The 144,179-nt window shown below is 40.0% G+C and overlaps 1 protein-coding gene, 1 non-coding gene and 2 pseudogenes across 6 annotated transcripts; 3 read left to right on the top strand and 1 right to left on the bottom strand.

Moving 5' to 3' along the window:
• Positions 1-37,560: 37,560 nt before the first annotated feature.
• On the top strand, positions 37,561-37,886 carry LOC147005887 (alpha-ketoglutarate dehydrogenase component 4 pseudogene; annotated as a pseudogene).
• Positions 37,887-38,817: 931 nt separating this feature from the next.
• Nckap1 (NCK associated protein 1) lies at positions 38,818-119,521 on the bottom strand. Of its 4 annotated transcripts, none has more exons than XM_029474109.2 (32): positions 119,201-119,521; positions 109,577-109,594; positions 108,509-108,619; positions 93,237-93,323; positions 92,727-92,783; positions 91,619-91,761; positions 91,449-91,539; positions 86,932-87,069; positions 86,001-86,049; positions 83,326-83,482; positions 79,839-79,895; positions 78,911-79,007; positions 78,520-78,626; positions 76,371-76,503; positions 73,718-73,799; positions 71,889-71,947; positions 68,340-68,485; positions 66,565-66,697; positions 63,509-63,628; positions 62,489-62,628; positions 61,330-61,461; positions 58,727-58,945; positions 58,221-58,351; positions 57,941-58,038; positions 56,250-56,343; positions 51,527-51,609; positions 51,074-51,154; positions 46,986-47,079; positions 45,107-45,223; positions 44,461-44,570; positions 40,514-40,603; positions 38,818-39,709 (listed from the first exon to the last, which is right to left on the bottom strand). In XM_029474109.2, the coding sequence occupies exons 1-32, from the start codon at positions 119,306-119,308 to the stop codon at positions 39,593-39,595; spliced, it is 3,399 nt and encodes a 1,132-aa protein (XP_029329969.1). In that variant the 5' UTR covers positions 119,309-119,521; the 3' UTR covers positions 38,818-39,592. The 4 variants fall into 4 exon arrangements, with proteins under 4 accessions (XP_029329969.1, XP_029329968.1, XP_029329970.1 ...); XM_029474108.2 differs by having other exon boundaries at positions 93,237-93,329; positions 119,201-119,520; XM_029474110.2 differs by lacking the exon at positions 109,577-109,594 and having other exon boundaries at positions 119,201-119,520.
• LOC115030418 (U6 spliceosomal RNA) lies at positions 97,010-97,112 on the top strand. Its single transcript, XR_003836023.1, has one exon. It is a non-coding gene; the product is annotated as a U6 spliceosomal RNA (small nuclear RNA).
• A 165-nt stretch (positions 119,522-119,686) lies between the features above and the next one.
• On the top strand, positions 119,687-141,908 carry LOC110289778 (large ribosomal subunit protein eL15 pseudogene; annotated as a pseudogene). The gene is made up of 4 exons (XR_015046516.1): positions 119,687-120,088; positions 132,364-132,416; positions 135,103-135,389; positions 141,178-141,908. The product of XR_015046516.1 is annotated as a large ribosomal subunit protein eL15 pseudogene (transcript).
• The last annotated feature ends 2,271 nt before the right edge of the window (positions 141,909-144,179 follow it).

Raw genomic sequence — 144,179 nt, 5'->3', positions numbered from 1 at the left:
GAAACTTACCTCAGTGGGCCACTAACCAATGGCTTCTATTCAAGTATTGCTGTGCTGATGCAGTGGGTCGCAACCTGTGGGTCATGGCCCCTTTTGGGTTTGAAAGACCCTTTCACGGGGGTTGCCTATCAGATATCCTGCATATCAGATATTTACATTATGATTTATAACAGTAGCAAAACTACAGTTACGAAGTAGGAACAAAACTAAGCTTAAGGTTGTGGGGTCACCACAGCCTGGAGGATCTGTATCCAAGGGACACAGTAAATTAGGAAGGCTGAGAAACCCTACTCTAAGGAAAAAGAAATGTCTGGGTTCTGTTTATGAGTGAACTTGTCTTGTCTTGTTTTGTTTTGTTTTGTTTTGTTTTTTAAACAACTACAGTGTTCTTAAAGCATTTATGGACTTCATGTTTTCCACTTATCTAAATGACCTCTTCTCTCCTGAATACAGAGAACTAGAGGATTTTCTTTCCACTTCATCTACAGATCTAACGTATGTTAAGTGCTTCCATTTTGTATTTGTAAATTATTAGAGCTAATATTGCTATTTTATCACTAAGGCTACTGCCGCTCTCTGAAATAAATTCTTAGGAGAAATGAAGGAAACAAAGGTGGACGCTTTCACGTGTGCCTGACTTTTGTGTGTTCTCAACACCAGCTTCACCACAAGGAAATCTCCATCGTCTCTATTTTAAAAGGCTAGACATCGAAAAAGTAAATATTTGCTTAAATTTTTCAAGAAAAACAAGGTTTGAAGGCTGCCTGTGCTCAGCACAGCATGAAGCCGGCAAGCAGGGAAAGAAATACAGAAAGAATTCGAGAAGCTCTGAAGCTGAGGAAAGGTGCGTGAGCTCTGTGTCTGGAGGGAAAGTAAGAACCTATTTCCAGATAGAGAAAACACCCACCCATTCTTCCCCCGGGGAATAACAATACAGGAGCAGCCCAGACAGAAAAGCAACTTTTGTGAGTAAACGAAGGTCTCTGGACATTTTCCTTGGCACTCTGACTTCATCCAGCCCGGTGTCCTCACTTTGAGGAGCCTACAAAGGAAACCCAAAGGACCAGCACTCACAGACTCGGCCATGGTTCTCCAAGGAACTCGTATCAGTGACATCTCTGGTTTTCTCTGCTGAGACTCATTTCTCACTTGGGTTGTCAGTACGAAGGTTTCCAGAAAGTGGTTACATATTCAACCTGAAACCTGAAAGTCTGATTGACTGATTGATACTTACAGGACCCGTGGGCCTTTGTTGCAGACTCATAGCCTAGTTACAATGTATCTTGGGCTGGCTTTAGCCTTCTAAATAGCCATTCTGTTCTCATATCTGTGTGGGCCGTGACTAAAGGATAAGAGATTTCTGAATGTATTAGCAAATTTGTAGTCTCTACAAAGCAGAGAGCTAGGAGTCATCAGGACATGTATGAGGTCCACAGCTGAGAGTCCTCTGCTTCTGTGTAAGCACCTACAGTTTTCACTGATGTATTTGAAAAGCACCTTGACTTACAACTTTCTTTATTCTGTTACTACAAACATTTCATGAAACTGTTTCCACTTTGGGACTTGGAAGTGGGGTGAGTTTGGGTCAGCCTGACCTACATAGTATCTTCCTGGATAGTCAGAGTTACATAGTGAGACCCTGTCTCCAAACAAACAAACAAACAAACAAAAATAGGGGAGGGAGACAGAGAGATTGATTTGAAAAATATAATGAATTTTAAATTCCACAATACAGTTTCCTAGTGAAATGAGATCCAGCTCTCCAGTGGTGAGGGGACACAAACAGCTCTTGGAAATTACCCACTTTGACCTTCATATCAGAGCTCCAGGAAGGACCCAGCTCAGCAAGGTCCATCTGAGGCTCCAGCACAAAGATGCACCCAGAGTCCTGGTCAGCCTCCTCAGATTCATGTTCCTTGAAGAAGCATAAGAAGAAACCCTGGGGTGAGATTTACCTTTTAATATTTTTAGTAAAGTCCTTTAGGGGTTGTGCCAGGACTGTTTATGCCATGAACCATACTCCAACAATTTAGGCCATTCTCTTCTCACCAAGTGATGCCACCCTGTGGCATCTCCTTTCCACAGAGCCCACCCCTTGTTCTTTCCAAGTCAACACAAAACTATTTCTCAAGGGGCTGGTGAGATGGTTCTCCCGAAGGTCCTGAGTTCAAATCTAGCAACCATATGGTGGCTCACACCCTGATGCCCTCTTCTGGTGCATCGTAAGTCAGCTACAATGTACTTCTTTATAATAATAAATCTTTGGGCCTGAGGGAGCAGGACCGACTGGAACAAGCAGAGTTCCTAAAATTGAATTCCCAAAAACCAAACGAAAGTTCACAACCATTGATGTGACAACTAAGATCAACTTAGGGAAGTCCTTTCCTTATCCTGGTAGTTTACAGTGGCCTCCATTGGAGAACCACATTCTGTTTGTTTGTTGTTTGTTTGGTTTTGTTTGTTTGTTTTCGAGACAGGGTTTCTCTGTGTAGCCCTGGCTGTCCTGGAACTCACTCTGTTGATCAGGCTGGCCTCGAACTCAGAAATCCGCCTGCCCCTGCCTCCCAAGTGCTGGGATTAAAGGCATGTGCCAACACTGCCTGGCTGACTCTTGTTAAACAGGCCTGAATCAGCTTTCAGTGTGTCAAGATCAAAGGACATATCATAACTTTTTCTGTGTGTCACTAGTCCTTACAGTACGTGGTGCCTATCATCAATAACTCGCCATCCTGGTCTACTTGTGAATAGATATTTTTTTCCTAGTCTGTAAATTCTTCTATGGGCAAAGCCAAGTAGGTCAGGAGTAGCTGGCAGGGGGGTGGTTAGGGAATGTGGTGATGTGGTCATGAATGAGAAAATGTAAGAATACAGACATATACACGAGCCTAAGAACTTCCAAACTCTCAGAAAGCTTCCTTTCTTCCAAACTTACAGAAATGAACCCCCCGTACTCTGAGCAACACCATATCTGTTCCCTTCCTTGGTCTGCCGTTACTGTAGGTATCTGCTTACCTCCAAGGTCTCCATTGTTGCCAAAAACGTGTGCCTTGAATTTTCTTCTGCTACAGGTTTCATGGACTCAGCCACCATCTTTGACTTTCTTTTGACCTCAGGCTGAATTGCATCGCTATATCCAAAGATAAACTTCTGTAACCTTTCCCCCTTAAAATGTTGACAGGATACATTTTTACAAAGAATTCGAGAGGGTGACAGCACAGGCAACCAGCTGAAGTTCCGGAGCTTATAAACAGAGCAAGCATTGTATGCCTGTGACTCACTTCTGAAACAATCCCGAGGACCTCTATCTTCTCTGACTCAGCACTTTGTAGTGTAGTCCCTTCCCACAGTCGCCAATGGCAGCAATTCTCTGGGCCCATATCCCTGAGCAAATGTCTTAACCTTTCTTAGTCTTGATTCACTCACCTGTTGACATTATAACAGCCCTTGGTTACACATGGTTGTTACGAAAAATAAATTTAAATGTTTAGGCAATTACAGTAGTGCTTGATAAACCTTAATCCATGTTAGCAACTATGAGTGTTTGCCCTTGAAATCATCATTTCTCTCTCTTTCCATCTGAAAGAAAATTCTGCATCCTCTGGGTGGCTCAAAGCATTCCAGGTTTCATGGTATTTGCTGTATGGGGTCTCTTCTCTACTCAGACTCGCCTCTGCATTTCCCCACATTGCTTTTATAGCTTTTCATTAAAGAAATTGGATAGTAAATTACTGCCCATCCTTTTCTGTGTGAGAGCTTACAAGTACTCAAAAGCCAAGAAAGTAACTCACTCTCTCTCCACAGTTATTAGTCTAGGTGGCTGTCAGATGTGTCGACTTCTGACCTTCCATACTGGGGAGACCATCAATATGTGTTCTGCAAAAGGTGGGGATGGGGGGAGGGGGGAGACGTGCACAGCAAAGTGAAAACTTCTCTGAGCTTTTACTTTTCTGGTGGAAGGGGATGGGGGGAGTCGAACCTGTTGTGATCTGTGCCCCATCTCTATAGAAATCAAACTGATTCAATTCGAGAAAGGCTGAGTCAGCTCAATCCTTCCGGCTCTGTATTCCCATGCTGGGTGAAGAGAATTTCACATTTGCTTTTAAAAATATAGAAAACAAAGACAAAGTGACCTGTCTTTCTGAAAACTAAGAATCTGTTCATTCAGCAAATCCCTGGAAGCTATCGACCCTGCTCTAGGCATTGATTCAGACTCTGACAAGATTATAGCAATCAGCACAATGGCATGCTGATACTGGGCCTCACAGCAAGGAAGCTAAACCATTGGTTCACCTTCTGTTTCCAGCTTCCATTATATAGTGACTATGGAGTAAACTCTTAGCCCCACAATCCTCCACATTAAACATCTCCATCCCTTCTTTCTTCCCTGTCTTCCTTTACTGATTTCCATCCTTCCTCTCCCTCCTCCCTTCCCAAGTTACTTGCTTTTGGTCTCTCCTTAGCTCCATCTGCTGTAGCTGTCTGTCCTCATGAAGAATTCCCTTGGCTACTCTTCCTCATGCCCAACCTCATACCAAGCGTCCTCTTCTTCCTCCACCTGCCTCATGGCCCTTATTCTCCTCCTAGACCCTCACTTGCCTCATGGCCAACTCCCTTCCTCCTTGGCTGTTCCCTCTTGGATCTCTGGCTGGAAGTAGAAGTGCAGCCTTTCTATCTCTATCCTCTGCCCAGTCATTGGCTGTTCAGCCTTTTATTAACCAATCAGAGATAATTGGGGAGCACTCTTGACACCACATTGGCACAGGAGATTCTTCAGTATTCTTGACAGTGCCCATGTCTGGACTGTGACTAGATCTCAGGGCATAGAAAGCAGCATCTGAATACGCAGAGCACAGGACCCTTCCGCAACAAAAGTCCTCGCATATTTATTGCTATATAACAGTGCAGAAGCATCAGAAAGCCTGTACATTGCCCCAACCGTACCAATCATCTCACCTCAACCAGACAAAGCTCGGGTGATCTCAGTGCAGTACAAACACACACCATCACGTGTGCCAGCTCCTCACACACAGGGCCCTGTCCTCTATAGTCTCCTTGTAGCCTTATGCTTAATTTTATTGCTAGTTTTAATTTGAATGTGGAATAATTTTGATTTTGTTTCTTGGCATAAAGTCACATGATCATGAAGGTAGAATGGTGAGTAAAGGACTCAATAACAACAAAAATGGTGGGGACTGAGGGGGATGGGGGGAGCATGTTACTCGCTGAGTGAGAACAACATGTATACACAGCCTGGCCAGAAGTATATACTCCATTAACAAAGCAAAAAAAAAAAAAAAGCACATTGTGTGGTCAGTAAGTAAACTGTGCAGTTAGTTGGAGTAGATTATCTGGGATGTGGGGGTGAAACATGATCTGAATCCAGGCTGCATCTGTAACTTAAGTAAATCTTCTACCCAAGCTTTAAGTACTTAGGGACGGGGGAGGCAAGATGTTTTATCTTAATGGCTGGCACCAGGGTTCTTAGAAAAGAAACAGTATCTGTTTAGGAAACGCTTTCATAAACAACTCAGATGGGTGGAACTGAAGATCTGTAGCGGACCAGAAGTAAACATGGGTTTAGATGTCAGGGGGTAATGGGGTGGGGGGACAAGGAAAAGGGAAGGGAATCTGGGGGGCATGGGAACATCCAGTGAACAATTGTATCATAGGAGTAAGAGAGGCACTGGTGCTAACCACCCCGTGCTGGCGCGGCACGGTTCTGAGTGCTGTTCATCCTCCTTCACTTCCCCTCACCACCAGCCCACGATCACTCAGGGTCTTCCTACGGAAACCACTGGTCAGAAACGGCCAAAGTACTTTCAACACCAGGAAGAGCTAATGTTTCATCTTTATGTTGACTTATCTGTGGTAGAAATCTCTCGATTTTCCTGCAGCATCTCTGATGTTTTTCCACATGCAGACAAATGTCTTTGAGAGTAGTTTGTGTACCTATGGAAAAACTGGAAGAAAATCACATAGAGATGAATGGTTGAGGCAGCGCGATGTACACTATGTAGGAAAAGTCTCACGGGTGCTAAAAACATCCTGAAACAGTTTGTTAGGGATGAGACTGGACTGTCAGAAAATGAGACATTATCAACATGGGAACTTACAGAAATCTGAATAAAGGGTGATGGAGTGGCCTTTGTTTGCCTTTGCCTGTGGGGTCAGGGAGGGAGGGGTGGAATGTGGAGCCTCAGGCTTGCTAGGAAAGTTGTAGACAAGAGGTCTACCAGTGAGCTGCATCTCATCTCCAGCCCTAATGTTTGACTCTTCAGCAAGCCAAGCAATCACAGTACTCCCTAGTGGAGTTGACACTTTTAGCCGTGCCTCAAAGAACTGGCTATTCCCACATCCTATTAAGAAGAGTCAATAATTTCTCTTCCAACAAAGTGTGCTTCCTTCCCTGATTTCTGCTGGAGTGGGCTTTACAAGACAGTTGAGTGGAAACCTGAAGGCTTTGAAAGTGCCTTAGAGAGGAGAGTTCCAGACCAGGAAGCAAATAGGGCCTGAGGTGAGTGGATGTGTGCCAGATTGGAGGAATGGCAAGGAGGCCCTGTGGATGTGGGAGATGGTGGGGGCAGGCAGGTCACAGAAGTGACCCGAAATCCTCATGACTTAAGTTAAAGGGTTCATTAAAAACAATGACTACTTACAGAGAGTGTGTGCCTGTGTGTATTTCTGTGCCTGTGTGTATCTCTGTGCCTGTGTGTATCTCTGTGACGTCTGTGTGCGTGTGGTTTATGATTTGGTTGTTATTTTAAATCGTTCTGTAAATCCTTTACTCCAGGCTGCTCAAACCTACTATGTAGCTGAGACTGGCTGTAACTCTTGAATTCTCCTGCCTCTATTTACCCAGTGCCAGAATTACAGTCAAGAACCACCATACTCAGCAGAGGGTTTATTTGTTTGTTTTTGAAACAAGAAGAACAAAAAGGAGACCCAATAAGTTTTTATGTGGTACTCTGAGTTAATATCTTTCTCTTTCTTTCTTTCTTTCTTTCTTTCTTTCTTTCTTTCTTTCTTTCTTTCTTTCTTCTTTTCTTTCTCTCTCTCTCTCTTTCTCTCTTTCTTTCTCTCTCTCTTTCTCTGTCTCTCTCTCTTTCGTTCTTTCTTTCTTTCTATTTATTTATTTTTATTTTTTTCGAGACAGGGTTTCTCTGTATTGCTCTGGCTGTCCTGGAACTCACTCTGTAGACCAGGCTGGCCTCGAACTCAGAAATCCACCTGCCTCTGCCTCTCAAGTGCTGGGATTAAAGGCATGCACCACCACTGTCCAGCCTGGGTTAATATCTTTAGATACATTCTCATATTTAATATTCAAGAAAACACTGTATGTTGTAAGTCGGTCCAGTAATAAATACTGATTAAAAAAAAAACAGATCTAAATCTGCATTCAGGCTTTCGGGCATGTATATCAGTTCATTCAGATCTCCAACTCTAGGACTGGCTTCTTTCTACACCTACAGCTGAAGGACAGTGCTGCTGGCTAAGCGGTCAGAAAGTCCCCTACCTTTGTGTAGCCACATATTTACACCAAGGTTTATCTGGAGATAGTCAATATCAGGAGCCTTAGCTAGAAGGAGTCCCCCCTAATTTTCTTCTGCTGGTCCTATGTATGGCAGGCACCACTCAGGATGAGCAGGCTCCTGAGGGCCCCCTCTGCTCACCTCACTTAGTTAGTTAGGTCATTTCTTTCCAGGCTGTATTTCTATATACTGTTAATAGTCCACAAGAGTCCCATGTATATTATCCTATTTTACAGTAATTTCTAGAGAAAATACATGCTTAACTATACAGCATTAGTGTTGTATAGTTTATATATAACCCATTAGATGTAATTCCTCTTAGTTTTTAAAATAGCTTACCTTATTTGAAAAGAAAACTGCTTCCTCTTCCTCCTCCTCCTCCTCCTCCTCCTCCACTACTACTGCTGCTGCTGCTACTACTACTACTCCGACTCCTCCTCACACCAATATTTCTGGCTACCAAAAGTATGGAGATGTTCCCCATATCAAACAATTATCCAATTGTCTGCAAATAGCCACAGGGCTTTTATAATTCAGCTCAACTCTGACACTGACTGTCTGAATTTAGCTGAGATCTGTTAGGTAAAGGGGTTCTGTTCCACAAGACTGCTCTTCCTCCAACTTCAGATACCAATTACCAGTACTGGAGTGTTGGAGTGATGTTTTTGTACACTATATGAAGATGTCTCTCTGTCCTTCCTTGACTGCCTAAGGCACCTTCTGATTGGCTAAAATAAAAAATCCGTGTCCTATAACAAAAGGGGTGGGGTAGAAAGGTGGGACACCCAGTAGAAAGAGAGGAACTCTGGGAAAGAGAGACATGGAAGATTTGCCAAGCAGGATATAGAAGAGTATAATTGAGTTATGAGCTAGTTGGGGAGGAAGCCTTAGCTAAGGCCAAAAGCATTGTAAAAAAATATAAGCCACCATCATTAAAGGAACTGGGGCAGGTACAGAAAGGGCCACAGTTACACTGGGGTCTCAAGTTAGCCACAGATGCCACCTGACTTGACTATACATTGAGGTTCTTATGATCCTCTCAGATTTTGCCATTTGTTGGGATGGTTCACAGCTCAGGAAAATACAATGACTGCTTTGCAATATAAGCAGATGAAGAAGACAGAGGAAGAGACATAGAGGGTCTAATTTTAAAGATTCAAGGCCAGGAATACCCCATTAGCACTTGGAGGTGGCCAACCTGAGACCTCTTCACAGAACCTCATGCTTCAGAGGTGTTTGTGAAGACTTAACTATCTTGAGTCCCTCACCATTCCCATCCTCTGTGCCTTTCCCATTAGCACTGCAAATTGTAATCTTGGAATCATGGCTTGGTCTTTCAGTGTTCCAGCATTCATCCAGAAATACAGCTGTAGTAACCTAAACAAAGACCTTAAACACCCAGGTACTTTGCAAGCTCTGTGTCAGATAATGAAGTAAAAAACCATACATGTATATGTGTAAGTATTTGTGTATGTGTTTGTATTTATGTGTATATGTATATATATATATATGTATATATATATATATGTATTTCATTATTTTATGCAAATATAACAGAATTGGTAATATGTTCTGACTTGTACACTAAGCCAAAGCATAAGCTATTTTTAAATGTTTTGTTTTTAGCACGATGCACTTTCCAAAAGGCTGATACAATTCTCTAAAACCAATGAATATTATTAGAAAATTAAATCTGCACTTTTATAGCTTATACTCTATTCACAAATTCCATTTTAAAGGATTTTTGATATTAGAGAATATATCTTGGTTTTCCTTTACAAGGGTCTTTCAAGGGCATTTTACCCTGGTGACAGTAAATGGTCCTATACTAAACTCCCATATAGTCATATACTAGAATTTATTTTGGGGATGGATAAATAATGGCTCAGTGGTTAAGAGCACCAACTGCTCTTCCAGAGGTCCTGAATTCAATTCTCAGCAACCACATGGTGGCTCACAACCATCTGTAATAAGATCTGATGCCGGGCTGGTGAGATGGCTCAGTGGGTAAGAGCACCCGACTGCTCTTCCGAAGGTCCAGAGTTCAAATCCCAGCAACCACATGGTGGCTCACAACCATCCGCAACGAGATCTGGCACCCTCTTCTGGAATGTCTGAAGACAGCTACAGTGTACTTACATCTAATAAATAAATAAATCTTTAAAAAAAAAAAAAAAAAAAAAAGCCGGGCGTGGTGGCGCACGCCTTTAATCCCAGCACTCGGGAGGCAGAGGCAGGCGGATTTCTGAGTTCGAGGCCAGCCTGGTCTACAAAGTGAGTTCCAGGACAGCCAGGACTATACAGAGAAACCCTGTCTCGAAAAACCAAAAAAAAAAGATCTGATGCCCTCTTCTGGTGTGTCTGAAGACATCTACAGTGTACTCACATAAATAAAATAAATAAATAAATCTTAAAAAAAAAAGAATTTGTTTTGAAACTATAAATTGAAGAAAAGGTGAGCTATGTAACAAAATAAACCATGGCACTCTTAACTAAAATAATTGTTCTCTGCTGGTGTAGCTAACGGAGGAGTCAGCTATATGACCAGAGTAAAGAAACATAATTGGGAAGTCAGTTGACTGTATGTCTATTTTTGTTCTTCACTCAGCCTAATCTTAGTTTGTTACTTCAGCCAAATAATGAGGCCCTGCAATATGGTTTATTGGTAGCTTAAGGACCCGTGTTTCTCCTCTTCCTAACACTGAGAATGCGGTTAAGAGCATATCTGTGTGGTCCTTTGAGTTGTTCAGAGCCTATAAAACTTTACAATGTTTGGTATGCGGCAGGGAAGCAGGCTCTGTGAAATCCTGTTGGGGAAAAGGAAGTGGATTGTCTGCAGACCAAAGGGCCACGGAAGGACAGAAGTCTTCCCACTGTGACCTAGAATTTTGTTTCTGTAAATGCACACCGCTGAGGACTCGGAGGCTGGTACAGGCTGTATAAACATACGCCATTACTATGGTGTAGACTAACGAAAAGGAGAAGACATGGCATGGGGAAACGTTCACAATAAGTTAAAAAATTAAAGTTAGCAAACAGGGAAGGATAGTGGTTAGTGTGAGGGCATTGATCTCCCACGAGCAAGGCCTTGCATCCCACTGCCTTTATCTCCATAAAGCACACACATGGAAGTATTACCTAACAGTGGCTGTTTCATGATGTTACGAAAGTGTATCATCATAATTACAGAGATAGATGATAGAGTATATTAGGATAGACGCATATTTGTGATGTAAGTGTAGATACATCTAAAGAAATACATATAGTTGTAATATATATATATATTATATATACTTGTGGATAGATATGAATTTTAAAGGCTTAATGTAGAGTTAACCATATAGTATGTCTTTACATATAGATATTAAAATGTCTAACAAAAACTTTCTGAGGAATGAAATTCAGGGTGATTTTGAGATCTGTGTTCTTTGGCTGGGTGTGGTGGCCTATGCCTATAATCCTAGCACTTGGGAAGCAGAGGCAGGCTGATTTCTGAGTTCAAGGACAGCCTGGTCTACAGAGTGAGTTCCAGGACAGCCAGGATGACACACAGAGAAACCCTGTCTAGAAAAACCAAGAAAAAAAAAGATTTGTGTTCTTTGATTATCTGTAAATTTCCTGGATTAATATGGGGTTCTTCAGTAAATGTGTAAATGTTCTTCAAGAAAGAAATATGACATTTGTGTTTGTTTGTTCGTTTTTGAGACAGGATTTCTTTGTGTATCCCTGACTGTCCTGGAACTTACTCTGTAGACCAGGCTGGCCTCGAACTCAGAAATCTGCCTGCATCTGCCTCCCAAGTGGTGGGATTAAAGGCATGCACCACCACTGCCCGGCTTAGAAATATGACTTTTAATGCTGAAAAATCATTTAAATGATATGCACTGTAAAAATTAAAATAGATCAACTAACTACCAGACTTCATCATATTCATTCTGAAGGAATACTATATTTTCTATGTTAATATTTCTTAAGTCCCAATGTTTCTTTTTCAAAAGATTTTTATTTAATGTGTGGGTGGGTTTATATGCATGAGGGTGCCTGCAGAGGCCGAAAGAAGACATTGGATTCCCTGAAGTTTGAGTTACAGGCGACCATAAGCTGTGTGATATGAGTGCTGCGAACCAAACTCAGGACCTGGGGAAGAGCAGCCAGCGCCCTTGATGACTGAGTTTCCTCTATGGATCTCCTCAATCTCCAGTTTTTCATGGCAGTGTTTTGTTCTGTGGGTTCTGTGCCGTCAGAGCTGTATATCCTAGGCCATGTGGGCTTGAGACTCTGTCCTCAGCCTCAAAAACGGGACAACTGTACGATTAACATTCATCTCAGGAGCTCCTGAGTTACAGATGACTTTTCACAGTTTTAAGATGCTAAACCACCCATTATTCGAAACATGATTTAAAGTCACTTAAAGTACTTTTTTGTGGACCATCTCAGATTTTCGAAGTGAAGAAAAATCCCAATCTATGTAAGATCTTCCTTACAGCACATGCATTGTGCATCAAACATTTCTAATTGGATTCTATGTTTTATTTTTCTTTCCTAGTTCAGAGTCATTGAAATGATTTTTCTGTGTTAACTTACCAGCCCAAATACTACTGGCTAAAAACTCAGGGAACAGGAAACTTGTTTTGGCATCCATTTTCTTCTTGCTTTATCAGTCAGGGGTTGTCTTCTCAGTCTAATACCGAAGGGACTGTGGCCCCCTCCGCAAGAGAATATCACCTGATCAATTCTCATAAAATACTGTCTATATGTCAACTTCCATGAAAAATATCTCTTTGTTAGCCTTGGAAGTTTAGGATTCTAACTGATGTACAGCAGAAGACCCGTCCTAGAATAGCTCAGGGAAACTACGGAAGAAACATGAGAAATTCTTCCTGGTTCTTCAATTTTCTTGGCTTTCACTTGTGGTCTAGAAAAAAAAATAGGACTTCCCTCCCCCTTTCTTACTTTTTAAAGAAAGTTGGCATCCTCGTGACAGTAATTACATGATATTTACTTTCTCTTGAGTGGCTAAACAGCTAGGGTAAGAATTCCCTTCAGAGCCTTGGGCATGCTATTCATACTTACTATCATATTCCTGAAAGATTTCAGTGTGTGTGCGTGTGTGTGTGTTTATGTATGTGTGTCTGTCTGTCTATGTGTGCAAGTGTGGTCTGGTGCACATCACCAGTGTTGCCTTTTTTTCCTTCTGCCTTGAAAAACTCTTTGCTGTTTCTTGGCCCATACAGCAGTCTGTGAGCCTCAGAGATTCTCATGTCTCCATCTCCATCCTGCAATAGGAGTACTAGAAGCAAAGATGCTGCTACTGCAGTTGGTATAGGCTCTGAGGATTCAAGCTCAGGGGTCCTTATGGTTGTGTGAGCCCCATCCTCTCACCTAACTTGTTTCCATTCAAACTACTGAGCTACAATATATCATCTTCTCATATACTCCCCAGAAATGTGGCTACTCATAACAGTTCACATGCCCAGTGTCAAAGGCCTGCTTTCTCTTCATTTCAGAATTATGTTTAATGAATTGCTACTTAGAGTGCAGACTGGGCAGTAGGAGTTTCTGGGATGGGTAAAGGTCATTGGCTGAAGGTTTAAGGTACTGAGCTGCCTCACTAGCATGGGGAAGCATTCCAGGAATCTCAGGTCCTAGCTGAATGCAGAAAGGAAGTTTAATCTGTAATCTTAACCAAGGCTTGTGGCATTCTGCATGTAGGGGTGTGTTGGGGTTAAGGTCAGAGAAGGGAAATCCCTGCTTGTAAAGGGAGTCCTCCATTTTGCTCCAAGCCCAGAAGGCTATCTGGACAATGGTAGACTTTGACCTTAATTAGCAGGACTTTCCCACAGGAAAATCACACACAAATATGAACAATGTGATGGTTGATCTTCTTGTCAACTTGACTAGATTTAGAACTGCATACCAGACATACCTCCAACTTTCTGCCTGGTATTTTCAGAGATGTTGAACTGAAAAGGGAACAACCACCTTAACTGTGATCAGCAGCACCACCCCTAGGCTGGAGTTTGAGACTGAATATAAAGACAAAGTAAGTTGAGTACAGCATTTATCTCTCTGTGTGATGTGACCTCTTAGTTATCAACTTGACTACATTGGGAATTAACTAAAAACCCAAGCACTGGGCATACTTGTAGGGGATTTTTAATTAACTGGTTCATTTAAGGTAGGAAGACCCACCTTAAATCCATATCATTTGAGGTCAGAAGATCCACCTTTGATTTATGGGCCACATATTCTCATGGCACTTTATTTAAAGGACAAGGAGGAAGGAATATTTTGTCCTTTGCCCGCTTGCTATTGCTAGCAAGTTCATTCCTTCACTGACATTAGAGCTTCTCTGGAATTCTGGCATATACTGAAAATCAAAATATATTGAAAGTCAACTTTGTGGACTGAACAACTACTGGATTTGTGGACTTCCCATTGGGAGACAGCCATTGTTGGAATAGTTAGGAACATCACATGTAAGCCACTCTGCTAAATCTTGTGTGTATATACATATAATATGTACTATATAACATATAATATATAACATATGTACTATTGATCACATATAACATATAACAAATGTTATATAATATTCAATATAGTAGAATATATAAAATAGAATAAATAATATGTGTTGTATAATATATGGTATATGATATGTGACATTATGACATATGACATATGTTATATGATATATTATATAATATATAATATAGTATATGACAAACCTGTGATATGTAATATATGATGTATAATGTATGATATGTGATATATAATATTTATGTATGTATAATCAGTTCTGTTTCTCTAAAGAACCCTAAGCATGGTGTTGTGCATTCAAACTGTGCACTCAAATAAACCTTTCATTTCTTATGTTGCTTTTGTATTATGCTGTGACTACAGGAAAAATAACTAATACAAGAACCTGTGCCATAACCCATTAGTGGAGCTCCAGGTCCCTGTCACCTGAGCACAGGTTTAGAGCCTCGTTATAGTTCCAGGTTGAGTGTCATTGGTTTGAGAAACTTACCACACTTCTGGGCTTTGCATAAGAAAGGAACTTAGTCTTAAGTCACCCAGTAAGGCACAGGGTCTGTGTCAGTGCAGGTACCAAGCTTCACCATCAGCTACATCCTACTCACCCATTGTGCTGCCCCTGAAAGGTGTGACAGTTCAGTCCTTAGAGAAAGAAGGCCCAATGCTGGGCTGGTGCCAGCATTTCTGACAGGCTGTAGTTCATGCTCTTTGCCAGTTCTCTGAGGAATGCAAGACCAGACAGCATAAGTATTCTCTGGTCATAAATTCTGTAAGCCCATTAGCCATTCAGAACCATGGCTGAACGTCTATAGCTGGGATTGGGAATTTACCAAATGCCAGCTCTATTATAAGCAAGACACCAGGCCTTCCTGAACTAGCTTTTTTCTCTTGTTTTCCATAGGGATGTAATTACAGTGAATGGAAGGCAATTAGCATGATGTGAAACTGTGAGCAACAGGATTTAATTGCATTTTCTGCTCTTCCAGGAGATCTAAGTGTAGTTTCCAGAACCCAAATCAAGTGGCTCACAAACACCCATATCTCCAGCTTCAGGGGATTTGACATCCCTGGCCTCTCATATACACATACCTACAAGCAAAACATAATAAGCTCTTAAAAGTAACGATTAAGACTGTAGAAGCTAGCTGTGTGTGGTAGTGCTTGTCTGTAATCCCAGCAGGGGCAGAGACAGGCAGATCTCTGTGGAGGCCAACTTGATCTACAAAGTGAGTTCCAGGACAGCCAAGACTGTTATATAGAAAAACTCTGCCTTGAAAAAAAACAAAACAAAACAAACTTCAACTAAACAAACAAACAAACAAACAAACAAACAAAAACTCTAGAAGCTCTAGAAATGACATTATTGTGTGACCCTATTCTTTGGGAAACATGATCAAACATCAACTCCCACAGATATGGAACAAATTTTAGAGCAAAGGAAAGATACCACAAAAGTCCAACTTGGGGAACCAGTGAGTTTTATTGGCATTACTTACAGGAATATGAGTGAGGGGTTACTTAGGGGAGCAGAAATGACTCAAAGACAGCTGCATCACCAAAGCTCACCCGGCATGAATGACAGCTCACAAGAGCGGGAGCACACTGCAGGAACTCAACAGGTAAGAGTGTCTATTCATCTCTTCCAGACAGCTCAGCTGGGCTGAGAGTGCCAAGTGCTTATGTGGTTGGCCAGGGAGGAGCCTAGTGAATCTGGTTGGTTTCAGGGACTGCTGAGGCCTTTATGTTGTCTACTTCCTGAGCTTAAAAAGTTTCTTTAAAGAATGGAAATTTAGAACTTCCTAAGCCTTGACCAGCTTCTCTCCAAAATAGAATGCTTTATTTAAAAGTTCTGTACGGCTAACTGTAAGAGTCAGGCAATTTTATATCTATATGTAATATAAACACCTAGGAAAAGAAAACAGTAGAATCCAGACTAGCCTGGGCGACAAAGTGAGACACTGCCAGGCACAAAACAAAATGTACCACAAAATTTGCTAATATCTATTTAAAATTCTTACTGCAGTGGCTTGGATGAGGAATGTCACCCATGTGTTCTGGTCTTTGAACACTTGGGGTCTCGTTGGTGGCTCTGTTTAGGAGGTTATACAACCATTACAAGGTGGTATACTGCTAGAGGCACACACCTTTAGTCCCAGAACTTGTGTGTTGGAGGTAGGATGATCAGAAGTTCAAAAAGGGGGTCAAGTGGGGTGTTGTCTGCAGAGATAGCTTATTGGGTAAAAGCCCTTGCTATGTAAGAGTGAGAACATGAGTTCAAGTCTTCAGAACCTGTTATTCTGGGAATGTCTAGAATCCCAGTGCCCCTCCAGCAAGATTTGAGGGGAAGAGAGAAGCATCCCTAGTAACTGACACACTAGCTAGTCTGCAGCAAAATGACAAAAGACAGTCTCAGACAGGATGGAGAGTTGGAGCACACCCAAGGTGAGGACCGTAGGCCAGTGAGGATCACACTTCTACACACATGCGCTTGCACTCACACTTTTACACACATGCGCTTGCACTCAGGCAGAGAGACAGAGACAAAGAGACAAAGAGGGGAAGAGCTTGACAGATCTAGCGAGAGCAGAAAGAAAGAACAGAGATGGAGAGATATTGATTTAGAAAGGAAGAAGAAAACTAGAAAGCAGAATGTTCACATGAACACCGAAAACTTGAAACTATTTCAAGATAATGCTACCTTTCAGTTCTACTGAAGAGAATAATGTAAATCTATAGAGTTTGAATTGTAAATGGGTCTAAGCTAAAATAAAGAACACTACTCAGAGAGGACTTCTCTTTTTTTAAACGTATACCCATGTGTATGTGTGTATGTATGTATGTATGTATGTATGTATGTTGTATGTATGTGTATATATGTATGCATATATATGATACATGTATGTATATATGTATATATACATACACACACATATATTCTCTCTCTCTCTCATACACACACCACACACACACACACACAAGTCCCTGTTGAAAATACACCCTGTCTCAAAAAACCAAAACCAAATGAAAACAAAACAAAACAAAACAAAAAGCTGGGCAGTGGTGGCGCACACCTTTGATCCCAGCACTTGGAAGGCAGAGACAGGCGGATTTCTGAGTTTGAGGCCAGCCTGGTCTACAGAGTGAGTTCCAGGACAGCCAGGGCTATACAGAGAAACCCTGTCTCAAAAAACCAAAACAAAATGAAAATACACAAGAAAAATATTTTAAATAATAAGTATAATTTAAAGATTCATTTAGTTACTTATTATTTTTAATTTTTATGTGTGTGTGTTTATATGTAGAACATGTGTGAAGTTGCCCACAGAAGCCAGACAGGGAATCATACATACATATCCCCTGGATCTAGAGTTACAGGTTATTGTGAATGCCTTACATGGGTGCTGGGAACTGAACTCAGGTCCTCTGCAAGAGCAGCAAGTGCTCTTGTGCCAAAGTGCTCTCTCTCCAGCCCCTGCAGGGTATTCCTTGTTTTTTATTGTAGCAAAAAGCACACAATACAAACTTCCCCTCTTCAACTCTTTCTAGACTTGTGTGTCTTCCACTGGCGTTACTCCCCATGCGATAACCTACTCCATCCCCACCCCCATCCCCACTGATAACTGCCTGTGACCTTCCATCTCTCAGTAGATCTTGACTCTTTACCCATTTCGCTACATGTATCCACTTCCCCCTGTAAGGCTGAATAAAATTCCATTGTGAGACACAGTTCCTCCATTCATCCATTGTGTTCCTCCATTCATCACCCTGTTGTTGGATATAGGTTTGACTGCCTTTTCGTGTTTGTTGTTTTAATTAAGTAAGCGAACATTTTTAAAGCCAAATTTTCCCCGGGGATATGTTCAGGACACAAAGTGGTAAACATACAAACAATTTGAATATTGAGTTCTCTGTGTTTTGAATTGTACATATTTATGAGAGGGTCTTATTCTGCAGCCCAGATAGGTCAGAAACTTAGTACAGGCCTGTACTGCTCTTAAACTCAGGCAAATCCTCTTCTCATCCATCTAAGTGATGGGCTTACTGGCAAGGACTACCATGCGCAGCTTGTGCTTGAGTTTGAACTTGGTTTATGATTCAGAATGGAGCTGAATGTTCGATATGTGCTGAGTTTCAACTATTAAATATGCTTAAGAAAGACCTTTGCTCCAGTAAAGAGGTTTATAATAGGTCCAAATATCCTCCTGGTCAAAATTCGCAAATTCTGATACATTCGGCTTTCGCAAACACGTAACCCTGTCCAATAAAACAAGTAGAGGGATGGGGGGGGGGGGGAATTCAGTGAAGGCCAAATGCAAAGGGAAGTGGTAGATTTAGGGTAGCTATAACAAAATATTTGAGGTTGGCTGATTTGTAGCTGTGAGAGCGGGGAGCGGACCTGAAGAAAATCACTTGTGCAAGAAAGGGGAGGTGCCAAGCTCACTTCGCAACAAACCTTTCTTGTGATGAGCAGTCTGCCGTGTGCGAGCAAGAATTCAACCCTTTAAAAAAAGTCTGAATCCTTCCCTTTAAGACCTCAACACCATTAAACTGAGGCCAAGCTTCAACCTGAGTGGGACCAAGGCATAGTCAATCTGCAGCAGGTCCCGAAGACAAACTTTCTCAGGAATTCTAGTGCTGAGCCCTAGCATCAAGAAGAAACAGTTTCTCCCCAAAGGTTGGCTACTTAGCTAGTTCAACTACGCTGCTGCCATGTAAATGCTCTGGAAGCCAAAACAAAAGCACCGTCATAATACGCTCTACGCTCTGTTTGGATCCAAGCAAATTCAGCAGGGCTAACCTTTGCCAACTACCGCCACCCTAAGCTGAGTACCGAGGAAGTTCGGTCCCTCATCATAGAGCTTGAGCAGCTGTGTCGCGTCCGCTCTCGACCAGCAAGAACCACACGACCACAAGTCCTTCTAACAGCATTTTATTTAGTCCTGTTTCTTCTTGTTTATATCTCCCCCGAACCCTGGGCCTCTCACTCTTATATACTCTCAGTTCCCATCCACTCACAGCAGGCCACGCCACCTCACCAGGCACGCAGCTTCAGCTAATCAGGGCAGCAGGGGCATATCTCCATCAGAATGGATTTACCAGTATCCTGGTACACCTGCGCAGCTCTCAAGATGTTTGTGGTTTATATGAGGAAGTCAGGTGCAAGTCATACGACTTAGCTGCAGTCCCTGGCGCCTTTGGGACTGCTGCCACACCTGCTCCCCACACAGCTGTCCTGCTCTAGTCAGATTGACACAGGCGCTCTGCAAGAGCAGCAGCACCCTGGAGCCAGAATGATGCTTGCATTTCTGTATCCAGGTGAATCCAAAGTTGTTTGGAAGGTGGGAAGAACAGAGGTTTGGGGATCTGAGCGACATGTGGGGGGAATGGGCATTGCAGTTTGGAGGTTTAGAGTCCCCATGATTCCCTTTCTATCCCGTAGCCTTGTGACTAACCTCCTCAGCCGCTATTGCTGCCACACATGCGTCCACCCCTGCTGCAGGGGTGTAACTTGTAACAAAGGCGCCACTGAATTGGAGTGCAGATTCCCCATCCATTAAAATGTGCAAGTGAGCGGGTCGGAGAGATGGCTCAGTGGTTAAGGGCACTCACTGATCCTCCAGAGGACCTGGGTTCAAATCCCAGGACCTACATTATAGCTCAGAACTATCCAATTCCAGGATCCAATGCCCTCATACAGACATACATGCAGGGAAAACACCAATGCACATTAAAAAAAAAGTTACAAAACTGTGCAAGTGAGCTTACTTTACCAATATTCAAGCTTGAAAGCTTTATGGGAATAATGGAAGGGAGATACAAGGCCTTGTGCATGGTAGGTAAATGCCTCTCACTAAAGCTTTCAGTCATCTACAAATGACCATCTTCACGATTAGGAGCTGGCAAAGTTACCAATTGGCAACACACCCCTACTTCATTCCTCCTCTTGTTCCTCCATTTACTTAAGATGTTATGCTGAAAAGCACCTACTTTTGTTCAGGGTGAAGGTCTATTGATGGAAATTATTAAAAAAAAAAAAAAAAGTCAGGAGAGAATGCCTCAGTGAACCCAATATGGCGCTGTTCTTCCATGCATTCAGCAGAGAGCAACCACTTCACTGATAGCCACTTGGATAGGCCTTTCGAGAACAGCTTTTGAATTATTTATGTATTTCCACAATAGACATTTCATGTCTTTGAATTCTTTTAGTGGAGCAGGATGTGCAAACCTTTTAGCAAATAGACTTAGCCCTGAAAAGCTGTGGCCAACTAAGTAGATATGGTATCAATTACATCATGGGGGGGGGGGAAGTCCACAGAAGTTCAGAAGGCATCTGCCCTACTTCTCAGCATATGATGGGCTGGAAAAGAAAACACAGACTTGTATTAAAGATCTTTTGGATGTTAGTTTTAAAAAATGGACATGAGTTTTGATGTGAGAAAAGTATGCCTTTAGGGCCAATCTGCCGCCCATCAGGCACTGATAAACTGGCTTCAACAAATACTTTCTTATCCAATGATGAAAATCCACCTACTAGAAACAGCCACCACAGTTCTGTTTCTGCCCGTGCCAAGAGATTTCTAAAAACCTTTCAGTTAAAAAGCCAGCAGGGATCAAAGAGTTTCCACCATGAGCTTCCTCGTGCCCTTGGAAGGCTGGGCTATCTTTTAGCATCTTATAATTCTGAGGTGCAGAATTACATGTTCAAGAAAGGCACCTTTCTCAGCAAAAAAAAAATGGGAAAATTATATAGTAGAAAAGGCACATTCAACAAGCTCACCGATGTTCTGTGACAGGAAAATGTGTCCCTTTCCTGTTGGGAAGAATCCACAATTGCAAGCACTTTGCTCTTTGGCATAACAAGGATTCCATTTGAATGCTAGAGCACAAATTGACAAAATGGCCTATTGCTATTTACTCACTGACACAAACAATAGTTTCAACATCTGTAGCATTCCACTTACTTTATTAAAAGGCAACCCTTCCCAAAACTAACATAAGTGCACTAGCAGGGTATAGTTACCATGTGGGCGGAGAGGGACGGAGGAATGGTAAAGTTGGATTTTGTTTACCAGTGAGAGGTAGTTTGCTAACTTTCAGAAGAATCCACCAGTGTGTTGGCCAGGATTAATAGCACCGAGGATTTCAGTCAAGTCCCTTCTGGGTTTCCACCCAGTCATGCCCAACAATCAGTCTTTATTTTGCTCTCTGCCTCCTGCATAAGTGAGAAGTGTTAAGGTTTGTGTCATGGGCAAAGTGAAATGTACAATTGTGACCGGACTTTTGGCTGCTTAATTGGGTTCTTTTTTCTACCATCCTTCTCTACCCTGGTCCCTTCCAACCCTCCAACACTAGGAAGGAAAGAAAGAAGGTTAGAGAGAAGGGGGCATCAATATCATTAAACCGCTTTCTGCAGATCAGGGGTACCAAATTCCTTGGGGGCAATGTTAATCTTCTTTATGAAGATATCTGGAACCAGCAACCAAAATTAACCAGTAGCAGTAACCAGCAACAAGCAACCAACAACCAGCAGCAGCAGCAGCAGCAGCAGGAGGAGGAGGAGGAGGAGGAGGAGGAGGAGGAGTGGCTGAGTCCCCAGAGTTCTAAATGGCTTATACTTGCAAAAACCTCTGTAGGTTCCAGAGCACAAGACAAATCCCAATCGGCTGCTATGGACAATCTGAAGCATTTCCCACATCTGGGATTAAAACAAAAACATATTTCCATAACGTTTCTGTGTTTTTAATGAAACCAAAATTCTCACCACTAATCTGTAGATTCTGTGATATAAGGGAACCATATCTGGTCCTTGTTGACATATTTGAGAAATAATGTGCCTGGATTAATTCATTCAACAAATAGTTATTGCAGATATTTTCTGCACAGAGCTCTTTGGTCACAAGACAAGTCTAATCAAATTAACTCAGATGAAAAAATAGTTTGACTTTTCTTCAACCCTCAGACTTCTTTTTAGGCATGTGGTGGTTTGAATGAGATTGTTCCTATAGGTTCATATATTTGGATACTTGGTCCTCATTAGTGGCACTGTCTGGGAGGTTTAGGAGGTGTGACCTGGTTAGAGGAAGCATGTCACTGGAGGAGGGCTTTCAGAGTTTAAAGGCAGTGTCATTTCTAGTTTGCTCTTTCTGCTTTGTGATTGCTCTTCAAGATGTGAGCTCTGTTTACTGCTTTCTGGAATCATAAGCCCAAATAAATTCTTGCATAAGTTGCCTTGATAAGGTGATTTATCACAGTAGAAACCTAATACAACTCCTTTGTCCCATTCTTGTTTCCTGATCAGTTTTCTGCAGGTCTCTGCTCTCATAACCTTCAAGCACAATTAATCTGCCAACCTCATGAGATGTTTTAGTTTGAGATGCCCCTCAAGTGCAATCTCTTCTGAATGAAACTGTGGGTAGAACGCACAACTACAGACAAATCTAGTTAGCTGTGCTTCTTGTTAGCGTTGCTCATATTTCACATCTGCCCCCCTGATTTTAGCACATAGTGGATATTTTTCATTGTAAAACTACTACATTTATTAAACTGATGCTGAGATATGCCTTACTATTTCTAGATTTTCCAAGTTATATGTTGGGGATTGCTTCTAATGCTTTGAGTTGAATCGGTTCCCTAATTGGGATCTGTGTGTACAGATGTTGAAAGTCCTTGTCCCCAGTTGGGTTTTGATCATCAATAAAGATGCCAGTGGCTAATGACTGTGCAAGGGAAGACAAGGTGGGAACCTTAGATTTGCTCAGGCTAGGATACAGAATGGAGGAGGAGACAAGGAATTGCCATGGAGTGGGGCAGGGATTGGGGACTAGCCAGGTGGAGACAGATGGACATAGCTGCGGGAGATAAAGCCAACCAGCCATATGCGATTCTGGGTAAGTGCCCACTGGCCACTTCCCCAATTGAGCCTAGGGTAGCAGGCAAAGGATTAGAAGTCCCAGCCTTTGAGATAGCCAAGATATTTTAAAATTAACTGACGCATGTATCTTCCATTTCACAGATACAGATAGCTCCTGGGAGAGTGTGTGTGCGACCCACTGGGAACCAAGGTGGTGTAGCCCAAACTAAACACTACAGTTATTTGTGACAGGAAGGAAAGCAAGAGGTAAAGTAGCTGGAGTTTTGACAGATTATCCAGCTCTGGACAGATTAATTTAACTGCTGCCCAGATGCATAAATATAAAGCTGGAAACTGATGTTTACCTTAGCTCTTAACATTGCTTGTAAATGGAACTTAACTAGTCATTTGTCGTGAGATAAATTAGTTTAAAGATCTGAAGATGTAGCTCAGTAGTAGAGTCTTTATCTTCCATGTACAGGTCATGGGTTCAATCCCCAGGACTGTGAAAAGAAATGCATAGTAACTATATATATATAATATATATATATATATATATATATATATATACACATATATACATACACATATATATACATACATATACATACACACATATAGTTATATTATAATGTATATATACATGTACATATGTATACATGTTGCAGGAACTATTAAAAATGTAATCCAGCAAACAATCAGCCTTTTTACTTGTGTATTTTTATAGAGGGCTTTTTTGCTGCTTGTCTCCTCTATTCTTTAAAGAAGGGGGTCTGGGACAGATGGGTCAGGGTATTTATCTCTGAGCGTGACTGTCAAGCCTTGTTCTGTGTCAACTTGACATCAGCTAGAGTCAACTCAAAGAAGGGAATCTCAATTGAGAAAATACCTTCATAACTTAAAAAAAAAAATGCAGGCCATTTTCTTAATTAGTGATTGACAGGGAAGGGCCCAGCCCATTGTGGATGGTTCTACCCCTGGGCTGGTGGTCCTGGGTTCTACAGGAAATCAGGCTTCGAAAGCCATGGGAGCAAGCCAGTAAGCAGCATGCTTCCCTGGTCTCTGCATGGAGGCTCCTGCCTCCAGGTTCCAAGCTCTCCTCCAGTTTCTGTCCAGCTTTTCCTCAGTGATGGACTTCAGTGAAGATGTGTAAGCCAAATAAACTTTTTCCTCCTCTACCTGCTTTCAGTCATGGTGTTTCATTGCAATGATAAAAACCCAAAGTCAATGACCTAAATCTAATCCCTGGGACCAAGATGATAGAAGGAGAGTACCAGCTCCCACAAGTAGTCTTCTGACCCCACATATATGCTATGGTGTACACACACACACACACACACACACACACACACACAGAGAGAGAGAGAGAGAGAGAGAGAGAGAGAGAGAGAGAGAGGTAATTTAAAATAAGTTTAAAGTCTGAGCTTGTAAAGGGTGGTGATCCAAGACCACATGTGATGATCTGAACTAGGAGTCTGATCTCACTGGTTGTCAGAGTCCTTTTGCCTGTCACCTGTACCTGGGTGCTTCTTCCAGGGCTCTCAGAACTCTCAAAACAAGTGGTTGAGCCCTACATAGAGTGTCACAACAGAGAAAAATAATATGGTTGACAGCTGAGGAGAATCTAGATCAGCTCTGCATTCTCCTTCAGAATGGAGAAGTGACACCAGTTCACTTGTTAGCAGCAGCTGGACCTATGACAGAGATAGCAGAGCTCGCTCCAGGCTCCAGAGGCCTTCAGCTGCCTCTTCTAGTCACTCACTTCTGGGTGCTGTGACCTGCAGCAGCCAGGGCAACCATTCTCCAACGTGGCTCTAAACCCTATGAGTTGCCACCATTCTCCCTGTGTGATCAGCTGCCAAAGCAGCGGATGGTGCAGTCTTGAGAAGAGCTGGGGTATTACACTGATAGGATAAAATGTCAAGGCTTATTAATCCCTTGCGCCCGGTGGCATCAGATCACCAGGCTAGCCTGAGTGCAGGAGGAATTTCAGCAGAGGGGTAAGATTACAGTTAAGTGGCACAGAGCTCCAGTGCTTTTTATGAAGTACTGGCTCTCGTTAGAGGTGAGTCACCAGAATAGAAAGATCATCTACTCAAGGGCAATTCCCTCCAACACTGCTTTTGTGATTCCTTTTTGGTTGTTCTTTGCTCTTCATTACTTTGCATTTCCAAATTTAAAGAATTTTTTTCTACAGGTAGGAAAATCTTTCCGGTATCTTGTCGATGCTCCCATCAGTAATCCTACACAACATACACAGATTCTGCCTCTTTCTCCAATCGCAGCTAGGCAAATTATTTTGCTGTAAGAAATAGAAGAAACCATGTTCCACTATGTTCATAGCAGCCCTATTTATAATAGCCAGAAGCTGGAAAGAACCCAGATGTCCCTCAACAGAGGAATGGATACAGAAATTATGGTACATTTACACAATGGAGTACTACTCAGCTATTAAAAAGAATGAATTTATGAAATTCCTAGCCAAATGGATGGACCTGGAGGGCATCATCTTGAGTGAAGTAACACAATCACAAAAGAACTCACACAATATGTATTCACTGATAAGTGGATATTAGCCCAAAACTTAGGATACCCAAGATATAAGATACAATTTGCTAAACGCATGAAACTCAAGAAGAATGAAGACCAAAGTGTGGACACTGTGCACCTTCTTAGAATTGGGAACAAAACACCCAGGGAAGGAGTTACAGAGACAAAGTTCGTAGCTGTGATGAAAGGATGGACCATTTAGAGACTGCCGTATCCAGGGATCCATCCCATAATCAACTTCTAAACGCTGACACCATTGCATACACTAGCAAGATTTTGCTGAAAGGACCCAAATATAACTGTCTCTTGTGAGACGATGCTGGGGCCTAGCAAACACAGGAGTGGATGTTCACAGTCAGCTATTGGATGTATCACAGGGCTCCCAATGGAGAAGCTAGAGAAAGTACCCAAGGAGCTAAAGGGATCTGCAACCCTATTGTTGGAACAACATGATGTACTAACCAGAACCCCGGAGCTCTTGTCTCTAGCTGCATATGTATCGAAAGATGGCCTAGTCAGCCATCAATGGAAAGAGAGGCCCATTGGACTCGCAAACTTTATATGCCCCAATATAGGGGAATGCCAGGGCCAAAAGAATGGGAATGGGTGGGTAGGGAAGTGGGGGGCGCTATGGGGGACTTTTGGGATAGCATTGGAAACGTAATTGAGGAAAATATGTAATAAAAATATTAAAAAAAAAAAAAAGAAATAGAAGAAACCATTTCTTTCTGTCATCATTGAAATTATCAGTATTCCAGTCACTGGAAATCCCCTAAACCCCTGTAAGTCATGATTCTTAGCATCCCACCAGAACCAAGAGAAATATAACCAATTACCTCTTTACCACATGAAGATAAGTGAAGGGCAGCTCTACCCAAGGAGATCTGTAGTGTCCTTCCAGCCACAAGTCTCACACCACAGTGTCTGAGCCATGAGTTTCTGGGTAGGAGATCGGGCCACAGAGATGAGTGAACTAAACAAACCCTGACCTCAAGAGATTCCCATAATGAGACAATGGCATGTATCAACCACATTATAATTCATTAAATTTTACTATAAAGGCAGTTGCAAGGTGGAAAAGAAACAGAGGATAGTGCATTAAGGAAAAAGGTTATTGATACTTGAACTCAATATCTAGATATGATCAGGAGTTTGATGTCCAGAATATAAGAAAACATTCCATCGCATTGGCAGGGGTCAACATACAGAAAAGGACGGGGCTTCCAAGGAACAACTGTCATAATTGTTTTGAATGTCACAGTGACACTTGAAGGTCTAAGTTCTATATCTTGTGCATTAAGTGTAGAATACATATATTTGTAATGTTATAAATGTATAATGTATAATATGCTACAGTGTAGTCTTAGAATTAATTTCAGCCTTGTAGATGTGCTAAAGTTAAGGTGACCATTTTTTTCTCAATTGAGATAATGTAGAATTTTCAGATCAGAGCTAGATATGAACATGCCACATCTCCATGAATGGAAAATGTGAGACTATACTGCTAAAAGGATGATAAAACTCCTTGAAGACAATTTCTGGAAAGCAAAAGAAAATTGTCGCCTTTCTGGTCAGCACAAGCACCGGGTTACCTGGGCACGGAGTCAGCGGACACTCAACAAGGTCCGTAAGGGACTCTCCACTTGATCTTAGGACCTCTGGAGGTGGAACACAACTTCTGTTCCAATCCAATCGAGCGGGACCTGAGACAGCATTAGGGAAGCAGAAAACCTGGCCTGACCAGGGTCACAAAACCCTTCTGGTCGGCGCCAGCACCAGGTCATCTGGGCGCGGAGTTGGTGGACACCTCCAAGGTCCCTAGAGGACAGCTTCCGAGGCAGACCCCGTTTCTGGCTCCAGACATCCGGGCACCTACCCTGCCAGAGGAGAGGTGTCCACCCTGCCTGGGACGGCCTGGGGGAGCCATCATGGTTCCTGGATCCCTCCAAGACTAGTCTGCGCTGGTGAGAGTGTGGACTACAGAAGCTAACAGCTTCTGAGACAGGCCCTTTTTGGGCCTTCATCTTCTGCCAGGAGGCAGGTCCGAATGCCAGATATCTGTGCACCTTCCTTGAAACAGGAAAGCTTGCCTGCAGAGAATGCTCTTACCATTGAAACTCAGGAAAGAGCTAGTCTCCCAGGTCTGCTGATAGAGGCTAACAGAATCAGGAGAGGAACAAGCTATAACCAGAGACAACTATAACAACTAACTCCAGAGATTACCAGATGCCGAAAGGGAAACATAATCTTACTAACAGAAACCAAGACTACTCACCATCATCAGAAACCAGCACTCCCACCTCAGCCAGTCCTGGGCACCCCAACACACCCAAAAAACTAGACCCGGATTTAAAAGCATATCTCATGATGATGGTAGAGGACATCAAGAAGGACTTTAATAACTCACTTAAAAAATACAGGAGAACACTGCTAAAGAGTTGCAAGTCCTTATAGAAAAACAGGAAAACACATCCAAACAGGTGATGGAAATGAACAAAACCACACTAGACCTAAAAAGGGAAGTAGACACAATAAAGAAAACCCAAAGTGAGGCAACAATGGAGATAGGAAACCCTCAGAAAGAAATCTGGAACCATAAATGCTAGCATCAGCAACAGAATACAAGAGATGGAAGAGAGAATCTCAGGTGCAGAAGATACCATAGAGAACATCGGCACAACAATCAAAGAAAATGCAAAATGCAAAAAGATCCTAACCCAAAACATCCAGGAAATCCAGGACACAGTGAGAAGACCAAACCTACGGATAATAGGAGTAGATGAGAATGAAGATTTTCAACTTAAAGGGTCAGCAAATATCTTCAACAAGATTATAGAAGAAAACTTACCAAACCTAAAGAAAGATATGCCCATGAACAAACAAGAAGCCTACAGAACTCCAAATAGACTGGACCAGAAAAGAAATTCCTCCCGACACATAATAATCAGAACAACAAATGCAATAAATAAAGACAGAATATTAAAAGCAGTAAGGGAAAAAGGTCAAGTAACATGTAAAGGCAGGCCTATCAGAATTACACCAGACTTTTCACCAGAGACTATGAAAGCCAGAAGATCCTGGACAGATGTTATACAGACATTAAGAGAACACAAATGCCAGCCCAGGCTACTATATCCAGCCAAACTTTCAATTACCATAGATGGAGAAACCAAAGTATTCCATGACAAAACCAAATTCACACATTATCTTTCCACAAATACAACCCTTCAAAGGATAATAACAGAAAAAAAAAAAAAAAACAATACAAGGATGGAAACCACGTCCTAGAAAAAGCAAGAAAGTAATCCTTCAACAAACCTAAAAGAAGACAGCCACAAGAACAGAATGCCAACTCTAACAACAAAAATAATAGGAAGCAACAATTACTTTTCCTTAATATCTCTTAATATCAATGGACTCAATTCCCCAATAAAAAGACATAGAACAACAGACTGGCTACACAAACAGGACCCAACATTCTGCTGCTTACAGGAAACCCATCTAAGGGAAAAAGACAGACACTACCTCAGAATGAAAGTCTGGAAAACAATTTTCCAATCACATGGTCTGAAGAAACAAGCTGGAGTAGCCATTCTAATATCGAATAAAATCGACTTCCAACCCAAAGTTATCAGAAAAGACAAGGGGGGGGGGTCAGTTCATACTCATCAAAGGTAAAATCTTCCAAGAGGAACTCTCAATTCTGAATATCTATGCTCCAAATGCAAGGACAGCCACATTCATTAAAGAAACTTTAGTAAAGCTCAAAGCACACATTGCTCCTCACACAATAATAGTGGGAGACTTCAACACCCCACTTTCATCAGTGGACAGATCGTGGAAACAGAAACTAAACAGGGACACAGTGAAACTACCAGATGTTATGAAACAAATGGAATTAACAGATATCTACACAATATTTTATCCTAAAACAAAAGGATATACCTTCTTCTCAGCACCTCATGGTATCTTCTCCAAAATTGACCATATAATTGGTCACAAAACAGGCCTCAACAGATACAAAAATATTGAAATTGTCCCATGCATCCTATCAGATCACCATGGACTAAGGCTGATCTTCAATAACAACATAAATAATAGAAAACCAACATTCACGTGGAAACTGAACAACACTCTTCTCAATGATACCTTGGTCAAGGAAGGAATAAAGAAAGAAATTAAAGACTTTTTAGAGTTTAATGAAAATGAAGCTACAACATACCCAAACTTATGGGACACAATGAAAGCATTTCTAAGAGGAAAACTCATAGCTCTGAGTGCCTCCAAAAAGAAACTAGAGAGAGCACACCCTAGCAGCTTGACAACACACCTAAAAGCTCTAGAACAAAAGGAAGCAAATTCACTCAAGAGGAGTAGAACACAGGAAATAATCAAATTCAGGGGCGAAATCAACCAAGTGGAAACAAGAATAACTATTCAAAGAATCAACCAAACGAGGAGCTGGTTCTTTGAGAAAATCAACAAGATAGATAAACCCTTAGCCAGACTCACTAGAGAACACAGGGACAGCATCCTAATTAACAAAATCAGAAATGAAAAGGGAGACATAACAACAGATCCTGAAGAAATCCAAAATACCATCAGATCCTTCTACAAAAGGCTATACTCAACAAAACTGGAAACCCTGGATGAAATGGACAAATTTCTAGACATATACCAGGTACTAAAGTTAAATCAGGATAAAGTTAATGATCTAAACAGTCCTATATCCCCTAAAGAAATAGAAGCAGTCATTAATAGTCTCCCAACCAAAAAAAGCCCAGGACCAGATGGGTTTAGTGCAGAGTTCTATCAGACCTTCAAAGAAGATCTAATTCCAGTTCTTCACAAACTATTCTACAAAATAGAAGCAGAAGGTACTCTACCCAATTCATTCTATGAAGCCACAATTACTCTGATCCCTAAACCACAGAAAGATCCAACAAAGATAGAGAACTTCAGAACAATTTCCCTTATGAATATCGATGCAAAAATCCTCAATAAAGTTCTTGCTAACCGAATCCAAGAACACATCAAAACAATCCTCCATCCTGACCAAGTAGGTTTCATCCCAGGGATGCAAGGATGGTTCAATATACGGAAATCCATCAACATAATCCAATATATAAACAAACTCAAAGACAAAAACCACATGATCATCTCGTTAGATGCTGAGAAAGCCTTTGACAAGATCCAACACCCATTCATGATAAAAGTCTTGGAAAGATCAGGAATTCAAGGCCCATACCTAAATGTGATAAAAGCAATCTACAGCAAACCAGTAGCCAACATTAAAGTAGATGGTGAGAAGCTGGAAGCAATCCCATTAAAATCAGGGACTAGACAAGGCTGCCCACTCTCTCCCTACCTATTCAACATTGTACTTGAAGTCCTAGCCAGAGTAATTCGACAAGAAAAGGAGATCAAGGGGATACAAATTGGAAAGGAAGAAGTCAAAATATCACTTTTTGCAGATGATATGATAGTATATATAAGTGACCCTAAAAATTCCACCAGAGAACTCCTAAACCTGATAAACAGCTTCAGTGAAGTAGCTGGATATAAAATTAACTCAAACAAGTCAATGGCCTTTATACAAAGGATAAACACGCTGAGAAAGAAATTAGGGAAACAACACCCTTCACAATAGTCACAAATAATATAAAATACCTTGGCGTGACTCTAACTAAGGAAGTGAAAGATCTGTATGATAAGAACTTCAAGTCTCTGAAGAAAGAAATTAAAGAAGATCTCAGAAGATGGAAAGATCTCCCATGCTCATGGATTGGCAGGATCAATATAGTAAAAATGGCTATCTTGCCAAAAGCAATCTACAGATTCAATGCAATCCCCATCAAAATTCCAACTCAATTCTTCAACAAATTAGAAAGGTCAATCTGCAAATTCATCTGGAATAACAAAAAACCTAGGATAGCAAAAACTCTTCTCAAGGATAAAAGAACCTCTGGTGGAATCACCATGCCTGACCTAAACCTGTACTACAGAGCAATTGTGATCAAAACTGCATGGTACTGGTATAGCGACAGACAAGTAGACAAATGGATTAGAATTGAAGACCCAGAAATGAACCCACACATCTATGGTCACTTGATCTTTGACAAGGGAGATAAAACCATCCAGTGGAAAAAAGACAGCATTTTCAACAAATGGTGCTGGCACAACTGGCAGTTATCATGTAGAAGAATGCAAATTGATCCATTCCTATCTCCTTGTACTAAGGTCAAATCTAAGTGGATCAAGGAACTCCACATAAAACCAGAGACAGTGAAACTTATAGAGGAGAAAGTGGGGAAAAGCCTAGAAGATATGGGCACAGGGGAAAAATTCCTGAATAGAACAGCAATGGCTTGTGCTGTAAGATGGAGAATTGACAAATGGGACCTCATAAAATTGCAAAGCTTCTGTAAGGCAAAAGATACTGTCAATAAGACAAAAAGGCCACCAACAGATTGGGAAAGGATCTTTACCTATCCTAAATCAGATAGGGGACTAATATCCAATATATATAAAGAACTCAAGGAGGTGGACTCCAGAAAATCAAATAACCCCATTAAAAATTGGGGCTCAGAGCTAAACAAAGAATTCTCACCTGAGGAATACCGAATGACTGAGAAGCACCTGAAAAAATGTTCAGCATCCTTAATCATCAGGGAAATGCAAATCAAAACAACCCTGAGTTTCCACCTCACACCAGTGAATGGCTAAGATCAAAAATTCAGGTGACAGCAGATGCTGGCGAGAATGTGGAGAAAGAGGAACACTCCTCCATTGTTGGTGGAATTGCAAGCTTGTATAATCACTCTGGAAATCAATCTGGTGGTTCTTTAGAAAATTGGACATAGTACTATCGGAGGATCCCACAATAACTCTCCTGGGCACATATCCAGAAGATGTTCTAACTGGTAAGAAGGACACATGCTCTACTATGTTCATAGCAGCCTTATTTATAATAGCCAGAATCTAGAAAGAACCCAGATGTCCCTCAGCAGAGGAATGGATACCGAAAATGTGGTACATTTACACAATGGAGTACTACTCAGCTATTAAAAAGAATGAATTTATGAAATTCCTAGGCAAATGGTTGGACCTGGAGGGCATCATCCTGAGTTAGGTAACCCAATCACAAAAGAACTCACATGATATGTACTCACTGATAAATGGATATTAGCTCAGAAACTTAGAATACCCAAGATACAAGATACAATTTGCAAAACACATGAAACTCAAGAAAAACGAAGACCAAAGTGTGGACACTTTGCCCCTTCTTAGAATTGGGAACAAAACACCCATGGAAGGAGTTACAGGACAAAGTTTAGAGCTGAGACGAAAGGATGGACCATCTAGAGACTGCCATACTCTGGGATCCATCCCATAATCAGCCTCCAAACATTGACACCATTGCATACACCAGCAAGATTTTGCTTAAAGGACCCTGATATAGTTGTGTCTTGTGAGGCTATGCCGGGGCCTAGCAAACACAGAAGTGGATGCTCACAGTTAGCTATTGGATGGATCACAGGGCCCCCAATTGAGGAGCTAGAGAAAGTACCCAAGGAGCTAAAGGTGTCTGCAACCCTATAGGTGGAACAACAATATGAACTAACCAGTACCTCCCAGAGCTTATGCCTCTAGCTGCATATGTGACAGAAGATGGCCTAGTCGGCCATCATTAGAAAGAGAGGCCCATTGGTCTTGCAAACTTTATATGCCTCAGTACAGGGGAACGCCAGGGCCAAGAAGTAGGAGTGGGTGGGTAGGGGATTGGGGGCGAAGGTATGGGGGACTTTTGAGATAGCATTGAAAATGGAAATGAAGAAAATACCTAATTAAAAAAAAAAAAAAGAAGTAGAAAATTGTCTGGAGCTCGGAAAATGGCTCAGTGGTAAAGAGCATGGGCTATTCTTTAAGACATAGGTTCAATTCCCAGCATCCATATCGTGACTCACAACTGTGTGACATTCCTGTCTTAGGGGATCTGACATCTTCTTCTAGCCTCTGGGGGCACCAGGCATACAGACATAACACAATTATACATTAAAAAAATAAATTTTAAAAAATTAAAAGGGGTATTTAATATTGACAGTATGTGACCTAGTATCTATGCTGTTGGCTGTCATCACAGTGATAGACACCTGAAACTATTTAGAGGAGGAAATATATTTTGTGCGGTCTCAGCTGTGCACTGCTGGTTTGTGATGAGACCGAACAGTACACTGAAGAGGTATGGTAGAACAGGATCTCTCGCTCCACGGCAGGCAGGAAATAACAAAAGCAAGTAGGAAGGGATGGAGACATTGCATAGCTTTCTAGGGACTGTGTCCAGTGACCTCTCCTTCCTAATAGTCCCCAACCCTGTTTGCTACCACTAGCTAGGAATAATGCCAGATTATGAACCCATCAGGGATTAGTCTCCTTATTAGGCCAGAGTCTGTGATGGTTACCTCGATTGCCAAATTGACTGGAATTACAATCACCATGATTCTAAATTTGGGGCTAATGCCTGTGAGAGTTTCTACACTAGCTGGTGTGTGAGGGTTCTCTAGAGAAACAGAATTGGTAGAATGAGTAAGTATAAATGGATCTTTGTATAAGTATATATTATAATACTCATATCCCACACTAGTTTTCAATAATTTTATTGATACTGGCCCAGGAGTCCTATTTGAGAGATAGTTCCTCACTCATACATGACAAATGGGGAAAATTCCTAGTGAGCAATTCGGTTTTATACACATACACACACACACAGACACACACATTATATATATATATATATATAATAGTATGTGCATGTTTATATGTGTATATATTAGAGGGAAGTTATTAGAGCAGCTTACAACTTGTAGTCCAGACAGACCAATAATGGGAATCCAATAGTTGTTCAGTCTAGAAGGGTGGATATCTCAACTGGTCTTCAGTATATATCAGAATCCCAAAGAAGTGGGTTCTAATACCAGAAAAGGAACGCCTCAGCAGCAGGATTTACGAACTTGCTATAAAGATTAAGGTCAAACAGGCAAAAAAGCCAAAACCACTTCCTTCTTCCCCATCTTGTTATATGGGCTGCCACCAGGTGTAGTCCAGATTTATGGTAGGTCTTTCAACCTCAAATAATCCAATCAAAAATCTTTCCCAGGTGTGCCCAGTTGCTTGGGTTTTTTCTCCAGATGTAGTCAAGAGTTAATTTCAGATGTAGTCAAGAATAGCCATCACAGCTGGGTTAACTGAGGTGGGAAGATACAACCTAAGTTAGTGGTTCCTTTCAAAACAGTTCCTCATGTGTGGAGACCCCAACAACCATAAAATTATTTTGTTACTTTGTAACCAATTTTGCTTGTTAGGAATTATAATGTAAATATCTGACATGCAGAATATCTGATATTTCACCACTAAAGGGATCATGACCCACAGGTTAAGAACCACAGCCTTAAGTGGATGAACTGGAGAGAACTGAGGCAGAGCCATCCCGATCCATCTAGTTCTCAAAACCCACCTGCTGTCGACTTGTCCTTGAATTCGAGGCGTGAAATTCAAGCTATAACGTAGACAGAGGAGGAAGGAATTTGATTCAATGCATGAAGTTGGAGACAGGAGAAGCAGACACACGTAACAAAATTAGGGTTGGTAAGGATCCCGGAATTAGCAGAGTACCCAAGTCCAGTTGTTCCGTTTCAGTACTTTGAAAACAGAGCATGGCACAGTATTGAAGATGTGGGCTAGAAAGCCAACCCATGTGTGCATCCACACTAGTGTTCAATGATTCTGTTGATACCGGGCAGATCCAGTGGAGAGACAGTTCTCATTTATGACAATTGAGGAAAACTCATGGTGAGCGATCTGGTTGAGATGAAATGAACATGGATGTAAAAATACCCAGTAAACAGAATAGTGTAAGAACTTAGTGTTGTGTTCTATGCCTTGCACTTCAGTGAGTACGACATGCTGCCGAGTAGAAAACTCCACCTTCGTATGTGCGTGATGGGAGAGGCCAAGGGAAGCTTCTAGAGTAGGCTTACTTCTTCACCTCTGCTCTCTGCAGCGCTTACACAAAGGCTTTTCTTTTTAAGCGCATCAGTAACCACATCAGTAAATGCGCTTCCCATCATACAGGATTGAGAACTAAGTGAACAATACTTAAGGATAAACTAAGCACAGTCTAATGTGGTACACAGCGAGCTCTCCACGACTCTCATACTTCAGCCTGTATTTTTGGCATGGGCAGTCAGTAGCAGTAGCCAAGGTTAAATTTTTCCTTGCCTCGTCATCCCGAGTTGTACTCTTTACTCCTCAGTGTTAGCCTTTGCAGGGTCGGTTAATCAAATGCCTACTTCACTATGCTTTATGATGTGTGTACCAATGACGTCACCATATATGACCACACTAATCTATTAAGTCAGCTTTCTTTCTCCTTCATTTCCACTACATGGTCCAAGCTGGCCTAGAACTCCTAATCCCTCTCTAGTGTTGTATTCTCATGTGTTAACAATTCAATGCCCTTTTAAATAAACACGCTTATAGCTGTAACTTGAAGGGAGGTTTCGTTGTTGCCCTTTTGTCTTTAGACTATATTTATGTAATACCCATTAGAGTTTTTCTACTGAAACTGTGTTCACCATGAAACGATAACACATTAAGAGCAAATTCAGAAAGCCAGCTACAGCGCTCGCTCCACTGTTACATCTCCAGAACTAGGATATCAGTCTGTTTGGGCCACTTTAACAAAATGCCTCAGACTAGATGGCCAATGTTCAGGGATCTGTAGATCAAGGTGTTGGTAGATCTGGTGTGTGCTGAGGCCCACCGCTGGCTCAGAGGTGGGGCTGCCTTCCTGTGTCCTCACACAGCGGCAGGCAGGAGGGACTCCTTCCTTAAGGAATGGTCACCTGCCACAGACCCACCCCATCTCTTTACAGTGAGATTACATTTCAACATGTGAAGCTTGGGAAACACAAATATTCAGAAATATCAAAGTTTATGGATATTATTTTATGATAAGTGGATATGAAACTATCATTTTTTTCTACCTCCCCCCCACCCCCAAATACATTTTGAAAAGGGGCATGTCATGGTTTCTGAGAACACTGAGAAGTATACAATGCTTAGAATGCCTCAGTGAAATTGTAGCAATGACAAATACTCGAACTATATTGAAGGGAAATGTGTTAAGTGAGCTTAGTCACTAGTTGGTATAAAGCAACTTTAGCATGAACTGAGAGCAATTCCATAGCTCCTTATAAGGGTGGTTTAATGAGTTTGGAAGCAAAGTAGTAGCTGACCAACTGAGAAAGAATGATCCAACACAAACATTACAAAAACAACTAAAACTAGCTTTTAAACAATTTCATTATTTATTTGTATAAAATTCTAAAAGCTTATTCTGATCATCTTCAGTTCAGGTCTAGGTGATTTCAACACCCCGCCACAGAGCATCTGGCTGCGCTGCCTATCTAAAGTAAATGACTACCAACCACTCCCAGGGTAAACCTGGTCTCCAGAGTGCACTGCACAGCCCCAGCGACGCGTTCCAGTCTCCAACCGGAGCAGGACACTTCTATAGCAGTAATGAGTCCTCCCATCTCACACTTCAGGTTAGGAGAAGGTGCACAGGGACAGCAGGGCACACACTGAAATCAGAAACAAGGCACAGCCCTCCACGGTTAGGCCTTGGGACTTCACATTGCCAACTTACCCCAGTTTGTCCCTTTTAGGCCTAATGATAGGCTGAACACGTGGATGTAACATTCTAGAGTTAGCCGTGCAGGAAACAAACTGATGATGACAGTGTGATATTTATTTTACTTAGTTGGGGGCGGGAATGTGTTTGTCACATCCATGTGAAGGTCAGAGGACAACCTTTGGGAGCTGGCACTCCAAGGGACTGATTTCAGGTCACCAGGCCCAGTGGCAAGCACCTTTACCTGCTCAGCCATCTTTCTGGCCCAGTGTAATATTTTGAAACAAACACCATTAAATGTTAGCATAATTACATGGAGAATAATATAAACTATAGTATTTTACAACTTCCCTTAAGAAATCCTTATCAGTCGGGGACCACAATGGGCAGCGAGAATGGCTTCCACCACCAGGGTCGTGCAGGTAGCGAAACCACATGCTCTATTAATAAAGTTCCCAACAGAAGAAACAACCCTAAACTCAGTGTCTCAGAAGCCCTGGGATCTGCTGCGCTCCCCTCCCACTCCTCTGTCATTTCACAGCATCCTAAAGGAAATATGTCCCCAGATTTACTGATGCATCAGGGGCCACCAGACACTGCAGAAATAATACAATCATTACATAGAAGGAAACCTATGTCTCAAGAGGAAATGGAATTTACTCAGTGAGGGGGTCCAGAGGGATCGTCGTGGCTGCTGCTTGTCACCAGGCAGAAGGATTAGCTTTATAATAAAGGACTTCCACAGTGTCAAATGAAAAGTCATACATGAAACAACTTAAATAAATATTCTGTAAGCAGAATGAAGTACAGAAACTGCAGGTGGTCACTGGTATCTCCTACGTTATGTATCTTGGTCAGCTGCCCTATACGCTGACCTGTACACTTATTAAAAGTCTACATTTTTAAATGTTAGCCTGTTAGCTTACTCTTGATTATGAAATATTCCAGGTGATGAGCTATTAAAAGCACATAGTATCTAAAAAAAAAAAGAAATCCTTATCAAACTATGTCAATTCCTTAATAATGGTTATTTAATGTTTTTTTTTTAATTTTTATTAGATATTTTCTTTGTATTTCCTATTTACTGTTCTAAACACAAACTCTGCATAAAAGGAGTAGGAGAGTCAAAGGGCCTATGATCCCACCCCACTTTTTATATCTGAACAAGGGAAACAAAAATGGGTTCATAAGCAATTTCTCAACCCAGTGAGCCGTGTACATAGAAGCTATGAACGGCAGCTCTGTGCTATACAATGCAGAGCAGCAGAAGCTGTCTTGCACCAATCAGAAGGCAAGATGTGCCACTCTGCCATCCACGCCAAACACAAAGCAGGGCAAGTGTGGACTTCCTACCTAGCACTGACCCATCAGTAACAACACAGCCTGGTTCCATGGCCACTCCATTTTTGTTATTCCTCAACAACTCCATTTGGCAATCAGTAAACCGAACACACACACACACACACACACACACACACACACACACACACTCTCATTCTCCCCCCCCCCACCACCAATTTCAGTATATTTTTCCAGAAGTATTTTTCAAAACATTAAAAAAAATTCTGTAATAATAAATCTGATAAATTAACAAAGTTTAAACTGAAAATTTCATATTGTCAAATAAGTTTCAAAAGATTTTAAAGAAATCATTTAAGGTGTGATACAGTCTAGTGTTTATTTATGTTATGGCAGGTACACTTGAATTTCAAATTTTAAAACATATAAAAAGTGATTCGGGACTACCATCTGTATCAACAGTTGACAAGTGTCTGGTTGTTTATTATACAGCAGGGTAAAGGTAGTGCAGATGCCAGTCGGGCAGCACGGGATGAGATTATCAGTAGGCTTTCTACAGGCAACAGCATGTGCTGCTGTTTGAGAAATTCAGAATCTGCTTCCAATGCTCAAGTTGTCTACCATTTCTAAGGTTAAACAGTGTTAGGTATTTAGTTTGGCAAATGTTCAAAATAAAGTAGAAATGTAGTCGTAAGCATCACCGATATGCACATCCAGTCTCGATCTCAGAAAGAACCGTAGGTACAGATCAGAACTCTCCCTATGTGAAATAATTTACACACAGATGGTGCTATCATATCACTATCTAAAATAATCACTAAATACAATTCTTTTTCAGAAATAAACAAGCAAGTTTTTTCATTATCAGTTATCAAAAACATAGTGTTAATGGTATGTCAAACAAATGATACTCTAAAATCATAGAATTCACTGAGTTTTGAGAATGTATAACTAAATCAATCAAATGTACTGTAGTACAACCATATTAGGAAGCCAATGATCAGAAAATACAACAGCATGAAGAAAATTTCATCCACAAAACTGTTTTCAGGCTTTAAGGTAAAATAGTTCCACAGTTTACAGATAAAACAAGGCAACAGAAACTCGTGCTTGTCTTGAGTAAGTACTCTATGCAGAAGATGTAACACTTTGTTTGTAGACAGCATGGTATGCATTTCTCAGCAACACATAAGGAAAACAAGATTCCAAGAGATCCATTGTCAGGAATGGTGATTCTTGTACAATCTGTAAAAGTTAAAAAAAAATGTCAAAATTCAAGTTACTCAATGGGGGTAGAAAACAACTCTATGCTCTTCTCATTTGAAACAGACACAGAATCTAAAATGAAAATGTGTTACAGTGAAGCCTATCAAAATACTTTTAAATGATATTTTCAAGTTTATCAATTAATCAATAGTAACACATAGAAGATACATCTTAAGCAATACTCTAAACATAAAAGTGAACATACAAGCATAATACAAATGTAATGGTACATTTTAAGAAGCTCAAAATCAAGCTAGAAAGTCAAGTAAAAAATAAGACCAGCTATGATTAAATAGAAAGCAGTAAATTCTAGAGTTCAAGAGGAAAGAAAGTCTAATGTAGGCCTGTGTGATCAGGAAAGATCATCTAGGGAAGAAATGGAGTCATGAGTTCTCCTGAGTCTTCAGATAGACACAGAATCTCTACAGGCAAAGGAAACTAAGAAGAAAGAGTCTCAGACACTGCCATGGCAAGCTAGAGAATTAAACTCCGCTTAGCAGGAATATAAAAGGCCTGAGCACATCCTTACAGTTAACACTCACCTTTGGTCTTACGACTTCCTATTACTGACCTATGGCTAAAAAGGAGCAATGCCAGTCTTTGCAGAAATTTTTAGAAAGGTATGGTTTAGGTGGAGTGACCACAAGAAATGGAGAAAAACCAAAAATCACAAAAGAAACAGAACAAAACACCAACAAAACTTTCACTTGCCAAGAAGAGGAGTGCTAAGGACTGGAACATTTTGTTATTAGTAAAAGTTAATTAAATTGAAATGAGACATACCATATCCAGTAGCAAATAAACAGATTCTCTATTTCTTGTTGTAGTTTTATCTGTCTCTTGGCCAATTTTCAGTAGACTGGAGGATGCAAGCTTAAAAGAACACACACGTAATCAATGAGGTTGGCAAAGAAATGCTGTTCACGTCATCCATTCTCAGTACAATTCAACCTTCAACAAGCTTCCGTTATTCAACGTGTAAAGTACGATGAGCTAGAGACCTCTCATCAATCAACAATTAAGGTATACATGTAATCAAATATTCGTTAAAACTAACTTTTTGCTCCAGTTTGTTTCTTAAAATGATTCATATTGTTTTCTCTTCCCAAGATCCATACTACTCTACAGCAGCCCCCCCCCTATAAATAGTTTGCTTTTAATGGCCAAATATGGTTGGAAAGCAAAATAGAAAATTCCAGAATTTCCCAATTTCCAATAATCAGTTTCTAACTTTGAATTCCATGCCATTCTATGTGTGACTCTGCTCCATCTTCCTCAGGAACAGGGCTGTCCCTCTGTCCTGTACATCCACACTATGTATATACCTGCATGTTAGTTACTTGGCCATTAGTTACCTGCTGAATGACATGGTAACGCAGTGTTTCTGTTCAAGTGCCCACACCTCAGCATGGCTGCTTGCAAAGGTACAGCCACAGAGAAGGAGGAGGAGAAGGAGGGGGAGGGGGAGGGGGAGGGGGAGGGGGAGGGGAGGGGGAGGAGGGGGTTGAAGGAGGAGGAGGTCGTCTTTCCTTCACATGAGAATGTAATGTTTCATGAAATATATAAAGAACACCCACTCTAGTGTCGGCTATGTTCTAGCAACTGGGTTTCCCCACCCCCATGGTCTCTGTGGTCCCCTTGTGGCAGCCTCAGTCTATCTCTAGCCCAGCAGACAAGTTTCTATCAAGATCCTGAAATCTTCAGGAAAAGCTACTCTATCTGCAGAAGGTAATTTATTCTAATGCTGCCGCCACATGTCAAACTGAAGGTTACAGCCAAAGTGTATGCCAACTGTACAGAGTGATGGACACAAGGTCCTCAGAAATAAAAACTATAATGTGAGTGACAGCAATATTGCTGGAAGACGGTTTGAATTAAAAGCCTTGTAACTAACAGACAACATCTGACCACTCTGAACTTCTGCAAAAAGAGACAATGAAAATGTAATGCTGGACCAGGTGTGGTGGTACACGTCTGTAATCTCAGCATGTGGGAGTTCGAGGCCTGTCTGGTCTACATAGTGAGTTCCAGGACAGCTAGGACTACAATAGAGACCCTGTCTCAAAAATCCCAAAAATAATGATGAAAGAAGGAAGGGAGGGAGGGAGGGAGGGAGGGAGGGAGGGAGGGAGGGAGGGAGGGAGGAGAAAATGTGATACTGAATTTTTTAATCTGACCAGAGTATTATTTAGTTTATTAAGGCCATATCCACCTTCCTGGTATTTAACTGTAATCAACTAGCAATCAAAGGAAACCCCAGGATATAATGCATTACTGAAAACTATCTGCTATTGTGGGCACAATAACATTCATTAAAGCTGCAATGGATTAGTAAAACTAGAACTGATATGAGGAACTCATGGATACAGTGATGGATGAGTTGTTTTAAAGGCTTTCTGGGGATAGACAGGAAAATCAGGAAGACCACTTAAAAACAAGAAGACAAGTTGGTGGGACAGGACCTGCTGAACTACTTGGTGAAGACCATGCTGCAGTGCACAAAGCACACAAGGGCTGTAGAAGACAGTATGAAGGAGAGGAAGTGAGAGCAAAAGCACCAAGCACATGTTACTGAAGTATACCAAAGTGTTCTACGCTGCCTAGGTTCTAAAGGTGGGGTTAATGGAGTAGGGTCTCTGTGTGGAAAACAGCACTGAGGTCAGCCACATGGTCCCTGAAAGATTATAACCTCTGCATCACTGTTTTCATATACAGTAAGTACTAATTACAATATCCTTCTGAGGTCTCTTTAAAGGCTGTTGAGAATCCCCAGCCATCACCGTTATATGCTACTAATGTCCAAGAACTCCACGCAGCCATGTCTGATGGGTAGACTTAACACTACTCTCTCTTGGCAGCAAGTCAAGATATTCTCCCGGCTTAATGATCATTATCACCCAAAGCAGAGGCTCCTCCCCTTGAAGCACTGTCTAAAGTCAACGCCCACCTCCAATGACCACCAATGTCTACATCATCACCTCCATTTACCTCACACACACCAGTGTCATCTCAGGGTCACAAGAAGGGTAGACATAAGACAACAAAGCATTTCGAGGGACTTCACTCTCCTAACTGTTATTATGGCACGCAGACTGGTGAAACCTTTCTATTCTTTCCATTAATAATGTATTGTACTCTAATACTTTCCTGTAGATAGTCGGTATACGTGTGTGCATGGATGCATGTAGTTCAGTATGATTCCTGGCTTCAAGTACCCTCTTGGCGTGGGGAACTCAGAAAGCATAATCTATACATAAGAGGTAAACATACTGTGTACTTTTTAGATCCTAAATAAGGCAATTTCAATCTGGGTTTGTATTCATAGTAATTTTTAAGGACATTAACTCCCCAAATAAAGTAAATAAAAGGAAAACAACAGAAGTGTAATAATGTTTTCAAACTTGAGTTCCTTCTTAAATAACTGTTGTATTTATATATATATGCATCTATATATGTACATATATGTATATATATATATACACACATACACACACACACACACACACACACATATATATATATATATATATATTTAAAAACCAACAGGATTTTCAACAAAGAAAAAAACTAAATATTCTATGGTTCATTTTGCTTAAACTATCTATTCTTTAAGCAATTATGAAAAAGATGCATTGGTAAAATACTGCACTAAACCATGTCTGATGACAGATTTAACATTACTCTCTTTTGGTAGCAAGCCACATGTCATTTTATGTTTTGTTTGTTTGTTTATGTGCATATGTATATGCCTTCATGACTCTGTGTACAAGTGGGCATCAAATCCCAAGAACTGTAGTCAGAGGTAGGTGTGAGATGTCTAATGTGGGTGCTAGGAGCTGAACCTTTGGAAGAGCAGTAAGTATCCGTAACTGCCATAGCCCTGTGAGTCATACTTTTATTGCTGACTTTGTACCTATTAATAGTATTTCTTCAAATAAGTAGGAATAAGGAAAAATACCCTCTGCTACTGTTTTAGATATTTATTTTTATTTTCCGTGTGAGTACCTGAATAAATGTGTGTGGTGTGTGTGTGTGTGTGTGTGTGTGTGTGTGTGTGTGTAGTACCCATGCTGGCCAGTTCCTGGGACGGGAGTTACAAGTGGTTATGAGCTGTACATTGTAGGTCTGGGAACTGAGAGGCAAATAATCTTTTTTATTTTATTTAATTTAATTTATTTATTTATTTTGGTTTTTCGAGACAGGGTTTCTCTGTGTAGACCTGGCTGTCCTGGAACTCATTCTGTAGACCAGGCTGGCCTTGAACTAAGAAATCTGCCTGCCTCTGCCTTCCAAAAGCTGGGATTAAAGGCGTGTGCCACCACTGCCTGGCCTTTTTTTGTTTTGTTTTTTCGAAATTGCATCTTTTAAAGGACACATTAGCTCTCTAGGCTTCCACTTTCTTTGAAAGAAAAAAAAAAAAAACCCATCTTTTGAATGTGAAGACAATCTCTAGTCCAGACATTATTTTCAGCAAACAGGCCACATAGCAGAGCTCTGAAAGGAAAGACCCCAAGCTAGAGGGAAAACAATGATAACCTTGATGCAATCTATCTTTCTAAAACCAAAACATTAAAAAAGAAACAAGATTTAATACTTAATAAACTAAGAACAAAAAATGTCTTTGGAGAACACTAAATAAAATGTAAAAATAATGGGAATTTACTGTTGTATAACATAGGCATAACTATTTGTTTTCTTTGTAAAATGTCATGCTATTTGATTAGACATACCGCCAGGAATTCCTTAAGTCGGTCTTCAATACTTCCTTTGTGAATTGTAAACAAAGCTGCAGCAATCTGGTTGATGGCTTTGGCCAAACAATGTATATTGTTGCAGTGTCCTGGGAAAGAACAAACAGGGCTGTGTAGTCTGCGTGACCACAAAATATTATTGTAACACACAGACAGCATGCTTTAGTGACTCCTCAGACCACACGAATGGCAGTATGACCCTAAGAATTAGGGCCCACAGTGACTTACTCTTTCTATTTTATGAGCATGAGTGTTTTTAAATATCCCAGCAAGGATGCAACTAATGACCACGTCAGCACTTCACTAGTAGGCAAACACTCTAGAAAGAGATGATGCTTCGTCCTACCCCTTGGAACTGTAAATGATAAGGGCTAAGTTGCTTTAAGGCAAGCCCTCTCAGGCCTTAAAATACCCCACTGTCTGAACACACACACTACCCTCTGCTGTACCTCTGAGCTGACCTACACAACATTTCACAGTTCAGAAAATTAGGATGCCCACTCCAAAGCTACTGTTTGGCAGAATTTGAGCACTATTTTATCAGAAAAGAACATTACCCAAAGAGAAAAATACATGGAACACTAAAGCCAATGTTCTTTCATTGTTACAATTGTAAACCAAGTACCTTCTATTGCAGGGCTGTACTGTGACATCACATTGCTGGCCAGTGTAGGCAAGGAAACTGCTACAAAGACCATCAGGAGACAAGCGATCTTGTATTCTTCCTCTGGACTAATGTTCTCTACAGAAGAAATCAAAGAGTGAAAATCAAGCTTTCCTTCAGATTATCTGAAAGTTAATAATCTAACCTAAAAAATAAAGGTAATAAATTGTACTTAAATTTCCTAATTGAAAATTGATGAATACTTATGAGAATACCATACATATTACTATTTATAAATTTATTATCTGAAAATTCACTAAAAGAAAAACAATTCCTTTCTTTCCCTAGGATAGCTAAGAATATATAAATGTACTGCTTAAAGGTTACCAGTATTGAAAAGGGGACTGCATTACTTATTTCTCCATTCTAGAAGACAGAAGGAAGTAGTTATGAATGAAAGTATCTAACATACTTGGTAGCTATAAGACAATAACCTTTAATAAAATACCTAGCATATTTAAATAGCTCTGTCTAGCACTTGGCTTCTTATCTGACATCTGAGAACTTCTAGTTACCCAGCAGTTGGCAATTATATGAAACTATGGATTGATCACAGGAAAACAAAAACACAGTATATTTTTAAAACTTTGGTTGATCATAAAAATACCTATAAGCAATAATTTATAATATTATTTGAATTAGGAAAAACAGTGTAATTAAAAAGAAAACTAATAAACCCAATGACTGCAAGTTGGCTCAAAAGAGTAGAAAAGGGGCTTAGTGGCTAAGAGCACCTGCTGCTCTTGCAGAGGACCTGGGTTCAGTTCCCAGCACCCACATGATGGCTTCTGATGGTCTGTAATTCCAGCTCTGAGGCTGATGCCCTCTTCTTCACTCCTTGGGTACCAGGCATGTACACAGTGCACATAAGTGCAGGCAAAATATTCATATACATAAAGTAAGTGAAAAAATTTAAAAAGAAATTAAAATCAAAAGGGTGGAGAAGGCATTTCAATACCAAAACCAAACCAATCAAACAAAAAACATCATCAACAATAACAACAACAAAAAACCCTCACCTTATTCACACTGTAGAGAAACCAAGATTTGGAACATAGTTGATACTATGTTTCAAAGAACTGGTCTTAAAAGTTTCTAAATGGTCAGTATTATATAATGTAGCAACTTTTTATGGTGAACATCTCTTCTAATTAAAACAGGACACCATTTTCTAGTCCCAGCTCCCTTCCACCAGCATACAAATGTTCTCATCTTCTTTCTCCATCTCACAAAGTCCTTTCCACAAGCTGGGGTATAGCTACAGTGTAGAGTGTGTAGGGCCTACCCCTGCTTCCCAACACAAGCACTATGTCTTCATTCCAGCAGAGCTGTTCCATATCAAGTGTGTCCAGTCCCTTCTCTCACACTCACTGACTTCACAGACACTGATCCCATCACCACAGCTCACTAACAGTGCACAGTTGGTGATTTGCTTTCACTGTCTTAGGAGGTTTTTCCCAAGTGCTTGGTTTTTCTCTGATTACACTGGTCCTTCCATCTTAGTCTGTATTATGCATTTCTTCCTCTTCTCCCTGAGCTCACTACAGCTGAAAGGGCACTGTTTCTTTGCACTGCTGTATCTATCTACACCAAATGACTTTAACAGCTTCATCTGGTAGTATGGCTTGGACAGGATGTAATGACTATGCTACAGCAAAAACTCCAAAGCAAAGCATTTTGTCTTTTGAATCCTGATGTATTCAGATTATAAATGAATAAATGAATAAATGGATGAGTGAATAAAGCTTAACATAAGACATTTTGAAAAACAAATACAACATGTATACCTAGACTGCCCTATAATTTTAATAAGAAAGCTCCATATTTGAATGCATTTTACCTGATTTTTGTGAGGAAAGAGCTACGACTAAGGCAGGATCAATCTCACAAGGTAATCCAGCAGCCGAGGATAGCTCATACACATTCATTGCAACCTGACAAAATACAGGAATTACAAAGAAATAAATATTTTAACAAAGTTCTGAGAAAGTTTACTTTCATAAGAAAATATCTATGGTATACATCAGTCTGCCTACGAACCTACTAGAAGATTTCAGCAGCTCGGCTGAAGCAGGGTTGACAGTGCAGGTAACCCACACTAGACAATGCTCCAACCCTGCTCCTTGTAACTTCCCACTGTGCAAGCAAGGCTTGCAGCCTCTCTGTGGCAAGCTCCACAGAATCATCCTAAAGATACTTTTCGTCTTGCAAAGATGGAAGTAAAATATCAAGTCAAAAGAAAGAAAGAAAGCCAGTTGTGGTGGCTCACACCTATAATATCTGCACTTCAGAGTTCAAGTCCAGCCTGGCTGCAGAAGGAGTACCAGCTCAGCTTGGCTAGAGTAAACACCGAAAGTGAGTTAGTATGACTGAACCTGTACTTACATCCACAGTTACTTAATGAAAAACTTCAGGGATTCAATGCTTAATCAGATCTATAAACATAGCAAATTAATTACAGAAAAAATTAAAAACCTAAGAATCTGATAAAGCAATTTCTAATAATTTTCTGCATCATGCATAGATTTTAATCATTCAAGATATGCTGAGTGGTATTTTAATTAAAACCTGTATACATAGTTGGCTATCATTGATATTAACAGATAATAAAGCTTAAATAGAAACAACCATGAACTAAGTTGCAGAGACACACACTGCTCACAATACACCAACTCAATTTCAAAGTGCATCAAAGATATAAATGTAAAAGCTAAAATTTCAAAATTTTAGAAGAAAATACAGGCATAAATTCTGATGACCTTTGTCAAGACAATATTTGTTTGTTTGACAGCAAAACTGTAAACAAAAGAAAAAACAGATAAGTCAAAGTACGCTGAGGTGAAAGTACGCTGAGGTGAAAGTACGCTGAGGTGAAAGTACGCTGAGGTGAAAGTACGCTGAGGTGAAAGTACGCTGAGGTGAAAGTACGCTGAGGTGAAAGTACGCTGAGGTGAAAGTACGCTGAGGTGAAAGAGTTTTGTGATTCTTGGATACTACCAAGAAACTGAAAATAGAATTCAGAACCATGATTCTACTGAAGATGTATTACTGCTTGATAGTTCAAAAATAAAATGATGCAGGCCAGTAACAGCTCAATGGAAAAAGGACTTTCCCCTGCATAAACCTGGCGATGGAGTTCAACCCCCAGGCCAGGCAAAGGTGAAAGGAGAGATCCCACTCTGCATACACAGGTGACACACGGTCTAAAAATGGGCAAAGGATCCAGATAAACCTCTCTCTAAAGAAGCCACACAGACACATCATAGACATGTGGCAGCCTCGTGAAAGAAGGAGATGCAAATCAAACCAGCGTGACACCTCTGCACACCTACTAAAATGGCTCTCAGCATGAAGACAAGGACTGGATAGAGAAAACCCTGGCACCCTCCTTCAGTGTTGATAGCAACATAAAACAGTCTCGCCACAGCCCATCTGTTTGGTGGTTCCTCAAAGCTCAACAGTTCCTCCAGAGTCCATTTGTTACATAAGAGAACAAAGACATCAACATGGATAAAAAAGGTAGCAGTATTCACAATATCTAGAAAGTAAAGACAGCCCACATCTGTAATTGGTAACTGAATAAACAAACCAGTACATTCTCACAATAAAACACTAAAAATAAACTACTGTGCTACCTAACACATGCTGAAACATGGTGGACCATGAAAACACGCTAAGTTAAAGACATCGAAATCAAAAAACTCTCCGTTATATGATTTATACACAGTACTCAAAGTGGGATGACTGCAGAGACGTAGCTATCATCTAAGATGGGGAGTGAGCTGAAAGTGGGGAGCTCCTGCCCTGGGTACTGATGCTCTTGGTTGGGGACAAAACTATTCTAAAACTAATTGTGACCTGTGATGGCCATGACTCTGTGACTATATTCAAAACCATGGAACTGTACGCTTTAGATGAGCATCTTTTATGATACAAGAATAAAGCTACTAAAAATCATGTTTGGGATCTTCAAACCAAGTCAATTTTTTTAATTGAAAGTTTGGTAAAAACTCAATTTAAAAATTATACTAAGTAATAAGAATTGGATAATTAATTCAATTCGGGCACTATATTAGAATTCTCAGCACCCAAACATCAGTGTGCTCATAAGAACTGTTTAACCTTGTACTTTATTTCTACTTAGAAAAACTCATTTTCCGCTCTATTCATAGTTTCAGTCATAAAATCATAGAACAATCATTACTCTCAAGTGCTATCTTCTATAAAGCATTATAGGAAAACCAAAAATGAAAAGAAACAAAGCCTTTAAGATGTTTATTATCTAGTATAAATATAGGCAGATGAAAAATAAAAAATTATCTACTAGCACTAAGAAAAAACTTTTTTATCATTGAGGAATCTAGGAATGGTTCTTAGAAAATGGTCTCACAGACAGGCGGGACTTCCAAAGGTAGAGACAGAAGAGTTTCAAGTAGAATTAAGGAAGAGGTAAATGGAGCCTGAGAGAATGTTCTCACACTGTTAGGTCAGAAGACACATATGAAGAGAGGCAGATAATGGAAAGAGAGTGGTAGATAAGCCATCTGAATAAGGCAAGCACAATGGCATAAATCTGTAATCCCAGCATTTGAAGGCCAAGGCAGAGGCAAGAGGATTATTTAGAGTGGACAGCCAGTCTGAGATGCACAGGAAGACACTCAAACCCCATCCTACCCTACAGTTTGAAAGACATCATTTTGAAACATGAACACTGTTCAAGAGTCAAGATATGCGAGGCAGTCTGTCAAAATGGTTCATTAGACAGAGGCTTTTGCCACCAAGCCTGACAACCTGTGTTTGATCCCTGGGATGGACAGACAGAGAGGAGAGACAGACAGATACACACATGTATATATGATAAACCAAGTACAAAATCATGTCTCAAACATGGGCACTTGCAATAACTGTGACTCCTTGTATATCATGTGATTTAAATTCACTACAAAATCACAGCTGGAATTAAATCAGTGGTTTTGATCACAAATTAACTATGAACCCTTAAAAAGCTATCAACTTGCCAACAAGTGCTTACTGACAGAAGCCTGTTATAGCTGTCTCCAGAGAGGCTCCACCAGTACCTGACAAATACAGAGGTGGATCCTCGAAGCCTACCACTGGACTGAGCACAGGGTCCCTAATGAAGGAGCTAGAGAAAGGACCCAAGGACCTGAAGAGGTTTGCAGCCCCAGAGGAGGAACAACAATTTGAACTAACCAGTACCCCCAGAGCTCCCTGGGACTACACCACCAACCAAAGAGTACACATGGTGGGACTCATGGCTCGAGCTGCATATGTAGCAGAGGATGGCCTATTCGGTCATCAAAGGGAGGAGAGGCCCTTGGTCCTGTGAAGGTTCTAGGCCCTAGTATAGGGGAATGCCAGAGCCAGGAAGCAGGAGTGGGTGGGTTGGTGGGCAGGGGGAGGGGGAAGGGGGAAGGGGGGAAGAGGGGATAGGGGGTTTTTGTAGGGGAAACCAGGAAAGGGGATAACATTTGAAATGTAAATAAAGAAAACATCTAATAAAAAAAAGCTATCGATTTCCTGTCATAGTCATTAAGGAAAAAATAAAATGCTAGAGAAAAGCTAATTTTGAATAGACTATAGCCATCTTTTAAGACTTTTAAATACCTATTTTAAAAACTGAATACAACTTGAGTTTATAATAACTCATCTTTCTGCTTAATGTGAAAGAAAAATGTGATAACATTGAAGGGGTAAAAGGCCCATTTTTAACAAATTTAATGTCCCTATAGCCATAAAGTTGATCAAAGAAGGTTGGTTTCCAGAATGGTTGGGAATATCTTGGTACTGAGAGCTCAGAGACACAGTATCCATCCCAGGCAGGCATGCTATGTTCAGGTTTTACCAGGTCTTACTCATGTAACATGAACATCTCATTCTACAACGACAAACTCTAACAGACTCTACCTTCATATCAGTTTCCCGAGGAATGTGATCCTTGAAATCTTCAATGGAGCTCACGAGGAAAGGAATGTGGTAGGACAGGACCTAGGCAGACGATACAGGCCGGGGTCAGTGCTGACAGGGTCAGTGCTACAAGGCAGACGGCACAGTGGGAAATACTACCCGCCGGTAAAACCAGGTTTTCATAAGAACGTAGTAATTTTCATTGGGTCTTTCTAAAAGGCCAAAATATATGGAAATGATATGCATTCAGTATTAAAGTGGTTGAGCATAGTTCTAAAGGGATGCTTTAATGTGTATCAGAGCTGGAATAGTGCATTAACCAAACTCAATACCAAACCAAAACATGTACCTTATTTACCATTAATACACAAGCTGCAAATTTACTCTTATTATTGCTAACTGTGGATTCTAGGTTTTGGAAAATGAAGAGATGATGCGGAAATGGTTTCTTACATCTCTCAATGCTTCTTGTGCCAATGACCGGAAGGATAGAATAACACCAATTATCGTCATCCTTTTCAAGACACTGTCAACAGCTAAATTGTAAGGAAAGGGAGAAGAGAAGAAAAAAGTCAGAAAGTGACATTTTATTTTTGGAGAGAACACTCAAAATCAAAATTTCTGGAATAGCATGACTAACGGCAATCTGAGTCAACAAATGCTTAACAATACTGATACCCAATACTTATCAATTCTCTCTCTCTCTCTCTTTCTCTCTCTCTCTCTCTCTCTCACACACACACACACACACACACACACACACACACACACAAGCTGCTATGCACGTGCTGGCAGTAGAACCTAGGTTCTATGGAAGAGCAGTGCTCTTAACCACAAAACCATCTCTCTAGTTCAGTTCATTTTCTTTTTAAAGATTTGTTTATTTATTTTATGTATGTGAATACACTGTAGCTGTCTTCAGACACACCAGAAGAGGGCATCAGATGCTATTAGAGGTGGCTGTGAGCCACTATGTGGTTGCTGGGGTTTGAACTCAGAACCTCTGGAAGAGCAGTCAGTGCTCTTAATTGCTGAGCCATCTCTCTATCCCCAGTCTCTCCTGTTCTTAATTAAAAAAAAAAAAATTTAATGTGCATTTCTGTGAGGTTCTGTGTGTGATGCTAGAGTGTGGATGCCAAGGAGGCCAGAAGAAGGTGTAGATGCCCTGGAATTGGGAACTGTGGGGGGTGATGAAGGTGCTGGACCCCAGACTCCAGTCCTCTGCAAGAACAGCGAATACTCTGCCAAGCTATCTCTCTAGCCCCCTTAAGAAAATTCTTAAGTTGTGGCCAGAAAAGGGAAAAAATGTTTATTAAGATCATAAGTAGGCCTATGGCTTGATCTCATGAGCTGCGCAGGCCATCCTGGCCAGTGCTGGCTGGGAGATTATAAGCAGTTGGGCAAAGCTAAATTCCTGGAACCCGCGGTGCGGGCTTGAGCACTTGGATGTTGCTCAGAGAAAACTATTTTGAATATGATTGCTATGCCCTTAATCCCTAAACTGTGCTAACAAAATAAGAGACAGGGATTCAAAGGTAACATGTATTAAATACCCCAATACAAGGCAATGAACTACATGACATTGTATACTACAATATAGAAAAACAGCCTGGGTTTTGATGCAAGTTGTGTAAGCAGGGAAGAAGGTTACAAGGCTGGGAAGATGGCTCAGTGGGTAAAGTGCTTGCTGTGCAGGTATGGTTTGGATCTTGAGCACCTGTGTAAAAGCTGGGCGGGGAGGAAACAAGAAGATGCATACAGTGTACTGGACAGACATCCTGCGTGGCTGATGAGCCTCGGGTTCTGGGACCCAGTGTCCCAAAACATAAGTGGAGTAACAGCTAAGGAAGACACTTGCCATAAGCCACAGGGCATGTGTGCCTACTACACACATATATGCTAAGATACCACACACACACACACACCCTCATACACACACACACACACACAGACACAGACACATACCCCTAAAATATGACTGTCATTTAAATGAGAAATTCAATCAAATTTCTAGAAAGATCTCTATAGAAAACTTAAGCACAGATGCCAAATGAAGAGCAGGAATTCGGGTGTTTTGTTTGGACTTTCTAAGACTTTAAACTGTCAACTATAAATGTTTTAGTAAGCAACATAAATAAAAATATGCGCTAAATGTGACAGATGTAAAACATGCTAAAAAAAACCCCAACCCACAAATGCATGGTTAAGTTCCACATAAAGATAAATCAATTTATTGGTCTTTATCTGTCTACAGCATGTGAGTGCCTGATGAACAGCTGATTGGCAGATCAATAAGCAGTGGTGTAACAAGAGACTAGGGAAATGTTTCTACCAGAGGAAAAAAGTGAATAGAAAAATAAAAAATGAACAAAATGGTTTGTCTGAGAACGTGTCATCCCAGTTGGCATAAAGGAAGACCAGGAGGAAAAGACATTCCAAGACAAGCTAAACCAGAGCCAGTCAAGTGGCCTGTTACCAAGCCTGCCAGCCTGAGCCCAACCTCTAGGGCCCACGTGGCTGACGGAGAAGCGACTTCTGTCCTCTGCACATGACCTTAACCATACGGAGAGAGACATGCACACACAAGCATACATGCATGCACACACAGACATACACACTCTAAATGTAATTAAAAACACAACTTTAAAAAAAGAAAAGGAGCCAGGCAGTGTTGGTGCACATCTTTAATCTCAGTACTTGGGAGGCAGCGGCAGGTGGATCTCTGAAGTTTGAGGCCAGTCTAGTCTACAGAGTGAGTTCCAGGATAGTCAGGGGTACACAGAGAAACCCTGTCTTGAAAAACAAAAACAAAAACGAAAACGAAAACGAAAAGCTTTACTCGCCAAAATTTCTAAAAGGGTAAACAGAAGAGTGATCAGGTTTCTGTGAGCGACAGGAGACCAGCAATGGAAAGGTGCACTGTGTCACAGGCTAGGTACGATCAGGACACAGAGCTCCAAAGCAGCAAGACCACCGTCCTAACTAATGCTCTGCTGCAGTGTGCAGGCTCAGACATGGTGCCGGGAGGACGAAAAGTGAATGAACAAAGCATCATGGCAGAAAGCTGGAAGATAGTGGTCTGGAGTCAGGTGACAGTCTGAGGACAGGAAGTAAGGACTGGGGTACACTATGAGATTTGAGTGATACAGAAGCCTTAAAGTGAAAACCAATTCCATACTGACCCCAAATTCAGAGCCACTTTTAATAAGTCATAATGCCTGTCTCCTGAAAGCATGACTTGCTGATTCTAAATCCAACATCTGGCTTTCTGGCTATGGGGTGAAGAGAGCACAAGAGGAGGTGGTCAGAGCGTTTCACCTCAGAATAGCCTTCTGCTCTGAAGAGGCCTCTCTCAAGCACATCTTTTCTTTTCCTAATGAAACAAAATAGGCTTAATAGATTTTATTTTAAGGCTAATTTTATAAATATGGGTCACAACGACTCAACACTTTGAATTTTAGTTTTAACAAATCCAAAGTCTTATTATATACAAAATGTAATCATACATAATAACCTTGTTAAGGGACAGTGAATTAGAGTTAAAGACTGGGCTCTTAAACCTTTCAGTGTATTAATTCCTTCAAATGACAAGGTCCAATCAAAACCCTGCTTATTACTCGGAAAGTCTAGGACAGCCAAGGCTAGTAGTAGATCATGATCAGCTGACTCCAGAACATGGAAGAAACAAAAACAATGAAGAATAAAGAAAACTGGAAATAGCAAAATAATAAAAATTAAACATGAAAATGCTTTTCTCCTGTAACTGTAAAGTTGATCTTTCTTTTTAAAACAACCACACAATAAACTCAGCTTCCTGCTCCCCATCTTGGTCTATAGTAGTATGAAATTATAACATATATATCTGATACCAATACTGCCTCCATGGTAAACAGCCCAAACTCAACAATGCTTCCTTCTTAAGTCCTGGCAACTACTGTGTTTTACAAGACCATCTTTGGTGTTTTGTAGCACTAATTTTATGGTAATTTTTATTAAGTGAGGTTTTAAAAATAGAAGACAAACAATAAAGTGCTTCCTAAGCATTTGAAAAGAAAGTATCAGGTGCTAAAGTATATTAAATACACGCTGTGTGTCCAATGACTGAGACTTTCAGATTCACTGACGTAGAAGAAGTGGCCATGGCCTTGCACATGTCAAGTGCACACACACACTGACTGAGAGCACCCCTGTCAGACTGCCCCATCCCCGGGGTTTGAGTAGAGTAATTAGCACACTCTGCCTTTCTCCAATACAAATTATTTTGGATTTCTTAAGTTTTCAGTGCTGGGAAGACCTTTACCATTATGAGTCAAGCATAACTGCAGCATCGTTTTCAAGAAGATAGTTAAATAAAAGTTAAAGATGTACGTGACAGGCCTAGGTTCTCATGCAGTAGAATACTAATTAGTAAAAAAAAAAAAAAAAAAAAAAAAAAAAATAGAAAAGGAAAAAAGAGGGAAAAAATTATTACTCCAGTGGACACCACATACCGAAGAATCTCAGAAGCATGCTAAGTGATAGAAGCCAATCTTGAGTCTGCTCTGTGGTGGCAGGAACGTGTGTGTGAGTTTAAGCGTAGGGAGAAGACAACAGAGGGAGGGGTTCCTGAGGGGACAGATCTGCTGACTGGGTCCACGGTTACAGATCTAAAGCCTGTCAACATATACCATAGCCTTTACTCGGTGTCTGGCCACATCAGGGAAATGAGTTTTAGAAAGTTACGGACTCGGAAGTTAATTATCTCTTAGTGGAATTAATGTAGACTTAATATAGTTAGTAGGCTCAAGAACTCATTACAGGTAATATTTGCTAGTAACTGTCATGTATTAAAAAAAACTGTAGTCAAGCATATCTGAAGTAAAGTTGGTGTAGTGGTACACATTTTTAATCCTAGCAACTCAAAAAGCAGAGGCAGGCAGACAGTAATGAGTTTAAGGCCCGACTGGGTCGAGACCCTGCCACCTGGAGAATGAATGAATGAATGAATGAGTGAGTGAATGGAGTAGATGTACACTGGAAAGCCCTGTGACTAGTATTTTTTGCTATATCTCTTCATATGCTAAAGAGCACTTTTCATAGTTTGTCACTTCCATTTATGTTACAAATTTTGGGTAGAAATTACATATTGCATGTTAGATCTTTTGAATGTTTATAAAAAGTACTATGGGTAACCTACATGATAATCTTTTAAAGAGTGCAGCCATCTGGTCTGGTTTGTCAAAGCTGGTCCTCATTTGTGTTAGAACATCAACATTCTCCACCACAAGTTTCTAAAAAAAAAAAAAAAAAGACAGGAGCCCAGGTCAGGCATGGTTTTTTTTTAATGACTCATGTACTTGTTTGCAAGTTACCATTTGAAAGACAAAAAAACCAAAATTCATTAAGTCCAGAGGATCATGCTATACAATTGTTTTAATAAAAGAATCTCAAAATGACTTATGTAAGACTAATATTTTCCTTTCGGTTTCCAATTCATGAAGAGGTCAGGAAACTTCAGCAGAGTAAGAAGCAAGAGTAAGGACCACCACACACTCAGACACACTACAGTATTTAAACATGACTCTTCTAGTCTGGCAAGTTCCAAGAGGTTTAGTGACCCAGATTAAAATTCTCTCAAAATGTACAGTCGTTTTATAAATACATACAAATGTGTGTGTGTGGGTGGGTGGGGGGGGGTTCTTATTCAATATAATTTATCTTAGCACTGACATATTCCTAAAATGATAAAAATGGTAATTTAAAATGTTGCTGCCATTATTATATTTACTTAATCATGAAGCAGTCCAAAGACATTTTCAACCAGCTTAAAGGGTTTAAGATAAAACATACTAGGTTTGCTGGCTAGTTTTATGTCAACTTGACACACGCTAGAGTCATCTGAAATGAGAGAACCTCATTCAGAACGTGCTTCCAAAAGATCTAGGACATTTTCTTCATTAGTGAGTGATGGGTGAAGGCCCAGATCATTGTGGGTGATGCCATATGTGGGCTGATGATTTTCTAAGAAAACAGGCTGAGCAAGCCAGTGAACAGCAATGGACTCTGCATCAGCTCCTGTTCCCAGGTTCCTGCCCTGCTTGAGTTCTTGTCTTGCCTTCCTTCGGTGATAGATTATGATGTGGAAGCATATGCCAAATAAACCCTTTCCTCTGCAGCTTGCCTTTGGTTATGGCGTTTCTTCATAGCAATTAGCAACCCTAACTAAGAAACCAGGCATGTGGCTTGTGGGAGAGCACTTGCCTATCACACGAGAGGCCCTGCACTCAATTGCTAATACTGCCCAATAAACTAAGAATGCTCATGCTACAATCTGTGGTAATATGGAAAGCAATATAGTCAAATAATAAGTTGGAACCAACAGCTTGGGCGAGAATTTGGACATAATCAAATAAAAGCCTCGTTATGCAACAGATAAAGGCTTAAGGACACTGAGCATCTGAACACCCGTCACTTTTACAAATTAATTCACCACTCTGGCCTCTCTGTTTTCTCACCTGCAACTAAACCAAGATGTCATTGAGAGGCTCTGTGTTGCTTTAACTTCACTCATGTGCTAGTACTTTCTTGTCAGGCTAATTTAAATTCTAGGTATTTTCACATTCCTGAAGTGTTTTACAAGAATGAATGTTTAAAGGGTAAACTAAAGCCATGTAGAGCAGCTTATATTCAAAATGCTATTTGTGAGGCTGGTGCAGAAGGTTTGAGGTCAGCCTGGGAAATTAACAAGATCCTGTTTCAAAATAAAAAATGAGAAAAAGGCTAGAGATGAAGCTAGTGGTAGAGCACTTGCCTAACATGTGAGAGGTCAGAGGACCAAACCCCAACACTGCAAACAGGGACAGCAGGGTGGGTTGGTGAAGACTGTACCTTAAGTTCAGCTACTTGTGATGAAATATGCCACATAAGACTCTCACTCAGGAACTTCATCCCATATGGGCCTAGGAGCTCTGATAATGATCTCATTTCTGAAAGGAAATTAATTAACTTCAGTTTCTTGACAGAGCAAATATATTAAGATACACTGATATACTGGACAATCCCAACTTATAAACTAATTATTAATACGAAAAACAACCAAGCCAAATTAAGTTACCATGTAAAACAATCAGGCTTTCTTCATTTTCTAAATCTAGCATATAATATTCACCTGATATATCAGAATATTCCTCTGCATTGAATGTTAATTCATTTTCTGTGGGTAAATTCACAAATGCTTTCATTGCAGGAAAATAAGCTATATGGCCATTGCTGACTTGTCTTAATAAAGTTTCCAAGTACCTAAAAAGAAAAGTAAATTTATAACTAGGAGAAATGGCATGTTCAAGTGTTTATTATAGTCTACATCCCTACATATAAGTTTTAAGTTAACTGATAAAATAAATGGTACATAATGCTGGAGGGAGGGTGGCTCGGGGAAGAACACTGAAGCCTGTTTTCTAGAATATGCGTGCTGGTTCATAACTGTGACTCTGGTTTCAGGGGATCTGATGCCCTCCTCTGGCCTTTGAGGGAACCAGTAACACATGCGGTACACATACATACATGCATACAAAAGATTCATATATAAAAACTTAACCATAAAATGGTTTTCCTAAGGAGTTTATTACAAAACAAAACTTTCCATCCTTCAAAGCTTGGAAATGTGCTCCTTACCAGTTTGTATATAGACTCGTGATGGTTGGTTCGCCATGGCTGTCTAAGTGTTGTGTTTGCTGAAGAAGGACATTATTAAATACTCTGGTGATATCAATCTGCACATAGTTCTCTATGGACTGGAGTACAGTCATATATGCTCTTACGCTTGTTAGAAGCTCTGATGGCTTTGCAATTTCCTGTGTAGCTTGATTATACATAGTCATTCCAACAATTGATCTGGAGATAATAACAGATATAAGATTTTCTCACTTGTGCAAACAATCTACTCAACCTGCTAACATCTAATATCAAATAAGCAATAAAATTAATTCTTAAATAAAGCCATGAAATTACTGTCATCTCATAACCTAAAAATGATGAAGAATACAATTAAAAATCATTCAAAGAATGTAAGTTACTAATAATGATCAGACATAAAGTGGACTTTAAAAACTCTATTAATATAACAAGGACAATGAGATATTTACCCTAAAGCTTAAAATTATTTGGCACTGCTGCTTTGAAGCTTTTTGAATTTTATGTGAATGAACTAAATCCCAGTATTATTAAAATAGCTATGCAGTTATCATCACTAACATTTCATAAATAAACTAAGGTTCAAACCATAAGGAAGCTATAAAAAAAAAAAAAATCACTGTTTGGAAGCAGTCTGTTTAGAATGAGCAGTTTTCAAACACCTAAAGAGAATGTAAATGTGTAACTAGAGATAATAGTTTAGTTAACCATTTATAAAGTCATATACCCTGATCTAAAGTTGACAAAATAAATGAGCATCTATAAATGTTTGTTTGACTTAATGCTGGTCTTCAACAAACTACTTGACAGTTAAAATAAGATGGCACTGAACAGGGCTGGCGAGATGGCTCAGCAGGTAAGAGCCCTGACTGTTCTTCTGAAGGTCCTGAGTTCAAAATCCCAGCAACCACGTGGTGGCTCACAACCATCCGTAATGAGATCTGATGCCCTCTTCTGGTGCATCTGAAGTCAGCTACAGTGTACTTATACATAATAATAAATATATCATTAAAAAAAGAGATGACACTGAACAGCACAGTAAAGCACGTTTACTCGCCATGTATATATAAAGCTAACAGGAAACACAAGCTTGAAAATACTTCTCTAAGTGATCTTTCTCTGCATCAGTTCCTCCTATTCCCTTAAAAATTTTTACTTAAATTACATTTATTTACAAGTAAATATTTTAAAATCACACTGATAAATTACTTGTGTGTGTGTGTGTGTGTGTGTAAGTTAAAGGACAACATTGTAAAGTCAGTTCTCTCCTTCTACCAAGTGTCTGCCTGCTTCGCAGCAAGCACCTTTACCTACAGAGCCTTGCTGCCAGGCCCTATCACTTTAAGAAGTCCCCATAAGCATTAGACTTGTATTTCTAAAGATGCGTCTTTAACACAGCAGACAAAGCTCACAGCTAGGACTACATCCAGATAGGCCAACTCAAGATGAAAATTACTACTCTTGTATTTAGGCCCTGAGGAATAAGACTAAAACTGAACAATAAAAACAAAACAAACCCACACAAAGCCAGTTGCTCCCTGTCTTAACCCAATCACTGAAAGAGGTTTGGGAAGGGCACTGCATGCCCACAGATTATAACCAAACTATTTACAAAAGGAAAACACAGGAGCCAAAAACTGAACCTCAGATCCTGGCCAGCAGTCTCCCACCCACCCAGCTGACAGTGTTAAGGACCAGAAGGCAGAGTGAGCCTTGGGTCTCAATACCGAAGTTACTGTCAGTGTATCTGACTTAGGAATGGGAGCACAAGGCACTGTGCAGCGCTGGCCGCCGCACTGACAATCACTAGTTCAATGTTCCCTTTACTGTTGTTTTTATACAGTCCTACTTTGTTCTCTTGTTGCAGTGTTCTCGTCATACCAGCTAGCATCTCCAGCTTTATTCTATTTCTTTGCCACAATGTTTCACATACAGCAATGGAAACATTACTCATTCATGATCATAAACACTTTGAAAATCCTTTGGCAAAATTTTCAGATACTGAGATTAAATTATTAAATTTCAAGATTAAAAATTAAGTAACAAACACTTTCTTAATAGTTAACTTTCAGAAATCTAAAGTATCATTCATAGAACTGAAAGAATTTTTTATTCCTTAGTGCAGTATCATTCAAATGTCTGTAAACCTTACTCAGAACTGATGGCTTGGAGTGCTCAGGCAAAGCCTACTACACACTTGATGACGCTCGATGCTTGCATCTTTTCTTACTCACTTGCTGTGCTCTCTTTACTGACCGCATCCTAGTGAGCTCCTGGCCTTACTCACTTACCCTCCATAAGCCTGAAGACAAACTACGCGAATAAGCCCTGTTTGTGTACGACAACTAATCTTAGGAGGAAGTTGCTGACATGGTCAGTGTCGGTAACTAGCAGTAAGTGTCGGGCAGGAACCTGCTGCCCAGTAAGTCTCACTTCACTATTCCACATGGTTCTCGGCCCACTGCTATATGCAGTGCGCCAGTTCACCTCAGGAAGTCTAATAACAGGTGGTACTGGATAGGCATCAGGTAACGAACACAAGCTTGTTAAATGAAGCAGTGACAACAGTCTGTGTGTTCTCTTACTTAGTGAACCGGATTTCCAGATGAGAAGTCAAATACTCCCTCGGTGTGAAGGTGTGCTCCCACACCGCCATGTTTGGAACATAATTTATGGAGAAGCATAACTCCGAAAGTGCAGTGTGCAACTTATCAAGGCTAAAAAACAGTAATAAATAACAATTACATGATAGTTCATAACAGGTACTTCCAAATCAATTTCATAAAAATAGCAAGACTTCAGAGAACACTGCAGAATTTTATTTTTTTATTCTTAAACTGATAGTTCAAAAGGTTTATATCTAACTCAAGCAATATTTAAGCAGGATCGTTTGTATCCCTCTACATTCGGCATAATAAATGTACTGAGCACCACAAGAAGAGGCGCTTATTCAGCCCTCAGCAGCAATAACTTCCTCCTGATGGTGTTAATCTGCTGTGGAGCGGAGGCACTGTTTATAAAGTGGCAACGGCTTTTTCGTCTTAGGAACAGGTAGAACATTTAACAAACAACATTCACCCCATTACTGTCCACCTCTGCTTTTCTAACCACCAATCAAAATGCTAACTAAAGTCTGTGAGTACAAGTTAGCATATTTATTTTTTCAAATAATGGTATCAGACATATTCTGATGTATCACTAAGTGCTAAGTCCACGACCTGACTTATGTTAAAAATACGCCTCAGAGAATTTGAGACAGATTCTTGGCCTTTAGTATTCTGTACCTCAAGACAAATACCACCTATTACCTATGTGATGGTTAGTATCGACTGTCAACTTAACAGATGGAGTCACCTAGTTAACCCCCATGGGTGTGTGTATGTGAGGGCTAACAGAGGTAACTGTGAGCAGTGTCACTCGGCGAGATGGAGCCCAGGGAAGCTTCCTGGCTGCAGGTACAGAGTGTCCAGGGCCCCAGCCTCCCTGCCTCCCCTGCTAGAACTGTGAGCCAAATAAGCATCTTAGATTACACTGGCTGGGTACTTTGTCACAGCAGTGACACAGTGAGTCTACATTGTCGAATACAGTACTAACAGATAAACTTACAAGGATTTCTGTTTTGCTTTGTTTGTTTCGTAAGGGTTAGACAATAAAATCTCCGTACTTCCTCTCCCTGCCTCAGTTCTAACAGCACAGAGGAAAGAGTCCCCACCAGAGTAGACACAGGAGAAGAGGAAGGCTTACTTGGTCACTACCAGCCTGTTTTTCCTCATGCTTTCAACACCCGGTTTTTCCCTTTCAGGTTCCCCTTTCTTGCCCGTCTGTTTTTTTGACTTCTTATTCACTGCTTGACTGATGGTTTTGGCACAATGCTTCGGCAATAACTGAAATTGGGTAAAAAGGCTGTTATACTGCTGCACCGACTTCTCGGAATGTATAAACTACTGCAGGCTACCTTGGCTGGGTTGGTACGAGCAACCAGGAGGACGGAAATGCAGGGAGTACTTTACCTATCTAGATCACAGGCCCTACACAGCATGGCGGAGGTGGAAACTTACTCAAGTATTAAGGTTTATTCAAGTTATTATTCAAAAGACAAATAAAAACATACCAGGCAATTATGGAGTGAGATATAACTGGCACTATGATTATGTAAATGGCCTATAAAGAAGAAACCAAATCTGTTCAGTATCTAGTGGGCACACTGTACAATAGAGCATAGAGTAGACAGTGAATAGTTTTGGGGGCTGGAGAGATGGCTCAGCGGTTAAGAGCACTGACTGCTCTTCCAGAGGTCCTAAGTTCAATTCCCAGCAACCACATGGTGGCTTACAAACATCTGTAATGGGATCTGAAGCCCTCTTCTGGTGAATCTGAAGACAGCTACAGTGTACTCATATTCATAAAATAAATTAATTAATCTTTAAAAAAAACCAGTAGTTTTTGCTGTTAGGGGAGTTCTGAGAGTGAAGCCAGAGTGAAAGTTTTATACTGCAAGGAATCTGGGAAACGGGCAGGTTTTACAGATGGAAACACAGATGTTTTCTTTCTTTTTTTCAAGATAGGATTTCTCTGTGTAGCCTGACTGTCTTGGAACTCACTGTGTAGACCAAACTGTCTTCAAACTCACAGAGATCTGCCTGCCCCTGCCTCCCAAGTGCAGGGATTAAAGGTGTGTGCGCCACCACCGCCTGGCAGAGCTATAGATGTTAAGGTTAATTCTAACACTGACAGAAGAAATAATTGAAAAACTTAAAATATTACCTGGTCACTAAGAGTACACTGTTCTGTGCAAATATCGGTGATGAGGTTTCGAGCTTGTTTGGCCATCTCATCCAGGAACATATTGCACAGGGAAAGGCTACGATCTCCTATATGATGGCGCTGGTGGCAGAAGACAGAAGTAACACAGGTCACAAGGACGTGATCTCAACAAAACACTTTACACAAACATGAAAATTCAGGGAAAGTCCTATTCTGCTATAAGGGCTGGGGAAGTATATGTGTATTGCTTTCTCTACAACCCAAATTAAACTATATGTGTTCATATAAAATAGATACTTGGTAACAATGTAAGAAAAATTGTGATTTAAGAACAATCTTCTAAAAATCTCTATTTATAAAGCATAAAACTGTATTTAGCCAGGTATGGTAGCACTCATTTGTAATCCCAGCACTGGGGAAACTAAGGCAGAAGGATCACAAGACTCAGACCTATTACAAAAAGGAAGATAATAAACTATATATTTCATCATTCAAATTCACCATGTTCTTTTTTTTTTTGTTTTTTTGAGATAGAGTTTCTCTGTATAACCCTGGTTGTCCTGGAACACACTCTGTAGACCAAGCTGGCCTCAAACTCAGAAATTCGCCTGCCTCTGCCTCCCCAAGTGCTGGGATTAAAGGCATGGCCACCACTGCCTGGCTCAAATTCACCATGTTCTAAATCTAGTTTTTCAACATTTAAAAATAAGGTACATGATGTACATGTGCAAATTTGTGTTAGAGTTTTCTAATCTTAAATCACTTTAATATTTACATCTAATACATAGTTCTGTAGTAAACACACAAGAACTCAAATACATAAATAAAAAAAGTATTAGAAATCAAGTTGGAAAAATAAAGAAGATATTTAAAATTTCTGAAATTATCTTACTGCTTCCTAGGGATGGGAAAAGACAAAACTGAACATGCATTCTTTGAATTTGGCAAGAGTGGGGATGGTGTGCCTCATTTCAGGATATTATTAATATTCCTGTATGTATATATATTTATATCTATCTATGTAATATACAACCTATTTATTGCCACATGAGTGGGTGTTTAATTTTGGTGGTTTGTAGCTGTCTGGTGGTGGATTTTTGTCAAAAATAACTAGAATATTCTGTATATGAAGCCATAAATTCTCCACAATACATGAGAAGAAACAATTTCCTTCTGTCTTTCATATTCGTGTACCATACAGAAAGTCTCTATGTTGTTAAAATAAAGGTATAGAACAAAGACATATCTGACCCACAAGGCAATCTTTCCTGAATCTGTAAACCTTGAATTTAATTTCAAATGACCTGTAAACTGTAATAGGAATCCAAACACTGTAGCCAGACATAATGAAATATTGGTCAATCTGTATGTATATGTGGGGAGGCAGCTCAGAGGATTGGGGCAGGAGGGAGCGTGTGTAGTGGACTGATCCCAGAGCCATGAACATTTAACTGTGCAAGCATTCAACAATAAATGGCAATCTCCACTTCTGCCCTTTTTTTTTATTTGGAGACAGGCTCTCAGTATGTTGTCTAGCCTGGCCTTTAACCATGTAATCAATCCTCTTGCCTCCGCCTCTGAAGTAGAAAGGATAACAGGCTAGGGACCAAGCTCAACTGTGTCTTGACATGTCACACAAGTCTTCCTTTCAGCTTCCTAAGGCTTCCTCTGACCTCATCTCTCTTAAAGTCCTCTTCTCAAAGAATACTCACAAGCTAGAGATATGCTACCTCAAGTTTCTTTTCAACATATTCTGCAGTTTTAAGAAAAGAGAGTAAACACTAAGTTACAAAAAAATACAGTACTCAATTTTTAATGTATAGTCTTGCCACACTTATAAAATAATTTTTTTCAAGACCAGAGACACATCTTTCCATTTTATTTCCTCACTGGTTGTCAAATGATAACTACATCTATTGGGGATATAATTTGATGCTTCATGTTTTTATAGATTCCTTTTTTTAATTTAAAGATTTATTTATTTTATGTATTTGAGTACACTGTGGTTCTCCTTGGACACACCAGAAGAGGGCATCAGATCCTATTATAGATGGTTGTGAGCCACCATGTGGTTGCTGAGAATTGAACTCAGGACCTCTGGAAGAGCAGTCAGTGCTCTTAACCGCTGAGCCATCTCTCCAGCCCCCTATAGTTTCCTTTTATTCTGGGGATAAGCCCAGGGCCTGAACACCCACCAAGCATTCTGCCACACTGTGTACATTATGATCTGTGTGTACACTACAGAAAGATCCAATCACTTACCAACTTGATTTCTGTAGTAAAAACATTAAAAATCTATTCATCTTAGCCACTTAAAGTATTCATTATTATTACTATTTTCTGAGATGGTCTCTTGAGGTAACTCAGGCTGGCCTTGAACTTGCCATCTTCCTGACACAGCCTCCTGAGTGCTGGGAACACCACTATGCCCAGCTCTTTATTAGTAACTGTGTCACCATGCAGTGTAACAGATCATTGAAACTTATTTTTCCAAGCTAGAACTTTATCCTTTTTGACACACAGTACATTTTTTTCTAGATACTTAGGATCTCCAAACTACTGATTAGTAGTTGTCCTCAGGAACTATAGGTTTATATCTGTCCCACAAACGTCAGAAAACCTGGGTTCTGCCCAACATATCCATGCTATTACAGGTCAGTTCTCCATAAATTCAATTTGCAAGTCCTTTCAGTCTTACAATGAAAAGTATAGAAATTTAATTTAATATATATATATATATATATATATATATATAATCTACAAATCTATCTATATGAATAAATCTATAAATAGTAATACCAAGCATATCAGTTATTTTAAAAGACAAATGACTGTTATATGTTCATATCTATACACTCACATATATTCCTACTTGCCTCTATCATACATCTTACTGATCATTGTTTTATCATGTATTTATTTAAGAATTTCTCTGATTCTATACAAAGATGGTTTAGGTAAGGAGAAAAATTAAGTAATTATGTCGCCATAAACATTTGGCTAGCTACCCATTTGGTCGAGCTTCACCACATGAGGCCCATGGTGGGTGAAGTTACCTCTTCAGGACACAGTTCATGTGTGCAGCTCATGAAGTGAGTGCAGAGCAGAGGAAAGGCAATGGAGTATCTTGACTGAGAGGGCAGCTCCAAGCACTGCTGAAACATCTTCTCAAAAGCACGGCTGTAAAAACTGTTAGGAAAGACAGAAAACAGTCTAACCGCTACACTCATAGCTTACACGCAAACAAATGATACAGCACCCAATGGCCGGTTAATTCTCTTAACCCAAGTGAATAAAGGTTACCACCTGATCACACTTATTCCCTTAAGAACAGTTATTTCCCCCTCAAAATAACCTTTCACATGTCAATAATTCATTCAGAATAATACTCTTTGTATAATATCAAGACACTTTAAATAAAAACTTAAACAGGTAATATGTGATATCTACAGAATATGAACACATGATATTCAAAACTCTTATCTTCAAATTTTATCATGGGTTAAGGAATTATCAATTATAAGGACTACTATTATTTTAAGTATCACTGAGAAAAATATTACCAACTAAACAATCATGCCATCGATTTTTAAAATATGAATAAAATTAAGCAAATATGACAATTTAAACATTATACAAAATGCTTTTATCTCTAAGAAACCAGAAAGTTTATAGTTGTATTCTTTTACAATAGGAACCCTTTTAGAGCTAAAAAAAGAATGCAAACAAAAAGTGTTCACCCTCTTTCTAGGACAGGCTTTGAGACAGTAACAAAGGGGTCCAAATAATCTTCAAACTCTTACACATTTAACACACAGTCAAAATCTCACCCAAAAAGTGACTGGACTGCTGCATTTCTCTGAGAAGCAGGCCTTCATTCCTGGTGATTTCGTCTCCAGCACAAGTAATAAACGCTTTCCTAACAGAGTGCTAAGCTCAAAAAGCTTCCGACCATGTTCTCTATGGATCCCTAGACAGCGTTACCACTATCCAGTCAGATCTATCTCAGCGCTGTAGAAGTACCAAGACATACGGTGTCCCAGCTTACCCCTCTACAAGGCCAAGAAGCAGGGAACCAAATTACTACCACACAGCTACAGAGTGAAAGCACTCCAGTCCGAACTGTGGCGTGGCTTTGTTTATGGGTCTGTCCTCAATCTGTCATTCGTTCCAACATTAAATATTTAGTATGGTAGACAAAAAGGAAATGACAACACAACCTTTCTTTAAGAAGTAAGTTTTCTGGAGAGGGTAACGGGAGAAAAGTGAGTGGTAGTGCAAAGTGTGGAGCGGCTGTGCTTACAACAGTGCAATAAGCAGCCAGCACATCACTGTGACACAAGTGTCTAACACTGTAGGCATGGTTACTAGCTATCAATATCCATATTTGCTCTCCTTGATTTATCCACAATCTTTTAACACTCACTAAATATGCAAATAAGCCCTTAATGTGAGACATATCTTCAAACAAAGTGCTAGAAAGTTCACACTAGGAAGAGTTGGCTGCTCTTAGAGTAACTAAAACCAGACATAAAAACCTCAATTCTGCAAGCTTCTTTTTCTTACAAAGTTTCTCGGTGTAGCCCTGGCTGTCCTAGAACTCACTAGACCAGGCTGGCCTGGAACTCAGATGTTCACCTGCCTCTGCCTCCCAAGTGCTGGGATTAAAGGTGCACCCAACTTGTTACAAAGTTTTTATAAAAGTCTATTGTTCCATTTACGGTTAAGAACCTGATACTGAGCTATCTTGAGATAGCTGCTAACAAAACACAACCAAGCAGCTTCATAATAAAACATTTCCAGTTTAGATTTAAGGAAAATTTCAACATACCAAAATATGGAGAGATCGGATGTTTCCACCAACATTTCAACCAAGGAATCTACCATTTTTGTATGGAATATGATTGTGTTCATCATCTTTCCAAGTTCTCTGTGATCTGCAAGGCTAAGTGAAGCTTTGGAGACGCTAGTGTACGCCTGTAGCAGTCCAACAACAAATAACAGCAGTTAGGAACTGCTAATGACTCAACGCTTCTCTTTGTACAGAGGGAAAACGTCCATTACTGAAAAACATTTAAGCTTTACTACTGTATCAAAGCATCATTTTCTACAATTGTTCATAGTAGGAGCTGGTACACTGGCTTAGCAGGTGGGGCTGTTTCTAGTTGACCAAATGACCTAGTTCAATCAATCCCTTAAACCCACATGGTGGAAGAAAAAACTGACTCCCAAGAGACTTTTCCTGCATTCCATATGTGTGCCCTGTCCAGAAACATCTACACACATACACAAAACTGGATAAAATAATAGACTAAACGAATTTGATAACTTCTACAAACACATGCAAGTAAGTAAATTAAAATGGGTCATACAAAGAAAGTTAAGACTTAACTAAAACTCTCAAGCAGGCTGTGAAGAAAGAAACTCCATAACTAGGATTATCAAATCAAAACCAGAACCCTGGGCATGAACAATGGACACTTAAGAAGGAGAGAACACAGTGCTTACAGAGAAACACTTGGTCACAGTGACCAGGGTTTGAGTGCAAACAAAGGAAGAGAAGTGGTGAACCATCGAGGGCTTTGTGTAATGGCCAGTTCATATTGAAGAAAGTTGGCTGCACATGGGAGGAATAGGAAAGGTGGACATAGCCAGAAAGCAAAAAGTGGCAGAAGCTTATCAAACAGCCATGTTGGCAACATGTCAGACAGCTTATGAAGGCTTGGTCTATAGTGATGATTACTCAAATGATTAACTGTGGGAAATGACTAGATGTGATGGGCAACAGAATTCCAGCTGCTATGACAGTTCTGCCCATTAGGAGGCACTTCTTTGTGGATCTCATTAACTCCAACATTTTAGATATGAAAAAGATGCACAACCCAGACTACTCATTCCCATGGCTACTTATTGGGGTTGCATGGATAGCAGTCAAACTGGAGAAGTAAGGGAAGTTTACATAAAACACTGAGAAGCACGTGTGCTGCTGAGAGAATAGCAAGTTCTTCAAGCTCAAGCTCTCTCAGCTGCAAAGCACGCCCACTGCATACACGGCAGTCGTCTGCCAGGCCTCAGCATACTCTTGCCGGAGTTGCAGATGTGGAAGTCACTGGTCTCTTGGAACTCCATGCCCTGTCACCCATGGAATGACAAGAAACTAACTTATGTTTTATAAGCAAGGTTAAAAACTAAATCTCTAATCTTACAGTGGTAAGAAGCCTTCAGGTAGATGACATTACCAGTCCCTATAGGAACAAGTCAGAAAGTGATGAAAAATACATCAGAAAAACAAAAAACAAACCTAACTGTATTATCTGCTTTTATTTATCTACTGTAAAGAGGAATCCATTATGGCCACGCCTTTAACAAGCATTTTCATTAACTGATCCTCAGAATCTAAGTAGCACTGTGGAAACAGATTCAGGAGCAGCACCAACTGCAATGGCTGAAAACAAGCTTCCGACATGACTGCCACAATGCAAGCATTAGTGTGCTCCCAAACCACGTTTAAGAAAGGATCAATCCAAATAGATAAGAAGAAAGATGAGAGGGCCACATTTGGAAAGGACTGAAGACGCCTAAGTGTCTAAAGTGATAAGGGAACGTGATCCTTTGGAAAAGGACAATGACTAATAATGCAGACATATAAAGAAGTCCCAAAGTGAAACAGGAAAACGGAAAAAAACAAACAAACAAATAAACAAACAAAAATCCTAGAATCAAAACCCAAGTGAGGACAAAGCACACAACTTAAAATTCTCCAAGAACTAATTGTGATGCCTTTGCTCTACTGCAACAACATGTGGTTTGGGTAGAATCCTCGGGCTCTCCCTGGCCACACTTGTTTATCTCAACAATCCCATTCTTCACTCTGGAGTCAACTGTGAGTGATGAAGTTCTGCCATCTTATTTCCTTCTTACAAGAAAACTTAACTCAGTTTTGTTCATTACCCAAAAAAGCTACCATTGTATTCAAATTCCACACATCTTTCAAACTTTGTACAACATCTATTTCTACAAATTCTAGGTGAGCTTTTTCACTTTTAATGGTATAATTAACTAACAGCCATATCTGTGGTATCTCTTAATTCAATCCTTTTTTAAAAAGCAACAAAAAACCCTCATTTTTTTATCTATTAATTATGTACGGTATTTCCCTACCTATCTGTCTATGCATCATTTGTATGCACAGTGTCCAGAGGCAGAGGAGGGCAACAAATCTAGAACCAGCGTTACAGACAGCTGTGAGCTGTCATGTGGATGCTGGGAATCAAATGCAGGTTCGCTGGGCCTTGTCTCCATAGTTAGATTATAAAACTCTCCAACAGGGTAACTCCCTCTTCTCTTTGCTTAACAATAAAGACCATTTATAGTATACACAAAGATAATTAGGATTTTTAAAATTTTATTTTATGTATATGAGTACACTGTAGCTGTCTTCAAACACATCAGATGAAGGCATCAGAGCCCATTACAGATGACTGTGAGCCACCATGTGGTTGCTGGGATTTGAACTCAGGACCTCTGGAAGAGCAGTCAGTGCTCTTAACTGCTGAGACATCTCTTCAGTCCAGGTTTGATTTTCTTTTTTAATAATCAAAAAATACATATGAAATGACATTACTGAAGTCTAAAACTATATAGCTCTATAATTTAGAAATAAAAGTTTGGGTTAATGGATCAGGTGCCAGAAAGTACAGATCAATTGCTTAGTATATTTTTAGCAATTTATTTATTTTAATTTATTTATTGGTGATTTTGATTGCATGTATATTTGCATGAGGGTGTAGGATCCCTTGAGACAGGAGTTACAACAGTTGGGAGCTGCATTATGGGTGCTGGGGGTTGAACCCAGGCCCTCTGGAAGAGCAGCCAGTGCTCTTAACTGCTGAGCCATCTTCAGACCCTAGTTGCGTATTTTTATAAATAAAGTTTCATTGAAATATATCACAACTGTTTACATATTGTCTGCAGTTGCTCTGGTATTATAATGGAAGTATGATTTATACCAAGCACTGCATAGCATACAAGCTCAAGTTTTTACCAAATGGCTTTTTTTTTTAGTTCACAGCTATATTATAAACATGCTTTTTTAAAAAAATAAAACGTTTGTGCTTTCAAATTAAATTTACATATATGAATAAGGATAATCAAGAGAACTAGGGATATAAATTTATAGATATTATAAAATCATAACCTATTTTATTAAAAACCTATTGGCTTGCTAGAAATATATTTATATAGTTTAATAGTTTACAAAACGCTTCATGTTTGTGGTTTAGCACACAAGATATCTTTTCAGTGGGTTAATTCATAAAGCTACAAAACTATAATGTATTAAAAAAAAAAAACAGAACAACACAAATCAAGTTATTCTTACCTGTAACCTAAACCAATCTAATCTCATCCCTCTGAAATCAAACACTTCTCCATCTTCAACTGCAATAACAGAAAAAAGGGGGACAAAACAAGTTAATGCTTTTATAATTCATTAATTATATTTTCTACTTTAAGAGCTAAGACAGCTGGTGCAGTGGTGCAGGACTTTAATCCCAGCAAGTGGGAGGTCGATACAGGCAGAATCTTTGAGTATGAGGCCAGCCTGGTCTACACAGTAAGTTCTAGGACAGCCAGACTACCTAGTGAGGGCCCATATCGAAAATAACGAAACCAAAATAAACACAGTAAAAACAGATGAGACAGTTCAATTTAGGGCATACAACTGAAAAGAAAAAGTGCTATTTACACACCCCTTGTCATACCAGAGTGGTTCAAAATACCCCAAAAGAAAGCAACTTACGTGTTTGATGAAAATAAGCCTTTTAATAAATGTCACAATAATTACAAAAGAAAATTAGCCTTAAATAGGAAGGAAATTCTACATATCGCTGGACACTGATGGCATTGTGTGCAATGAGTCGGAGCCAGGCACAGTGGCTTATGCCTAATTCCTATCTAATTGGGGGCTGAGGTCGAAGGATTATGTAAAGAGTTGGAGGACAAAGAAGATACCCACCCCCCAAAAGAAAAAAAGCAGTCAGTCACAGTCATAAAGATACAACTATACACCCTCACTAATAAAGGTTTTCGAGCAAATTTACAAAACCACTATGAAGAGTGGTGTTGTCATAGGCTGCAGGAGTGGAGAGTGGAGTCTAAGCTTCAATTTTCTAATCAAAGTTTCAATTTTCTAATCAAAATACTCTCTGACGACTGAATATACCTAACTGAATAACACATTAAAAATTAGTTAGGATGGCTTATGGTAAGTGAATTTTCTACATAAAAAAATAAAAGCAACAAAATTTAATGTAAGCGCTAAGCCTGCAACACTTCTCAAATCCTGGAAAGTAGGCAGCTGGGCCAAGAGACAGCAATTTCCTTTGAAGAGCTTCTAGTCTTCATGTGTTTACAGTGACAACGTAGGAGAGCAGTGTAGACTGTTAGAATGCTAGAGTCTCACAATGCCACACAAACCAAGCATTACTACACAACGCTGTAGCAGTCACCTTCCTATATACTAAGCATAAAGCTTGACAGAACTAAAATATATACTGATCAACCTCATCTTTTCAGGATTTCTGATATATTTTTATAGAGAATAAAAACTAAAACCTATCAAGCTATTGGAAGAGAAGGTTCAAAGCACGGCCAGCTGGTGCAGGCACAACACTGATTTTTGAGTTGGCATATCTAACTTCAAATAACTGTGCTTAGTTACAAATGACTGAAAAGTTAACTGTCAAACCCCTTAGGGAAATCTATAGTTTCCAAATCTGACAAACAAAAGCAGTAACTGTTTTTTGAATGTTGTGGATTAAACAGGACAGTATATATAAGGTGACCGGTACAGACTTTAAATTAGTGCTATTACTTGGCTTTCTGATCAGGGCTTCACTGGAACACACTATGTGGAGCAAGCTGGCCTGCTTCAGCCTCCCCAATGCTGACACTGAAGGTTCCCACCACCTGTGGCTTCAGATCAACATGCTATTCCTAACAGCACACTGCTGTCCCATGTGGGCCACAGCCACACACAATGCTTAGGACTCCCGCTCACCTTACACATTTTTATGAACACCATCTGAAATCCAATTTGGAAAACTTTCCTCTGACAGAACTAAATTAAGACAAAGGTAACAGATAAAAATATAACCAAAAATGAAAGAACAATTTTATAAAAGTTAACTGTTACAACAGGCTGCTTACCTTGTTTTACACTTAGGGAAGTCATAGTGTTAACAAAAGAGGACATGATGATTGACTCATCCTCAGGGCAAACAGAGAGATTCTGAGAACAAAGTAATGTGAAAGTCATCTAGTTAGACAGCTCTCAGGTCTGTTGGCACATGGGCAGATAAACTCATGTATCAACACTGCACAATTATTTTTCAGGAAGAAAAAGGAATTAAATGTTGCTCTGTGCCAAAATAAATCTCAACAGCACTATGTAAAAGAGAAAAATAAAACTAAAAGATGACAAAGTATGATTCCATATTCATGAAAAGAAGTTTCGGGCAGCTAGAACTGCAGTGACATCACTGTTAAAGACAGCTATGAGAAACCTACCATGAAGATGCACAGAAAGATGCTGGAAATGTTCTGTGTCAAATGTGCTGTGGTACATGAATATGCACTGCATCAAAACTGGGAAACACAGATTATTTTATGTATATATGTAAAAAATTGCCTCAAAAACAGGACCCCCACCCCCAAAAAAACCCCAACCTACAGCAAAACAAAATACAAAAAAAAAAAGAGAGAGAGAGAGAAAGACCCAAGCCAAGCTTTCAGGTGGGACTATAAGCATGTTCAATGTAGTAGGGCCACAATAAAACAGTAAAATTCCCAAACTCTTTATCTGGTTAAGAAATGAACCCAGGGGAATCTGGGGTGGCACTTAGCAGCAGAGCTCTTGGTCTGCAGGTGACAGGCCCTTACTTCAATCCATAGCACTTCAAAGGCAAAATCAAAAATTGAGTTTAAAAAATCTGAAGCTAAAGTGGACATTAAAAACAAAAAGGCACATATGCGGCTGAAGCTAGCTCGGTGGTCGACAGCACTGGCTGCTCTTCTGGGATGGGAACACTAGCACCCACATGGTGATGCTCGACTGTCTGTAACTCAGGTGCAGGGCGATCCAATGCCCTCTCCTAGCGGCTGTGGACACTGAAGTCTATACACAGTACACTGACAAACACGTAACCAAGGCATCCTTACACACACAGTATAGAAAAATACGTCTTTTTTAAAAGTTAAAAAAAGTAAATAAAGGTAGATGCTTAGCTTATAAACAATGTATATAAAATATAGTTTGAAAACACCAAGACTTACACAGCAACACATATGTACTTATCTTTGAACAATGCACTAAAAAGCGACCAACATGTTTAATTTTGTTCTTTAAACATTAATACAACACAAAAGTTACATTTATAGCAAGAAACTTCATTAACCGGTTTGTAAACTTACTTTTATATTCACACCCTAGCAACCAGTTAAAAGCACCGTTACTAGATCCAGAAAGAGGAAGGAAGTAAAAAGCAGTCTTTCCTGCTAAGACTGAAGTCTGAACACTGGCTCTGTTCCTTATGAGATCCCAATCAATTTCTATTAACTCCTTTTCTTCAACAATGATTATTTTATCTACCCTCAGAACTATATCAACTTATTAAGATATATTATCATTGGGGACATCAACTTTAACATTATTATTCTTTCTTGCTATTGCTACTAATCTTACTATAGTCCCAGAAGAAATACTATGAACTTTCCCAGTATTAGTACACTCTATTTTATATAAAGCACTCCAACACTTTAAGTGGCTTGAACATTTTAGTAATACATCAAAAAATCATTTAAAGTTTCTTAGTAAATATCCAAAGAGCTACAACATAGTTTCAAAACTTACATGAAACCAGCAAGTCTGAGTTTGTTTTAAAATTATACGCTATATAAATACATAAGACATAGTAACGATAGGCTAAAGTGCACCTAGTGAACAGCTATAAATGAAATTTATGATGTTCTGGTCCTTTTTAATAACCACTCTTTAATAATAATAATACTAATGGTTTTTAAAAAGGTGTCTAAGCGCCATCTAGTGGATAAAATAAATAAATAAGTCCAAGAAAACCAGAGCTTTTTTAAAAGAGAATTTTATCACTCCTTTATCTGTACTGTTCATTAGTTTATAGTACTTTTAGGCACCTGTGAGTTTATAGAGTAAGACAAAATAAAAAACTATTTTTAATTACAGTTTACCTGCAATAAAATTAAAGAAAATTTGTGTTACAGTGAAAAAGACAAAATTAGGACACTTGAGTTAAGGTTCAGATGGGATTGTTCATCTGCTGACCATATCGTCCTTGTTGTTATTCAGTCTAATAATCAATCACCCACTAGACTGCCTGTCAGCTCAGCCACTGCTACCCAGCCACTGTGCAAGCTCAGGCTTTCATCAGTATCCACCTAGCATACCACAGCAATTCTTCTCTCTGCTCTGCTTCTCCTTGGCCTGTACCAATGGTTCATCCATACCAGGCCACCAAGACTTTTCCAAGTCCTGACTTATGACTAGGCTCTTTTGCAAGGCCCTCTAGAATCTGGTCAGCACAGCAGTTTCTAGAACCTATTCACCCTGGGAATGAGGAACTGAAGTCTTTATCACGTCTGTTCTCAAGTTGTACAAACTCATGAAATACCAACTATGTGAGTGCCTTCACTTGTAGACAGCGATCTCTTTGGGAGATGTGACCACAGCTTATTTCTATTTACATCATTTGGTACATGATTGTAGTTTATAAATCAATTATTCAACAAGCAGTAAGCGAAGAATAAAGAAGATTAGGAGACTTCTTACCTGTACAAGTTCATTGAGGACAACAGCATCAAAGCCAGAGAGGTATTGCACGTAGTACCTCTGCATGACAGGCCCATACTTCCTGACATGTGCTCTAAGCTCTTCCATGTAAAATATTAGCTCAGCAATGTGCCTTTGGGAAAAGTCAAAAGAAACGTTTCAGATAATAAGTTCATTGCTGTAGAGAGAGAGAAATACTTTAACAGTATGTTTTCATTTTAATCCTAGGTATGGGATTTAAGGCTGCTTCAGGTTGTCCACAGCAGGTGACTATGATTTGCCTCGTGCTCTAGTAAGGGTCTGACAGTGCCAGCTGCAGATACCTTCTACAACTATGTGATGTCTGGAATTCTGGGGACTTTTCAGAGGATATCTAAATGCTAGCACACCAAGAGGGGTGGGGCTGTTGGTTGTTTGCTGTTGGTTGTAATTCATTACGTCATCACACAAATTGGGAGAAGAATGTGTCTAATCCTGTAGACAATTGATGCTCTAGGGAAATCAGATGCCTGGGCGGGGTGGGAGAGGGTGTGTGTGTGAAGAAATATGGGGAGGGGTACTGAGAAGGGGGACAACATTTGAAATGTAAATAAATAAAACAATAAAAAAATGGGGGGGAACCCTCACAAGAAACTAAGAAAGAAGAGGAAGAGAAGGAGGAGGAGGAAGAAGGGGAAGAAGAGGAAGAAGAGGAGGGGGAGGAGGAGGAGGAGGAGGAGGAGGAAGAAGAAGAAGAAGAAGAAGAAGAAGAAGAAGAAGAAGAAGAAGAAGAAGAAGAAGAAGAAGAAGAAGAAGAAGAAGAGAAGAAGAAATAATTAGAATTAGAATTAGAAGAAGAAGAAGAAGAAGAAATAATTAGAATTAGATATCCTGAAGAAGAAGAAGAAGAAGAAGAAGAAGAAGAAGAAGAAGAAGAAGAAGAAGAAGAAATAATTAGAATTAGATATCCTGACAGAGAAAATCAAATTTGTCCCAAGCAACTCAACACCATAATCAGCAGGAAGTACTCTAACAATAATGTCACCCCCTTTCCCTTCTATTCTTTTTCTCTCCTATCTAGTGTTATGGTGTTGAAAAGGTGGGAAAAACATAGAGAAGAGTGGAAGAACAAAGAATCCATAAAGTAGTCAAAGACAGCTGCACACTGTTATCACAGAAAATACTAAATGTTTTTGGTATTATTTCTAAAACTTTTCCCCTAAGAAAGGCCATTAATTTTTTTATGGGGGGGGAGGGGAATAGCCTTTGCTGTGTAGCCTTCACCATGTAGTCCAGGCTGGCCTCAAACTCCAGACAGTCCTCTTAAGTGCTGAGAATTACACAAACTGGGCGTATATGTGTAGAATACCACACCCAGGCCACCTACTTTTGTCTCTTTTCTTACTTTTTTTCTTTTAAAAAAAAGGTTTGTTTTATTTATATGGGTACATTGTAGCTGTCTTCAGACACACCAGAAGAGGGCATCAAGAGCCCATTACAGATGGTTGTGAGCCACCATGCGGTTGCTGGGAATTGGAACTCAGGACCTTTGGACGAACAGTCAGTGCTCTTAAATTGCTGAGTCATCTCTCCAGCCCAAGACCAATAATTTTTAATGTCAATTACTTCCTTTTAAAATTCTTTTATAGCAATACAATCATAGAAAGAAATAGTTGCAGAATATTCAAATGAAAGTATGAATTTCACTTCTCATATATATATATTTTTTAAGAAATTAGTCAGAGAATAATAACAAGAAATAATATTCTCAGTTTGTGCTTATTTCTACTTTTAACTATCTAACTCTGAATAAGAAACTATTGACTAGAAGAAGATATTTCAAATGATGCACTGATGACAATGAGACCATTAATGATTTTTACTTAATGTTTCATGTAGAAATAATTTTGAGGACCAAATGCATAGAAAATATTATTGGGCAGAGCCAAAGAACAATTTTCTTATCACTACGATATTAGAAATATTAAGTCCTAGAGATTTTGCATTCTAATTACATCATTAAGGCTATATTGCCCACATGTATTCTATTATAAATATAAAGAACCCCAAAGAGTTTTTAAAACATCTTTGCTTTAATATACGTTCTCAGACTCATGACCCATCAACCAAAATAAACAGGAAATAGATGCTGCTCTAATGTGATACTTACTTATCTATAAAGTCATCTGCACTCTTCTTTGGCATGTTGTCCGCGTGGCGGAGTAGCCAGATAATTTCATCACGGGCAAAAGATAACGCCATGAAAACAAAAAGTGCCTATTGAAAACAAATCAACAAAATGGATTACTCAACAACTGAAAACTTGCTCTATGTGAAAAGTCCCTGACAAAGAATAACACTACATGTAAAAGAGCCACTCAGATCAAGACAGCACACAGCAGTTCACATAAAGATGAACACACACGTAAGAACTGAGGAAAGACAGGAGTGTGATGCTGAGCCTCAAGCCAGCAAATGCATTCTTGGCTACTATGTTGGGCAAATTTCATACAGAAAATATGCTTTACAGGGTGGATAGCGTACAATTATCACTCAGTTACCTTGGGACCAAGCAGGCCAGGCTGATCAGAGAGGACAGTGGCCAGTTCTTTTAGTGCAGACCGTAAAAACTTGCGTCTTTCTCTGTGCATTGAGCCGCTGTAGGGAAAGATATCAGCATGTCTGTCACCTGTGCTTCACTTGGGTAGACAATGTAGGTGCAGGGAATGGTAACGGACAAGGAAGGAGCATTTCCAACCTATGATTTGCTGCCTATGGAAATGGTACCTATCTTCTCTGCCTTGAAGAAACACTGATGGGTTAGGCAGTATCACCATTTCCTCTTATATAAGTTCATGGGAGGATATAGAATCATCCATATAACCACTAAATTGATATATCTCATTATTTCATGAGAAAATTGGTAAATTGGTTATAGGTCTCAAAAACACTAATTTCTAATATATTCACTCATTTAAGAATATAAAATTGGAGAAAGATGTGGAGCTAACATGCCTTTGAAAGAATGTTATATTCTCACATTGTCTGCATCGGGGTAAGAATGTAACAATGTCCATGAGGTTGTACGACAGTCAGCACAACGTGCAGAAAGCACTGCTATGGGGAACACAGTGGCAGGCAGGAGGAGTGACCAGCTAGGACCCACAGAGACAGCTAATAATAGTGCCTGCATTCGATACAGACTGTCTGAGCCCACGTGGTGGATGGACAGAATCAGCTTCCCCCAGATTTCCTCCTCTGAACACAACCTATGTACTGTGGTGCAAGCACAGGCACACATCCATGCCTGCTCTAACCAAGTACACGCACAACGTTCTTTAAACAGATAATAACTAAAAGCCCTTTCAGTGGAACTTCTTTATTTTATTACACTCACTTTTCCTTCTATTCAAAGCTCTCATCTCGTACACTTCCACATCATTAACAAAGTAATGTTTGAAGAAGGTCCTCACAAATACAAGTACTCACGCGTGGGATACAGCCGCCTCCTTGCATTCTCTTATGTCGTTAATACGTTTATTGTAGCTGTGCGCAAGAAAAAAATAAAACTTGTAAAACTTAATTTGAAAGGAAAGACAAAAAGAATAAGCGAAATAATAAAAGTCACTTGAAATCCTTATTTTCATTAATAACAATGGTTTACAGAGGAAAAGATGGGTGATGTCTATATCAGATGTATTTTCTAGTACTTCAGATACTCGACGCAAATCTTCCTAGAAAAATATCAGTTTCAGTAAATCCAAAAATAAAATGAAACTTCATAATGCAAACTTTAATTAGACTTTAATATTTTCTTAAGCCCTAGATATTTTTAAAATTTCCTTTTGATGGAATTAAGTCATTTCCAAGCACCAAAGTATTCAAGAATGATTGCTTCTGATACTAGCCAGGCCACTCACAGGTAAACTCTAAAAGGTTTGTGCATGAGAAGCCAGCAGTGCGACTCTGAGTGCAGGGCTTCCATAACACAGAAAGCTAAGGCAGGAAAGCACTGAGATCACTGTACATTTTTTTCAAGAGAGAGAACTGTGGTTTATTCTTACATACTAGGTACTATATATGTGTATATGTATGACAAACATCTCTACATATATATCTTTCATCTATCCATGTGTGTGTATATATGTGTATATATATGTATATATATATACATATATATATATACACATACATATATACAAAAACACCTTCTAATAAAAAGTAAAAGAAACAGAACTCCAATATTAACTAGTTCAGATGTACTACTAAAACCAACATATCAATAAATAAATAACATATAATTTCATGAACACTAATGATAAGAACTCAATATTCGTAATGGGAAAAAATATATCCTTGACAACTTAGCTGAGCCATTTACACCAAAATGAATCCCAATTTCTATGTGTAAACACTTTTTAATTTGAGAGACTATCTAGAACATGTAATATGGACCCTTGCAATTAATACCCTCTCATACTGCTAGGAAGGAACCAAGCAGGGTGAGGAGAGGGTGGGGCAAACAACACTTAGGACCAGGATGGAGAAATGTCCCAGCAGTTCAGAGTAGTTGCTATTCTTGAAGAGGACTGGGTTTGGTTTCCAACACCCACATGGCAGCTGACAGCTAAGCAACTCCCTTAACTCTAGTTCTAGAGAGTGCAGTACCTTCCTCTGGTTTGCTTGAGCACAAGCATGCACACAGTGCAGAGATACATGCATGCAGAACATTCATTCACATAAAATAAAAATAAAATACAACTGTTATTCTTTAACAGAATAAAGATAACTCATTTTGTGGTATCACTAGACTTACATAATACATAAATTCACTGAATATAAACACACTAACTGGTTATGGTGGTTTAAATAAGATTCAAGTGTTTTAATGATTGGTTCTAGGGAGTGACGGTATTAGGAAGTATGGCCTTATTGGAGTAGGTGTGGCCTTCTTGGAAAAAGTGAGTCACTATGTAGGTGGGCTTTGAGTCTTCCTGTGCTGAAGCTCTACCCAGTGTGAAAGTCCAGACGGTCTCCTTCTGACGCCTTTACATCAAGATGCTCCTCTAGCACTGTGTGTGCCTGCAGGCTGCCATGTTCCCACCATGATGATAAGGGCTGAACCTCTGACACTGTGAGCCAGCCCCACATAACTGTTGTGCTTTATAAGAGTTGCCTTGGTCGCAGTGTCTGTTCACAGCAATGAAAACCCTCACTACTGCACTAGTTTAAAATATTCATATATTTAAGTGATTGTATAAAGTAGTGGTTAACATATTAAGACGTAATACAAATGTTATCATTTACAATCTCAACACAATAAAAGCAGAAAGGCAACTGTTTTCCTGATGACTATATGATGACAGAAGTGAGAGCAGCGGCTGCTCAGGAGTAACAATAGAAGGGTAAGAAATGCAGTGGTGCCCAAGGCCTCCGAGGCTCATCTGTGAAGACAGACATCCTACGCTGATCTAGGTGATGACCACTCAGGAGTATTCACAGACAAGGTCACTGAACCATATCCCTAAGACCTTATTTTTCTGTTTGGAAATGTAAACAACAAAGCGCTCAGGGTACACAGAACAAACTACTTTATTTTTTCTACTTTAAACAGTGATGCCAGAGAACCTGTGTTCAGTTTGCATTTCAGGGTAATTCAATGACCACTGAAATACATGCTGGCTCAAACTGTCAGTGCTACACACACTTTTCTTTCCCCCTTTTTTGTTTGTTTGGGTTTTTCTGTTTGTTTGATTGTTTGTTTTGAGACAGGGATTCTCTGTGTCCCTTAGTTGTCTTGAAACTTCCTCTGCTGGCCAGGCTGGCCTTGAACTCACAGAAGTTCGCCTGCTTCTGCCTCCTGAGTACTAGAACTAAAGGCCACTACTCAACCACATTGTTATTTTTTAGCAACCAATAAATGCTTCATCTTTGTCTCAACTTCATGCAATACTAAATTGGACATGAAATATATACAAAATTTTTTTTTAAATTACTATAGCCAGCATATGTAGCTACAGGGTATTTTATCTGCTCTCCATTTCAAAAGATCGTATGACTGCTCTTACATGTGAACTCAATGTGGCTTTTCACACAGAGGCTACAGGGCCTCAAGAGAAATGTCATTATTAAAGATAGCCACAAATCAGAAAAGTATTTGCTTTGCAGAGACTGAGTGACTCTAAGTCCTTTGGGTGTAATCTGCTATCAAGAACTGTGATCCCTCAGTGCTATGATCAGGCTTCTGTAACTGTTAGGCACGATTCAACGATATTTGTGATTGTTTCAAATGCTTTTATAAATCCACTCTGTTCTCTTTTTTTGCGGCAGGAATGGGGTAAGACAAGGTTTCTCTGTGAAGCCCTGCCTGACTTGGAACCCACTCTGTAGAGCAAGCTAGCCTCAAGGTCAGAGACATACCTGCCTCTGTCCACTGAGTGTTGGGATTAAAGGTATAAGCCACCATGCTGGGTAATACACTCTATATTTTAATTTTAGTAATATTTATGAATAAAAATAAGTCTGAATAAAAAGAAGACGTATTTCTCTAGAATACCAATTTCAAAAAGGTAAGAAACTGTAAAGAGTTTTAATTAGTAAAGTTACCTATAAGAATATTATTTCTAGTCGGGCGTGGTGGCGCACGCCTTTAATCCCAGCACTCGGGAGGCAGAGGCAGGCGGATTTCTGAGTTCGAGGCCAGTCTGGTCTACAAAGTGAGTTCCAGGACAGCCAGAGCTACACAGAGAAACCCTGTCTCAAAAAAAACAAAAACAACAACAACAACAAAAAAGAATATTATTTCTACTATTATCAGGATATTGTTAAAAGCAAATTGCTGGGACCAAAGTAAGCCAGTCTAGGCCAAACCTTCCTGTACAATGTGATCAACTCTCTAACCCCACAACCTATGCTACTAAAGACATTTCATTCACCACCTCCTCCCCCAAAATGAATAAATCTGAAAACACCATACCCCCGAATGTTTACAAATAAGTCTTCTGCAGCTTTGTGAATGTGGAAAACTTCATCCCGAAAGAGAGAGAGGCAAGAGCTACTCTGAAGAGCTAGCTTCCAAAGGTTCAGTGCTGTAGCCTCCGTATTTAGCATCCCATGGCACAGAATAAAGCCAACTTCAAACAAAGAAAAACAGGTACAAGTTACAAGTGCTGCACAGACAAGTTCCTTGGTTACACTGTAACTGTCTACAAATGAGCAACAACCTCCATCCCTGGAGCTTCATTCGCTAGTTATTCACAATGTAATATGTACATATATACATACATACGGGCATGTGTATGTGTGTGTGCGCAAACAATATTTTAAACTTTTATTATGATTTTCTATATTCTGCAAAGTAAGTTCTTTGAAGCCACACTAAAGGAACAAAAATACCTCTTTGAGGGGTGGAGTTACAAATGATTTTTTTTAATGAAGCATTAAAAACATTAGTTTAAGCAAAAGATCAAAAATTAACACCTAATACAGTAATCATTACTGCTGTTAAAGTCACTGAAAAACAAAAGCAATCAACTTTTCTCGTCGCCAGGAGAGATGCTAAGGTAATAGCTTGGCTTGTCTCAGCTGCTTCTCCCTATTCATCTGTGCACACATATTACCTCACATGATTAACCTGCACAGCAGACAAGACAGAATCATTCTTTTACAGCTGCGGGAGGGAAAGCTCAGGACTACTAGAGTAACAAAGGCAGGCAGGCAGTGAGTTCAAATCCAACCTGGTCTGCATGAGTCCCAGGTTAGCCAAGGCTAGGCCAGGAGACTGTTTCAAAAAAAAAGAAAAGAAAGGAAGCATCCAAATATTGAAATTCAATATTCTTGCAATGTATTTAGCTGTTCTCCCTATATAATTTTAAATATTTTTTGGTTACCTAATCTGGAAACCCTATCCGAATGTATAATACTACTATGCTTGTAAATGCCTTCTCCAGCCTTCTACACCAAGACAGAGAACCTCACTGTTCATTCACTCAACATTTACTCAGTAGTACTTACTTGCAACATACGCACTAAGTTTCAACTTTTGTTGAGATTTTCCTGCTTCACAAAATAATCATTTCCATTTAAAAAATAAACTGGATTGCAAAGTACTGGCTAGTTGTATGTCAGTTTTACACAGCCAGTGTACAGGTGGGAACCTCAAGTGAGAAAATATCTCCATAAGACGGAGCTGTAACTTAGCCTGTAGGTTATCTTAGTGATTGAAGTGGGATGGTACAGCCCACTGTGGGTGGAGCCACCCCTGGGCAGGTGGTCCTGGGAGCTATAAGCTGAACAAGCCATAAGCACCCCTCCGGCTCTGAGTCAGTTCCTGCCAAGACTTCCCTCTTTAATCAGGACATGTAAGCTGAAATAAACCCTTTTCCTCAAGTTGCTTTTAGCTGTGGTAGTTTATTACAGCAATAGAAATCCTAACTAAAACAAACAGTTGTCCACTCAGCTAACAATGCTTACTATTCAACTCAATTCTTCAATCACAGATATGAACAAAAAGTAAAAACTAGGAATCATTATATAATCAAGCAAAATCAATACTCCAAAAGCATAGAAATATAAACTATCTTTCTAGAGAAAAATATTACTATCACAAATCTAAGAAGTAACAAAATTAGCTAAAATGCCTAAGTACAGGTAGAATGTACTACTAAATTCCTTCCACATTTGTTAGTGTTATTGGAGTTTCAGTCTATAATGAGATAATGTATATAAGTTTATAGTATTCAAAATCTGTAGTCATTTTAAGTACAAACTTAATAATATCTAATTTTTAGATTAAGCCATATATAACAAAATTCTGGGCTTTTATGTCTAATACTTGTTTTGCTGGTAAGAAATTTCACTCATTATTTCACCAATGTATCATATCAAAGGTATTAAAAAAAATAGTTCTTCACTATAGTTGGAGAAACACTGTAACAGTGGTTCTCATGGGGGTGGAACAACCCTTTCACAGGGTAGTATAACAGATACCCTGCATATTAGAATTTACATTACTATTTTACAGTAGCAAAATTACAGATATGAAGTAGCAACCAAATAATTTTATAGTTAGGATTCACCCCAACACGAGGAACTATACTAAAGGGTTGCAGTATTAGGAAGCTTGAGAGAACCCCCATGCTATAATAAAAAGTTTACAAAGGCAATACATCAAGAAAAAAAGCACAAATTATTCAAAATTCTTCTCTCTGGTAGTGAGCAGTGGGAAGAAAGAATCTGACTACATATAGTACGTCAATTCTCATTCTTTATTACGTCATATATTGTTCCAGTTTGTGAGCTGCCTAAAGCACACAACAGTAATTTCATCCCTCATGAATCTATCAAATTGCCAAAAAATAAGTCATTTATCACATGTAAATTAAAACTTAACGAAATACCTGTGACATTAAAAACATATGACTAGTAGGAGAAATTTAGTGTTCAAAGTGCTCCTGAGTTTTGGCCTTAGTTCTTCCTTGGTCTCTCTGTCAGTAACGAGCTATGTGACCTAACTTTAGGGTCCTCATTTCTCTGCCCTGTGTCAGATGGGTCTATATGAGGAATATCTGAGGTCGCTGCAGGGTGAAGGGCAGAGCTAAGGCAGAAGCAGGCATTTCCTCATTAAAGCCCATAACTAGCTTGGTTACTTACAGATAATCCATTTCTCCATTGCATCCAAGGAGAGATATTCACAAGGCATCTTAAAAAGAGAAGACACATCTGTGCTTAACAAACTCTTTAAACAATTTCCTCCTTAGTCACTCTGCCTCTTTGAAGCTCCAAAGAATTCTTACTGTTCTATTCTTGTTCAAATACCACAGGAAATTTGAGACACTGGGTAAAAATTTAATAATTATTTAAACTGTAGCCATCAGAGGACAATGAGCTGTTGTAGTATTTCACATTTGCATACCCTCAACCATCTTTGAACAACACCACAGCCAAACTGTCTTCTGGCAAATGACAAAAATTTCTCAAGCTCATAAAAGGAGTTTAAGTTTTTTCAAATTTATTTTAACCATGTGAAAACAGATTCCTGTGCCTAGATGCTCTGTATCCCGCCCAAGTGAACCAATGGTCTGTGTGCATTTTCTGTAATCATAATACCTACATTCACATGGGAAAACACTTGAAAGAGAAATCTAACAGACTGTAACAATGATTTTCTCTAACTGGTAAGACTTGACATACTTCTGCTTTTTTCTTTATAATTGTATCTTCAAATTTCTGTACCATGATAGAAACTATTTTTTTACAGTTTTCTACAAATTACATTTATTTCTATAGACATGCATGCCACAATATGTTGCCTCTTTCTTTTCATCATGCCTGGGTCTTAGAAATCAAACTCTGGCTGTCAGGTTTGGTGGCAAGTGCCTCTACCTACTGAGCCACCTCAGCAGCCCCAAACAAAATGGTTGCTTGTATTAACCTCCAATTTCTGAGAGCTAAGAAAAAAATTTAAACCCTGCATTATTTTTATGCACATTTTATAATATACCTGAAAGGCTAATGTTAACTAGAAAACTGCACTAACACTGTTTAAGTGATAAGTGACTATAAAAGAAAAATGGAGCCATACAGTGTCCGACTGTGCAGGATTAAGCATTGTGCTGGGTGCACTGATGAGACTCAGCAACTGGGCATTCCTCCACTGGTCTGCTGAAAGGTTCCGTCTAGGATACACCATCTGAAGAGAAATTAGCGCATCTGAAAGAGACTAAGAAAGCAGAAAGGCAGTTGAATAGAGTGCTCCTGTTTTGTTGAGACTTCAGCTTTAAAGTCTGCATGTCTAACTGATTTCAACCCCACTCCCTATAATGGGTCACAAGTCTCCTCTAAAACTGTTCCTTTGGTTTTAAATTCTATAAAAGTTACAGTTGATATTACTGGACAAGAGCTACACTCAGGAAATCATGTTACTGCCTGTAAAAAAGCAAAACTACATATTTACTGTATGGGTGTTTTGACTGCATATACATATATGTGTGTGCCTGATGCTTATAGAGTTGAGAAGATCTACAAGCTGGGTGCGAGATCACCTGGGACTGGACTTACAGGTCTTAGCTGCTATAGGCACGGGTGCCGGGGATTAAACCTGGGTCCTCTGGAAGAGCAGGCGATGTTCCTAACCACTGAACCATCTCTCCAACCTGGCATGTTTCTTTTTCTTTTCTTTTTTTTTTTTTTTTTTTTTTTTTTGGAGTTAGGGAAGGGCAGGGCATAACCATTTATTGGGTAGGTTTTCCATTTTATATAACAAAAGGAAGGATGGTCATAAGGGTCATGTAGCAGCAGAAAAGTACTCAATAGAATGAACTGTATACTTAAAGGGCTAAAATATAAAGATTTCTATATTACTGTTACCACAAAATACTTTTTTAAAAAAGCAAATATATGTCCATTATTGTTATGCTTCTTAAAAATCCATATAGGTCTAGGTTATGTATTTATAGTGTGCACACATAGCTAAAGGCACTACTATCTAGCAATGATGCAAACTTAGCATTAAATAAATTATCTAACTTTCTAGCTCGGAATAACTAACTTTTCTTGAGCTTTTCTTTTTAGTTCACTGACTGGGATATAAGTCACTGCTCTCTCCTGGAGGACATGGTTTTCACAGAGCTGCACATGCTGAATGTTGGACTGAAGGACTTTTAAGGTGGCTGAATCACCAACAACCCCTGGAGCAGAGCAGAGGGTAGGCTTGCCAGCTGCCCTGTTTGGTTTCCTGAGTGCTGCATTAACCCAGCAGGGTCTTCAGGCTGCTCCCGAGGAAGCTGGACAGCACAGGGTGCTGAGAGAATGAATCCCACCTTCTTACAGGATCCATCCAATCTGCTGCTTCTCTCTATGGCAATCCGATCACGGATTTCTGTAACTGTTCCACTGAAGCTTTTTTAAGGAGAAATAAGATGTGTTTCTCCCTCTTCAAAGCCCATTTCAAATGAACACTCAACAGCTCCTCTGACAGGCAAGAGTCTAGTAGAAAAGGCTGTGTTCCCAATATGGATGGATCTGTAATTTTCATCACTGGGCTTTCTCAGGATGTTGTTGGCGTAGGTGAGCAGCAGCTTGAAGGCCTCCAGAAAGGTCTCCAGGGTGTTCTGGCATAGCTCGGCCATGGCCAGGGACGCAGAGCTCGACGAGCTGCCCAGTGTGCCCGACGCCATAGCGGCTCTGAGGCCTTGGCCACCTCGCGCACAGTGGCCGCACTGAGCAGGTGCTCGTTATTTTTTTAACTCACTCTGTAGACCAGGCTGGCCTCGAACTCAGAAATCCGCCTGCCTCTGCCTCCTGAGTGCTGGGATTAAAGGTGTGTGCAATCACGCCTGGCTTCGTTATTTCTTGAAAGGTTAAAATGTGTAGCAACTTCAGGAATCTTCGTTTATTATTTATTTTGGAAAGAGTGCTGAACTCTTAAATGTCTAATGATTCTTGCTAAAAAGGACTCTGATCACATGCCTTAGCCTGTCTACCTGCCTGCCTGTCTGTCTGTTTTCCTTCCTTCCTTCCTTTTTCTGACAGTTTTGTATGTGCAGAAATTCATCTGTGTGAATACAGACAAATGCCGCAGAAGTCAGAGAATAATTTGGGAGGCTAGTCCTACTCTTCTACCTCCTAAGAGACAGGGTTTCTTTATAGTTCGATGCTGTATGCAGGGTCTCACATATACCAAGCTGGCCTCAACCTCACTATGTAGCTGAAGATGACAAACTTCTGATCTTGACTCTCCTTCCTGAAGAAACAGGTACACACGTAAGTTTCTGCTCACTAGGGAAGCACTTTATGAACTGCACCCCAAGCCGGGCCAGTACAGAGTCGGACAGTCCTCTGAGGTGGGAGTGTGGATGATTATAGGAAAGGCAGAAAAAAAGATGCAAGAGACAGTATGGGAGGGCGGCAGGCCAGTACCACACCAGCCACCAGTGTATTTCTCATAGCCTTCTTACACTGCAGTACCATGGGAAGCAAAGCCACAGATAACAGAAAAATACACAAAAAGACATTTGTTCTCACAAAAAAATTCCCTGTTCCTTCCACCAAGGTCAACAGCATCTTCAGCTCCTTGCCTTGAGCCTCAAGTGCATCTCTCCTCTTATCGTTCCATGCCTCAGCAAGGTGAGAAATCTGCCAACAGGCCCTGACTCTGCCTGCCAAAGAGACTCCCCTCACTGCCCCAGAGAAGCGGCAAACGCTCCCCACAACTTTGTATAACAGTTTTGGGGAGCTGTGTTCTCACAGCAACCTGAGCATGAGGCAGGGGAATTTCCCACATGTGCTGTCAGGACAGTGCTCAAAAGGGAAGTGCTTTAGACTTTGGATATTTTAAGCTCACGGTTTTTGGATACGAAATGTTCAAGCTACTTAATACACTATGCAAAGAAACCAAATTGAAAAAGTATCTTCAGATTTTCATGAGAGAAATCATTGGGAAAATTCGTGAACATCAAGAAAAATATACACATGGTATTGCTCGAAGGTTCAGTTAACAAAGAGAACAGCGACCAAGACTCAAACAGTCTGGGCCTTTGCTCTGGTTTTGGCACTACTTTTGCCAAGGGGCTCACCACTTTGTCATCTTCCTCACTGTTTATTTATTGTGATGATGTTGAATAAGATGCCTGAAGCTTTTGGAAGCATGTAGACCTATGACAGGTCTTGCTGCAGGACAGTTACCACGATGATTTCTTCCCATCAAATTTATTAAGAAATATCTTTCAATGTGTCTTTTTAAAAGGACATTTCATATAACTTCTAAAAAATTCCTGTCATCTTTTTCTCATCAAGAGAGTAAGATACATCTAAATCTGATTCGACATTATGACTCTAAAGTCTTAGGATGAAATACTATGTATATAAACTCTTTAAAAATGGTTTTGAGCACTTGGGAGGCAGAGGCAGAGGCAGGCAGATTTCTGAGTTCGAGGCCACTGGCCTGGTCTACAGAGTGAGTTCCAGGACAGCCAGGACTATACAGAGAAACCCTGTCTCGAAAAAACCAAAAAAAAAAAAGTTTTTGAAATTTATTGCATGTATATGGGTTTTGCAATGTATGTCTGTATACCACATGTGTGCAGTACCTGAGAAGGCCAGAAAAGGTCACTATATCTCTTGCAACTGGAGTTAGAGGTGGTTATGAGCTGCCATGTGGGTGCTGGGAATCAAACCTGGGTCCTCAGAATAAGTAGTTAGTGCTCTTAACTGCTGAGCTCCTGCCTCTGCCTCCCAAGTGCTAGGATTAAAGGCGTGTACCACCTCTGCCTGGTTTATATCTAAATTCTTTTTTTTTTTTAAAGATGTATTTATTTATTTTATGTAAGTAGTTGTCTTCTGATGCACCAGAAGAGGGCACCACATCTCATTACAGATGGTTATGAGCCACCATGTGGTTGCTGGGATTTGAACTCAGGACCTCCGAAAGAGCAGTCAGTGCTCTTAAGCACTGAGCCATCTCTCCAGCCCTGTATCTAAATTCTTAATGCAATATTATGTATCTAAATTCTTTTGATGAAGTGACTGCTTCAATTTTTATAACAACCACATGGGATAACTGCTACTTTAGGACTATTTTTAGCCCAAAAGAAAAGTGAGAGACAATTAAGCTGTTTAAGTAAATTATACAATATTTCAGAGTACATTGGTAAACCTGAGAATACTGCACTATATACCCTTTACTACCTCTGAATACAACACTCAACTGAACAACTATAATTCAACTTACTAACTAAAATCAATACATCCTGAGTCTTTATATGACTGTGAATCTGAAACAGCTAACTCAACAGATAAACAGTTTTTCATAACACATTATAATTTTTACCCTAAAACTAAGTTATCTCTTTAACTCCCTATGGGTAAACAATTCCTTATGTGTACTGTTGCACATCTAAAAAACAGCTCTTGCTGGGCAGCAGTGGCGCAGGACTTTAGTCCCAGCACTCAGGAGGCAAGTGCAGATGGATCTCTGTGGGCTCAAGGCTGGTTTACAGAGCTAGTTCCAGAACAGCCAGGGCTATACAAAGAAACCCTGTCTCTGAAAACCCAGAAGAAAACAAAAACCCAAACAACAAACAACAATAAAACAACTCTTACCTTGCTATGGGGTACAAATTCTTCCATCATCTTTTTTAAAGGGTTTTCATAGTCCACAATCATCTGACCAAGGCGTGGATATTCTCGGTCACTTAAAATACACACATCAAATTCAAATGAGTTGTAAGGCTCTGAGAAGGTCACAAGCATTCTGTGTGATGTCTGCCTACCTTGCTCCATGGGTCATTTCATGTGCATAATTGTACAGTCCAATGATTGCCTTCCGTTCTTCAATCCGGGACAGCAGTATCATTAATGTTGTATAGGTTACAGTCAAGTCTAAGTAGTTCTTTGTTAAATCAAAGTTCACAGTCTAAAAAAAAAAAAAAAAAATCAAGTTTATTTCCTTCCTGCCAAACTCTGAAACAGATAAAAGTCTACATATTTTGCTTATCCCCAATTCTGGGTTTCTAATTTCTTTTTCTTTTTCTTTTTTTTTTTTTTTTTTAAAGATTTATTTATTTATTATATGCAAGCACACTGTAGCTGTCTTCAGACACTCCAGAAGAGGGCACCAGATCTCGTTAAGGATGGTTGTGAGCCACCATGTGGTTGCTGGGACTTGAACTCTGGACCTTCGGAAGAGCAGTCGGGTGCTCTTACCCACTGAGCCATCTCACCAGCCCCCCTAATTTCTTTTTCTAAACCTGTAAAATTTGGGAATTACAGCCAGGCAGTGGTGGCGCATACCTTTAATCCCAGCACTTGGGAGGCAGAGACAGGCAGATTTCTGAGTTCGAGGCCAGCCTGGTCTACAGAGTGAGTTCCAGGACAGCCAGGGCCACACAGAGAAACCCTGTCTCGAAAAACAACAACAACAACAAAGGGGGGGGGGGATTACAGAAAAAAGGAAAGGGACTTTGGCTACTGTATTTAAGCTGTAAGAGCTGAAAGGAACAAAACCAAAAAAAGCACTGGTACCCATCTCACCAAAGCAAAACGTAGCATTGAAAGTAAATGGGTACATTCCTCAATTGACCTTTTGTATGTATAAAATGTCATGCAAAGGAAACACTGTCAAGTTGACTTTACAGGAAAATATTGTCCAGTGTTTATAGTTAGGTATATTAAGATAAAAAACTGAAATTAACAGCTATTTTACAACACACAAAAATATATGCCAATAGCTTTACTTTAAAAAAAGTTATCCAGCAAGCCAAATAAACAGTGCTAAAACTTTATACTGCTACTCATAAACCTTACTCTAAGAAAAACAATTGGTTCCCCGAGTTCTTTGTAAACAGAGAATTAGGAAATTTTCCCAACAATGATACTCACAATATCAAAGAAGACTTGGCAAACGTCAATAGTATTCAGCAAGTCACAGACATGGTCCTGCAAAGAGAAGCTTAAGTCAGCGGGAGGAAGGCTGAGGTTTAATTACAGCCGGGTTTCTGCATGCGTAAGCAAGCATTCTGTCTACCACCGAGCCACACCTTCGGCACTGAATAAAGAACTTTAAATTCAGAAAACACAAATGGAGAAAGTATACTTTAGACTTTGGTTCTGAAATTCTTTTACCACATAATCCACAAAGCAATTTATGCCATTAGCAAATCATAATTCAATTTTTATTTATTTTTATTTTTTTATTTAAAAATTTTTTTATTAGGTATTTATTTCATTTTCATTTCCAATGCTATCCCAAAAGTCCCCCACAAACTCCCCCCCACCCACTCCCACTTCTTGGCCCTGGCGTTCCCCTGTACTGAGGCATATAAAGTTTGCACGACCAATGAGCCTCTCGTTCCACTTGTAACTTTAAAGTTTACATATTAAAACGCATACCTTAAATTCCATAACATCTACAAATGTAAAGTAATACAACGCCAGATTTTTCAGAATCTCTGATTTTTCTTTCTGTAGCTGTGCCAGCTGTTGCTGTAATAAATAAATAAATAAATAAATAAAATTAGAGTTTATTTTCCGACAGAAGAGCAGTATCAGGTTTCACTGTACACTATCTTTCATATGGTTGCTATATGAAAGCACAAGCTTTAGACTTCTAAATGATTAAGGTTTTTTTCAAACCCAATCACTTGAGAAAGCGACTGCTAACGTGATCAGCAGCTGAGAGTGGGAGGCCATAAAACAGACTGAGGAGAATTAGTACCAAACTGCACTACAGCAGAAAACTGAAAAATGTTAGAGGAGAAAATACATCAAATGAACGCTTTCAAAAAACTTAAAAGCAAATCATGACTATGTTCACTAGAAGTGGGAGAAAAGAAGGTGAAAAACAGCTTACACTACAAAAAACAATATGCTAGAGAGATTTGGAACTTACCAAAAAGAACATCCAGGCAAAGCCACGTTACGCATGCAAAATAAAATGTAGATACAAACATAAAATACAGTAACGGTTTCCTGATCAGACCCACAGAACACAATAAGTTATCAAACAAAAGAAAAAAAAATCACAAGAACAAAAAAGAAATGAAACAAAGCAAGACTAGAGTTTAGACATGAGTGAAGGAAATGTGGGAAAAAAGGGTATTCTGTTCAGTAAAATTATTGACCTTACAAGCACTGCCTTTTCGCATTAAATCAACGATTGCAGTCTTTCTGCTGCCTATTTTACAGGGTGCCCGGATCCCAGGGATCCTCCAGACCCTAGGAGCCTTCATGTTTTCTAACGAGCATCAGTTAGGACCTCAGTAGAAAGAAAGGTGGACTCTCTGGTCCACTTCAGGCCTGCTGCCTAAGACTCTGTCTTAAACAACATAGCCCAGGTGATCTAAATACTCATGAAATGTCTGAGAAGCACTCAGGATGTGAGAACACTAGAAAATACAAGAAAGCATTTAAAAATACCCAACATGCTGCCAGAGGCCACACAATTTTGAGGTCCTCATAAGGCCATATATACTTACATGTGAGCACTGGGAAAGAGATGCCTGCCTATACGTGACTATAATGAGCTGATAAGTCAGAACATTTACAAACGTGAGCCTAACATCAGGAGAAGATTCTTGAGGAAAAGCACACTGAAAACAGCAAGCGATCTGGCATAGCACCCAAAACGCCTCAGAGTAAGGACACTTAAAGAAGGAATTCTGTCTGGAAAGCTGGAGAACTGCAGTCTCACCTCTCCCCATAAATGTACGAGTTGAGGTATGGGCATGCGGCGATGGGTAACTTCAATGTGCAGCTTCCTCTCAGAATAATTAACTATTTTGTACAATATAGCAGTTTGAAAAAATTCCATGTTTCTCTGCATTTTTAATCACGACTATTCCAGAATTATCAGGTGAATAACTTGATCCCTTGTCCTCGCATTATACCTTAACCTTGTTTAATAACTCTATTAAACACTTCTGACTGATCATGATTCTTTTCTGGTATTTAATTCCAAACATTTGAGTTCCAACATACAAGAGGAAAAAGTAGGCTCAAAAACTAAGGTATGCGCCAGGTGTGAACGTGCACCCCTTTAATCCAGCAATCGTCAGGCAGAGACAGGCAGATCATAAGTTTTGTGACCAGCCTGTTCTACAAAGCAAGTTCCAAGACAGCCAAGGCTATTATACAGAAAAACCCTTTTCTCTTCCCTCCCTCCCTGCCCTCCCCAAAAGATATAAAAAGTATGATGGCATCTGCCTTTAATCTCAGCACAAAGAGGCAGAGGGATCTCTGTGAGTTCAAGGCCAGCCAGGTCTACATATAAAGCTCCAAGACAGTGAAATCTACATAGATTCTCAAAACACAAACAAACAGAAGAATATGAGGAGAATGATATGGTTACTATGTGACTTCTTAATCCTAATTAATGTCAGCAGCACTAAGGTAATCATTAACACTGCTTTCCTTCCCACCTCAGTATCCTAGTTTGCATCATACCCTTGTAAACACTAATGATCTTTTACAAACCTTCACTTCATATATCAAGAATGTAATGTTTATAAAAGGATGCACTACCTACAAAATCCAAAACAAATGTTGCAAAGTTAAATACTTAGTACCAGCCAAGATCAGAAATCTCAGTTTCTTCTCAAATGTGTTCTATTCTTGCCTGCTATCCCCTTGTCAATAATAATATCCCCTTAGCCTAAATCTCCCCCTTAACTTTCCCAAAACATAGTATTACTAGGTGCTGCATCAGCTACAGGGGCTACAGGAGAAGTTCTCAGTGAGTGAGTGAGGTTTTAATGCTCTCTACAATCTGGACCCTTTACTTTTCCAGACTCAATCTCCCCTACATTCATCCATAGCCTACAGAGCAAACCAACTGCCATCTTCTATGCACAGTTCATGATTTCTCTGGCTTCCTACAGGGGTATCAAAATATCACCACTTACATCCAAATCCCAGTATCCTAAGCCACTCAGCTTAAACACTAACCCCATTTTCAGGAACCATCCTTGACTAACTCGCTCCTGATGGCAGCCACTGTTTTCGAGTCTAGCTTGTCACTGTCATCTCCTACACTACAGGCAGTGTAGAAGACTCGGTGTTAGTCTCTCCAGTACTTACAATTCTGAAGTACAAGTTAAGTATCCAATCCAAATGTATTAAATAAAGGATCATAATGCAGACTGCCAGAGGACATATTTGGGAAAAAATGTTTTCAGAAAGTCCCTCTCCAACTGTGCATATAGAGAGGGTAAGTAACGTAATGTCTGTAAGTCTAATGTGCCCATCATCACATGGGGCACATTTATACAATTACCCAAGGCAACTGGATAAACCGGCACAGGACAACACTGAAGAGTGGCCAACACCTAGAAACTATGCATTCCATGTCAGGAGACTAATAATGGAGGCTACAGACCACTTCTTCAAATAAGCAAAACCAAATTATTTTGTAAGTAATCCTAACACCATTGATAGCACTTGCAGTAAGCAAATATTTGAGAAGTATGCACTGTGTTTGGCATTATTTCTAACATTTCATAAGGATCACATAGTTTCTACCTAACAGTAAAACTTACGTTCCACATTTTAGTGAAGCTAAGCTTCATAAAACTATGCATGAGAGATGTCAAATATCACAATTCTCAGGCTTTAATTACAAAGAAAAAAAGGAATCAACTATACTTTATTTTTCAAAGTTTATGATACACCTAAAAACCATTAATGACAGGTTCAAGGTCAGAGATGATTTAAAATATGCATAGGTAATAATTACTGCTATTGCTATACAGCAGAACATTAGAGAGGTACTATCTGAAAACCATGTATTCAACAATTTTAAAGCATGATCCTGTAATATATGAAAATATTTTAGCAAAACATTTGTATAACTGTTTATATTTTCTGGCTTAGAGCCTTTATTCTTAACATTAAAATAAGATATGCAAAAACTGAAATAAATAAGGCACACCTTAAGTCATGGAAATTGTGCATCTTTAAACTGAAATATTTTGTTGATTAATCTTGCTTGTTTCAATTAACAAGCATTTTTTTTAGAAATACAAAATTAAATGGAAATGAAATTTAGTATTTCCTACTTTTTGTTTTGTTCTAAGAAAGGCAAATGACTGAAGGAGCCAACACTTAGCAGGACTAACTCACTAATCTTTAACATAAGAAACATGGCTACAGGTTTCAGTACAGTTATCGTGCTCACTTCGGCAGCACATATGCTAAAATGGAACGATACAGAGATTAGCATGGCCCCTGCACAAGAATGATATGCAAACTCGGGAAGCGTTCTATAATTTCTAACACGATTTTGTTGTTCCTTTATGGTACTTAAAAATTCCACTGTGTGCATGTACCAAATTTTTACATTCATTCAATTATGAATGGGCATCTAGGTTGGTTCCACTACTGTTGGTTCTGCTACTGTAAATGATGCAAGAGTAAAGACTGGTGTGCTGCATCTCTGTAAAAGGATATGGTGACCACTGTGTATCTGCCCGAGTAGTAGAGCTGGGCCTCTGGCAATTCTACATTAGCATTCTGAGGAACCTCCACACTATTATTCCACAGTGGCGGAGACAGCTCACGTTCCCATCAACAATAAGTTACAGGGTTTGCTTTCTCTGCATCCTTGCCAGCACTACTTCTCGTTTGTTTCCTTTTTAAAAATCCATGATTTCCCTTTCTTTCCTTCCTTCCCTTTAAGCCTTTTCTTTGCACACATACACAGTGTATTTGCAGGAGCATGAGAGTGGGGAGAAGTTCTGAGGCACAGTGTCCCGAGCAGCCCACAGCCATTGCACTCACAAACTTAATTAATTTGCTTTCTTAATGACAGCCATCCTGACATGGTTAAGGTTGCATCTCAAATCGTTTTTTGATGCCAGTAGCTCTTCTAAGATGAAATGGCATCTCAAAGTAGTTTTAGTTTACATTTCTCTAATGGCTAAAAATGTTGAACACTTAAAAAACTAATTATTTGTGGCCCTTTTGAGAACTGTTTAGCTCACTAAGTGAAGTGGAAATTTCTGGCTTCTTTGGGACCTCAGTTATGTCATATGAGGTTTTGCTGAAGCAGACACAGGTGAAAGTATGATTTGCTGAAGCAGACATGTGATAGGATGGGTGATGTTTAGAAAGACTATGATTCTTCAGACAGTGGGAGGAGACTCTGCCACTGTTCCCCTTGCACCACGTTGCTGATCTGTTTTGTGACTTCGTAGAGAATTTCTTGGGATATTCTGGTGGCTTCTTACAGCTTCTCAGACTCAGGCCGACTGGCAGAGCCTCGTTGTTTCTTCTGGATCAAAGTGCTTTGCTGATTTGTGAGTGGTGACTGCCAAGTGGACTGGACTGCCACTGCTGATTGGTGTTGGAGTTTTGGTAGAGGACTGGACTCCTGACAACAAAGACTGGAATCGTCCCAAAGAACTATTTCTTAACAGGTTCACTTCCTACTAACCTTTCTTTTCCACCCACCTCTGGGTGGTGGGCTAGAAGGGAGGTTGAAGCATTTAAGAACCCTCATTAAGGTAGATTTTAAAAAATCCAAGCCAACAATTAACCCATTACTGATCAAAAGATTTTTTTATGGCTTTTTAATGAAATTCTTTACATATTAATCCCCATATGAAATATATCTGCCAAAGATTATCTGCCATTTTGCAGCTTGTCTCTTCACTCTGCTCTTTAATTTTGTGAAATCAAATTTGGAATTTTCAGATTATTTTCTGTACTTACTGAGTCTCTTTCAGAAAGTGCCTGTCCATGCCTATACTTTTTTCTTGCATACTATCATTTAATTCAGTTTCCTATTCTGATGAGCCAGAGAATTAGAACAATTTAAACACGTAACGTCAAAGTACATATTTCACGGGCAGCTTTATGGATATAGATATAACTTGTTGGTAGAATAATTGCCTAGCATGTGCGGATCACTGAGCTCAACAGGCAATGCAAGAATGAACGCAAGGAAGACTGAAGGAAGAAGGTAGTCAAGTAGGAAGGAGAGAGAGAAGAAATGGACGAGAGGGAGAATGACACAGAGAGGCAGGAAAAGAAAAAAGATAGCATCAACTGTGTAACTGTATACTACTGTGTTCAGCACTTTTGAACTGCAGACATACCAATTTCTTATTACAATTAAATAAATGTTAAAGTATAGTTATTACGTTTTTATTATTTTATGGTGGCACACATCTATAATTCTAGCAGCCTTACCTAGGCTTATCAACCTGTCTCAAAACAGCCCCCCCCCCAACCAAAAAAAAAAAAAAGAGAGAGAGAGAAATCCAAGAGAGAGAGAGAGAGAGAGAGAGAGAGAGAGAGAGAGAGAGAGAACCAAGAAATCTAGCTGCAGGAAAGCTCTGTTCAGTATCTCAGTAAGAGTCCAGCTCAGACACATGTAAAAAGTACTGAGGTACATTTTCAGCTGTGAAAGCTCTCACTCGACTGGACTACTAGAGTGGCTCCTAGCTGGTCTTAGGACACGTGCTCCTCAAGGGTCTTCAGAGCATCAGTGGAGTGTGCTCCTGAAGGTACTCAACATTTATCTTGAAAAAAACAGTTCAAATAAAGATGATGCAATATGTTAACACAGTGGGAAGAACCGTGTTGAGAACTTTATGTTGAAAATTTTATATAAGTATGTTATTTCAAAATAAGATTTGAAATTCTAGTAATCTGCTGGCGTGATTAAAATAAAAAAATTTTATGTTTTTAAAGGTTACATTTGATTGATTTTTTTTTACTTAATTTTTTTATTTACTTTACATCCCACTCACTGCCCCCTCCCCGTCCCAGTCACTCCCTCCCACAATCCTTCCCCAACCCCTTCTCCTTCTCCTCAAGCAACTGTAATTTTCTTTCTCAAATCTCATCACTATCAAGAGCTATCACCTAGCCTTGCTGCATGTCACCAATCTGAGTTCTTGAATAGCCTTAGTCATGTCTGTGAGATTCCTCGCTTACTTCTCTTCAGTGATGGCTATACTGCTGAGGAAAACTTTGCTAAAGTAACCTTCTCTCTCCCCTAGTATTCTCTAATCCCTTACCTTGATTCCTATTTTCGTTCTTCTACTTAATCTCAAGAAGAAAGTGCATCCGTTGTCACCTACATTGCCCATCTGAATTAAATTCTACAAGAACAAAGGAATCGTCTCACGGCTCAGAGCTTCGGCATCCAAAGTGCAGAGTACACTGTGCTTCCTGGCATTCACCAGGTTTCACTCTCAGCCCTGTGCAAATAATAATCTGCTTCCTGTCTCAATAAACCTCTCCTTTTCTAGGCACTTGCGATAGCATAGAATCAAACAGTATGCAGAGCTTGGTTTATCTGACTCTTTCACTTAACACTTAGTGTTTAGTTGTAGCATAAATATGTATCAATAGTGTTTTCCTTTGAACTTCCAGATAGTCAGTTTGGGAGGAGGGTATTAATCCCTTTTGTTTATTTATTCACCAGTTAATTGATGAGCAGCTGAACACTTTCTAGTTTGGATTTAGGAATAATCAATGTGGCTACAAATATGTCTTCACAAAGACATTTTTATTTTTTATTTTGTTTGAGAAGATTTTTTTTTAAAATCAGAACTGCTTTTTGAGTTTTCAACAGTGATTAAGACAGTCAAGTGAGTGAAATATGATCAGTAAATAATGTACCATTCATTATTTGTGAAAAATACTGCAAATAAAGTATCAGACATCATGGGAGAAGCTGAACAAAAAATGTATGAGAAAAGACTTTAAATGAGGCATAAAATATACTGAGGAATGTACATTCACATTCATAAGACATCTTCATGCTTGCTGCTGAAGGTGAATAATACAGTTTAAAAGTCAGTTCCACAACTCTTCCCAGGTAAAGTCAAAGAGCTGCCAAAAATACAGTTCCACATCTGCTTGAAGCCACAATGACTCACCAACTCATAATGATAGCAAATGGGTAAGATCTTGTGTCATAGTATAAGAAAGACCACAGTAAAAAGGTCATATCTGCAAAGAGTCCTGAGGACAGTGAGCCTGGTGGACCAAGTAAAAGATGAGCATAAGTGAGGTCACCCAATGGATTATCTGGGGTTTATACTCACAGGAGAGAATAATAGTTTCCTTCATTGACAAGACAAAAGACAAAAATATGAAATTTATCTCTTACGTCATATTGACTTCTCTTAGTTGTTTTTAGACATCTATTGTTCTTGGAAAGCATTAGATGGCATTACAGGGAGAATATCCACACCTCCACCACACCTCACTCAGAGGCCCCTTCACTATCATCCTTTGTCTTCCACTGTCACGCGTCAGATCCTAATTCCTTTCTTATCCATCCTGGTTCATTATTTTGGCCCTTCTCTTTCTCTACTATAACTGCCTGATGAAGCCTATAGTAAGAAAATACGCATATGCCGACTTGGCCATAATCTCAGTTCATGCTCGTCAACAGTAACTGAGTTAGAGCATGACCTCAGGTTCTACTGCCAAGCTGCTCTCTGCTTTCCTCAGTGACTGGTGCAATCTCCAAGTCTCTTAAAATCCCCAACAAGCATCTTTCTTTGGTCCTCAGCTTACCCCTAGCCTGAGTTCTAGATGTGCAGCCTGAGTACTACACTTTATTGCTCATTGCATTTCTAATGGGCACCTCAAGCCTAACACACTGAGTTGTCGTATACAACCTCCACTGAGCCCATACTTCTTTTGCTTCCTTATCCAGTAAATGTTGATTGTTTAAAACCATCATGTATTCTTTCTGTCGTTTAAAAATAATACTGTTGCCTGAGTTATTTTTCACTGTACTAAAATTCTTGTTTCTTAGAATTCAAGTTCAATTTAGTTAAAAACAATATTCCATCAAGTTCCATCAGGGAATACATACACTCATGCTGAAGTACAATGTCAGAATATGTATGTCACACTCATTCCTTTTAAAGCAAAGCTTTTTTTTTTAAGATTTATTTATTATTATATCTAAGTACACTGTAGCTGACTTCAGATGCACCAGAAGAGGGTGTCAGATCTCATTATGGATGGTTGTGAGCCACCATGTGGTTGCTGGGATTTGAACTCAGGACCTTCAGAAGTGTTGGCCCTAGACATCAGAAATTCAACAACGAGTAAATGGTTTGGTCCATAGAGACAGATATACGAGGGATCACAAATATTAGTTTGGTTTACTACCCATTTTAGAGAATGGATGAAGTAGCAAGTGGAGAAAACTAGGAGACATAAAAATAAAAATCAATGTTTGGTTTAAGATAGATAGAACTTGTCTCAACAGATAATATATACCTGAATGGAAAGTTTATGAAATTGTGTAGTGTTAAAGACATGCCCAAAATAACCAGTTTGATATTTATAATCTTTTTAAATTTTTTTATTAGATATTTTCTTTATTTACATTTCAAATGTTATCCCTCTTCCTAGTTTCCCCTCCCCAAATCCCCTACCCCTACCCCCTACCCCTGCTCCCCAACCCACCCACTCCCACTCCTGGTACTGGCATTCCCCTATACTGGGGCATAGCGCCTTGACAGGACCAAGGGCCTCTCCTCCCATTGATGACCAACTAGGCCATCCTCTGCTTCACATACAGCTAGAGCCACAAATTCCACCATGTTTTCTCTGATTGGTGTTTTAGTTCCAAGGAACTCTGGGGGTACTGGTTAGTTCACATTGATGTTCCTACTATGGGGCTGCAAACCCCTTCCCTTCAGCTCCTTGGGTCCTTTCTCTAGCTCCTTCATTGGGGATCCAGTGCTCCATATAATGGATGACTGTGAGCATACACTTCTGTATTTGCCAGGCACGATATATTTTAAAAGCCACAGAAGACTATAAAATTCTAGTTTAAGCAACCAAGTTACAAGATAGTGGCTCAAGGCAGGGAACCCAACAGAAAGAAATAAAAGAATAGTGCTCAATGTTAGTTTGTGTTCAGCTTGGAGCTGTTCAAACGCTAGCAGAAATTCAAATAACAGACAGTTGCATGTTGTTTCATCAAAGCAAACATGAGGTTTTTTTTGTGTGTGTGGAGGGGGGCATTTAGAAGTGTACTACATACAGCAGGGAGTTAGATGGAATATAAGCAATGGCTACCCCATTTAAAGCCATTGCCAGACTGTGTTATATGCTTTAAGGCAAATTGAACTGCTCCTTCAGACAGGGATTATTTTTACTTTAGACATAAGAAAAATGTTGCCTTCAAACGCCAAATTATTTGCCTAAAATCTCATAACTAGTACTGACCTCAAATTCTGACTCTGAAGTGCACCCTTTAACCACTACACTGCTCTCATAACAGAAGCCATGGCAAAACTAGGAAAGCCCCTTAAAGACTGGCTAAAAAGGAATTTATATGTCCTTCCATTTTCCTTCTAATTCCTTCCCACAGCAGGCATATCAAGGGCACTCCTACATCTATCCCAGTACTGCTACCATGTTCACCAGACACATGGTTTTAACTTTTCTTTTTACTTATTTGCATTTCATGAGCCTGCATGTATGTCTGTGTGAGGATTTCAGATCCTCTGGAATTGGAGTTACGGACAGTTGTGAGCTGCCATATGGTTGCTAGGAATTGAGTCCAGGCCTGTACTCCAAACCATTAATCCATCTCTCCAGACCCTAGACACATGTTTCTAAACCTGGGAATCTTATTCTTGTACAAGGTTATTCAGGACCCATACAGCATCTTTAATGAGAATTGCACTACCTTTACTTCTAAAAAGCACTGGGATATTTTAGCTTTAAAAGATTTTGGGCCAGGCAGTGGTGGCACATGCCTTTAATCCCAGCACTTGGGAGACAGAGGCAGGCGGATTTCTGAGTTTGAGGCCAGCCTGGTCTACAGAGTGAGTTCCAGGACGGCCAGGGCTACACAGAGAAACCCTGTCTCGAAAAACCAAAAAAAAAAAAAAAAAAAAATGGATCCTGATATAAGTCTAAGGAAACATTTAATACAAGTGAAAGTCAGTTAACATGTACTGAATAGCTTTGTTCTTTCATTGGATATTTGATATTCTCTGCTATCAGGCACCAGGAACAAAAATGGGGTTTAAAAACAGTGATGTTATACAACTGGATCCACTTTATTGCAGGTTTTATCTCTCCTTGAGTGGCAAACAATTGTTGCATAGCCTCTTGTAATATTGTGCTCCCTAAGGACAAGTAATATCCATAACTTCAAATATTTTTGGTTGAATAGTACATGGTCTTCCAAGACTTGTGACAACAGCCTGGGTTCTGGTACAGAATTCCTCTATCAACACACCAACAATATACTTGTTCTTAGAGACCCTAAGATAGGATTTATGGCAGTGACTAATATTTCCAATTTCTTGGAAAATTAAAATCAAGACATTCCACTTAAACACACAACAGGAAGATTCTCTAGGGACAGACTGGTCCTGCGCTCGCTTGTCTGTGTTTTGGCTGCAACTGAGGATGAGCTTGAACTGCTGGTCTCCCTGCCTCCCCTCCTAGGAACAGGAATATACAGGTAACGGTTTTCTTTCTTTTAGTGACAAACTGGGTTTTAGATGTTAGTTAAAAGAAAAAAGAAAAAACAGAAGAAACTTTTAAGTTAAAATTACTTGAAAAAATAATAATAATTTTAAAGTACACATCTGGACAATGTGGGCATTTAAAAATTGTCCTATGAAAAGTAAAACTGTTTTTAAAAGACTTCCACTGATTTCCTTGTATTGGATTATAACAGTTCTTCAGACAGCTAGGAAAAACATGGCCATCTTCACAGTTGAACCTTGAAGATAATGGAAAATTCAGTAATTTGGCTAGTCTGAAATTAAATGCAATCTACCAAAATGCACAGCCCAGCACATACAGACAAAATAAGTGGCACCTATTGTTATAAAACTAGTATGTTAGCATTATAACAAAACTGCATTTCAAGAGCATACTTTGAAGCATATAAGGCATTTGACTCAACACCTTAATGGGAGGTGAGATGTACAGTTTTTTCCCTAAATCCAGAACTAAATATACAATTTATGCCCACAAAGGGGCCTGAACAGGAGTAACCCTGAGGACACTGGGGATGTCTGACACACTAAGCCTGCTGCCAACAACAACACGTTCTTTGACACACTCCAAGTCAGGTGCTCATGGCTTCCAGCAGAATTAAAATGCTTGGAGATAAGATGAGGCCAGTTGCTAAAGACTGAATTAAAACCAGAAACATTTTTAGCTACAATGTTGACAAAGTAACATTTTCTTAGAACAATCTATTTTAGAAACTTCAAAAAAATTGTTGATTTTCATTAAAACAATCTCTGTTCTTGAGTTCCTTTTCTTAAATGAAGGACAAGTACTATTTGTAAGGCATGAAGCAAACTGGAACTAGTGCCAATCCTGGGGAAAGCATAAGCATGGTCTCTGGCAGAAGAAGGAAATCCGCCATTTCCTAGCAACTCCAGACATTGTTTGTCACTCAAACCTTCAAACTTTCCATGAACTAATTTTTGTTGTTTTCACTTGAAACAGGGTCTTATATATAGCCCTAGCTGGACTGAAAATCACTTGGTAGACCTGGCTGACCTCAAACTCAGATATCCACCTGCCTCTGCCTCTTGTGTACTGCCATAAAAGGTGTGCACCACCACACCTGGCCTTCATTAAGTAATTTTATGGAATTAAAAAATAACTATAAGGCACAATTTTTTATTTCCTAATCTAAAGTAGCTAGTCTCTCATGAACATTTTAACAGACTCAGACAAAGGCTGAGCTAAGACTTCTCAAATAGTCAATACATAGTACAATGGTATGTATTTAAAAAACAAACACAGTTGAGGCACATGCCTTTAATCCCTGCACTCGAAGGGAGGCAGAGGTAGGAACCCTGTGAATTCAAGATCAGCCTGTTATACAAAGTAAGTTCCAGGACAGCCAAGGCTGTTATACGGAGAAGCCCTGTCTTGAAAACTCAACCAACCAACCAAAAAGAATACCACAGAATATAATCTGCAGAATTGTAAAAGCATACAACAGACTTTAGAGTAAATTCCACATAGTTATAACAGTTAACATCTTATCAACTGTATAAATTCAACACAGAAAAAAACACATACCACAAATGTATATATTAAAAACTATATATGTTCACGGAACTATAACTCATGACTGAGTAATTAAAAACAACACAAATATCTATCAACTCAACGACTGAATACATAAAGTATTTTATATTCATAGTGGATAATTGTCACTAAAAAAAGAAATGACGTGTGTGAAATCTGGCAGCATTTGGATAAACCTGGAAAGCATTGTGTTAAATGGCAGAAGCCAGTCACAGGTCACAGTCATATTTTCCTAACAGCGCTAGGCTAGCTTCTAGACTAGGCCCAGGACAGTAGGTCAGTGCTTAGTGCTTGCCTAGCACTGGAAGGCTGCCAGGGAAACAGGGATTCTGACTGCACAGGAAACAGAATTTCTTCTGGGTAACTAACTACTCTAAAATTGACAGAGCTGTGAATACACTAAAAACCAACCAACATTTTAACTTCATGTAGGTCAACAGTGTGGTACAGAATAATTCTGTGGAGTTAAAAGCCCTAAGCCATACACTTCAAAGAGATAAACTGTATGGCATGTGAATCATATCTCAACAAAGTATCAAAAATTTCAATTTTGTGCTTTAAATTTTGAAAAGGGAAGTAAAACTATAAAACAACAAGTATTAGCAGGGCACTGTTATTACAAGCAGTTTGTCAAGCATATTAAGAACAGTAAAAACTATTAATCTATTAACTGGCCCTTTAAAATGTTTACTATTAATAAACAGTTAATATGTACCTATCAGCTCCTAACGACTGTCTAAATTCTTACATCCAGTAAATGAGCCATACGAAAATTAACATAAACTAAATGTAAGATTTTCATGTCAGATACTTTATTAAGAACAAGTGTATACAGAACTAAGAGACAGCTTTTATGAAAACTCTTTTCAGGTGTGTATGTAATCTCTCTGAAGAGACAGCAGATTACTGATCATCACCAGCTCATCTGTCCTTTCTATAGGATGTTTAACTTTTTCATTTTTGTTAGACAGTCTAATTGTGCAGCCCTGGGGACCTGAAACTCCCAGTGCAGACTGGTCTGTCACCAAGAGCAGCCTGCCTCTGCCCAAAAAGAATGCTTCACCACATCTAAAAGAATATGTAAATATCTTACTACAAACTATAAATTAATACCTGTTCATTTGTTGTTGTTATTATTAGTTTTTGAGACAGGGTTTTTCTAGCTCTGGCTGTCCTGGAGACCACTCTGTAGACCAGGCTGGCCTCAAACTTACAGTGAGCTCCTTGCCTCTGCCTCCCAAGTGCTGGGATTAAAGGAGTGCACCACCCCCACCTGTTTTCTTCTTTCTTTCTTTTTTTCTTTTGTTAAAGAATACATGTTTCCTATTCACTTTAATATTTTAATTTTTGGTTGTATGGAAATTATTCAATGAAATATCTGTCTTTTTAAAAGTGTATGCTTCCAATCAATTTTTTCCTAGTAGGACCTCTTGGTGATTCTTTTATATAATCACTTATAAAGTACTAATATAACCTTTTATAAAACCAAGACTTTTACCAATCCAAACATCAAAAAAAAAAAAGCCTTAAATTAACATTTTTAAAAACTTAAGAAACCCAAACCAAGACTTAAAAAAAAAAAAACCTGTCTTATTTTTACTAATTCTAACTAACATTCCTATCTAAATTAAAAATTTTTAAATAATTATTTTCAATAAGGGAAATATAACTCTTCAATGATCATTTATCATTTCAAGACAAAAACATGACAATTTATTTATTTATTTATTTATTTTTCCAGACAGGGTTTCTCTGTGTAGCCCTGGCTGTCCTGGAACTTACTCTGTAGACCAGGCTGGCCTCGAACTCAGAAATCCACCTGCCTCTGCCTCTGCCTCCCAAGTGCTGGGATTAAAGGCGTGCGTCACCATGCCCGGTGACAATTTATTTTTTAAAAAGGTTCTCAAGATTGGAGAGCTCATAAGGGGAAATTGTTAAATTTAATTGTTACATAATGCAAAAAGACAGCAGGAGTTAAAATATGGGACAAATAATGGCCTGTGAAGATTTCTATAAAATTTTTAAAAATATGTTACAGTAAAACAACTCTTTCTAAAATTGCTCATTCATAAAATTACTAAACAGAAACTGCCCAAAAATAAACATACCAGGAAGACTAAATGTGACCAAACTTTGTAAGAGAAAGCTTCCACACAGGAACTAGTACAGGCATAAAGACCATAACCTCCTTACTGCTAGAAGTGCTCTGGGGAACTATGAAAATGGCGGGTAAGCAAACACATTTTAAAAGCTGATTACTAAAGCAATCAAGCTCCATGAAGCCATTGCCAACTTCAAAAGAAAACTAGGTTAAAGATATAAGGATAAAAAGATGCCCCGAATAGTCACACACATTTGGGGTGCAGTTTATCTATCCATTACCTATTCATCCAAGAAAATAGTGCAAGAAATTAACACTCAACATTTTCCACATAAAATGTAGCTACAATTTTTCCAGTTTCAGAGAAATGAATGTTGTCTTTAAAAGCATTTAAGTGAGGTCTAAAAGTTGCACACGACATTAGATTAACAGGAGATAAAACATTTCCACTGAGCATTGCTGTTCTTAGATGAGAAATGTCAAGTAGAAAGTTGGGACAACTTACATTGTTGTTGCGCGTTTCTACAGCAGGAAATTTTCTGACTATGAATTTCACAGCAGACTCCAGGTTTTTGTCAATAAGGTAGGATGGTTTAGCCTTGGGATCGCCACATGCCTAAAAAAACAACAGTAATGAAAAAACGTAAAATGTATCTTCCTAAAACTCAAGGAAGAAGAGCAAATCTGAAATCGGAAATTAGAAAGGTTTCTTGGTTTTGGTGAGCAGGTGATAAATGAACAGGCAAAGTGCAGGGGTTGTCACAGCTGAGAGATGCGATGGGAGACAGTACAGAGATGCTCTTCTACTGAAAAAAACGCATGGAAAGTTTTAAAGCAGTTAGCGCAGAACAGCAGTGAAGGAAAAAGCTCAAACCTAAAAAAAGGAAAAGAAAATGAAAACCTTTTTGGTTTGAGGTAGGATTGTATTCATCTGAAGCTGATAAAGTATTACAAAATTAAATATTAGGTAGAGTCCTAAAATGTTTCTAAGTGTTATAAAATGAAGGCTTATGTTTGAATGTCTTTTCCAAAATGTTTTCCTCATTCGCTTTCAACATTCAATTTTAATACAAGAGCCCTAGTTCAAAAGAACTGGAAGCTGCTGAAACTGCTCTGTCCTGCAGGTGTGCTGCCTGGTCCTCCAAGCAGAGCTCCAACCCTGTTCCCGCAAACCAGCAGCACCTCAAGCAAGGCACCTATGGCTGTCTGTCTGTCCTTAGCTCATGAGCACTGCACTGCCCACAACAGCAGCCTCCTCTGCAGTGAGAAGGCAGGCACTCTACAAATGTCACTGGAAAGCTGTAAGAGGAACTATTAACAGCTCAGTTAAGGGACAACTGCTGGTGCAAGTGGGATGCTTTTTCTTAGGGAAACATTGAAAATCCTATCATTCCTATTTAAAATTTTCTTCCATTTTTTAAGTAACTGCTTTTCCAGTGATGTCTGCGATGTGAGAGGAGACCTTCTAGTTTACTGTGGCTATGTTGTGGATTACAGAAAGAGAAATTATGAAACATGAGACTGATCTGAAAGCGGGCAAGCGGGCAGAGGGAAGGTGAAAAGCTTTGCAAACCTTCCAAACTTGTCCTTGCTGGGGAAGCATTGTAATAAAAAGAGAGAAGATTACGTGTAAACAATGATTGTCAAATTATGACATACTTTTTTCAGTAGAAAACTTATGCACTGCAGACTACGAGTAACAATACAAGATGGAAACTGTATGGTGCTACAATTCATAAGGTACTTAAGTAGCAAGTCCTATTAGACAATAGATTTATATAGTTTATACTATGCATATAGATTTAAATACTACTGTGTAAGTGTATAACCATGTCAGTATCTTGGTGGTCTTGCTAAACCAACTTAAAATAATACTAGAAAGAAGGAAAAATAAAGACTACATGCAGCTAATAAAAAATAGGTGCAAAACCATCAGTGAAATTTTACATACCTTAAAAAGAAACGGTAGCCAAGAATAAAAATAATTAATTGTTACAGGATGAACTTTGTACTTTAGCTCAAATTGAAACTATTTTTCAAATACCACCTAGCTTCTAAGCCAATAAAAACATTCCTATTTTTATAAATGAAAATAGGAACGCAGTACCAATTCTCAGTATAATTAAATCGAACATTTTTTTAAATTTAGAACTTAACCTTTAATGAGTCTGACAAGGCTACTATGCAAATTCATTTATACATAATATTAGCATATTCTGACTTTCCCTCAGGTTATATTTTTTTAAAATAGTTTCTTATAGACTAGTTTTCTAATTTGTCTATTTTCAAGATATCATATATAACGTAAACTAGCAACCAAGACTCATACAACTAAGATACTGCCCATAAAAAATAGCTAGAGATTATCATGTCCTTAGATAAACCAAGCATGAGACAGTACAGAATCCTATAGTGATTCAATACATTGTCTTTTCATGATATATATCTTTTATATTCTACTTATTTAAAAATCAGGGTATCCACTTTAACAGTATTATCAACAGTATTATCAGTTTAACTATCATTAACCATTTCCCAAGATCACAAAAGAAATAGGCCTTCTTATATTGACAACAAAATTAAAAAAAGGAATTCCATTTCAATGGAAAAAATAAAATTATATATAACTTCTTTTAGAATTAGATTACCTCTTTGCATGCTGCTCAGTGGGCCATATGTAAAGAGCATCCCTGAGTTGATGACAGATTCTGCTAAAAGCAGCTAGGCCTCTAACCTCTCACTCACTAGCTCTGGGGATGGATATGTATACACGTATGTATGTATGTACGTACGTATGTGTATATATATACACGAAATTAGATAGATATATGTAATTTCTTAGTCTCAGTTTCTTTTTCTGTAGATGTGGAAGGGAGAATACTTACCTCACCATGCCATTATGAGGGTTTCAAGAGCTTAGGTAACCCATGTAAAGCATTTAACAAAGTGACTGAGACGTAAGTGCTCAAAAATATATGCTGTTATTAGGAATGGCTATAATAAAGGCTATGATAATTACCTAGAAATCTACCATGGAGACTATCATCAGTCTCTGTCACGGTGTCTACAACCAGCACAGTTAGTGTAACTTCCTTAACAACTGTGATTCCCCTTCTCAGTCACTCACCCTAGGTCTAACACACTACAATTGTTTTACTTACAGAAAGAATATAGCTTTATGTTTTATTTTGGGTTTTAGGTGCTGAGGATTGAACTCAGAAACTTAAGTATGTTAGGAACAAATTCTACCATTACATCCCTAAAGCCCGAGAACATGAGTTTTAAAGCAGACTGCCTATGTCCTGACTACGCCACATAATAGCTGTATAACCATGAGCAGATGACTTTATCTTTCATATCTTGACATCTTTATCTACTAAACTGGAGATAATAGTACAACCTGCCCTAAAAAGTTCTATATTCACTACAGGGGTGTGGTATTTGTGGGGAACTTACAGATGTGTTTTGAATACAATAAATGCTTTTTAAAAATACAAAATAAGGAATACACAGATGTTCCATTACACGTTCTCTAAAAGCAGCTTACATGGCATATTTACTTAATAAGAAGAAAGATGCTTATGTCAGGAATTCTCAGGAACAAAGGACAAGGGAAAGTAAACTGTGACCTGATTAAGTTACCTGGGAAGATCTATGCCAGTAAGGAGCTGTGACTGCAACTCAGCTATGGATTTTACACAGTACTACCACAGTAGGAAAATTCTAACTCACCAGAAATCTATCTATAAAGATTAATTCATAAATACAAGTCATTTGGGGGACAGAAAACTTGGAAAAAAATTATTTATACTGTTTTAGAATAGAAACTGTCAATATATTTGAAATCATCTCATGCTATCAAAATTATAAGTAATCCTTTACTTTTTGAGTAGCCATTCAGGAAGTACAGATTTTTTAAAAACTGAAAAACATCACACTACTTGGCTAAGCCTGAATCTAAACACAATAACAAAAGAAGCTGAGAAACAGCTCAGCAGGTCAAGGGGAAGCATGAGGACCTGAGTTCAGATCCTAGCAATGGAATAAAAGCAATCTGCCAGTAACCCCAGCACTGGGGGCGATAGAACAGGCAGATCAGAGAGACTGGGTAGCTAGCCAGATTAGCCTGAATGCCATCTTGGCTATGTAACTTGTCCAGCATACTAAGCATTGCACCACACCGCCCCCAACCCTTCTCCAATTTGAATGCACACTACAGGAAGGGAGGGGGAGGAGAGGGGACCTAAGGGAAAAGAAGGGAAGATGACCCGTCTTTTGGCCCAAGTGACCCATAGCCCATCTGGTTTAATTAAGGATATTATTATGCTATAAGTGAATATAAATCATAAATCTTGGGAAAATCATGATCTAAGAGTAATCTAAACCATTACATCCTTCAAAATCCTTTCCTAAAATTTCCCATGATTCTGGACTGGAGAGACAGCTCAGCAGTCAAGAGCACTTGCTGCTCTTGCAGAGGGCCCTGGTCCTTCCCAGCACCCACACCTTGGTTCACAACCATCTCCAGTTCCAGGGGATTCAAAGCCCTCTTCTGACTTGCTCAGCACAAGGCACATACATGGTACACATACATATTTACATGCAAAACATTCATACACATAAATTTAAAATTTTTAATAAAAAATTTTAATGACTCAAATTAAAGTTTCTAACAATTATTCGATTCACAAGAAGATAGTCCCTACATTCCTTATATTTCTGAGTTCTGATATATAGACTACTTCAGTTTATAAAACAAATTTTTTTTAAGTTTTATGCACTGACATACTAATGCTCAATATTAAACAGATCTTTAACTCCTGTAGAACACACTTCTGCAATTACTCTGAACAATAAGTAGTTGTCCAACTATACTATTAAGTAGAAAAAAGGGTACTTAAGACATGTTTCGTAAAGGTGGAATCACGCTATATTTATTAGAAGGGGGTCTGAGCATTTATGAAGTGTCCGTTCTGTTCCAAGACCCAGAAACAGCAGCCAACATTTATCATGTTTATTCTTTGCTTTTAAAGCTTACTTTTATTTTAGTGATGTGTATATAAGACACATACACACACACACACACACACACACTAAGAGAGAGAGAGAGAGAGAGAGAGAGAGAGAGAGAGACTGAGACTATAGGTACCTGCAGAGGCCAAAAGACAATGCTGCCCCTGAAGTTGGAACTACAGGTAGTTGTGAGTCAGATATGGGTGCTAGGAACCAATCTCACATCCACTGGAAGACTGTACAAACAATTCACATAAATAAACCTTAATTCTCAAAATATGAAGTTATTAACATATTATTATTAACACAATGTGGAAGAACTGGAATATCTAATTAAGATTCCAAAAATGAACATCAGTAATGCTAATGACTGGAGACACTGCACAGTAGTAGACGGCTAGTTTAGATCAGCACCGCTAGTAAGGCTTTAAAAAGCCAAAAGATGGCCAGGCAGTGATGTCACACACCTTTATTCCCAGCACTCAGCATGTGGGAGGCAGAGGAAGGAGAACCTCTGACCTCACAGCCAGCCTGGTCTACAATGCAAGTACCAGGATGGCCAGGGCTACACAGAGAAACCCTATCTCAAAAAACCAAAAGCAAAAAAAAAAAAAAAAAAAAGGGTAAGATAGTCACCGAAGCCAAGTGCATACCATGAAGCCATTGTACGACTTCCAAAATCTTAGTTATAGCCTCGCCAACAACACTGAACCCTGAAAATGGACAGCCATCAAGGAAACAAAAACAAAACCCCATAGGTATTGACAGCGCCATGATTTGCTTATATCAGTGGTTCTTAGCATCAGAACTACTTAACTCATTAGAGTCAAGCCAAGATCCAAACATTTTCTCCAAGAGAATTCTAATGTGTACTGAAAAAAAGATAACTCAATTGTGGGTAAGAACTACTAATCTCTCTTTATAATGGATAGCCTACGAGGCCAAATTTGTTCAAGGTTAAAACAAATTAGTACTAAAACCTGACCTAGAATGTCATTCTCAACCCACAAACATGTCATAAGACTTAGAAAAGGAAAATCTAAGTACAGGGAAGTATAATTTATATGCACATAAAAAAAATTCTAAGGTTGGAGAGATGGCTCAGGTGGTAAAGACTCTTGCCACCAGCCCTGATGTATAGAGTTCAATTCCTAGCACCCACATGATGGATGAAAAGAACCACCTCCCCCAAGATGTCCCTGACCTTCAACACTGGTGTACACACACACACACGGTATTAGCTAAGGTATCTTATACATATTTTGTATCTTTTTTTGATCGGTCTACTGATTATTTTCCATTCCTGCCTGTGCACTACGGACATGCCTGGTACCTCTAGAGGCCAGAAAGTGTCAGATCCTCAGGAACTGGCGTTAAAAACAGTTGTCAGTTACCAAGTGGGTGCTGGTAACAAACCCTGACCCTCTGGATGAGTAGCTGGTGCGTATAACTGCTGAGCCATCTCTCCACTTCAAAAACCTTCTAATTTATTTATTTTGTGTACGTAAGGGGGTGGGGGACGAAGCTCACATGTGCCATGGAGTACACGTAGAGGTCAGAAGACAGCTTCCAGAGTCAGTCAGTTCTACCATTCACCATGTGCACCTCTTTTCTTCCTCCTTGTTTGTAGACAGCATTTTCTGTGCAGCCCTGGCTGTCCTGGAACTTGCATAGACCAGGCTGGCCTCAAACTCATAGATCTGCCTGCCTTCATCTCCTGAGTGTTCACCACCACTTCCCAGCTATTTTATATATGTGTGTGTATATATATACATATACATATATATATGTATGTATATATATTATGTTATATGTATATATATATGTATGTATGTGTATATACATATATATATTAAGGATTATTCTCAGGTCACCATGCCTGGTTGAAGTCATGATTACTCTGCTCACTGAGCCAACTCACTGATTCTAAAATATGCATAGTAGGTTCTTTAGAAACCTGGCTATGAATAGATCCAATTCACTTTTTACATCTGAAAGGAATATGTAACTAAAACTAATATGTGATAATCTTACAGAAATGTACTAGCACAGGAATAATTTCCCTTTTTATTGTGGACTACTTGTGATGAAATCTATGGACCTGGATGGAAAGATTATTTTCATCATGTTTTCTGTAATTATGAATGGAGATTTCTGTTTGCACTTGTGATGTATTAAAGGAGAGAGATTTAAAATTTAAACTCAAATTTCTTTGGTAAGATATATTTTGTATTAACGTTGCAGGTTACAGTTAATTTTCCTGTGGAATTCTAGTGGGTTAATTGAAGGTATGTGCACATGCAGGCATACATATCAGCCAGAGGTCACCCTTGGTGTCATTCATTCCTCAGGAGTTACTTTTTTTTTGGAGACATGGTCTCTCACAGGAACCTGGGGAGGTTCAGTCTGGCTTATTAGGTTAGGCTGGCTGGCTAGCTACCAAGCTCCAGGAATCCACCTGTCTCTATCTCCCTGGGGCTGGGATCAAAAACCTGGCATCTTAGGTCAGCACTGGGTATAAACTCAGGTTCTCAGGCCTGTGTAGCAAGCCCCGCCGAGTGGTCTCCTCAGCTTCCCTCTATGGTTAAGGTTAAGATTTAGTCCCTGGTGCATTTTAACGTGTACAAGATGAAAGAGCATAAGTAAAACTAACGGAAATAAATAGGGCATTTTGATTAAAATGGGGAGTATACTTAAAACATAAAATTAGAATGAAGAGAACCAGTGAGATAAAAATTTTCTTCTGTAATTTTCATTTTGAAGGACAGTGAGGCTGGGAACTTAGCTTGGCAGTAGTCCATTTCTAGCATGCCCAGGCTCTGGGACTTGGTTCCCAGCACTATCTGGGGTATGAAATCACAAGATCAAAGATTACCCTGTACAGTGAAAGGCTATGTAACCTGCAGCACAAGCAATGCGATCAGGAATCACAATTAACCTAAGTTTGCTTCATTAATAGTCAAATAATAGTTCAATTAATAGTAACCACACACCTGACATTTTCACCCACTGTTTTCAATATTGCACTTGTTAGTGAATATAGTAAGCTCTTAAGATTGTAAGAGTTGACACTGGCCGGGCAGTGGTAGCGCATATCTTTGATCCCAGCACTTGGGAGGCAGAGGCAGGCAGATTTCTGAGTTCGAGGCCAGCCTGGTCTACAGAGTGAGTTCCAGGACAGCCAGGGCTACACAGAGAAACCCTGTCTCGAAAAACCAAAAGAGTTGATTCTAACAATTTAACAATATTGTAGGTTTTGGTATACTTGTTTTTTTTTTTAGTATACTTAATTAGACTTAATTTGTCAAACACTTAACTAGACTCAATTTGTCAAATACTTAATTAGACAATGATGAGCTATTCTTTGCTAAAGTACAATACTGTAATATTTCAATATTTAAATTGTTAATGTGTAAATAGATCTGTATATATGATTACATGTATACATTATTTACATAGTTAAAGTATAAAACTGTAGTATTTTAATAATATCAAACTTCATAAATCTTAAATTGTTAATGTGTAAATAGATCTGTATATATGATAATTTCAAATAACTCTTAAAAGAGTGGCTCCTTATAAGCTAATCTTTTAGGTAATCTCAGTGTTGAGACAGCTTCCTCCCTACTAATCCATCTACTGAATATTTCGCTAGCATTGGAGAACCAGGTGTATTACCTCCAGTGTTGAGACATTCTCATCTCAATGGGAGAGATGTGTAGCTGGCTAACCAAATGCAGTGTTTAAGTAGGATTGTGAAAGGCTTGAGACAGTGGGAGATGTTAGACTAGGAAAGATGGGAGTATGTGTAAGATCATTTATTCCAGGTTTAGAAGCTCACAAGCATTTGAATTCCATTCTAGGGGATCTAAAACCTTCTCCTAGCCTTGGTGCACATCAGGTACACATACATGCTGCAGAGATCCATACATTCCAAACACTCATGCTTATAAAGCTTTAAAATCTAAAAAAAATAAAAGTAAATGAAAGACTATGTGACTTATACTGTCGTAATAATGTAGACAACATGAACCTTATAAGCACATGGTGAACAGATCTTGCTTCTTTGGCAAGATATCTGAACAAATGTTTCACTCTGTAGCCAGCTGGGAAGAGGTAGACTGGCAATTCCACAGGCTAAAGGATTCAAAGTCAAACTAAAAGGCCAGCAAAATGGCTCAGAGCAGAAAGGCACTTGCAGCTAAGCCTGATGGTCCCAGGAACCCTTTGAGGTGAAATAAGAAGGTTCTCACAAGCTCTCCTCTTACTCCACACACACCTGCTCTCTCTCTTCCTCTCACAAAATAAACATCAGATGCATTTAACGTAAACACTGTCAATTTCAGCCAGCTCTGATCAAAGCCTTGTCAGCTAGATAATGCCCTCAGTATTACTCTTCCCAAAAGGAACCCATAAGCCAAGGAGGCAAAAAATATTTCAAAAAGCTATAAAAATATGTACGTGGCTGAAATATACAGCATTTCTATAACTCAAATGCTTGACAATTAGGTCAATCACATTCACGCATTTTCCACTCTAGTCAACACAAGAGCCTGAAGTTTCTCGAAACAGGAAGTGAGAAACACTGAGAAAAGGCAGCGATCTGGAATCAGAAGTTTAAATGCTTAGAATTCCACTTACTATTACCCATGGAATTAAAGTATTAAAGTTTGTTTATACTTTTACTATAAAAATGTTTAGTGACTTGGCCAAATTAAAGACAGTATTTTACTCAAATACTCAAATCACTTTTAATGTTACTCTCACTTCCTCTTCTAGAAACCATCATAACCATTTCCTCTAACCACAAAACCACAGGTCTGGTAGCTTTTAGGAACATTTGACTTGCTGGGGTTTCGCATATAGAACTTGATTTCCAAATTTCTTAAGCAATGAAATTCAAAGGCTCTCATCACTGCAACGTATACAAGCTTAATTCTTCCAACCCCCATGAAGTTACGATCAAGGGGTGAATGTCATGGTCATGGCACAAACGCAATGGGTTCTTCCTAGCTCCAAATTGTGCTGGGTTTAGAGACAATCATTAAAACCAAGTGAGTAACCAGAACAACACAGCTACCCCATTCCCAACGTTTACTATTATTCACTTAGAGCAGTGTGCTTCAGAATTGCAGTGTCAAAAGCTAACTGTATAAACTGAATAAAACACGTTTATACTGGAATGCTTTGAGTCTAAATTTTAAAAAGAATCTTCAGGATACTCACAAGCAACCGATATTCTATTGACATGGTCAAAAGTATATTTCACGATATATATATATATATATATATATATATATATAATTTTATAAACAAGATTATTAAAGAAAAGACACAGATACACAGAACCCCGCAAGGATGGACTGGTATAAAGTGTGCCAAAAGGAAACTTTTTCTCTTTACCAAATTCAGTGAATTGTGGATTTGAGGTTGTTTCCCTCTAAGGTAAATTAGTGGCAATTCTTTTCCACCTTTAGGTCTACTTTTCTTCACTTCGATACAGCCTTCCACTCCCTAATCTGAAGACACTCAGATTTTCAATGGGTCCACTGTCTAGTTGCTCAAATCCTCGTACTATGTTGCGAAGGAGATAGCAACGGGAGCACACTCGGTCTTTATTTTATACAGCCATTGTACCTTAAGGAATGGTGCTTTGGTGCTAATCAGATAGGGTTGGGAAAACTAAAATGAGGAGGAGTAGGGAGTAAAGGTGGTTATTCCTGTTCTAGTGACTCACAGCCTACAAGTATTTCAGACGAAAACCGGTTCCACCCTCACTTCCCCCTCCGGTCCATCTTCAAAATGAAATTATCCCAAACGTCAACAAGCTGTCGGGGGGGTGAGGGGCTTGATTCAGGGAACGAAAAATCAAGTGGCCAAGCGGAGACCAGAGGGTCGATCGCCGCATTCCCACACTCGCACGCTAAGAACCCCGGGCCGGTTCGCCGCAGCCCGGGAAGGCCGCGCGCCCTCCTTTCCTCCCCGCAAGCCAGAGCGCCGCGGCGGCCATGCGCGGCCCGGCCGATTCCCGCCGCCGGGAGCCGGGAAATGGCTCCCGCCTGCCCGCCCCGCGGCTCACTCTAGGCCGCGGCGCATCCCGGAGGCCCCGTGCGAGCAGGCCGAGCTGGCGCCCGCGGCCTTTTCCCCCGCCGCACCCCGCCCGGCCTCGCCGGCCCGTGCGCACCTTCTTGATGTTGTAGAGGCGCGTGAGCATGCCGACGCCCCGGTCGTTGAGGATGGTGAGCTTCTCCGCCAGCTTCTGCTGACTGGGCTGCAGCACGGAGCGCGACATGGTGCGGCCGCCGCCGCCGCCACCGCCGCCGGGCGCGCTACTCCCCGGCTCGCCGCCTCCCTCAGGCCCGCCCGCCTGCCCGCCCGCGACCTCCGCCTCAGCGCGGCGCGCCCATGCCGTGCGCCCACCCGCGCCGTGACACAGCAGCCGCGGCGCTCGCTTCCGCCCGCCGCCCTTCCGCCTCCACCCGCGGCGCTCTCCTCCCCAGTACACCCCCCACTCCCGGGCCGCCTTTCCCGGCTCCTCCGCTAGGTGTGGCGGCGGCGGCGGCGGCTGAGAACGAGGCGGCTTCCCGCAGCCGGGACCGGCGCTCGGTCACCTGATCGGCCGCGCCGGCGCCCCCGCGAGGCCGCCGGGAGAACTGCGGCCGGAGCCCGTGGTCCGGAGCGCCCCGCCCCGCCTCCTCCGCTCCGGGGACCCCCCAAGCCGCGGTCCTCGACTTCGCCCGAAGTTGTCCCCGCTCCCCACGCCCCAGGGCCCGCACCGCCGTGGGAACGGGTACGGTGTGTTTCGGGAGACTTTGGCCCGGAGAGGAGCCTGGCGGCTCGGAGCTTGTTTTCCTCCCACGCCTTGACAGACGCTCCAGGAAGAACGCGGCAGATGTGTGCTCCGCACGGCGGGCAGCGCCTCGCCACCTCCCGGTGCTCGCTCCCGCCTCCAGCCGGCTTCGGAGGAAGGAGGTCGGAAGTAAGGGCAGCTCAAGTTCCTTGGATTATTATGAAGGGACTTATCATGGACCAGCACCCATCCGGAGGAGACACGAATAGGCTCTGGCATGTGGTAAGCAAAAAAAAAAAAAAAAAAAAAAAGAGCAAAATAAAAACAAAACAAATTTTGTTCCGAGTAAGAGGGTTCGCTCCCAGCCTCCACCTTAAATTCCAATCGTTTCTGGAAACAATTCTACTTTTCCACCCCATCACCAATCAAATATTGTTTGTCATCATCTCACTCCGTGTCCACTCCTCATCACACAGGGGTTCAAACTGGAACAAATTGTGTCTCCATGTGAATGACTACAGTGAAAACTTGCACCCCAGGGGACTTGGCCACTCGGATATTTGGGGCTTTACCTAACATAATCAAATTGTGTATCGTATTCATGAATTTAAATCAATCACCCCACCACCTTCTATAATAAGGCATTCTGAAGTTAGTAAGAAAATGGATTCACAGGCAGACAGTGATGGTGCACGCCTTTAATCCCAGCACTTGGGAGGCAGTGACAGGCAGGTTTCTGAGTTCGAGGCCAGCCTGGTCTACAGAGTAAGTTCCAGGGCAGTTAGGGCTACACAGAGAAACCGGTCTCGAAAAACCAAAAAAAGAAAAAAAAAATGGATTCACCAAAGCAACTTTGTAGTGAAATGTAACAAATTGTTTCTAAGACATTTTAAAAAGCTACTGTAGCTAGTCTCCCAGAACTCTACCAGAGAGTATACAGAATTCCTTAAGGGCTGTTTAAGACTCCTGGTGGAGGCCAGGCGTGGTGGCACACGCCTTTCATCTCAGCACTTGGGAGGCAGAGGCAGGCCGATTTCTGAGTTCTACGCCAGCCTGGTCAACCAGGACTATACAGAGAAACCCTGTATCCTGAGACTCCTGACAGGGGGCAGAGGTGGGCAGGCCAGAGGTACACAGAAAAACCCTGTCTCGAAAACAAAAAAAGTTCTAGTCCCGCCAAAAACATCTTAACATTTATCTGTCGGTGTGCAGTCTACATAGAGCTACATACCTTGAATGCGTATTCTCTCTCTCCCTCTCCCTCCACGCCCCCTCCGTTCATTTCTCTCTCTTTTTCATCTCAAAGACCATCTATTGAGCTCTATTGAGCTATTTGTTCCGTTATTGACTAATTGAGGCATTTAACTTCCTTGGCTTCTTGATAATCTGGTAGTTAGCATTTAAGTTTACCGGAGGCTGGGGGCTGAAGTCTGAGACAATTAAGAGGAGCATGAGAAGGAAACGCTGCTGTGAGGGATTGGGGACAGCCAGATAAGAAAATGTACATGTTCTGGGTGGAAAGAGCAGTGTGTGTGTGTTTAGGAAGCCAGGGATCATTTCTATCAAGATGGACAACAGCATTTTTTAAAGATGCATTTAATTTTATTTTATGTGTATGTATATTTTGACCTCCATGAATAAATGCACTGTGCCCGTCTGGTGTACCCAGAGGCCAGAATAGGCTGTCAGATGTAAAACAACTGTTACAGAATTTTTGTTTCTTTGTGGTTTGAGGTAGAAGAGGTTGTTATTTTGTTTTGTTGTCTTTTATAATGCCATCTCACTCTATAACACCATGACCATTGTGAGGGATGTAGTGGCAGCAGGTAGTCAGGCCTGGTGTGGAGCAATAACTGAGAGCTTACAACTTGATCTCCAAGTATGAGGCAGAAACCTAACTGGGCATGCCATGTGCTTTTGAAACCTCAAAGCCCATCCATACTTCTTCCAACAAGGCCACACCTCCTAATCCTTCCCAAACAGTTCCACCAGCTGGGGATCAAGTGTTCGAACCTGAGCCTATGAGGATCCTTTGCATTCAAACCACCACAGTTCTCCTCTCGTGCTGAGATTCTAGGCATATAGAGCATGCCTGGCTTCCATATGAACTTGAATAGTTGCAACTGCTTATACCTTAGAGTAGCCAAGAGAAGAAATCTGTAGATAATGTGTTTGTTGGGGTTATTGTCATAGTCACTGTCCTATTACTGTGAAGACATGTGTCTACCATGACTAAAGCAGGTCATAAAAAAAGAAAGCATTTAATTGGGGGCTCGCTGACAGTTTCAGAGGATTAATTCGTTATCACCATGAAAGAAAGCATGACAGCAAGAAGCCTGGCATGTTGGTGCTAAAGAATACATCCTGATTCAAAGGCAGAGAGAGATTCTAGACTTGGTATGGGCTTTTAAAACCTCAAAAGCCCACCCACAGTGACACACTTCTTCCAACAAGGCCACACCTCCTAATCCTTCTAATTCTTTCAAATAGTGCTACTCCCTGGTGACTAAATATTCAAATGTATGAACCTGTAGGGGCCGTTCTTATTCAGACCACCACAGTTACTGTTGCTATGATAAAACACCATAACCAAAGTAACGTGGGGAGGAAAGGGTTTATTGGATTTCTACTTCCACATCACAGTTCATCATCAAAGTCAAGACAAGAAGTCAAGGAGGGTAGGAACCTGGAGGTAGTAGCTGACACAGAGACCATGGAGAAGTGGTGCTTCCTTGCTTGTTCCTCGTGGTTTGCTCAGCCTGTTTTCTTCCCCCTATCCTCATAAAATAGGGATTCTTTTTGTAGCCTTGGCTGTCCTGGAACTCACTCTGAATCTAACTATCTCTTCTTCATGGGTGCTGGGATTAAAAGCATACTCCACCATTTCCTGGCTTCAGCCTGTATTTTATATAACCCAGAACCACAGCTCAGAGGTGGCACCGCCAACAATGGGCTGGACCATCCCACATCGATCACTAATTAAGAAAATGCCCACCAGGCTTACATACAACCTGATCTTATGGAAGCATTTCCTCAATGGAGGTTCCCGCCTCTCCAATGACCCTAGCTTGTGTGAAGTTAACAGAAAACTAACCAGCATACTACTCTTATTTAATTTTTAAACAAGCTAACCTGAAACTGTCATAGACCAAATCAATTTGAGAAATAAATAAATAAAAAGAAGAATTTACAGGGCTGCAGAAATGGATCAGTGGATAGAGAGGCTTACTGCTGAGTCTGATGATCCCTAAGACCTTCATGATAGGAAAAAAGAAACCATTTCCACAAGTTGTTCTATACACACACACACACATACACACACAAATATGAGCTTTTCTAGTCCCTTCCTTATTCTGAATAATACCATGGAGACCTATATTAATAAACTTGAAGCACTTGAGCAAATATTTAGCTATTATATAGGCTAACCCTACTATGTTGGTCTGGCCTGCTTCTCAGCCTAATTCCCAACCACACAGTCCATTACCTGCCATCTTGGTGTCACCCCATCCTTCTTCATATGTGTCCCAATGGCAACTCCCCAGGTCCCACCTGAGACCCTCTCCTTGACTCTGGCCTTGGAAGCCCCTTCTTTTCCTTTTCTGCCCAGCTATGGGTTTACAAAATAGACAGTCTGGAAATGCTTCATAAAAAATGACAATCTGGAGGTCCAGACTGCTACCAGATCTCCAGGTACAGAAATCAGCATGTGGATGAATACACAGTGCACAAAAACAACACCAACACCCAACACACACACACACACACACACTTAGTCAAGAAAATTAGATATCCCAAATGATATAGGCGATAGCCATTGTCCTTGGTTGCCTCTAAACAGAGCAAAAGTAAAAGATAAGACTTTATAGCTGAAGACACTACACACTTCACACTTAGGACTTGGAAGAATTGAGCTGGAACTGATCTGAAAGCCTCCTACCTGAAGATTGGCCTTCATAATATGGGAAGGAGTTACACAAGCTGCCAAGAGAGGAAACAAATCAGTTGTCTACCCAGATGTAAGCCTACCATCCAGAAAAATGACCACTCTGGCAAGAAATCCGCAAGGCTGCGATGGTGGCACTTATGTATTGGGGATAACAACTCTCTAAGTGGACTTAAGGTTCACTCAATAGAATGGAAGCCATGCCTGGTACTGGAAACTTAGCTAACTGTGGTTGCTCATAGACCCTAGAGAAGAACCTACTACTGCAGGTTTTTTAAAGCCATATAATTCCTAGCTGCATTCTAAATGCTACTATGTATGCCCATAGATAAGTAACTCTAGCTTCTCATGAAAGAGGCTTCTCTTTACAGCAGATGGAAACTGTTACAGGGATTCATCCACTTGTCAAAATGCAGAGAATCAGTGGCTGTGGGCTGCCCAACCCAACTGATGCATCTGTACCACAACCTCTACAGCTAAAGCTCACAAACCATTGTGAAAGAAGGGGTAGGAAGGTTGTCAGAATCAAAGGACCAGAACCTCTGCTTCAAGATCGTATCTTCTGTATATGACTGGCAAGCTGAATCCATGAAATCTCAATAATATGGTCCCTAAACAAGACCCACACAATGACAACACCAACTGACATGCCACCATGGGCCGGGGAAACCTCACAAGGCCCTATCCCTAAATGAAGAGCTGTAGTCAATTATTTAATGGCTGCTGGGAGAGGAAGGCTCAGTCTCCTCCAAGGATGAGTTCACTAGTGGAGTGTCTAATTCCAAATGCTCGGCCCTAAGCAAACATGCATATAGGTAGCAGCTCAATAGACTGAATTTATACATGTAAGTGTGTGTGTGTGTGTGTGTGTGTGTGTGGCAATAATTAAAGATGTCATGAGTTTGAGACCTCTTTTGAGAGATGGGTTTATTACAGCAAAACTTAACTTTAATAATAATAGTTTCTTCAACTAACATTATAATCTCTATTAAGAAAGAATAAAATAAGGACTAGAAATTAGATTAATGTTTTTTAGTTATTCTTCCACTATGTGTCATGTTTTAATAAATGTACTATCTAGCTCAAGTGGAAGCATTTGAGATGTTATAGAATCTTATCTTCACACTCTCTTTTACCTCGCTTCTCTTATTCCATTCCTCCTGTTTGCTTTTCTTTCCTTTACAATGCTGGAGGCCCTAATGAATGCTAAGCAAGCACTATACTCTAAGTTAATAAGGAAACTGTTATGTAAATATTTATTTTTTAACTGCTGAAGGGCCTACCCATAGACAGTAGCAGATCTGGTTGGTATTGGATCCCGTATTCATCTGACCCCAAAAGTCATGCATGTTGTTTACTGTAATAACAGTTGGGTAAGATTATATCTCTTGTTTCTTCTAGTCAACAAGGTTATACATTCTCCTCTGTAGCCTCTTACCCCTAGTCAATCTCCATGAATATTTCCTTCAGTTACTATTCTTCAGTTCACAGCTAATGTCTGACTTGGATTCCGTGACAGAGACAATAGATACATAATCATTCCTTTAGCTTTGCTTTCTCCAAAAACTATAGAGAATTGCTTATGCAGTGCTCTTTGCTATTTATGAAGGTTTTATTATTATTATTATCTATTTTATTTTTTCATGTGGAACTTGCATCCTGCAGCCCCACAGCCTGTGGAGCTTTTTTGGTGTTGTGGGAGATTTGGGGTTTTGTTTTTCTCATAAAATATATTCTGTCCTGTTTTCTCATCCACCAACATGTCCTCCCCACCTCCTTACACGACAACTTCATATGACATATGACATCCATGTGGTATTTCTCTTAACCTCTCTCCCTCCCTCACTCAAAAAAAAAAAAAATCAATGTTTTTCCAATGGAGTGTCCCTGAGTATATCAACCACACTCTAGGGCAAGACCCCATACCAAGGAGTAGTTGACCAACACAGAAGCACTCTCATGTTTTGTTTTGGCTTTATTTATTTATTTTTTTAGTTTTTGGTCTTATTGGGGTTTTTTGTTTTTTTGATTTGATTTTCATTTTTTTTTAATTGGTGATTTTACTTATTTACATTTCAAGTGTTAACTCCCTTCTGGGTTTCTTCTTCACAATCCTCCTATCACATCCTCCTTCCCCTCTACCTCTGACCTAACCCTCTGTTGTTTTCCTACATAATGTAAGAGCAGAGGAGAAATTGCTGGCATGTCTGTGAGTATGTAGGTTAAAAACCCTTTGATCAGGATGTCTTCAATCAAAGGTGATAATCCCTGTTCTTACAGACAAATACAACAGTCCCCTTCTATCAGATCTCAAACAAGGCACTGCTGGCTCAAAATAGATGGACAAATTTCTCTTTAAAAGCACCTAAGGTCCAAATGTTAATTACATATATCCATTTCCCCTGTTGGGAAAGTGCTGCATTCCGCCAAAATCAAATTGAGAGGAAAACAGTTGGGCAACTTGTGAGAACAGTCAAGCACAAGTGCACAGCAAACAAATGATGTTTTTAAGTGAATTATCATTTTAAAAACTGTGTTAAAGACTGCATATAGCAAGACAGTAATGTAAACAGAGGAATTAACTCTAGGCAAAGAGCTCTGGGAAAGAACAGGAGATTTTATTGTAGTTTTAACACTCGTCATACAAAGAATAAATAGTAAAATAAATAGTAAAATGCATACGAAATCATTACTGCAGTTTCTGATTTCCAGCATGGCAAAGACTATAAGGTATGAAGTTGAGCCCACTAAGAAAGGTTGGTGCAATGGAGTTCTAGTATCTGCAGAAAGTAGTGTAAGGAGCTAACACTTAGCCAGAGAGTGTATCGTGGTATGACAGAAGAGAAATGAAGAAAAGCCTCAGGAAACCTAAGCCATCTGCAGAAGTCAGCAGAGGGATGCCAGAAATAGAACCAATACAAAAAGATAAAAAGAAAGTAATGAAAAATTAATTACAGCCCCAAGCTTAATCATTCACATCCAGACAGAGTCAGCTTACAGCTTACTAGATCGTCCGTGATACACTTCATGCGTGCTTACACTTCTGCACTGCACAGCCAAGGATTCCAGTTGAGATTCCTTTTTAAAATTGTCCAGAGCATGGTGGTACACGCCTTTGATCCCAGCACTCGGGAGGCAGAGGCAGGCGGATTTCTGAGTTCGAGGCCAGCCTGGTCTACAAAGTGAGTTCCAGGACAGCCAGGGCTATACAGAGAAACCCTGTCTCGAAACAACAACAACAACAACAAAAATTATCCAAAGAACTCCAGCTTTTGGAGTAAGTCTGATCTAATGGGCACTTTTAGTGTGTGATTTTTTTTTTTTAATTTTCCTTGTTATTTTCATAATGCAAAGGACTCATGAGTTTTTTATTTTGTATATGTGAATAGCATATAATGGAATCCATATCAGTGTATACAAATATTGATCTTTTTGGTTAGATTTGTTTTCAAATCTTACACTATATATCTGGCAACAGAAGTCACAGGAGTGTGCTTCCTTAGCCTATGCAAAAACCTGGCCTCAATCCTCAGCACCTTATACACAGATATATGTTAGAGTGTGGCATACAATTTTGACAAGATTAGTGATAGAACAAAACTGTAGGCCCCAGGTAAAGGAAATGGAAGTGGTGAATGGTCTGTGAGGTACCAGCAAACCATAGGCAAACGGAGTCTGGGAGCCAGGAGGAAAAAGTGTCTCAGGAAGTTGCAGTCAACTACATTGGCTGTTCATGACTACCTTGCTTTGTTTTTGTTGTGGTGCTGGGAGCTCAACTCAGGTTGATCCACACATGCTAGGTATGTCCTCTACCACGGAGCTAGAGCTCTGCCCTATTGAGTTGAATTACGGGAGAACTAGGCAGAGATGCACTTAGGGAACTTGGCAACCTGTAAGTTCCTGGCACATTCAAGAAAGCAAGAGGAACATGAGGGAAAGAGATAATGAGGAAGCCCAGGACACAAGGCCAGACTAAGCTTTTGTTTTGGTGAGGGTGGGGGTTGGGGGTAAAAGAAACCCAGATACTGATGGTAATGCATCAATTCTGAGCACTTGGAATGTGCACGCCATTACAGTCGATGATATAGGTTAATGAATTCCAGCTTTATAACAAACTCTTGTAAGTAATAGATCTTATTGCTCCTGTTAAGCAGATAAGGACATCCTGCCTAAACTCATACTGAGAAAGAGACAGTTACCCTTAACCCTTGATATGCATACTGATGCAGAGCAGAAGGCTCTCCCTGATAGGGGTTGAGTAGGTGGCTTATTGGATGAAGAGCTTGAAGTGCAAGCCTGTCAGCCTGAGTCCCATCCTCAGCACCCATCCATGTCAAAGGAGAGAAAGCCACAAAATTGTCCTTTGACCTGCATGCATGTGCGACACACACACCCCATCATTATCACCATAAGAATTCTGTGGGTGGAGAAATGACTGTAATTTAGAGCACATTCGACTCTTGCAAAGGGCCAGAGTTTGGCTCCTAACACTCACATCAAGGGGCTCACAGCCTCCTGTAACTCCAACTTCAGGGGATGTGACAGCATCTATTGGACTCTGCACTCACGCACACACATACCCCCTCGCCACCACACACAATTTAAAAAATAATAATTTGCTTGGGAAAATTACAAAAGTTTTATTCTATCTTCCAGTTCTCCAATAAAACAAAAATAATTTCTCAAAACACTTGGCATTTGTGAGAAAGTGTTAAATTTAGGGTAGGTGGTGTAACTCAGTGGTGACCGCATGCCCAGCATGCAAGTGTTCCCAAGTTTCACCCCAGGCACAGTCAAAAACATCCACTACTACCTTGAACTTTGCGTAATGTATTTAAATGGGTAGAAGGAAAAGCCTTAAACTGAAGGTCCGATGGACAAAGGTGGAATCCTAGCTGTTTCTCTCTGCGGTGTGGCTGGGGTCGGGAAATGTTGACTTTTCACCTTAGCAGAAGTCACTGGACCTACCTGACTAGATGGTTGTCTGGGACCATTTCAGCAGATATGGATTTACAGTAAGACGGGCTGTAACTGTTGCTGTTGTCACTTTCCTCATGGTCATAATTATCATTATTGTCCCCTCTCTCTACACTGTACATTGGCACATGCATTCTCATGCAGAAAAAAAATAGAAGCTTGTGGGTTTTTCCTTTTTTAGTTGAGTACAGTGAAGGCAGAGAGCAGGGAAGGAGTGGGGCAATGGCTATGGCATACATAATAGCCTTCCTTAAATAGCTATCACATTGTGTCTTAGCATTCAAGCAAAAAAATTAAAAACCTACCTAATTACATTAAATTGCTTTGCTTGAAAAGCTCTTATTTCAAAGTAATAATTTCTGAAAATGATATTTTCACTGTTTCATGTGAAGCACACATAATCACTATAATTCTAAGGTGATTATATGCAAATGTAAGGGCATTAACTTTTTCTTTATTATAAAATATACATTATGTTAAAGTATATAAACTCATCATAGGTGATTTTTCCTCATTAAGACATCATTGCAATCTAAATGTTTACAGTAACTCATTCTTGGGCTGGAGAGATGGCTCAGCCTTTGCTATGTAAGCCAAATGACTCACGTTTAGACCCAGGAACCCTTCCATGTAAAGGTGAAAAGGGACAAGTGACCCCACAAAAGTTTTTATCTGACCTCCACACCTGTACCACACACACACACACACATACACACACACACATGCACATACACACACTCCCACACCATATATACATATACTCACAAAATTAATACAACTTAAACATTAAATAAATTCAACTTTACATTCCCACATTAGTGAAAACCCAGTGTTACCACAGTCATACACAATAAGTAGTGTCTAACCAGGAGAAAAGGAGGACGGGTAGTACAAAGAGAGAAGGAGGGAGGAGAGATATACAACACTATGGATTTTGAAAAAGCCATAGAAAAACATTAGTTTATAAGCTTATTTACAAACACATGTGTAATATATATTAAGTGTATAATATATATTATTATATGTTATATAATATTATGAGTGTATATTATTATATATTATATGCTATACTATGTGATTAATATATTTTATGTTATATGTAATATATTACATTAAAACACATTATACATCTAATATATATTAAATGGAGTTATATGGCATAGGCTGATAATGCTTAACCCCCAAATCATAGACTATCTAACAAAACTCCCAGTGCCAGCCATGGGAAACCTCTCTTAAAATCATTAGTCAGGGGGTTCCAAGTGACTCCCAAAACAATGTAGGCTGTTGACATTGTCCTTGGTTGCCTTCAGAACTTGAAGGTAAGACTTTATAGCTAAAGACACCACACACTTTGGATACAAGACTTGGAGTAATTAAGCTGGAATCCTTATCCCCAAGAATTGGTTCCCATAATATGGAAAGGTACTGTGCAAAAGAAAGACAGTCAAAAGTCCTACCCAGATGTAAAGGCTGTGGACCATGCCATGAACTAGTATGGCAAGATGTCTGTTGCAGGAAATATTAAAAAAGAACCGCCAAGTTCCCTCACTCCATTCAGCCACTCTGCCTGCCAACTCTCCAGTGGGGCCGGAGCTCTCGAGTTCCCTTCACTGCCATCCCAGCCACACACAATGGCCATCCACCTCGAGGTCAGCTGCAACAAAACCCAGCAAACCAGAAGAAACAAAACTCTAGAGGCTTATAATTAACGAGTCAGATTTATATACCAATAAATTCTCAATTCACAAGATGCCAATACAATAATTTCAGAACCAATTGATGATAAAAGCTGCCCGCCTAGATTAGACAAATTATCCCAATTACTCTATCCTTCATGATATCATAGCTACCTGTGGCTATTTAAAACAACAGGGGGTCAGGATCTTCTTCCATCTTGGCTTTTTACCTCTCTCTTTCTCTCTCTCTCTCTCTCTCTCTCTGTCTCTCTCTGTCTCTCTCTGTCTCTCTCTCTCTCTCTCTCTCTCTCTCTCTCTCTCTCTCTCTCTCTCTCTCTCTCTCACATTGCTCTCTTTCTGCCACTCTTAGATCTGCCTCCCTTTTCCCTGTCCAATCACAGGCCTCCTGCTGCACTAATATTTTAATGTAATTGGACAGGGGAAATCCTGCCACAGATATCTCCACGGGTTCGATAGTGGCACTTGTGTCCTCAGAGTAACTAACAACTCTCTAACTGGACTTAAGGATCACTCAATAGAATGGAAGTCATGCCTGGTACTAGAAACCTAGCTTACTAGCCATGGCGGGAGATTTCGTAGACCCTAGAGAAGAACCTACTGCTGCAGTTTTCTTAAACCAGTATGATTTCTAACTGCATTCTGAAAATTCCTACTTATACCCAAAGATAAATGTAGTTCTTGCTACTCATCAGGGAAGCTTCTTTTTTTTTTTTTTTTTTTTTTTTCCCAGCAGATGGAGACTATTACAGAGAATCACAACTGGTCAAAGTTTAGAGAGTAAGTAAGTGGCTCTGTGGTGCCTAACCCCAACTGATACATCTGTAATACAGTCCCTACAACTAATCACGGAATACTAAGGACGAAGGAGTGGAGAGACTGTAAGAGCCAAAGTACCAAGATGCCTGCCACAAGATAATGTCTTCTACATATAACAGGGATGCTCTACTCATGAAGTCTACAGTGTGGTTACCTGCACATGAGTATACTAGTTAATTTGCCAACATGGATGGGGACAATTTTCACAAGGACCCATCCTAGACAAAAAGCTCCAGGAAGTCAATTGCTGCTGAGGTAGAATCAGAGTCAGTTTTCACCAGGGACGAGAGTCCTTTGTTAGGTTTCCAATATGAAGTGGTCAACTTTAAAATATGGACATGAGAGGAGTCAATAGGTTGTGTGTATGTGTATGTGTGTGTGTGTGTGTAAAACAATAACTATAGAAGAAGTTATGAACTGGAGAAGCGGTGGGAATTACATGAAAGGAGTTAAGAGAGGAAAAGGAATTCTCAAAACGTTTTAATTAGAAACATGAAGATAGACTGCGCTGCCTAGGTTGTTTCCATGCCAAAGTTGTACCATTCCTTACATTCTTTTTAGCTGCTTTCACCCGTTGCTGCTCTACAGCCCTTTAAACTCAGAATGTATGTACTGGGAAATTCCACAGTTGCTTTTCACATCCTTATATTCCATGATCTTAGCTTGTATATATGTGAAAGGAAAGATTCAGCAAGTTATTTTTAGCTTGTGAAGAGAAGAAATTCCCATCTCCTATTATCCACTTATTTCAAATAGTTGACTCTCCAATTCAAATATCAAAGGGAAATTTACCACTTACTATGCATTCATAAGTACTCTCTTGTCTTGGATTTTAATCATGCAATTGTTTGACCTGCGCAGGAAACGTCGGTAAATTGATATAAAATGCTAGCAATCCTGTCATGTACTGTATGAGATAAACATGCGTGTGCTTGTTTGTAAACTACAGACATTGCATATGTCGGAAAGGAAACTTGGCTGACACAACCCAACTTGGAAATGATGGAGTTCATCTGGGCTGCTTCATTTTAAAAGGGTGGGGGGGTGATTTGACTCCTATGAATTGTCTCAGAAGAAAGGATCATAATGAACGAGCCATCTGCACTCATTTTCCCCAGGTGTCAAAGAAGATATAGATATAAAACGGCAGCATTTCTGCAGTCATTCAAAGGTGAGCCAACTGTGTTCAGTGAGGGTAGTGGCAGCAATCCTTACTTCTTTGCTTGTTGATATCATATTTCTTCTCAGTGCTTAGATTCCTCATTAGCTTTTGGTCCTGACTATGAAGCCAAGAAGCTGTTATATCCTCACAATATACAGGTGTAGGGTGTGAGTCATTGCACAGTTGGTTGTTTTTGTGGACTTTGTTGTTGTTGTTTCTGTTTGGTGCTAAGCATCAAACCTAGGACCTTGCATATGCAAGCTACATCCATAGTTCAGTACAATTTGAAAGAGTCTATTGTTTTACAAAGTGTACAGAGAGCTTCAGAGGCTTCAGAGAGGAATGAGAACTCTCCATTATAACACTTATCAAGGACAACAGGAGCCAGCCGTGGGGACCTGTACCTGTAGTCCCAGAACTCAGCACACTGGAAACACAGCAGGTAGAGGCAAATGAATATGGAGGAGCTCCAGGCTATGGGGACTATGTAGTGTATCCTTTTAGAGAGAGAGAGAGAGAGAGAGAAAGAGAGAGAGAATAAGAAAAGGAAAAAAGAGGCATAATTGGAGCAAGTGACTGTGTGAAGTGTCCATCTTTAAGCTGAACATAAATGGCAAAAGTGGTGGCATTGTCCTTTTCCTGATCAATTTAAAACACTAGCCTCTGCAATGGGGTAGCCTCTATAGTCAGCATTTTTTCAAAGCCACATATCCCACCGGAGATCAACCCTCTCAGGCTGTCTCTTCTTCCTGGCTGCCAGGCCTGGCACCTCCCCCAGGAGGTAGAAGGAATGCTGGAAATGCAAAACAAACCCGAATAGTTTTGTTTTTCAGTTGAACACCTTGGCCAAATGTCTTCATAGAAGGAAGGCATGGGAACTGCTGGCTAACACAAGGTTTTAAACTGTCTGCAGGTTGTCATTTGTCTGCATTCCCCTCTCTCTTGTTGGTGTAAGTAGCACAGCGTTGGCTGTTCTGTCCTAAATTAAATGCAGTGTTTTATAGCAAGTGCATGGTTTCTGCACATGACATAAGCCATACTTAGTTTGCCTTAGAACGATGGCAGAAACATTGCAAATTTAGACTGTGAAACCTGCTGCTGAAACAGACCCAGCCAGCTTTTCAGCTTTCAAAGCTGCTCTGTGTGAAGCAAGCAGTACGTCAGGAAATCTGTTGCTGGGACACCCTCTTCATATCCTTTTCCTAAGAAGATTTGACATGAGAAAGAGAGAGGCATAAGCTATGTGCAAAGATCACAAACATTGAAGAAGCAGCAGAGTATTGGAGAGAGGCCACCCACATGCTTCGGTCTGAGGAGAGCCTCCCAGAAAACACCTCCCCTTGACTTCTGGGACAATTGGCAATCCCACTGCAATTACAATTGATCCTCTGTTTCTTACTGCGGGTGTTTTCCTTAGGTAGAGAAAAATAGAATGTAAAAGTCATTGGTTATCCTCCTGTAAAGTTACAGAGCAGTTTGCCTTAGGTTGCGATGATTAACAGGGTTAGGTCAGTGGCCTGCTTTCTTTGTGAAAGAAGACTGTACAAAAAGATTCTCAGCTACTAGTAATGAGAATTTGTTTTCTTCCCTCAGTGGGAAACAAATTAGCTCAATTCATGAGAGTGTTTTCTTTTTCTCCGAGTCCTTTTCACTTAAAGAAACAATCTTGCCTTTCATGGGAAGTTTTCTAAAGTTAGAAAGGGAGGGAGGGGTGAAAAGGAGAGGGGAGGGGAGGGGAGGCTCCCATTACCAAGTTTTGACTTTTTTCCTCTCCTTTGTTTTGATGTGATGTGATGTGATGTGATGTGATGTGATGTGATGTGATGTGATGTGATGTGATGTGATGTGATGTGATTTGTTTTCCGAGACAGGATTTCTCTGTGGAGGCCTGGCTGTCCTGGAATTCACTCTGTGGACCAGGTTACAGGTCACTCAGAGACCCACCTGCCTCTGCCTCTTGAGTGCTGGGATTAGAGGCTTGTACAACCACCGCCAGGCTCCCTCCTTCTATTTTGATTTTTGGATTTGTTTTTGAGACAGAGGTTTGAAATGTGGCCCATGTTGACCTCAAACTCATAGTGAACCTCCAGCCTCAGCCATCTGAGTACTGGGATTATGGGTGTGCACCACAGTGCCCAGCCAACTTTACATCATTAATGGTATTTTTCCAAACTTCAGTATGACATCGTTTATTTGCTTATAATCTAAACCAGACTTTTTAAACTCATGGTAGGATAAGAATTAAAATATAAATAATAATAAACAGCTTTTCCCTCTATTTTTAAAACTATTTAAATTTATTTATGAGTGTGTGTGTGTGTGTGTGTGTGTGTGTGTGTGTGCATGTGTCCCATGATACTTGGGTAGAGAGCAGAGGACAAGTAATAGGAGTTGGTCTTCTTCCCACATGTATGTCTTGGGACTTGAATTCAGTTTGCCCATGCCTTTACCCCATAAGCCATCTCATTGGCCCTCAAGAACTTTTAAAGTAAGCCCTGAAATATTTTTTAAAGATAAACATCTTTAATTCTCCCAGGCACTGAAGTTATAAACATTTTCAAGATGAGGTTAATTTTATTTTCAATTTTCCTACTTAAAAGATTTTTAAATGGGTACTGGAGAGATGGCTCAATGATTTGTCAATTTCCTTTACCATTTGAGCCATCTTGCTGATTCAGTTTTTTTTTTTCCCCAGATTTCTTAATGGTGATTATTAGCACGTTTTGAAAGAAGAACCAAGAATAAATGTCAAAGTGACACTCCTGGAGGCTGGAGAGATTGCTGAGTGTTTGGCTGGCATAGAATCATGAATCCCAGAGTTCAAGTCACAGAACCAGACAAGCCCAGAGGCTCACACAGGCAGGTCTGTAACCCAGATCCAAGAGGAAGAAGACACTGGAGCATAACTGGGGCTTGCTGGCTTCCAGCCTGTCAGAAAAGACATGAACTCAGGTACAGGGAGAGATCCCGCCTTAAAGATAGGTAGGTAGAGCATGAGAGAGAACACCTGATGCCTTCTTCTGGCAGCATACACTCATACAGCCAACGCACAAGCATGTACACACACACACACACTCACAGGCACACAAATACGTAAATCTTTTTTAAAGCAATGCTCCTGACAGCAGCCAGGGTAAAAAAATGCATGAGATCAGTTAAGTATACATATCTCTAGCAAACAGACCCCAAGCATGTGATACGTGATACGGGAGCCACATGACTTCTGTTTCCTAACTGCTTGTATCTTTGATAATCGGATGAAGAACAGCAGTGTTGTTTTCAATGTGCTGAGTCACTGGCAGCGAAGAATGACAGTCCTTCTCCTTTCCTTCTTCTTGGCAGTTCATCCTTCCTGAAATCACAAGATGAATCAACCCTGCCTTATGCTGCCTGCCCTGTCCTGTCCTGTCCTGTCCTGTCCACAACACTCCTCAACCGTTGCTTGTCCAGTGTATTCAGGCAATGAGGCATGAGCAACCAGTTTGATTATGTAAAAAATGCTCTGGCTGCTAGACAGATATAAGGAAAAACAACTTCTGATTTTCTCCTTTTTTTTTTTTTTTTTTTTTTTTTTGGAGACAGAATCTCACTATGTAGCACTGGTTGTCCTGGAACTCACACTATAGACCAGGCTGGCCTTGAACTCTCAGAGATCCGCCAGGTGTATACCACCGTGGGCAGCTAACTTCTGATTTTCTAATCAGATAAAATTTCTACTCATGGTGAGGTATTATTGACTGTTTTCTCTCAATATTAAACATTTGCTAGGGATTTATACCAACAAGAAAACTATAAAATAATTTTGGTTCAGCTAGTGAGATTTTTTTTTTTTTTGGGTGGGGGTGAGGGACTGGTAATATTAGCTGTAGCTTTGGGAAAGTTAACAAACTTGAGCATATACTCATTTAGTTCTTATTTAGTAAATTTTAAGCTAAAGCCAAGAGTCACTGATAGAAGAGCTCTAATAAAATAGTGAAATATTAACCTCTCGAGTCTTGTATTACTTGTGAAATAATATGTCTGCTCTTGATAACACACATAATTACCCACACCTAATTTTCTTCATTACCTTTTAGTATGAGAAAAAGTAACCTTTAAATTATGAGCAACAAGATTCTATATTTTAGTAAACAGAAAAAACGTAAGTTTATAAATGAGTCACTTTTAAAAATCTTTGTTACATTTTTATTTATTCTTAGTGAGTGCACACATTCCAAGATACAGGCATGGAGGGCAGAGGACTGTATGCCAGAATGCCTCCCAGAGGTTGAACTTGTATTGTCAGTGTCGATAGGGCTGCCTTTTAGCTGAGCCAGTTCACCTGCCCAAGCTGATTTTGAGTAAAAGAGGTACTTCCACATTTGGCTATAACTTTTTTGGAGATTAGTTTTTATATATTTGTCAAGAGCATTCAAACTATTCATGGCTTCTAAATGCGAACAGGCACTCTTATATTTCAAATTCTACTGGAAATTGCCTTTAAGAGAAATTCCCTTTCCAAATTATGCACAAGCACACAACTTGTGTGTTTACTGCAGATTAAACACATGTAGGTTCTCAAAAAGGGACTACTTATTGAAGGCATATAATATACGTATACCTGAAATGTCTAAGTAATTCCACACTAATACAAGAATGCTTGGGTACTGTATCTTACTAAAACTTACTGTAAAGCTGCCTATATATGCAAATCTTGAAACACAGAGAATTTAATGGGTCTAGAAAGTGTGATATGATATTGAATAGTAAGAGCCACAAAACCAAGGAGGCAGGTTTCTACTCGCAGGCAATGGAAAGGGTTGGATAGGGTCACTTTGCCATTCAAGAATCTATCTGTCTATTGATATTTTCCTGGTCACACTAATTTGAGGGTCCCAGAGTGTTTCTTGCTCTTTGGGGGACTCTGAGGTTGAAACCCCAGCAGAGGAATGTGGAGGTGTGTTTATAAGATAAGCACATTTGGGGTGTGTTAGTGAGTTTGTTTTTATTAGTTCTTTGAGAGCTTCACACAGTGTGTTTTGTTCATACTCTTCACCTCCTACTTCCAATTATCCCATAGCTACCCCTACTCTACTTCCTTACCCATCCAAGCTTTGAGGCCTTTTTTTGTTTTTCAATCCTTTAAGACCGATTTGTGTTGCCCATAAAACTATATGATGGTGTTTGCCCCAATATAAGAACCCTGAACCCTTTTCAACCTTTCTTCTTTAAGGAAATTAAGATATTTAAGATATTCTAATATTTAAGGAAATGAACCAACTCCATAAAAAAAAAAAAAACAGACTTGGGCTGGGCTGGGCTGGGAAATGGTTCAGTCAGTAAAACACTTGGCCTTGCTAGTTCAAGGACATGACTTTGGCCCTAGAACTCACATAAGATGTTGAGCTTGGTGGTATCCAAGCTCACAGTCCAAGCTCTGGAGATGTAGAAACAGTAGGACCCCCGAGGTTTGCTTGCTAGTGAGTCCAACCTAAGTCGTGAGCTTCTGGCCAACCAAAAACCCTGTCTTGAAGGAGGTAGGCAGCCGCCCTGAGGAAGACACCCATAGTAGTTGTGTGTCCTCGGGCATGAACTATGCATCCTTACACACTCAAACGCACACACACACACACACACAAGCATACACATCAGCAAACTTATGCTAAAGCATTTAGTCTACCTGTTATTAGGGTAGTTCTAAAACTCTCCTTCCCTTAATGAGACTTTAGCCTCCAAAACATGAAGCAGAGCTGGAGAGCTGACCCGGGGGAGGGGGGGGGAAGGCTCCTGCTGTCAAGTCTCAGAATCAAAGTGGGATTTCCAGAGCCCACACAGTGAAGGGAGAGAATGGACTTCCACAAGTTGATCTCTGACCTCAATGTATGCATTGTAACATGTGCGCACTCACCTATATACACATACCTCCACACATAATTCTACACACGAATGTAAAGTGCAATGTAAAAAAAAAAAAATCTCTCCCTAAACCTAGAAATACACTTAGATGTATTTTCTCTGCAGGTTTAGCTGTGTTTGTTGTCTGTGCGCTCGCTTATTGGTTAAGGAATTGTTCAGGTTTTTCTAAATTGTTTTTGGCTGCTATGGTGGAAATCTACAAAAATGGGTTAATAGACTATTTTGGGCCCATTGTTCAGAACACATTTATCTTAGAAATGGTTACCATAGAGATGGGCACACATTGTGTGACTCTACAGCTGGCAAGTCAGAATCATCTAAGCTACTAAGACATAAATAGCCATATATACACAGACACTCAACAAGCCATACACACCGAAGCCTTTCCCCGGTTCCTGTAAAATAACATGTATTTCAGCAATGCTCCAGGTGGCAGAAGGGAAAGTAAAGTCTACACATTTAAAAATGTACAGTGTCACCAAAGCCATTTTTAAAATGTAGTCTGAGTCAAATTCAAAAGTTCCTAATGTGTTTGTAAAAGAAGGGCTCAGTGTACTGGTACACTACAGTACACATCTGTAACACCAGTGCTTGGGAGTTGGAAACAGGCAGATCATTTAAAACCAGCCCTAACTACAGAACCAATTCAAGGCTACCTTGAATACAACCCTCCCCAGCCAAAATAAGAGTAAATAAGCAAAAAAAACATCATATAAATTAAATATCAATGCCATGTTTCACTAACTAGATATAGTCAAGTTATCTTTGATGGACTTCTATACTTTAACTATCTTCTTCAGGTAAGGTGCCACCCTGGTCATTTTGAAGCATGGCACCTAAGTTGACCTGTATGAGACCCTTATGAGATTAACATTTCTTTATGAAGGGAGATGAGAACATTATGAGGCTCATGAGCTCCTCATTTGATTCCTTCCACCCCAAGATTTCAGTCATCACTGTTCAAGAAGCAAACAATTGACTGGGATGGACATCTTGGTAGTTCTGCTTAATGAGTCACCTATGTTCCTGTAAGCAATACTGATGGACTCAACTGAACTTGGAGAGAATCCTTTGAACCTTTGGTGCTCTCTCTGCCTGTAATAAAAACACATTGTGCGCTCTCTCTCTCTCTCTCTCTCTCTCTCACACACACACACACACACACACACACACCATGTAATGGCATCTGTATTTGATTCCTATATCCTTTGTTTGAATAATGTATTTACAAATTTAAATTTACTTATTTTAATGATTGTGTATGAGTGTTTTGCCTGCATGTATAATGTACATCACATGTGTGCGTGATGCCCATGGATGTCAGAAGTTAACCATGTGGGTACTAGAAACTGAATCCTGGTCCTCTGCAAGAGCAATTGGGGGCCAGAACCGTTTCTCCAACCCAGCCCAGCCCCCACCTTTTAAAAAACAATGCTTGCCAGTCATCAGTTCTGAAAAGGGTTTTAACAAAATGAAGTTATCCATGTCTCTCATAACTAAATTAATACTTTAGTTTTCTAATTGGTCCTCAGACATATTTCCTTCTGCTCTTGTAACAGTATTTGATTATGGCATTCCTGATGCCCACAGACACTCTAAACCCAAATAGCTACCATTGTCTTTGAGACTTCCATAAGCTAGTATGTATAGTAATCTTGGCTGTCAGCTAAGACCTGCCTCAGTGGGTGACTCCCCAGGGGTATTTCCTGGAAGGATTAAATGGGGAGGGAGACAGGGTAGCAGGCAATGTTTTTCTGGCAGTGGCTGAGAGGGAAATGCACTGTTGACCTTTGTCTACCTACCTCAGCTCCTCAGGTGTCTAATTTGTCACTGTTGCAGTGGCCATCCTCCACTGGTCACAGCCCAGCTCTCTCAGCCTTCAACTTCTTCAGTACCCGATTGGAACTACATGGGCATCTGCATCCCATCTGTGAACTGAGCACCCACCAATTTCTCAGTCTCTCCAGCAAGCAAACAGCCATAGTTAGACAGCCCATAAACCAATCTAATAAATCCCCTTTGTAATATGTATTCATCCTTTAAGTTTGTTCCTCTAGGGAACTCCAATGAATACAGAATGAAAATATTAATTTAAGTTTTATACACAGGATGTGTCCCTGCAAACACAGTTTAAGTTTTTTTTTTGTTGTTGTTTTTGTTTTTAAGACAGGGTTTCTCTGTATAGCCCTGGCTGTCCTGGAACTCACTTTGTAGACCAGGCTGGCCTTGAACTCAGAAATCCATCTGCCTCTGCCTACCGAGTGCTAGGATTAAAGGCATGTGCCACCATGCCCGGCTACAGTTTAAGTTTTACATCTATTTTGCAATAATGGGAATTTTCTTCATCTGTGATTTTTTTCTATCCTTCTACACACCCCCAAATACCTATTTATTTTATGTGCTTGTATATATTTATGCCTGCACCACATGTGTGCAGGAGCCCATGAAGTTGACAATGAAAGTTTCAGATCTCCTGCAACTGTGAGCTGGTTGCTACATGGGCGCTGGGAACCGGACTCTGCAAGAACAACAAAATGCTCTTAACTGCAGAGCCATCTCTTCAGCCCCTCTTTGTTGATTTTTAAAAAATCTTGTCAATTTTTCTGAAATTAGAATACATCTTAAAATCAATAATGTCTTAAGTGTAGCATTGTTCAACTGGAAATATTTCTCTGTGTTGGTATATCAGTAATGATATGTCTTATGGTGAATGCTCCGTAAAATTCAGTGAGATATATTTTGCTGTACCTTCCTAGCCTTTGATGAGGGCACTATACTAATTGCAGACACATAGAAGTATGTATCGGTTGGTTTTATGGGTGAAATTTTTGAAGCATAAATGGCTGTAACAGCTTTTTTTTTCTTCTGGTGGCAGCCATCAGGTGAGCCAAGATGGGTGCATACAAATACATCCAGGAGCTATGGAGGAAGAAGCAGTCCGACATGATGCGCCTTCTTCTGAGGGTCCGCTGCTGGCAATACCGCCAGCTCTCTGCGTTGCACAGGGCTCCCCATACCCGGCCTGATAAAGCTCGAAGATTGGGGTACAAGGCTAAGCAAGACTATGTCATTTACAGGATTCATGTCCGCCGTGGTGGTCGCAAACGCCCAGTTCCTAAGGGTGCAACTTAAGGCAAGCCTGTCCACCATGGTGTTAAACAGCTGAAATTTGCCCGAAGCCTTCAGTCTGCTGCTGAGGAGAGAGCTGGGCTCCATTGTGGGGCTTTGAGAGTCCTGAATTCCTACTGGGTTGGTGAAGATTCTACATATAAATTTTTTGAGGTTATCCTCATTGATTCATTCCATAAAGCTATCGGAAGAAATCCTGACACCCACTGGATCACCAAACAAGTCCACAAGCACAGAGAGATGCATGGGTTGAAATCTGCTGGCCGAAAGAGCCGTGGCCTAGGAAAGGGCCACAAGTTCCACCACACTATTGGTGGTTCCCGCCGTGCAGCCTGGAGAAGGTGCAATATGCTCCACCGTTACCGCTAATACACGTGATATTTGTAAAATTCATATCCAATAACAATTTAGGACAGTCCAAAACATGGCTGTAACAAAAATAATCCACATATCATTAGTGTAAAAATAAATTTTAAAGCTGTCTATTTTATGAAGAAAGGTAGAACAGATGAAAAGGAAATTGACAATTATGCTAAACCTCCTTTTTTTCTTTATGTGTATAAATAAAATATATCTAGGAAAAGTAGAGTTCTGAATTCTGGCCTAAACTGCTTTTCTCTACATGGCGGGGGGGGGGGGGGGTGTCTGCTTTTTTAGGCAATGCAAAGTAGTTAAATAATACCCAAAATTCTCAAATAATTAATATTTATAGGGAATGCAGAAGGTTCTATTTCTGTTTTATTGCTTCTTTTTATACTATTATAACATAAATAAGGGCATACAAATATGACACAAACACATTTTGGAACCAAAAACGTTCCATTAACAAATTCATTTATGAGGCACTGAATTCACAGAGGAAATTTGCACTCAAGCTGGCTTTAATTGAACTAATTTCTAAATGTCTTTCAAAAGATCAGAGAACACGTGCCAAGCCCCTCACTGTGCCTGTTCTGCCCTAGCGCGTTGCAGATGGGATCACTAACGCCGGCCAGAAACTGTAGCGCAAAGTGAAGGATTCTGACAGCAGCCTTCAGAAATTAATAAAAATTATATATTGCCACGGCAGATTTTATCATGCGAAATGTCAGGCCATGTTGTGCAGCAAGATGGAAGTGAGTCTTAAATCCCGGCAGACCGAATGAATACCAGGTCTGCTGCTCACTAGTTCTGTGCATTTTAGTTACTTTATTGAAATTGACTTTTTTCAGATAGATTGGAGCCAATGCTGGGAAGATGCCCAGTGTACTACTTGGCATAGGTACTTTAAATCTGCTAAGACAGAGAAATGAAGCCAGTCCTTGCGGCACGGGCCCATAATCCCAGATACCCAGGAGTCTGAGAAAGAAGGAACACCTGCCCAGGGCCTGCAGGAGCTACATATAGTGACTTTAGAGTCAGCCTGGACATCTTAGACCGTTTCTGAAAACGGAAAGCAGAAGGAGGGCTGGTTGAGTACTTGTGTGGTCAGGAACCCAGGCCTGATACCTATTATCCTGGGAGGCAAGGAGGAAAAAGAAAAGGGAAGAGAGATACCAGAAATTATCTGCAGAGCAGAGCCATGTTTCAGGGTGTATTGACTAAGCCCTTTGTTGTGGGACTTCTCCTGAGAAGCTCTAAAGACATGCGTCACAGGTAGAGGACGTGGGCAGACCACAGAAAGGACCCCACTCATGTCCAGCGCAGTGAGTCAAGTATTTTATCAGACTTACATACAGGAGCATGGGTAACTCAAAGGCAGTTGCATGCCTAGAACATCCCACACCATCCATGGCCTACTGAAGGCAGCTGTACTACTGGAGCCTGCCCCACCCCATTGCCTCCCGCATTGCTTACTGCTGATATTACTTCAAGGAAAGGATGCCTTGGGTACCTTGACAGCTTTGGGAACCTACAGCCTCCCTCCAGGAGGGATTTTTTGTTTTTGTTTTTTGTTTTGTTTTGGTTTTTGAGATAGGGTCTTTATATATCCCTGGCTGGCCTGGAACTCACTATGAAGACCAGACTGACCTCAAACTCACGAAGATCCTTCTGCCTCTGCTTCCCAAGTGCTGGGATTAAGACATGAGCCTCCATGCCATGCTCACAAGGGAATATTAATAGTCTTAATCTCAGGAGAGTCTGATGTGGGTAATCACAGCTGGTTTGTTCTAAAAAGGCTTCACCAAACTCTACCCCTTCCCTTACATTCATTCTGTCTACTTCTTTTCCACAATGATCTCTGAACCGTTGTCTACATCTGCATGCACGTGTGTGTGTGTGTGTGTTGTATAATATTTATTATTATTGTTTCCTGTGTCACAGCCTGACAAGTTGTCTTAGTTATAATTCAATTGCTGCGAGGAGACACTGTAATCAAGGCAACTCTTATAAAAGAAAGTATTTAATTGGGGGTGTGCTTACCATTTCAGAGTGTTAGCCCATTATCATCATGGTGGGGATTGTGGCAGTTTTCAGATAGCCATGGTGCTGGACAAAAAATTTAGAGTGTTACATTCTGTAGGCAGCAGGTGGGAGGGAGAGGGGACAAACTGACTTGTAGGCAGCAGGGCCAGCCAATAAGCCTTGTATGGCCTTTTGAAACCTCAAAGCCCATTCATTCCCAGTGATACACCTTTCCAACAAAGTCACACCTCCTAATCCTTCCCAAACAGTTCCACTAACTAGGGGCCAAACACTCAATCCTATGAGCCTATGGGGGCATTATCATTCAAACCACCAAACAGCCATATGTCTCTCTTGTAACCA

Source organism: Mus caroli, unplaced genomic scaffold (genome assembly GCF_978045245.1).
Source record: "Mus caroli unplaced genomic scaffold, Mus_caroli_1 scaffold_2, whole genome shotgun sequence".
In the NCBI taxonomy this organism is placed as follows: Eukaryota; Metazoa; Chordata; class Mammalia; order Rodentia; family Muridae; genus Mus; species Mus caroli.
The sequence above is the reverse complement of the archived record's forward strand: the minus strand, read 5'-3'. Positions and strand labels throughout refer to the sequence as shown.

What these genes read in the sequence shown, in the direction of transcription:
- Nckap1 (XM_029474108.2), bottom strand. Translation starts at nt 119,308, where the DNA reads ATGTCGCGCTCCGTGCTGCAGCCCAGTCAGCAGAAGCTGGCGGAGAAG. An exon ending in GCAGATGACTTTATAGATAA is followed by an intron (nt 76,504 to 78,519) that starts GTAAGTATCACA and finishes CTTTTCCCAAAG; the next exon opens with GCACATTGCTGAGCTAATAT. An exon ending in GTACAGCCCTGCAATAGAAG is followed by an intron (nt 44,571 to 45,106) that starts GTACTTGGTTTA and finishes GTTCTTTCCCAG; the next exon opens with GACACTGCAACAATATACAT.